The sequence below is a fragment of the Acomys russatus genome, chromosome 18, assembly GCF_903995435.1.
Source record: "Acomys russatus chromosome 18, mAcoRus1.1, whole genome shotgun sequence".
NCBI classification, from domain to species: Eukaryota; Metazoa; Chordata; class Mammalia; order Rodentia; family Muridae; genus Acomys; species Acomys russatus.
Window position 1 is genome coordinate 60,524,544 of NC_067154.1, and position 121,896 is coordinate 60,646,439.

The following is a 121,896-nucleotide window of genomic DNA, read 5'->3' on the forward strand; positions in this document are numbered from 1 at the left end:
CTTAAAATACGCTTCAACAGAGCTGGGGGCTTGGCATGGTGGTAGAGCTTGCATCGGGCACAAAGCCCACAAGCTGCTGTCACACTGCCTGTGTCAGCTCTGTGAAGCACTGGCCCTGGACGCCACTGCCGGGCTCACGCTGTGAGTGGCCACTGTGCGTTAGGAGGAGCTTACCTGACAGTCATTCGTTCATCAGTGAGAATGTGTGCCAACATGTCCCTCAGGGGTCTCCTGAGAACGCTGGATCTGGAGAGTGAGGCATGTTATTGACAGGTAGGTCTGGACCAGTGGCCCTACCTAACTCTAGGACCCCTTAATACAGTTCCTCCTGTATTTATTTTTGTTTCTACTTCATAACTGTTACTTTGTTACTGTTATAAGTGATATAAATGTTATAAATGATAACATAAATATTTGTGAAAAAGCCGCAACCCACAGGTTAAAGCCGCTAGTCTGGTAGAAGCCACCTCAGAATGTGGAGAATGCAAGCACCTGGAAGGTTCTAGAAGCTAACTCAAAGTGGAGATTGCAAGCTGTTGATCTGGAGGCCACGCATGGCCCACAACTATGTCTTTGGTTAGCATAGGGCATTCTTAATTGAAGGCTTGCCAAAACTTGTGATGTTTTCTCTTTGAAATTCAAATTTTCAACCATGAATATATGTTTCAAGAGACCTGGGATTTGGAAAGAATAAAACTAAAGACCTTATTGCACAACCACTAACAAAAAGAACAGGTTTCTAAGCTGTGGTAGGCAGGACGGTCCTGACAAGGGGTAATACACTCTGGTCTCCATGACCTGGGACAGCATCCTGCGACAACGGGTCACCTAGAACGAAGGCTGCTGGTCTCCTGACAGCGTGCAGTGTGCTTACCTTGAGTTATCCAGGGGAACCCAAAGCCATCACAGGGTACTGGAAAGTGGGAAGGCTGGGGAAAGCGATATCACCCCGCTGATCTGATGATGTTGTTTGTTGTTTCAGTGTTTTTGAGACAGGGTTTCTCTGTGTAGCCCTGGCTGTCCTGGAACTTGCTCTGTAGACAAGGCTGGCTTCGAACTCACAGAGAGCCGCCTGCCTCTGCCTCCTGAGTCCTGGGATCAAAGGCGTGTGCCACCACCGCCTGGGAAATCTCTTAACTTCTAATCAAGGTAATAACCCAATCCACACAAGAGCTGAATGGGGGTGGGGGGAGGCTGGTTCAGGACAGACAGACACCGAGGCAGCCTAAGTTATAAACCAGCTTTCCTTTATTACAAAACAGCGATGAAAACACAGCCTGTTTGTGGCTTACAGACCTTTTCAAGGAGCCTCTTCTCTGAGGAGAGGGAAAATGGGGTAGCTGGAGACAGCATGTCGGCACAGAGAGCCAGGGCTCCACAGAGAAAAGAAACGCGTCTAATTCTAAGGCTAATTCGTCACACAGAATTACATGAAGAATGTGTTTAAAGTACTGAGGGCGTGGGCCCACACCCAAGATTTGGAGGTCTGGGGACCCAGGGATGCCCACTCTGAAGTCACTGCCCTCCGATGTTTCCATAGCATCCCTAACGCCTTGAGGTGAAATGAGTCTGACAAGCTGCTGGAGGGGTTGTCTAGAGAGGGCAAGGCCATGATTGAGTGTCACCTGGATGTTAGGGGTCACAATGACAGTGAGACTCTCCCCGGAAGCAGCTGTGAAAAGAAGAGGGAAGCCAGGCCAGTGGTTGCCAGAAGGAGGCAGGGTAACTTTTGGACTGTAGAGGAATGGCTGGCCCATACAGAGTAACTCTACCATGGTTTTGTGGGCTTTGGGGGATTTTGGTCTTACTGGTCTTGCTTTTTTGCCTTAATTTTTGGGTTTTGTGGGTTTGGTTTTTTGTTTGTTTTTGTTTTTGTTTTGTTTTTTAGAGTAAGATACCACCTGTTCTAGCCGTACATGTAGGATTTGGGGGCTGAACTCAAGTGTGGGGTTTTCTTTTCTTTTTTTCTTTTAGTTTCTCAAGACATGGTTTCTCTGTGTTATCTTGCTGCCCTGGACCCCCCCCCCCCCTTTTTTTTTAGACCAGGCTGGCCTAGAACTTACATGCTGGGATTAAAGGCATGCACCACCATGCCCAGCTCAAGTTGTAAGGTTTTCACAGCAGATCCTTCTGGCCCCACTGTGTGAGCTTATTATTGGACCAAAGCATGGGGATGGGGGTGACAGTATCCTTAGAAAATAATCCTGTAGCTGGGCATGGTGGCACATGCCTTTAATCCCAGCACTTGAGAGGCAGAGTCAGGTGGATCTCTGTGAGTTCGAGGCCATCCTGGTCTACAAAGAGAATCCAGGTCAGCCAAGGCTACACAGAGAAACCCTGTCTCAAAAAACAAACAAAAAAAGAAAGAAAGAGAAGAAAATAATCGTGTAGAATATTCCACAGTGTTTGTGCATTTGTTTCTTTATTTGTTTGTTTTGCAGCTTGGAGACACACAAATAGGTGACCATTGCTCCCTACAGAGCATAGACTAACAGTTAAATACATTCCAGCTGACGTGGTGTGCTAAGTACTGTTCTGACTTAGGTGATTTGGGTTGAAACAGGGTTTCTAGTAGAACAGTCCTATCAGAGAGGCCCACATCAACAGCTGGCTACCCAAGGACAGCCAACCTGACCCACATCAACAGCTGGCTACCCAAGGACAGCCAACCTGACCCACATCAACAGCTGGCTACCCAAGGACAGCCAACCTGACCCACATCAACAGCTGGCTACCCAAGGACAGCCAACCTGACCCACATCAACAGCAGGCTACCCAAGGACAGCCAACCTGACCCACATCAACAGCAGGCTACCCAAGGACAGCCAACCTGACCCACATCAACAGCTGGCTACCCAAGGACAGCCAACCTGACACACATCAACAGCTGGCTACCCAAGGACAGCCAACCTGACCCACATCAACAGCAGGCTACCCAAGGACAGCCAACCTGACCCACACCAACAGCAGGCTACCCAAGGACAGCCAACCTGACCCACATCAACAGCAGGCTATCCACGGACAGCCAACCTGACCCACACCAACAGCAGGCTACCCAAGGACAGCCAACCTGACACACACCAACAGCAGGCTACCCAAGGACAGCCAACCTGACCCACATCAACAGCAGGCTACCCAAGGACAGCCAACCTGACCCACATCAACAGCAGGCTACCCAAGGACAGCCAACCTGACAAACATCAACAGCGGGCTACCCTAGGACAGCCAACCTGACCCACATCAACAGCGGGCTACCCAAGGACAGCCAACCTGACACACATCAACAGCGGGCTACCCTAGGACAGCCAACCTGACACACATCAACAGCAGGCTACCCTAGGACAGCCAACCTGACCCACATCAACAGCAGGCTACCCTAGGACAGCCAACCTGACCCACATCAACAGCTGGCTACCCTAGGACAGCCAACCTGACACATATCAACAGCAGGCTATCCTAGGACAGCCAACCTGACCCACATCAACAGCTGGCTACCCTAGGACAGCCAACCTGACACACATCAACAGCAGGCTACCCAAGGACAGCCAACCTGACCCACATCAACAGCTGGCTACCCTAGGACAGCCAACCTGACACACATCAACAGCAGGCTACCCTAGGACAGCCAACCTGACCCACATCAACAGCTGGCTACCCTAGGACAGCCAGCCTGACACACATCAACAGCAGGCTACCCAAGGACAGCCAACCTGACCCACATCAACAGCTGGCTACCCAAGGACAGCCAACCTGACCCACATCAACAGCTGGCTACCCAAGGACAGCCAACCTGACACACATCAACAGCGGGCTACCCAAGGACAGCCAACCTGACACACATCAACAGCAGGCTACCCAAGGACAGCCAACCTGACCCACATCAACAGCTGGCTACCCAAGGACAGCCAACCTGACCCACATCAACAGCTGGCTACCCAAGGACAGCCAACCTGACCCACATCAACAGCAGGCTACCCAAGGACAGCCAACCTGACCACACCAACAGCGGGCTACCCAAGGACAGCCAACCTGACCCACATCAACAGCAGGCTACCCAAGGACAGCCAACCTGACCCACATCAACAGCAGGCTACCCAAGGACAGCCAACCTGACCCACACCAACAGCGGGCTACCCAAGGACAGCCAACCTGACCCACATCAACAGCAGGCTACCCAAGGACAGCCAACCTGACCCACATCAACAGCAGGCTACCCAAGGACAGCCAACCTGACCCACATCAACAGCAGGCTACCCAAGGACAGCCAGCCTTACTCATATCAACAGTGGGCTACCCAAGGACAGCCAACCTGACACACATCAACAGCAGGCTACCCAAGGACAGCCAGCCTTACTCACATCAACAGCGGGCTACCCAAGGACAGCCAACCTGACCCACATCAACAGCGGGCTACCCAAGGACAGCCAACCTGACCCACACAGCGGGCTACCCAAGGACAGCCAACCTGACCCACATCAACAGCTGGCTACCCAAGGACAGCCAACCTGACACACATCAACAGCGGGCTACCCAAGGACAGCCAACCTGACACACATCAACAGCGGGCTACCCTAGGACAGCCAACCTGACCCACATCAACAGCTGGCTACCCAAGGACAGCCAACCTGACACACATCAACAGCGGGCTACCCAAGGACAGCCAACCTGACACACATCAACAGCTGGCTACCCAAGGACAGCCAACCTGACCCACATCAACAGCTGGCTACCCAAGGACAGCCAACCTGACCCACATCAACAGCTGGCTACCCAAGGACAGCCAACCTGACCCACACCAACAGCGGGCTACCCAAGGACAGCCAACCTGACCCACATCAACAGCAGGCTACCCAAGGACAGCCAACCTGACCCACATCAACAGCAGGCTACCCAAGGACAGCCAACCTGACCCACATCAACAGCAGGCTACCCAAGGACAGCCAGCCTTACTCATATCAACAGTGGGCTACCCAAGGACAGCCAACCTGACACACATCAACAGCAGGCTACCCAAGGACAGCCAGCCTTACTCATATCAACAGCGGGCTACCCAAGGACAGCCAACCTGACCCACATCAACAGCGGGCTACCCAAGGACAGCCAACCTGACCCACATCAACAGCGGGCTACCCAAGGACAGCCAACCTGACCCACATCAACAGCTGGCTACCCAAGGACAGCCAACCTGACACACATCAACAGCGGGCTACCCAAGGACAGCCAACCTGACACACATCAACAGCGGGCTACCCTAGGACAGCCAACCTGACCCACATCAACAGCTGGCTACCCAAGGACAGCCAACCTGACACACATCAACAGCGGGCTACCCAAGGACAGCCAACCTGACACACATCAACAGCTGGCTACCCAAGGACAGCCAACCTGACCCACATCAACAGCTGGCTACCCAAGGACAGCCAACCTGACCCACATCAACAGCAGGCTACCCAAGGACAGCCAACCTGACCCACACCAACAGCGGGCTACCCAAGGACAGCCAACCTGACCCACATCAACAGCAGGCTACCCAAGGACAGCCAACCTGACCCACATCAACAGCAGGCTACCCAAGGACAGCCAACCTGACCCACATCAACAGCAGGCTACCCAAGGACAGCCAGCCTTACTCATATCAACAGTGGGCTACCCAAGGACAGCCAACCTGACACACATCAACAGCAGGCTACCCAAGGACAGCCAGCCTTACTCATATCAACAGCAGGCTACCCAAGGACAGCCAACCTGACCCACATCAACAGCAGGCTACCCAAGGACAGCCAACCTGACCCACATCAACAGCGGGCTACCCAAGGACAGCCAACCTGACCCACATCAACAGCTGGCTACCCAAGGACAGCCAACCTGACACACATCAACAGCAGGCTACCCAAGGACAGCCAACCTGACACACATCAACAGCGGGCTACCCTAGGACAGCCAACCTGACCCACATCAACAGCTGGCTACCCAAGGACAGCCAACCTGACACACATCAACAGCGGGCTACCCAAGGACAGCCAACCTGACACACATCAACAGCTGGCTACCCAAGGACAGCCAACCTGACCCACATCAACAGCTGGCTACCCAAGGACAGCCAACCTGACCCACATCAACAGCTGGCTACCCAAGGACAGCCAGCCTTACTCATATCAACAGCGGGCTACCCAAGGACAGCCAACCTGACCCACATCAACAGCAGGCTACCCAAGGACAGCCAACCTGACACACATCAACAGCAGGCTACCCAAGGACAGCCAGCCTTACTCATATCAACAGCGGGCTACCCAAGGACAGCCAACCTGACACACATCAACAGCTGGCTACCCAAGGACAGCCAACCTGACCCACATCAACAGCTGGCTACCCAAGGACAGCCAACCTGACACACATCAACAGCGGGCTACCCTAGGACAGCTAACCTGACACACATCAACAGCGGGCTACCCTAGGACAGCTAACCTGACCCACATCAACAGCAGGCTACCCAAGGACAGCCAGCCTTACTCATATCAACAGTGGGCTACCCAAGGACAGCCAACCTGACCCACATCAACAGCGGGCTACCCTAGGACAGCTAACCTGACCCACATCAACAGCAGGCTACCCAAGGACAGCCAACCTGACACACATCAACAGCAGGCTACCCAAGGACAGCCAGCCTTACTCATATCAACAGCGGGCTACCCAAGGACAGCCAACCTGACCCACATCAACAGTGGGCTACCAAATGACAGTCATACTTAGGCACACCACAAACTGAGGCTGTTTCACTTGAAACACTACAAACAAGGAAGCTGAGCTACTCTTGTAGCAAACAGGAGACAAAGAGGAGGTCAGGGTGACCCCTCGTTGCCTGGGATACCAAGGATACCAAGTGTTCTAACAGCTCATGGAGGAAAACGCACAGAGTTGACATCTATAGAGAGCCCCATCAACCATAGCCCTGAGTAAACAGATGGTTTTTGTTAAGGGATCAGTAAATCCAGAGAGGCAGTCAGCACTGTAGGTTGGGTGCTGAGCACGACGTCAGGCATTGTCACTGGTGGTCGAGGGATAGCAGCATAGCAGGAAAACGCAGGAAAGCTGGCTGAGCACAGCCAGGTGGTGATCTCCTGTGGTAAAGGGTTGCCCAAGAGTGCTTAGGCTTTTCAGAGCCATCTTGTTCACATGGTCTGTGATGTAACTGTTAGGCCCTTTTGCCTCACAACAAAGCTTATATCTACCTGTAATTTCTACCTAAACAAAGGAAACCAAGACACACCACTTATAACCTGCTTTAAACTGATGTGGCTCTGAGCTCCAGGTTGCAGGACACCCCAGCCACTAAAGCCCCCACGTGATAGCAAAAGTGGCTGGATGCCACCTGCACCTTGACTGATGGTGTGTCCTCTTAAAAGAGAGCTTCTTGGGACTTGGCTGCTCTGGCAGAAGACCTGGGCTTTATTCCCAGCCCAGGCTCACAACGATCTACGACCCAGTGATAGGGGACCTGGTGTCCTCTTCTGACCTCTGAGGGCCCTGAGTGCATATGATGCACACACACACACACATACATACATACATATATACAAACATGTATACATACATACTGGCAAAACACCCATACACACAAAATAAAAATTTGGGGGTTGGGGGAGCAGGATGGTTTCAAGACAGGGTTTCTCTGTGTAGTCTTGGCTGTCCTGGACTCACTTTGTAAACCAGGCTGGCCTCGAACTCACAGAGATCTGGCTGCCTCTGCCTCCCAAGTGCTGGGATTAAAGGCGTGCACCACCACCGACCAGCAAAAATAAAAATGTTTAAGAGATCCTCTTAAGCAAAACACCCTAGCACAATCAGGACAAGGAAGTGTGTTTGGGAAGCGGGGTGAGTACAGCGTCACAAGTCACAGGAGAACCACAGCTCTCGTGGCTGTGTAGCTTTCTCACACAGGAACCTTCCCGGACAGTCAGGGCCTGGAACTAGTACCCGTTCTAGTACTCCTGTCTCTTTCTGTCCTTGCTGAGAAAGCATTTGACCTGAGAGTGTGGCTCGAAGCCAAAGCGCTCTTGGCTCTGCTGTTCTCCTGAACAGCTGCACTTTCTCTTTGGACCCCAAGACTTCATCCTGGCTCTGCAGCCGACCCTGACACCGGAAATTCCCGGAAGGGGCTCAACCTGTCCCCTCAACTCCACATCTGAGGCAGGGTGACACAGCATTTCCTTATCTAGAGAAGGAAACCAGATGAGAGGGCAGGAACCTGAAGGGAGAGCGTGGCTCCTCAGCTGCCCCTCACCTGGGACCCTAGGAGAGTCATGCAAGCTTGGGACAGCATTCAGGAGGGGGGCAAGGAGCAGGGTGCAGGGGTGTCTGCTGGTTCCGCGGGCCTCCGCCTCTGCTTCTCTGGTCTACTCTCGGCCCTGGGAGCTGATGAGAAAGAGTGACGTCACTGGGTCTTTGCCTTGAGGTGTCCAGATGAGACCTTCCTTTGGGGTCCTATGAAGAAGTGAGGAAGGTGCTCAGTGGGCATGTGCTCCCAAGCCTCTGCCCCCTTCTAGGAAGTAAGAGGTCCCTCTCCTGTGCTCTCTACCCCCAGGAGGCAGCCATGTATGCGCTCACCCTCTGGTTTCTTGATGACCTCTCCCTCACTTAGCCCCCAGCCCAGAGCTGTTAACAAACCCTACTGCACTAGCCCTGGGCATCCCACACCTGCTCTGCTTTCCTTGTCTAAAGGGTCATCTTCCTGGAAGTAACCTAACTCATCTTCCTGGAAGTAACCTAACTCGGAGGTGCAAAGCATTTCCTGCCGAGACCTCGATTGATACAACAAGCAGCATGAAGTACCAGTGAGCGCCAACAGGGACTGTGGATGGTACAGGGACTGTGGATGGTAGTCCATTTGCACTTTGGTTCGAAATGGATAGATGCTAGCCCAAATAGAAAGCCCAAAGCCTACTACCACAGCTGCAGCCATGAGTTTGGGGCTTGTTTTCGTTGTTGTTTTGTTTGTTTGTTTTTTAAAGCTCTACTGTGTCTGCAGGCCTGAGTCTCTAGAACACATCTCTGTGTTACAATGTTTTACTGGAGTGGTACACACATGGTGGGAGTAGCCAGCCACTGCCTGATTGGACGTAAGGCTCGCTCCATGAGAGGGAACCCATGTCTGACACTGCTCAGCTGAGAGTCAGACAAGACAGGCCATGGGCCAAACACTTTTGTAGCAATAAAATTACCCCTAAGTGGCATTCTCTTGCATCCTTAAATCTCCCAGCCTTTATCAGAGACGCCTCCTCCTGTGGGAGATGGGCACTGACCCAGAGACCACGGCTGGACAATGTGAGAGACCTTCTTCAGAGAGAGAGAGAAGGAATAGAGTTGTAAAGGGAGTTGGGAGGATACGAAGGAAGATAAACTGTGATCAGAATATATTGCATGAAACAAACTTTATTTTCAATTAGTAATAATAACAGTAATAATGTCTTGCCTGTATCACAGTATTTGGTTTATGTATCGGGTGGGCATAGTGGAACCTGCCTGTAATCCTAGTTTGCAAGTGGCAGAGGCAGGAGAAGTTCCAGGCCAGCCATGATTACATAGCAAGACCCTATCTTGCAGCCAGCAAGAATGGCTGGCGGGCAGGGGGCGGGGTGAGGAAGGGGAATTAAAGTGCTCACCACCCAAGCCTGATGACCTGCGTTTGATCCCAGAAACCCATGAAAACGTGGAAGGAGAAAACCAGCTTCTAGACTTTGTCCTCTGCCCTCTACACATATGCTGTGAGCCATGTGTCTGAATATTTGAGTCCCAGTTGGGGGAACTGTTTGGGAAGGATTAGGAGGTATGGCCTTATAGGAAGGACGTATGTCACTGGGGATGGGCTTTAAGGTTTCAAAACCCCACACCAGGCTCTGTCAGCTCTCCGCCTCACAGCCGTCTCAGAACATAATCTCCTGGCTGCTGCTCCAGCACTCTGCCTGCCTGCCTGCCTGTCTCCCTGTCTGTCAGCCTGTCTGCCTATCTGCTTGCCTGCCTGCCTGCCTGCCTGCCTGCCTGCCTGCCTGTCTGTCTGCCTGCCTGCCTGCCTGTCTCCCTGTCTGTCAGCCTGTCTGCCTATCTGCTTGCCTGCCTGCCTGCCTGCCTGCCTGCCTGCCTGCCTGCCTGTCTGCCTGCCTGCCTGTCTGCCTGACGCCATGCTTCCCACCATCATGACCGCTGACTTAACGCTCTGAAACTCTTAAGCCCCCAATAAACTTTTTCTTCTTCTCTAAGTTGCCTTGGTGATGATGTCTTATCCTAGCAGATAACAAAGACATCTTCTCTGATTACCCCACACCTTATTCATTGAGGCAGGGTCTCTACTAAACCCACAGCCAGGCCAGGTAGGCAGCTTGCTCTACAGCGGCTACCACCTTTGCCTTCCAAGTGCTGGAATCATGGGGCAGGTCACCACACCGACCTGGCATTTACAAAAGTCCTATGTTGGTCCTGAGCCATCTTGCTGGTAAGAGCTTTAATCACTGAGGCACCACTCCGTCCCCCACCTGCCATTTCTTGGTAACATATCATGTGAGAGCCTTGTTAAATGCCTTCTCTATGTAAGTTGTAGCTGACTACACAGTTTTCCCAGTTACAATGCCGTCAGCCTAACTAGTCTGACCAGAAAATCATCATCTTACCCAATTCCCATCAGAAAAATGCCAACCATTCGGGCCCTCCATCTAGAATCAGTGTCTTAACTCCTGGGGGAGGGGCAGGGGGGAGCTTCAGCCTTCTCATAGAGAAACTCAGCCAAAGCTGGTGACCCCGAACTTCACAGGATCCTTTTCAGTGTGTGTAACCTGCACAGCTTCTTCTAGGGCCCAAGTCTGCTTTGAGGAAGGTGCTGTCATGACAAACGGAGCAGCACTGCCTGGTGACCAAGGGTCACCTAGCTCATTCTTCAGTCAAGGTTGAGGGTGCCTCCCACCACCCGCCACAGTCCCCGAGTTCTACCTTAGTGTGCTGTCTCTGGAGACTGGTGTTTCCAGGATCTTGGTGTCTTGTTCAAAGACGTGCCCACAAATAGTAGGGTATGGAGGGATTTTATTCAAGGTAAAGTGTAGCAAGTATAGAGTTCACACTTGGCAAAGGAGCAGGAATACATGAGAGAGAATCTAGATCCATTTATTCCGTATGTTTAAGTGCATGTCTGTCTGTCTGTGCATTGCACGTATGCCCGATGCCTAAGGAAGTTGTAAGCCTCCATGTGGGTGCTAGGAATCAAACCCAGGTCCTTTGCAAGAGCAACAAGTGCTCTTAGCAACTGGGCCAATTCTCCAGCCTGAGGACAGAGTATTACAAGGCACCTGGTTATGGCCTGGAACCTCCTTTTGTGGTCTAGGAGGAGGACTTGTTACCAAGGGTGGACATGGGTGGACTCTTGTTTCAACTGACAGCTTCTGGTCCAGTGCTTTGTTCACTGTGCACGCCCTTTGCCCTGTCTGACTTTAATCATATGCGCGCCCAGTCATGCATAGGCATGAGATGGTAAACAGAGGATTCCCCCTCCATGTTCACTTAGAGGAACAGCAGGACCTACTGAAAGTGCACTTGACCAGCCCGAGCTGGAGCAGCACTCTGCCACCGAGTCCCTAGATAGTTCTGAGAAGATGTTTGGTCCCAGACAAAGACTTAGTTAGGAGTTGTTGGTCAAAGTGACCTGGTTGCTTTCTTTGGTGAGGGGTGTGTGTGTGCAGCTCCCTGAGGGTGTGGGCACCCGTTGCTTTGTAAGGAGAGGGATGTGTGTATCTCAAGCCAAGCTAACCTGTCCCCAGGCTTCCCTGCCTCACCCAGCATTCGGCAACAGTGATTCAGGTTTTTTCCAAGGTGACATTGTGGTCTCAGCTGAAGTGTCTGTCAGGCTGGGGTTTAGCGGCTAAATCAGCAACCACTGCTGAGACCTCAAGCTGTGTTTGCTCATCTCTCACAGCTGAAGAAGCTAAGGCTGGGAGGAGTTAAGGAGAGTGCCGAGGTCACGAGGTCACGCAGCTGGAGTTTGAAACTGGCTCTGTAGGGCGCCAAAGCCCACACCTTGCTCCCTCATTCCCTCTTAAGGAGCTGACTGAATAGCAGTGATGTTTTCACAAGGGGCCACAGCCCTGGCTGCATCTGGCCCCACACTTGACAAAGGTTTTTGAAGGGAATAAAAGACAGTGATTGCTTCTTCCAATTTCTGATATAAAAAGAAAAGTGCCAGTAAAAAAAAAAAAAAAAAATCCTGCCGCTCTAGTTTTAAGTGAATCCTGTATTGTCAAGACGCTGAGTCCAAAATTGAGCCTTACGAAGCCAGGGGTAATTTTTAGAATCACAGTGAATTAAAGTCAGAGGCAGGCAAGTGTCTCTGATGAATGAGTTAGCAAAAAATCACTGTACTACAGTTCAAACCCCTGAAGTCACATTAGCTGTTTTTAGAACACAGCAACCTTCTGCTAAGTTCAAGGCAAGTTCAGCAAGGCAGAGCAGGAAGCTTGGAGACTGCAGCCGCCTGCAGACTGCCTGCAGACTCGGGAGGCAGGAGCTCTGACAATGGATCAATATTCAGTATTCAAACCAACAACAGAATGAGCGCCTGATGTTGTCAATGGGAGCACTGCATGGAAGTTAAAGCCAGAGGGGAGAAAACAGGCAGGGCATCAGGGAGAGGCAGGGTTGGGGGAGGGAGGCTGTACGCATGGAGGTGTCCACCGGCAGACGCTGGAGAAAAGACAGGCTCAAAAAATCATCCATTTGGGGTCAAACAACCCTGTCGCCGGTGTCTCATATCAGACATCCTGAATATCAGATATTTACCGTGCTGCTCATAACAGTAGAAAGATTACAGTTATGAAATAGCAATGAAAATTATTTTATGGTGGGGGAGGGGCGTCACACGAGGAGCTGTGGTAAAGGACCGATGCATTAGGAAGGCTGGGACCACTGCTCTAAAGAGCTAGGCCTGGTGGTGTGTGCCTAGACTCCCAGCACTCAGGAACTGCCACACAGGGAGTACCAGGGCAACCAGGACGATAGATCAAGGCCCTGCCTCGAAGAAACAAAAGAAGAAAGAGACAGTAACGAGGCTGCGGGCAGAGGAAGCTTAGCCAGATAGCCAGATGAGAGCCTCTCACTCCTTCCGGAGCACCCCAACCTCCCGGAGCACCCCAGCCTCTCCACTGTGAGAGATAAACAGCTCTTCTTTATAATGACCCTGTAATAGTCTTTTATAGGAAGAGAAAAAGAAGTAAGATGATTGCCCTCCTGGTCCCCCATGTCCCCACTCTGCTGTTTCCACCCGGAACAGAAAGCTGGGGCCCTGTGGTGCCTGCAGTGATGGGAGGGGAGGCCCTAGCAAACTGCACAGTAAAAGCTGAGGTCTGCAGTCTCTAAGGTGGCAGGGTGAGGGGTGGATGGGGAGGGCGCAACAGCGCCTCTCTCAGGAAGACGGAACAGCTTGTGTCTTTATGTGAATCAGAAAGATGATGTAAAAAACATTGCCTCGCTTTAAAAGGAATCTATTGTTCAGAATTTCTACAAAGCCTGGAGCCCCTTTTCCCTGCCTAGTCTAAAATGAATTTTACAACCTGCTGTCACTAGAAGAGCTGCAAGCCAGACAAAGCTAAGACAGTGCACAGACATCTCAAATTATATAGTAAGCTGATACAGTCTGGGCAGGTTGTATTTATATATTTAGGAATCAAATGTGTATATCTGTGTATAATACCAATTAAAGACAAAGAGGCCATAAATTTGAGAGAGAGCAAGAATGAGATGTACATTTGAAGGACTGAATGGAAAAAAGAGAAAGGGGAAAGAATGTAATTATATCTTGATTTCCAAAAAAATCAAATATATATATATATATATATATATATATATATATATATATAAAATCAACTGCTCTGTCCCATGGCACCTAGCCACCGTGCTTTCTTTAGAAACCAATTTCCAAATCTAAGAACAATTTGAGAAAGTCCTAAAATAATGGCCGTGTCTGCTCCGCTTCTGACCCTGCGTCATTACTCACAGGGGAAGAACTATTTCAGCCCCGCTGTGAATGCAGATGGCCCTGACCTACCTTCCGTCCCTGAGGTCCTGAGCGGGCTGAGAAAGTGGGTCTGCTCCGTGGCCTGCAGTGTGGCCTCAAAAGCCTGAACAAACTCCCGGGCTACAGGGGACTGAGGTGTCTGGACTTCTCTTTGCCTGCCCCTCTGTTCAGGCCGGCCCACTGTCTCTGTCCACCCCACTCACACATCTGCCATGTTCTCTGTTCGGAGCACAGCCTTGGACCTCTTGGGTAAATGGAAGCTGTAGGCCCCTTCCCACAACAGAGCACAGGCTGAGAGCCCAAGCACACAGAATCAGACAACATCACAGCTGCAGCCACCCCAGCTGGGCAGAGCAAGCCACACTGGCCGGTGCCTGGTGGTCAGTCTGACAGCCTTGTCCTTTTTGTTTGTTCTCCTTCAGAATCTGAGCTTTCCATCCTGCATGAAAAGCAAGATTAGGGAGCCTAAAATGCACCTGCCAACAGGGAAGTCTGTCTTTTAGACATTTCAACATGGCATTGTAGTCTGCACATGTGTTAAGCCATGTTTATAGTGATGCTGGGGCACATGCAGGCATTGACAGATGAACTAAGCCATATGGAAGCGCTATTATTTTTTTAGTAAAACATAATGAAACATTAGCAGTCATATAATCCAACTGAAACAAGCAAGAATCAATAAAGTGTCCGGGCATGGTGGTGCACACCTTTAATCCTAGCGTTTGGGAGGCAGAGGCAGGCGGATCGCTGTGAGTTCAAGGCTAGCCTGGTCTACAAAATGAGTCCAGGACAGCCAAGGCTACACAGAGAAACCCTGTCTCAGAAAAAACAACAACAACAAGAATCAACAAAGTAACCACCTTTATGAATGGCTTAGTGAACAGCCTGAAGCTATGGCCCTACACAGGGCTCCCAGGAAAAATGGGATATAGAAAAAAATGTATAAGTGATGTTTAATTGGGTTTCCAGTTCCATACTCTAGAATTGACAAGGCCATGGCTGCAACAGACTGTCTACTGAGCAGAAAGATGGGCAATGGCCTCGGAGAAGCCACTAGAGGTGACCCTAGACCAAGAGTGGGAACACAGGAAGGCTTGCCCCTTTCCCCCATTTTACACTCTGAAAAAAAATACCGGATGGTTAGTGTGGTCACCTGTCAGGACTCAAAATCCCAGCCTGTGTCTGTGAGGACAATCTAGATTCTGAGTGTGAGCGCTACCATCCATGCCTGGGGTCCCACTTGCAAAGGAGGGAGCTAACTAGGCACCAGCATTCACCTCTCAGTTGTGAGACTGGTGCCATGTGACCAGAAAGCTGCCCTATGCTTATGTAAGCATGACATCCTTGCCTTGATGCACTGTATCCTCTCAAAATGTGAGCTAAGGTCCACACACACCACTGCCACCCCATCCCCCCCACATCCACCACCACTGCCACCTCATTCTCTCAACACACCTCCACCCACTCCCACCCCATCCCCTCAACACACACCTCCACCCACTCCCACCCCATCCCCTCAACACACACCTCCACCCACTCCCACCCCATCCCCTCAACACACACCTGCACCCACTCCCACCCCATCCCCTCAACACACACCTCCACCCACTCCCACCCCATCCCCTCAACACACACGCACCCACCCCTACCCCAGCCCGCAACACCTCACCGACCCTCACCGCAGCCCCGCACCATCACACCGGACCCACCCACCCCAGCCCCGCAACACACACACGGCACCCACGCCCACCCCATCCCCGCACACACACCTCACCCACCCCCCACCCATCCCGCAACAAACTGCACCCACTCCCACCCCCAGCCCCGCAACACACACCTCCACCCACCCCCTACCCCATCCCCAACACGGCACCGACGCCCACCTCAGCCCTCAACACACACCGGTCACCACCCCCACCCCAGCCCCCCAACACCACACCGGCACCCACGCCACCCCAGCCCCGCAACACACACCGCCACCCACGCCACCCCAGCCCCTCCCCAACACACACCGGCACCGACGCCACCGCAGCCCCGCAACACACACCGCACCCACGCCCACCCAGCCCGCAACACACACCTGCACCGAGCCCACCGCATCCCCTCAACACACTTCACCGCACCCACGCCCACCCAAGCCCCCAACACCACCCCGCCACCCCCGCCCACCCAGCCCCCAACACACACCGCCACCCACCCCCACCCCATCCCCGCAACACACACCTGCACCCACTCCCACCCCAGCCCCTCAACACACCTCCACCCCCCCCCACCCCGCCCGCTCAACACACCCGCCACCCACGCCCACCCCATCCCCAACACACACCGCCACCCACTCCCACCGCATCCCCTCAGCACACACCTCCACCCACCCCACCCCACCCCCTCAACACACACCGCCACCCACGTCCCACCCCATCCCCTCAACACACACCTCCACCCACCCCCCACCCCAGCCCCTCAACACACACCTCCACCCACTCCCACCCATCCCCAACACACACCTCCACCCACTCCCACCTCACCCCGCACACCACCTCCACCCACCCCCACCCCCCCCTCAACACACACCTCCACCCACTCCCACCTCACCCCCTCAACACACCTCCACCCACTCCCACCCCATCCCAACACAACACCTGCACCCACTCCACCCCATCCCCCTCAACACACACCCTCCACCCACCCCCACCCACCCCCACCCCACCCCCTCAGCACACACCTCCACCCACCCCCACCCCACCCCCTCAGCACACACCTCTACCCCCCCCACCTCATCCCCTCAACACACACCTCCACCCACCCCCACCCACACCCACCCCACCCCCTCAGCACACACCTCCACCCACCCCACCTCACCCCCTCAACCACACCTCCACCCCACCCCACCCCACCCCCTCAACACACACCTCCACCCACCGCCCACCTCACCCCCTCAACACACACCGCCACCCACTCCCCCCCCATCCTCTCAACACACACCTCCACCCACTCCCACCCCATCCCCTCAACACCACTCCACCCACTCCCACCCCATCCCCTCACACCACACCTCCACCCCCCCCACCCCATCCCCTCAACACACACCTCCACCCACCCCACCCCACCCCTCAGCACACACCTCTACCCCTCCCACCCGATCCCTCAACACACACCTCCACCCACCCCCACCCCATCCACTCAACACACACCTCCACCTACCCCCACCCCACCCCCTCAGCACACACCTCTACCCACTCCCACCCGATCCCCTCAACACACACCTCCACCCACTCCCACCCCATCCCCTCAACACACACCTCCACCCACCCCCACCTCACCCCCTCAACACACACCTCTACCCACTCCCACCCCATCCCCTCAACACACACCCTCCACCCACTCCCACCTCATCCCCTCAACACACACCTCCACCCACCCCCACCTCACCCCCTCAACACACACCTCCACCCACCCCCACCTCATCCCCTCAACACACACCTCCACCCACTCCCACCCCATCCCCTCAACACACACCTCCACCCACTCCCACCCCATCCCCTCAACACACACCTCCACCCACTCCCACCGCCATTTAAGTTGCTTCTTGCCTGTATTTTGTAACAGAAACAAAGTAACTGATTCAGAAGCTCTCCCAATATGTTGTCCCACATTAGCCTAGGTACAGATACATCAAAGTAATCTGAATGCAAGACTGGGCATGAAGGATAATTTTATGTATTAAAATAACCAAACAGGGAATACCTGGGACCCAGCTAGCAGAGGTGAGCTGTGCTGAGTCCCCTGAGCTCCAATGTCAGGTCCAAGGCACCGCCTGCCTCCCTTAGGAATATCCAGCCAACACCAGTAACAGCCAGATGGCTAAAGGCCAGCATAAGAACGCAACCAACACTGGGTGTGGTGGTGCACACCTTTAATCCCAGCACTCGGGAGGCAGAGGTAGGTGGATCGCTGTAAATCCAAGGCCAGCCTGGTCTACAAAGTGAGTCTAGGGCAGCCAAGGCTACACAGAAAAAAAAAAAAAAGCAACACAACCAACAAGAGCCAGGGCAATGTGGTACCACCAGAACCCACTGTCCTGCCACAGCAAGCCCTGGATATCCAAACACAGCTGACACTCAAGAAGGTGACTTTAAATTCAGCCTTATAAAAATGACAGAGGACTTTAAAGAGGACATTAGTGAATCCCTTAAAGAAATACAGGAAAATAAAATCAAAGTGGTGAAGGAAATGAAAAAATAAAACTGTCCAAGGTCTAAATATGGAAATAGAAGCAATAAAGAAAACACAATTGGGAGCAATTCTGGAGAAAGGAAAGCTGGAGAAGACAGCAGGAGTTACAGACACAAGCATCACCAGCAAAACAGAAGAGAAGGAAAAGGGGATCTCAGGCGGAGACCATACCATTGAAGAAACAAGCAATACATCTCTCAAAGAAAATGTTACATCTGAAAAGTTTCTGACACAAAATATCCAGAAAGTCTGGGACACTATGAAAAGACCAAACCTAAGAATACTAGGAATAGAATAGGGAGACGAGTCCCAGCTTGAAGGCCCAGAAAATATTTTCAACAAAAATCATAGAAGAAAACTTCCCCAACCTAAAGAAAGAGATGCCTATTGACACACAAGAAGCTTACAGAACACCAGCTAAATTGGACCAGAAAAGAAAATCCTCCTGCCACATAATAATGAAAGCATTAAGTGTACAGAACAAAGAAAGAATATTGAAAGTAGCAAGGGGAAAAAGCCAAGTCACATATAAAGGCTTATCTATCAGAATCACACCTGACATCTCACCAGAGGCTCTAAAAGTCATAAGAGCCTGGACAGATGTATTGCAGGCCCTAAAGGACCACAGATGCTAGCCAAAACTACTATACTCAGCAAAACTTTTAGTCACCATAGATAGAGAAAACAAGATATTCCATGACAAAATCAAACTTAAACAACATCTATCCACAAATCTAGTCCTACAGAAGATACTAGGAGGGGAAAACCTTCAACCCATGAGAAATAAATAACCCACCACCACCAAAACCAACACACACACACGTTCTGCCACCACCACCATCATAATAATGGGAATTGACAATAATTGGCCATTAATATCTCTCAACATCAATGGACTCAATTCCCCAATAACTAGACACAAGCTCACACAACGGATGTGAAAACAGGACCCGGCATTCCGCAGCATACAAGAAACACACCTCAGCAACAAAGATAGACATTACCTTAGAGTAAAGTGTAGGCGTAGAGTTGTCAGAACCTACTTTATTTAGGCTTCTTAAACACTTCAACTTCTAACTCAGCAACCAGAGGAAGGGGAGAACAACTGTTAACAGGAAATTGGGTTATGGACATGTTTAGACATAGTTCCTGGGGCCAATTCCACTCTGTGTAGTCAGGATACCAACAGTCCAGTCCAACAGCAAACACCAAACAACACAAATTCATAGCACGATCCAACAGAAACAACAAGGAATCGGCACGAGTCGTGAAAGCAGCCAGAATCAGCCAGAAGTTCTCTGGAACGTTTCTCTCTGGAAAGCAAAGGCCAGTGAAGCACTGCACATGGCAGCCATGCAAAACCATCATCTATCTGCCTGTGTAGCCCTGGCTGTCCTGGAACTCACTCTGTAGACCAGGCTGGCCTCGAACTCACAGCAATCCGCCTGCCTCTGCCTCCCGAGTACTGGAATTAAAGGGATACACCACCACCACCCTGATCTTTTGTCTGTGGGGTTCTATTTATATTCTTTCTAAATATCACATGCCCTCTCATAAGACAACCTTCAGCAAAATATCACATGGCACAACTGAGTTTTTTGTTTTTTGTGTTGTTTGGTTGGGTTTTGGTTTTTCAAGACAGGGTTTCTCTGTGTAGCCTTGGCTGTCCTGGACTCACTCTGTAGACCAGGCTGGCCTCGAACTCACAGCGAATCGCCTGTCTCTGCCTCCCGAGTGCTGGGATTAAAGCATATGCCACCACACCCAGCCACAACTGAGTTGTTTTGGGGTTTTTGTTTTGTTTTGTTTTGTTTTTAAGCCTTGGCTGTCCTGGAGTCGCTTTGTAGACCAGGCTGGCCTTGAACTCACAGCGATCCACCTGCCTCTGCCTCCCAGGTGCTGGGATTACAGGCGTGCACCACCACGCCCGTCTCCACAACTGAGTTTTTAAATAAATCAAAAACTTCCACTTCACTAAAGGGCTGGAAAAAGATTTTCCAAGCAAATGGACCCAAGGAGCAAGCTGGAGTAGCCATCTTAACATCTAATAAATAGTAATTGCATGAGAACATCCACACAATTCTTAAAGTAAAGTGGCTGGCCCATGAGGTGCAGAGTTAACAGTTTGCAAGCGTGAGACTGTGAGGGAATCTGCGAAGGTGGTGTGGACCTCTCTCACCCTTGACTCCGCTGCTTAGCCATGTGACTTGTTTTAGCCAGAGAGACGTTAGTTAGTGAGGACTTAACATGGTTTATACTGAAGCTCGTTCTCTGGCTCTTTTTTTTTTTTTTTTTTTTTTTTTTTTTTTTTAACCAAGAGTTAAGTCGGTCTTGATCATCGCTGCTGCCAGGAGCAGAGAGAGCCAGGTGGACTCCAGCCACATAGGTCAGCCTACAACACAAGACAGAGCTGTCTCCATGGACTCATAAACTCAAGAAATAAATGATGATCGGTGAATCACGCTAATTTTGAAGTTGTTACACATCTATAGCTGACCCATACAGAGACAGACTGTGGTGCAGCTTGACCGAGTCCATCACGCTGCCTGTCACAAGGGAGCATAAAGATGACACACTTGGCCCTGAATCCCCATGAAGCAGTGTTCTTGGGAACCACCTCTGTGGGTACCAGATTTCAAAGATGAGCAGTCAAGTCACTCTACGTCGTGAGAAAGTATTTGCTTATAGGCTAAGCACACCCTCCAGTATTCAGTCGTCTCTAGGTTGCTTACAGTAGTTGACACGATGGGAATGCTGTGTACACAGCTGGATTCCATAGTAGGAAACACCGACAAGAAGGAAAGTCTACACGTGCTGAGCACAGACTCTGTGGCCCAACTTCATAGCACACATCAATCACAGAACGGATTTCTTCCAAATACTTTGTAGGTGCATTGTCTGTGGTTATGGAAGGTCAACTACATTAGTAATCAGAACGTGTCCCAGAACCTCTCTGATTAGCACTTGGGGAACTATATCTATGGAGAAACGATAGTTTTAAAAATGCAGACAGGGGCGAGGGAGCTATCTCAGCAGTTAAGAGCACTTGTTGCTTTTGCAGTGGACCCAGGTTTTGTTCTCAGCATCCACACGGTGGCTCACACCCATTCCAGGGAATCTGACACGCTCTTCTAGGTCCAGAGAACACGGCAAACATGTGATGCACATACATATATGCAGGCAAACAGTCATGCACATAAAATAAATCCTCAAAAAACAATGAAAACAGAACAGAGATAGGCTGCAGGATACTGATCCCATTGTGAACCCTGAGATTGTGAAGTGTAAAAACCATTTTTTTTTTTTTTTTTTTTTTGGTTTGGTAGGTTGAGGCCTAACACACACCTTTAATCCAAGAACTTTCTGTTTACTATAAACAGATGATTATGGTGTGGCCCAGCCCTAGCACACACCTTTAATCCAAAAGTTATCTGTAGACAGGGTTTAATAAAGTTAACCCTAGGTCAAGAGGCAGAGCAAGAAACCAACTGAAAGGAATTAAGTAGAAAGAAGGGACATTGAGTTGAAGACTGTTTAAGACCGTGTGGAGAGGAAGAAAGGGCTCTTTAGCTCTTTGGCTTTTCTGCTTTTTCCTCCTGGGCTGTCAGCTGAGCTAGCAGGTCTTTTTCTCCTCAATCATCAGCAAGCTTTTTTCTTTCTTTTTTTAAAATATATTTTATTAATTTATTAATATTACATCTCAATTGTTATCCCATCCCTTGTATCCTCCCATTTCTCCTTCCCTCCCATTTTCCCCTTACTCCCCTCCCCATGACTGTGACTGAGGGGGACCTCCTCCCCCTGTATATGCTCATAGGGTATCAAGTCTCTTCTTGGTAGCCTGCTATCCTTCCTCTGAGTGCCACCAGGCCTCCCCATCCAGGAGATGTGGTCAAATATGGGGGGCCAGAGTTCATGTGAAAGTCAGACTCCACTCTCCACTCAACTGTGGAGAATGTCCTGTCCATTGGCTAGATCTGGGTAGGGGCTTGAAGTTTACTGCACATATTGTCCTTGGCTGGTGCCATATATAAAGAGTGAGTTAGCCCAGAAGCAGAAAGACTCAAATGGTATATACTCACTTATATCTGGACACTAGCCCAAGGGGCATGTCCCATGAAAGTCTTCACTTATCAGGAAAGTGGGACAGAGGCGAGGACATCCTATTGGGACTCTGATGAGAGAATCATGGGAGAATGGGGAAATAGAAGGATCCAGAGGGTCCTAGAAATCTACAAGAAGATCATTGTGATGGGCAGATCTGGGCCCAAAAGTCCTACTCAACTACATCGGCAAGCTTTTGGCCTTGGGCTTTTGGCTTTTGGCTTTTTCCCTTCAGGATATGAGCTGAGTAGGCAGGCCAGCTGGGTGCTTTCTCTGCCTCTCTGAGCTAGAAAGTTTTCACCCCAGCATCTCGATCCCGAGTCTTCATTAGTAAAATTGAATGAATTGGGATTTTCATTCTTTATAATAACAGAGACACAATTTATTTGCTTCCTCCCCACCAATACTAAAATAAAGAGGTATATTGAAGCAGGATGGAGAGGCGGCTCTGTGGCTAAGGGTGCTTGCTACTTCTGCAGAAGGCACAGTCAGCTGCAGGCACTTATAGCAGTCTGTAACTCCTGCTCCAGGGAATCTAACACCCTCTTCTGGAGGCCAGAGACACTTGTGCATAAATCACACGTACACATAATGTAAAATGGATACCTTTTTTTAAAATAATAGGGCTAGAGGATGTCTCAGCAGTTAAGAGTGCTTGGTGCTCTCTCTTTCAGAGGACCCAAGTTCAGCTCCCACATCCAGCACCTCACAAATTGCCTGAGAGTCCAGGTCCACAAGACCTGATGGCAACACACACACACACACACACACACACACACACACACACACACACACACATCTCTCAGAAGGCAGAGGCAGGTGGATCTCTGTGAATTCGAGGCCAGCCTGGTCTATAAAACAAGTCCAGGACAGCCAGGACTATAAAAGAAACTCTGTCTCCAAAAACTAAATAAAATAAAATCTCTCAGGGACAAAATGGTTCCATTACCTGGCTTAAAGTAGAATAGCACTTGCTTTTACACAGGAATGACCTTCTCAGGAGAAAAGGTCCATCTTTCTCCTTTAAAAAAATTGAATTAAAATTAAAATCTTAAAGCCAGGCAGTGGTGGTGCACACCTTTACTCCCAGCACTTGGGAGACAGAGGCAGGTGGATTGCTGTGAGTTCAAGGCCAGCCTGGTCTACAAAGTAAGTCCAGGACAGCCAAGGCTACACAGAGAAACTCTCTCAAAAAACTAAAAAAAAAAAAAATAATAATAATAAAATCTTATTATTTTTGAGGTAGGGACCAAAATGTCTCGTGACTACGCTCCAAATGCCAGTGCCTTGGTCCTAAGCCCATTGTCCTCACGACATCTTCTTGCTTGATGGAAGTGTGGTGCCTGAACACCCAATGCCCTTGTCAGACTGCCCAAGCTGCAAGTGTAATGCTGCCACTGTACCAGGCTGCTTTATGGGTGTAACTTCCTCCTTGGGACTCAGCCTCCTCATGGGTACAATGGCGAGTTTGAGGCCAGGCCCAGGTCCACTTACACCACCACCACTTACTAAGAGCGTCCGCATACATACGCTCCAGACACCAGATACTGTTGCCCCCAGTAGCAGACACCGCTGTCTCCCCACCCCAGTCCACTCTTTAAGTAATATAGGAGAAGAGGCTTTAGGGCAGCGAGAGGCTGGGTGAGGATTTGGCCGAAGAGCCTTGCCTCCCAGGCATATGGCAGAAGCTTCTAGCTGGTTCTGTGGGTCTCAGCAGGAAGGAAGGAAGAACCCAGTGTTTTTTAAAGGAGGAAAAGATGGCTGCATGGGTAAAGTGCTTGGTGACCATCACAGCCTGAGTTTGAACCCCTAGAACCCACAGAAAGTCAGCAAATGGCAAGCTTCGGGTCTAGTGAAAGATGGCTTCAAAACTAAGGAGGAGAGTGGTAGAGAAAGACATTCGACATTGTCCTCAGGTCTCCACTGTAAAACCACACAGAGGGAGAGACAGAGACAGAGAGACAGACAGAGACAGAGGAAGAGGCAAGCTAGACATGCTTGTCACTCGCTGGCTGTAAGATGACATCTAGCTATAAAGCTGGTAAGACATAAATCATTATGGTCCATTTTCAGTAGGAGGTACATTAGAGAGATTACAGCACATAAAAGAATTACAGAGAAGCAGGAGACACTGCTAACACCTGCGCACCTTTGGGTGACCCCTCCTTCACTCCAAAGACTCATCTCAGGATGGAAAAATGACTCTGCTACAAGAGGAGGCCCACGTGTCTGGGAGAGAGTGGGAAGACCAAGACTCCGGAGGATGGAATCAGGGGCAGGGCTGTGCTACATGATCAGAGAGACTCAGTCCGTGGGGGAGAGGGCAAAGTGTGTGACTACAGCTATAAAACCCACCATGTCTCATGTCAAATTGGTGCAGCAACCGTTTTTTGCCATTTGTTTGACCAACGTCTGGTTCCACAGCAAGGAAATTCTAAAAACTGCTTCGCTTTTGCTACTTGAAATCTTTTGAAGTCAATATCATGCATTGCAAGTTTGTGTCTCTTATCTAAGAATACTCGAACTGCCGGGCATGGTGGCGCACGCCTTTAATCCCAGCACTCGGGAGGCAGAGGCAGGCGGATCACTGTGAGTTCGAGGCCAGCCTGGTCTACAAAGTGAGTCCAGGACAGCCAAGGCTACACAGAGAAACCCTGTCTGGAAAAAAACAAAAACAAACAAACAAACAAAAAAGACTACTTTTTAAGGTAAAATTAGGGATCAGGTTTCAGCAATGGAACCTTGGACAGATGCAAACATTCAGGCTTAAAGAATCCTGAATCTTCAGAACCAATCATCCACCCACTAAAATGTTCACACACAAAGATTATTGGTTCCACAGTGAGCATGACCAGCCCTCAGTCGCTGGTCCCTAACAGTGGAGTATGGGAGGGGTTCACAGAGCACCTCCATTGTGTTCACTATCCTGAGTAATTTGGTGATGACTTGGAGCATGTGGGCGGAGCTAAAATGGTAACTCGGGGCATTAGCGGTGCCTTTGCAGAGAACCAGAACTCAGTTCCCGGGACCCACTTTGAGCCGCTCACAACTGCCTTTACGTCCAGCTCCAGGGGATCTACACCCTCTCCTCACCTTCTCTAGCCTGGCACTCATGTGCATGTCACACTCACACACACACACACATGCACACACACACACACACATGCACACACAGGTAAAAATATGGGAGCGTGTGCACTGTTTCACACATGGGTCTTGAGCATCCACAGATTTGGACACCCTGGAAGCAATCCCTGCAGACACAGGAAGAGTCACGTGGCCATCCGTGGAACGTAGATCGCAGCCAAGGCAGTTCTGCTGCCAGAGTTCCCTGTGTAGCAGAGGCTCCTTCATTCAGACGGGGGAAGGAAATGTTAACAACGCACTAGGACTCCAGCGCCAGCCTTCCCAGGAAGCAGAATGTGGTGGCAGATGGCTCGTGAGGACTGTCGTCACAGTTGCCACAGGCGTTTGCGTTACCTTCTGGATCTCCGCAATGTGCTCAAAGCCATCTCCCTGAGTTTCCCCCTGCACGCATGGATGAGAGCATCACCGCGGTTCCTGGCGAGGCCTGCACCCTGCCTCCCCACCACACAGGTGACGTGGGCTGTATAATCATCCCTCTGCATGGCCCTCGAGCATCTGGAGGAACAGAAAGCATCGCCCTGCCCATCCGCGCTCTAGGTGGGCTCGCTGGAGTTGCAAGCCAACCGCGCATGCTCCTTCCCACTTGGCTTCCTTGTGCACAAATCTCATCCAGACACTGTGGGATTCTGAAGTTTCTCCCCCAAAAGCCAAAGCAACAGAAATCAGTTGTTTTGTCCTTAGTCTTCAATCTCCCCTCAGGAAAGGCTAGGCCTCCTGGCTCTTTCTGACCAGTTCCAAACTTCCAAGGCCACTAAGCTAAAAACCACCGCTGGCCTGCCACACCCTGAGCTTTGCACTGTTCTACTGAAGAGACAGAGATAAGGCAAGGGCAGTCTGGGGCCATCAGTCTATCAGTCTGGGACAGAGATCACAGGGACAGAAGCCAACGCAGGAGGGAGGGCAAGCAGGGCAAGGAGGGCAAGGTGAACCAGGGCCGGGCTGGAAAAGCTGTGGAGTCCTTAACCCGGCCTGTTCTGGTGGTCATGTGACAAAACCCAGCATCCGAGAGGCAGCACTTGCGAGGAATGTTCCGGGAAGGACGGAAGCAGTACAGGTGTCTCCCACAGCTGGTTGGCACTTTACACTCTGTGGGGCGATAGCTTCATAAAATAAAGCATTTCCGGGGATTGCCAGACACACGCCTGTAATCTCAGCAGTCAGGAGGCTGAGGCAGGAGCATCAGCAGAAATCCAAGGCCAGCTTTGTCTACATAGTGAGACCCTGGCTCAAAAGGCAAAACAAAACAAAACAAAACAAGCCAACACTCCCTAGGATGTAAAAACCTTTCTCTCTGTGGACAGTGATGAGCCAGAGGGAAAAAACTGAGCACATCTGATGACCAACAAAATAGACAAACTATTAACACAGACAAAACCAGTAGGATACTAGGAAAGCTTTTTGTTTTGTTTTGTAGACCAGGCTGGCCTTGAACTCACATCAATCCACCTGCCTCTGCCTCCCAAGTGCTGGGATTAAAAGCGTGCACCACCACACACAGCTCGAGGAAACCATTTTAACTGTTTGCTTTTGAAAGGCACTCTGAACCCCTTTCTTTTCTCGTGCTATGACAGAGCACCCCAGAGGAAGAATGGCTCCCTAACCTTGGGATCCACTTCACGGTGGTGGGAAGGGCTCTGTGGACGGCAGAGGGCCACAGAAGGTTCTCCTGGAGGCTGATCTCGCTCCCCAGGCTTGGCAGCAAGTCTCCTGCTGACACATCTCATTAGCCTTTCTCAAAAATTAAAATCACACAGGGTAGTGGTGGCGCACTCCCTGAATCCCAGCACTCAGGAGGCAGATGCAGGCGGATCTCTGTGAGTTCAAGGCCAGCCTGGTCATAAAGTGAGTCCAGGACAGCCAAGGCTACACAGAGAAACCCTGTCTCAAAAACCAAAATAATAAAATAAAATAAAATCAGGCAAAAATTGATCTGCCTGGCTTTCTTGCCCATGTAGCCTGAAGTTCTTAATTTGTACAACTAGCTGTCATACAGAGAAGGAATGTATTTCTAAGATAAAAATAGTTTGTCATTTTTAAAAAACACTATGCAAGGCATAATGTGAAGTATTTTATGTAACTTTTGATTTTATTTTATAACATTGGGCCATCTTTCCTCTCCCTCTGAGCTTGTCCATTTATAAAAAACACAGAGAAATCTCCAGGCCTCGTGAAGACCGTAAGAACTTAAGAGGGAAACCCTGCTGGCAATTAGAAGCCTGAGATGAGCTTGGGAGTTAGGTTGCTCTGTGGCACTCCACTGAGCAAGCCTGTGCTCCAGGTACAGCTATCCAGTTGTTCATATTTAACCAGACTCTTCTTCTTGTAGATATTTCCCTTTATTTAGCCTCTATCTCTTAAATATACATTGTATGAGCACCCCCAACCCAACCCTCAAAATGCTAAAAGAAAAAGAAAAACACTGAAACGTGTGTGTGTGAGTGTGAGTGTGTGTGTGTGTGTGTGTGTGTGTGTGTGTGTGTGTGTGTGTGTGCAATAGGATAGAATTAAATCCTGGCCCCAAATCTGAAATACTATGACACGTAGAAATACCCTACCATGAAACCTCTGTCTTTTGGGCAAACTTATTTCCAGTATACATGTGGCGTGAAACGCAAATGCCATCTTCAGAATCAGTCACTACTCTTTGCACATGCAAATATTCCAAAACCATGAAATATTCCAAAATCTAAAACCTTCAGGTCCTAGGTATTTCACAATACAATCTAAACTTTATTCTGTAGTATAAACTCTTTAAAAGTTTCTAATGAGCTGGGTCCAGTGGCGCACGCCTGTAATCCCAACACCTGGCAGGCAGAGGCAGGTGAATCTCTGTGAGTTCAAGGCCAGCCTGGTCTACAAAGCAAGAAGCCCTGTCTTGGGAAAAAAAAATCTGATGATTGTCGGTAAAGAAATGCTTAGCATACAAGAGTCCCGGTGCTAAGCAGAGGGAGGGACAGAAATGAGAAAGAGGAAGAGAACATGGCAGGGGGGACTTCCTGACAACATACGTCACCAATATCCTCAGTGGTTTCATGAGGTTCATGTCAAGTGACACTGTACTCAGCTAACAAAGTGCCATAAGCTCGGCGTCTTTTAAGCAACAGAAAGGCCTCCCTCATATTCCTGGAGGGCGTGCAGGTTTGGATTCTCTGTCTATTGAGGGTGTTTATTGGCCATAGGACACATTGCTGTGTCCACAGGAAGAGCAGTCTGCTGTGTGAGGGCACTAAGCCCGTTCCTGAGGGTGAACCCTGTGACAGAAGATCCCACCTCATGACACCATCATACTGAGGGGGGTTAGCATTCCTTGTTTGGTTGGTTTGGTTGGTTTGGTTTGAGTTTTGTTGTTTGTTTGTTTGTTTGTTTGTTTCAAGACAGGGTGTTTCTGTGTAACCAGGCTGGCCTCGAACTCACAGCGATCTGCCTGCCTCTGCCTCCGAGTGCAGGGTTACAGGCGTGTGCCACCACTCCAGGCCCAGGGGTTAGCATCTCAACGTATAAGTTTTATGTGGATACAAACATTCAGACTTTAATAGATGGTGTTCCAAAGACCCACATCAAACTCTAGATTGGGAAGCCAACAAGATGGGGTGGCTCACACCTCTACACCAGCATTCTAGAGGCTGAGGCACAAGGACCCTCACTCAAAAACTCAAAATAAAGTGTTGGTGAGATGGCTCAGTGGGTAAAAGTGCTTGCCAGCAAGCCCGAGAACCTGAGCTCGACCCGCCAAGGCACACATAGTTCAAAGAGAGAACCAGCCCCTACAAACTGTCCTCTGATTTCCACACATGAGCTGCGGTAGCACACGTGCCCACCATACACACATGTGCATGCACACACACACACACATTCACACCTACTTAATTTTAGTTAATTTGTGCAGTTTAGATGTTCGGCGGCAGGGATCCCACGCAATGAGGGCATACTCCTCCAGGCTTGCCCAAAAGCTCTAGAATCTAAGAACCATATTTGGAATTTACTCCACCACCTCAGAAAGGGAGAAGAATAAACAGACTTTGCTTCAGAAGTGTGATCTGGTGAAATCTTCTGGCCACAGAGGCTCCTCCACAAATGGGTTGACCAGTGGCCACTACGTACTAGAAACAGACCAGCTCACAGGTGTCCTCCCTGTCTCTTTCTCACCATCCACAAGGGAGACGCTGCATTTGGGAAAGGCAGACTGAGGAGGCATCTCGGGCTCTCCCGCCTCCTCCCGGCCTCCCCACGCATCCTCGTCCTGGGAACACAGAAGCCCCTTGCTCTAAGCAACTAGACTCTGCATCCGGTGTGTGCTGCATCAGTTATGGAGGGAGCGGTGTGGAGTAGGAATAACAGCCCTCCATGTTCCAAGCTGCCCTTCTCTTTCTTTTCAGATTTCTTGCTTTTCTAAAACAAAACCAATCCCTGTGCAGTGAAGCTGCGCGGAAGATGAAACAGCACAGCCCCTCTCTCCGGGGATAGCTGCTAACCCTTTCTTACGTATTGATCAAGTTTTCTAATACACAGACCCATGCATTGCTTCCTTTCCAGATACAGGCTCGTCTTCCGAGTCAATAACTGCATTAGCAGGATGATATAAATACATTGTAAAGATGATTATCATCTCTGGATTAAAGCTTTTCTTGGGAGCTTTTGATTCCAGGCTGGTTTTGTATAGGGAGGGACACAAGCCTGTGCCACCGAGGAACAGGAGTGGCTGTCGGTGGCTCCTACAGATCCACCAATCCTGGACCAATGTGGGATTCCCAGGGTTTGATGAATGGAATACTTCCTGTGACTATGACCACAGTGATAAAAGTCGGAGCAGCAGACTAAGGGGAAGTGTCACTTGCAGGTCACTTGCAACCCCAGGCAGGGCTCACTCAGCTGATGACAAAGAGGTAGACACATTGACTCTCTCTGGGCAACTGATCTATTTCACCATCAGAGCAGTGAGTCACTTCCGCCAGGAAAGCTCTACCTCCTGGGGGTCCCGTAGTCTTCCCAAGCGCTACCACCATCAGGAACCAAACTCAAGCCACAGCAATTACCGAGGGAGGGAAGCTCAGACTGGGACACCAGGGGCTCAAAAAGACTGCTGTGTCTTTATAAACCTTAGCTAGGAAAGCAGAGTAACCAAGCTGATGGGAGCCATTGTGGCAGAAAAGATCAAATCGGCCGTGAAACCCAGAATCTGAGGATAAGAATCTACCTTGCTCTGTACACAAAGATATCCTTTAAAAACTACACACACACACACACACACACACACACACACACACACACACACACAAACGGCTTCCTGCACACCACTGGATCCAGAACTCACAAGCTCACCCTTGGGTGCTTGTGTCTGTGTGGTGTGTTTTAGTGCAGTTTGTAGTACTGTCAGGTCAGGGACACATTACAGCTTGTGGTCTCCCTGTGCCACTGTCCTATCACCACTCAAGTCCCTGAGAGAAGTCACTGACTCACAGTTTGGGAGGTTCCATCCATAGACAGCTGGCCTAGGGAGAAACAGGACATGGGGGAAGTGGGGGGTAAAGGCGACACGTGGCAGGGGGACACATGGCAGGGCAAAGCTGCTAACCACATGGCCAGGATGCCAAAGGAAAGAGGAGGAGACGAGAACTCCCCCCAATCGTCTCTGAGGACAGGTCCCCAGTGACCTAGCACTCCCACCTAAGCCTTGTATCTCAAAGGTTCTACGGCCTCCAAGCAGCACTGCCCTCTGCACACCAGGCCTGCAATACAGCATGGGGGTGGGGGGAGGGCAATTTTAGAACATGCTGGATCTGTCTGTAGCACTGCCCAGGACCGTGCAGCATTCTTTATGCCTCCTACTTACATTTTAACATCTCACGCCCACCATAACCCTTCTGGTAAACACAAATGTGTCACTCGTCCTTGAGCTGCACTGACTTAGTGTTAAGATTACTGTGTAGGTCACGTGGCACCACAGCTCTTCGCACAGCCCTGCTCACACAGTAGCCTCTGAGGACAGAGGAGCAGGACAACGGAGCCCTCGGGACTCTACCATGTACCCGCATTACATTTGTCTCTCAGACCCTGGGCTTCTCTCAGCACAAAGACTGGTTACTGGGCTCGTAGCTCCCATGTCTGCCATGGGGAAACGTGTGTGTGTTCCCTCCCCAACTTAAGCGCCAGTGTGGTGTGACTAAGAGGCAGGGCCTGGAGGAGATGGTTGACTCCCCGAGGACTCTCCAAACCCTGTAAATAAGAGAAGCTTCCCACAGGCATGCTACTCCCGGTTCTCTGGAGGAACAGGACTGGTAGAGGGACAAACTGACGACCGCATAGGGCTTGGCTTGCTATTTACCTTGGTTTGGTTTGGTTGCTGAGACAGGGTCTCACTAAGTAACACCGGCTGCTCTGCAGACCAGGCTGGCCTTGAACTTGTCTCAGATACACTGCGCCTAGTGCTGGGCTCACAGGCACGCACTACACCGTACTTGGTTCTTGTAGGGGTTGGGTAAGAATGGTCCCGTCATCTGGGATGGGGGGAGGGGGTCAGTGGATTAGGAGGTGTGGCCTTGTTGGAAGAGGTGTGGCCTTGTTGGAGGAAGTGTGTAGCTGGGGGTGTGAGCTTCGAGGTTTCAGAAGCCCAAGTCAGACCCAATCAGTCTTTCCCTCTCCCCTCCCCCATGCTCTCTGCCATGATAATGGGTCATAATTAAAATGTATAAGCAAGCCCAGCTGAATGCTTTCTCTTATAAGAGCTGTCTTTGTTATTCTGTCCCTTCACAGCAATAGAACACTGGCTAAGACAGTCTAATTTGTTTTTATAAGGCTGTATTCAATGCCTGTGTGTCTGCGTGCACTATGTGTCTGCGTGCCATGTGGGTGCACTGTGTGTCTGCGTGCCATGTGGGTGCACTTCCTGAGGAGGTCAGAAGAGGGCATCACGTCCCCTGGACCCAGATGGCTCTAAGCTGCCATCTGAGAGCCCCAGTCCTCTGGAAAAGTAGTCCGTGGTCTTGACCACTGAGCCATATCTCCAGCTGCTGGTTTGATTCCTTTTCTTCTCTCTATGTTAAGACACAGTTTTGGTGCAGGGCGTGCTGGTGCACACCTTTAATCCCAGCACTTGGGAAGCCGAGGCAGGCAGATCATTGTGAGTTCAAGGCCAGCCTGGTCTCCAGTGAGTCCGGGACAGCCAAGGCTAAACAGAGAAACCCTCAGGAAAAACAAAAACAAAACCATTTTGTTAGCAGAGGGAGGCACATTCAACAGAGACCAAGCCTATTGACACCTTGATCTCGGGTTTCCCAGCCTCCATCACTTTGAGAAAGTAAGTTTCTGTTTTTTTGTTTTCGTTTTTTTGTAGCCTTGGCTGTGCTGGACTTGCTTTGTAGATCAGGCTGGCCTCAAACTCACAGAGATCCACCTACCTCTACCTCCCAAGTGCTGGGATTAAAGGTGCGCATCACCACGCCTGGTTGTTTTGTTTGTTTGTTTGTTTGTTTTATTTTTTTGAGACAGGGTTTCTCTGTGTAGCCCTGACTGTCCTGAACTCACTCTGTAGACCAGGCTGGCCTTGAACTCAGAGATCCGCCTGCCTCTGCCTCCCAAACTCTGAGATTAATGGCATGTGCTGCACACCTGGCTTCAAGTTTCTAGTTTTTATAGATGATCCAGGCTCTAGTATTTAGTTCTAGTAGCACAAGCAGACTAAGACAAGACTCAGTGCAACATCAGCTTCAAATCAATACCCACACCCCAACGGCACAGCAGAGTGGAAGTTTCTTTCCTGATCACAAAATGTTCATTGCAAGCTAAGAACTCTGCAGGGATATACTTCTCAGCCTGTGCCACAACGACAGCAGCTGCTTTCATTCTTGTGGTTCCCCCGTCTCAAAATGGTCACCACAAGCCAGGGGAGGTGATAGTGGTGGCGCACACCTTTAATTCCAGCACTCGAGAGACAAAGGCAAGTGGGTCTCTGTGAGTTCGAGGCCAGCCTGGTCTACAAAGTGAGTCCAGGACAGCCATGGCTACCCAGAGAAACCCTGTCTCAAAAAAACAAAACAAAATGGCCACCACAAAAAGGAAGTCACAATTGTGTTTATTTTCACTATTTTACTAATTTACTATTTTTGTTTACTGTCCCAAAGACAGTCTTAAAGCTATCAGTCTGGGAGTGATTGCTATATGGAATAAGTAACAATAATGTTGCAACAGCAATGAAATGGACACATTCTTTCAGCCTCCTTTATTTGTAACTGCTTCAAACCACAAATGACAAAGAAACTTTTTTGCTCATGGCCCAAAAGCCTGGTCAAGACACCTGACCCCAGTTCAACTACAAGAAGTGCTGAGGCCTGTAGGAGCCCATGGCACAGTGGGTAAACGTTACCGTGTCCAGGAAACCAAATCTTGCATAGGAAGACAGTCAAGGTGCGTGATGACGGCGAAATCAACTGGAGGAGGAGACAGGTAAGGCCTGTCAGTGCAGCTGCTCCTCGTCATTTTCAAGCAACCAGAGCTGTGTAAGTGAGATGCGCTCTACACCTCACCGGCAGCTAGGAGGCACTGTGCCCTGGCTTGGAAGGATTCTGAAAATAATGTAGCAGGCTCACTTGTTGAGGCCATCCCTTCTGCTCCAGCCTGCTAGTGCCCAGTTTTCTGTCTCTGAGAATAGCAACCAGCTTTGAAGCCAAAATAAACTCTAGTTCTCTAGAACACCCATCTGCCTCATCCTTCAACACCAGGAGCCCTTCCAAGGTTCCTCGCGTCTGAGGCAGAGCGCGTGACGAACTCGTTGTCACCTGGCTTCCTCCCGTCAGGGCTGAAAGCAGGTGTCTGTTCTACTGCTGTGATGATGATGATGATGATGATGGTGGTGATGACGACGACGATGACGGTAGTGATGATGATGACGACAATGATGATGATGGTGATGATGATGATGATGATGATGATGACGATGACGACGGTGGTGATGATAACGATGACAATGATGATGATGGTGATGATGATGATGATGGTAATAATGATAGTGATGATGATGGTGATGATGATGGTAATAATGATAGTGATGATGATGATGGTAATAATGATGGTGATGATGATGATGGTTAATTCCATATAGCAATTACTCCCTAATTGCTAGCTCTAAGACTGTCTTTGGGATGGGAAGCAAAAATAGTCATCCCTGGGTGAAATAATCTGGCCCTCTAAAAACCTTCAACTGCATCCAAGTAATATCTAAGAAGTAAAATCACAAAAATAGGATTACATCTATTAACAATGTACCCTTTCTATTCATATGCACACACACATGCATGCACGTGCACATGCACACACCATGCACGCACACACACAATATGTGCACACAGACACTTAACAACATGTGTACCCTATAAAAACCATCTGCAATGTCCCTTGCCTTTGTAAGGGATCCACTCTGTGCCCCTTGCAATGCTCTCAGCCTTCAACTGATAAAAATATCCTTTTTGGGAGCTGGAGAGATGGCTTAGTGGTTAAGAGCACTGGCTGTTCTTACAGAGGACCTGGGTTCAATTCCCAGCACTGACATGGCAGCTCACACCTGTCAGTAACTCCTGTTCCAGGAAACCAGACACCCTTACACAGACATACATGCAGGCAAAACACCAGTGTACATAAACTAAAAATAAGTATATTATTTTAAAAAGAGAAAATATCCTTGTTTGCTTTTTTCGAAACAGAGTTTCTCTATATAGCCTTGGTTACAATATTTTATATCATTCTGCCTTGATTGAGCCCATATTGTCTTAAGCGGTGGATAAATTAATTGTCTCTTGTAATTAAATAGCTTTTATGAAAATATTCACTGAGAACAATTGCTTTGTGGTTGTTCCTTGTTTTCTTCAATGCAATGCCGACGGTTACATCGCCCTAATGCACAGCCCGCCCGTGTACTGTCTGTGCTGCCCGCAGCTCTCCTGGCTCTTGGAAAACACCCAAACTGGCACACCCATCCCTGCCATCTGAGTGAGATGACTGCTCAAATTAACCCCTCAAATTTGACCCTGTGAGACTATGGTCCACAGCATTCAGGGTTGCTCCAATAAGGGTGAGAGTTGTGGCAGAGTAATCTCTGATAGTAGACAGTATTGTGTCATTTTCCTTCCAAGTGGCTTCCTGTGGCTTCTCTGTCCTTCTCCCCAAAGGCAGCTTCTGAGGTTTGAGTGGGAACGGACTCTACAGGTTCTAGTGTTCCATCTGGTGGCTTTCCTCTGGAGAGTTATGAAGCTTTTTTGTTTGGTTTGGTTTGGTTTGGCTTTTCAAGACACGGTTTCTCCATGTAGTCCTGGCTGTCCTGGACTTGCTCTGTAGACCAGGCTGGCCTCGAACTCACGGAGATCTGCCTGCCTCTGCCTCCTGAGTGCTGGGATTAAAGGAATGATGCCACCACCACCCGGCTCAAGGTTATGAATCTTAAGAAAGTAGAGCCTGGATGGAGGAAGCACATTGCTGTGGCCAGGCCATGGTCAGGTAGCATTGTGACGACGTGCCTCCCGTCACCAGCACTGTGCCTCTACTGCCATGGTGGCTGTCTCCCCACAAGCTTTAAGCCTAAAATAAATTCTACCCTACCCTCTCCCCACCCACAAATACCCACAGGAAACTGATTTTGTAAACGGAAGACTGGAAATGGCTCTTCTTTTCCACACTGCTAACTTAAAGGGAGTATACTGGGAGGGTTTTCATTTCATTGTCTTGTGTCACTTATTCAGTCAACAAATATCTGCTGACAACTTACTATTAGTCAAATATCAAAATAAAACACAAATGAGAGCCGGGCGTGGTGGCACATGTCTTTAATCCCAGCACTCTGGAGGCAGGGGTAGGCGGATCACTTTGAGTTCGAAGCCAGCCTGGTCTACAAAGTGAGTCCAAGACAGCCAAAGCTACCCAGTGAAACTTTGTCTCAAAAAAGAAAAAAGAAAAAAGAAAAAAAAAACACACACAAATGAGACAAATCCCTGAATGCTATGCACTCACAGCAACACTGGAAGTCACTGTCTGCCCAGGAAGGGAATAGCTGCGTGCAGCGGCACAGTCATCTGGGAACTGGAGCACCAGAGGAGACAGGAGTCTAGAGAATTGATGCAGGGGACGTAGGTCAGAATCCAGCTTTCTGAAGGAAGAAACAGATGGCGTTGGGTAGGAAGGCAGCTGAGAACCAGAGTGAAGCTTCTCTGAGCAAAGATGGGTTCGTCCTGAGCTGGGACCCAGGGTCTGCAGCGTTACAGGGTGATTTCCAGGGTCATCTCCCTAAGCAAGGATGTAAGAGCACAGAACACCACAACCTGAACATCCCAGTAAAACGATATCACAAAAGAGTGAGGTGGGGAGCAAGGATGGGAACTCCCCAGTGCATGCATGTCGGATTACCACGACCTCTGCAAACACAGCACAGGTGACAGCAGCCACCCTGACTGACAGCTGTGGCCACCATGCTAAGTCAGCAGCTACAGATGGGTTCTCTCTGGGGTGCTCTCACAGTACCACCTACGGGTAAGCTTGGGAAAGATGTGGCCCTTTGCATCCTTGGACCCACAAACTCTAAACACTTGTTTGACACTCTTAGAGAGAGATGCTGTTGACCATTTAGCTCCGGTTTGTAGTTGCAGTTTCTTCCTTACCCAGATGAGCTCAGCCCATAGGCTTTAAATGGCCTCGGCTCAGAATGCTGCACTACGCTGCAAGCTAATCAGATTCCCGACAGACAGTTTCCTCCAGCGTGCAATTACTGGCCTGGCTTTACATCCTCGTAGGATGGTGCCAGCAGCTAATTGTGGTGCAGTCTGAATGCCTTGAAATGAGCTCGGCTGCGTATGAGAACAGCCCGGCCAATCTGGAGCTGTGTGAGCATCAGGTCAAGTCTTTTGTTCCGCAGGACACCGAACTTGGCAGAACCCAGTTTATGAAGGTGACTGGCCTCCAGCTTCGCTCTGAACTTCCTAGGCCACATGCTGCTCAGTGCCTGCTTGCTGTGCCTGACGCCCTGTGGAAGTCTGATCCAGCCTGAGCATCCGAGGGGCCCTTTGGCCCTGGCGTGCAGCCGAGGCCCTAGCATGGCTATGTTAAAAACAAATGTGGACCTGCAGGAGGAAGCTGCTGCTCCCGCAGGTTTGCTTTCGGGAGAGAAAATTTCCATTTCCCGATGGGAGCACGAGGAGAGCCACATAAAAAGGTGCGGTATGTATACAGATGAGCTCTAGTCACGCACACAGAAAGACGAGGTTAGGCCTTCTTCAAGAGGATAGGTGGAACTGGAGATTATCACAGTAAGTGAAATAAGCCAGACTAGGCAAGAATGTTTTCTCTCAAATGTAAAAGTTGTGTGTGTGTGTGTGTGTGTGTGTGTGTGTGTGTGTGTGTGTGCACGCAAACATCATGCCAACACTAATGATTCTGTATCTGTATTGGTTGTTCTTTGTTGCTGTGATGAAGGACCTGCCAGCAGTGACTTTTATTTGGCCTGAGGTTCCAGACGGAGAGTCCATAATGGCAGGGGGAGGCATGGTGGCAGCAAGCACCTCTTCAGGCAGGAACGGTGAGGGAATCACCTCTTCAAACACAGAGAAAGCAAACAGACTGCACTGGAAGTGAGGCAAGTCTCTAAACTCTCCAAGCCCACCCTCTGGGACACACTTCCTGCAGCAAGGTTCCACCTTCTGAAGGTTCCTTAACCTCCCCCAACAATGTCACCCACTGGGGACGATGTGATCGAATATGTGAGCCTGTGCAGGGTATTTCTCACTCAGACCGCACCGTATGTGTCTTAATCAGGGTCACCACTGCTGTGATGAAGCATCATGACCAAAGCAACTTGGGGAGGGAAGGGTCCATTGAGAGGCACCAGGCAGGAACTCACAGGCAGGAACCCGGAGGCAGGAGCTGATGCAGAGGCCATGGAGGAGCGCTGCTCACTGGCTTGCCCAGCCTGCTTTCTTCTGTTTGTTTGTTTGTTTGCTTGCTTGCTTGGTTAGTTTTTTGAGACACGGTTTCTCTGTGTAGCCTTGGCCATCCTGGACTCATTTTGTAGACCAGGCTGGCCTTGAACTCACAGCGATCCGCCTGCCTCTGCCTCCCGAGTGCTGGTATTAAAAATGTGCCTCACCACTGCCTGGCTTCAACCTGGTTTCTTTAGAACCCAGGACCAGCAGCCCAGAGGTGGCCCAACCCACAGTGAATTGAGCCCTCTCCTATCAATCACTAAGAGAATACCCCACAGGCTTGCCTACAGCCCAATCTGACAGCGGCATTTTCTCAATTTAGGTTCTCTTCTCTCAGATGACTCTAGCTCACATGAAGTTGATGTAAAAACTAGCCAGGATAATCCCAACTTAAAAAAAAAAGAAAGTTAAAAATGCAGGAAATCTTCTTCTCTGCAACTCGCTCACAGATAGAGCTGATGTGTGAACTTGGGAAAAAGAAAAGATGCCTGCTGATTCCGCCCTCGCACTCACTCCTGCCCCGTTCTACTCCGGGATACCACAGCTCTCCTGCTCCACACAGACAGCAACTTCTCCCTAGACCTAGGGCAGTGTGTCTCTTCAGCCCAGTGAGCTGTTCCCACCTTCTCCTCATAACTAAGAAAGGAACATACTTTAATCCCAGCACTCGGGAGGCAGAGGCAGGCAGATCGTTGTGAGTTCAAGGCCAGCCTGGTCTACAAAGAGTTGAGGACAGCCAAAGCTACACAGAGAGACCCTGTCTTGGAAAAAAAGAAAGAAAGAAAGAAAGAAAGAAAGAAAGAAAGAAAGAAAGAAAGAAAGACAGGAGAATAGATTTCACATCCTGGCCTGTGCTGGGTTTGAGTAGGAATGGCCCTCAGAGACTCAGATGTTTGAGTGCTTGATCCATGGAGTGCACTATTAGGGGGTGTGGATTTATTGGAGTAGGTATAGCCTTGTTGGAGGAAGTGTGTCACTGAGGGGGTGGGCTTTGAGGTCTCCCATTCTCAAACTAAGCTCAGTGTCACACACAGTCCCCTTCTGCTACTTGCAGACCCAGATGCAGAACTCTCTGCTCCTCCAGCACCATGTCTGCCTGCGTGCTGCCATGCTTCCCACCATGATGATAATGAACTAAACTTCTGAAACTGTAAGACAGCCCCAATTAGATGTTTTCCTTTATGGGCTGGAGAGATGGCTCAGAGGTTAAGAGCACTGGCTGCTCTTCCAGAGGTCCTGAGTTCAATTCCCAGCAACCACATGGTGGCTCACAACCATCTGTAATGTGATCTGATGCCCTCTTCTGGCCTGCAGGTGTACATGCAGACAGAGCATTGTATGCATAATAAATAAATCAATCTTTTTTTCATTTTTTACTTTATTTTTTTTACATATGCATTTATATGATTCCACATATAAACAATAAACTAACTTTTCCTTTATACGATTTGCCTTGGTCATGGTGTCTTTTCACAGCCATGGAACTCTAAGACATGGTTCAACCTAAATTGGAACTCCAGTAGGAAGGTGGGACAGGGGAAGGGTACACAAAATCTAAATATCTGTCTGCTCAAACAGGATGTAATCAGTAGTGTCTAAAGCTAATGAGTCACAAGATACCACTATGTGTTATTTAACAGTAGAGCCTGTGGACTGGGGGTGCAGCTCAGTTGGTAGAGAGCTTACCTGCTGTGCATGAAGCCCTGGGGTCAATCCGCAGCACAGCATAAACCTGGCATGGTAACACACCTGTGATCACGACCCTTACTCAGGAGTTCAAGGTCATCTTTAGTTACATACCCTGTTCAGCACCAACCTGGGCTACAGGAGACTTTAGTCTAAAAAAGCAAAGAACACAAGTATCGTGACACATACCTGTAATCCCAGCACTGGGGAGACTGAGGCAGCAACATCGTGAGTGAGTTCAAGGCAGCCTGCACTACTACATGGTGAGTTTGAGGCCAGCCTGAGTAGAAAAAGTGTTGTCAGTGAGGAAGGGAACCAGAGAGCAGGCACTTGTAAACAGGCAGTGTGTGTGTGTGTCTGAATATGCATATCTGAGTGTGTCTGAGCATGTGTGTGTGTGTGTGTGTGTGTGTGTCTGAGTGTGTATCTGAGTATGCATGACTGAGTGTGTGTGTTTGTGTATGTTGGTACATCTGTGCACTGGGACATTGCATTCTGTAGTTCTGACTGCCCTGGAACTCACTATACAAAGAAGGCTGGCCTCCAGCTCAAGGGCACCCTGCCTCTGCCTCAGGTGCACTGGGAAGAAGTAGGCACTTAGGTCTCAAAGTTCTGAAGTTCACAAGTCCCTGATGCAAGCGCTAAGCGGCAAGGCAGCGGTCTTCTCTGTGTGAATATGCAGCCTTTCTTCCCCACTCACAGGAGGAGAACAAACTCTCCTGTGTCTTCCTCCTCTTGCAAGGGAGCTGAGGGCCTCTGTAGGTGGGACACACTAGTGTTAGTGACTAGTGTGTGAGTGACAACACACTGGTACTGGTCAGCAAGTCAGAGAAGTTTGGAACTGTGGAAGCCAACGAGTGTTTGAGAACCCTCTGTGTGACCTAGATTTGGCCAGGCTCCTCACGCTCCTGTCTTGACTACACCTTGACCTTGGACTGCTGAGCCCCATCTCAGCATAGACCCTTACGAGGCTGGTTGATCAAGGCTTGGCCTCCCCCATACAGCCTGATATGCAGTAGAATTCCTCTCCCACCACCCAAATGCCTGGTCCATCCTTTCAGCTGCTCTATATCCGCTCTTCATTGTCTGTAAGTCCCATCTTGGCCCATTTGGAATTGGGTTCATTTTTCTCCCCTGTTGCACTAGTCTTCTGGAACCAAACCTTTCTTTCTTTTTCTTTCTTTCTTTCTTTGTTTACTTTTTTGTTTTTGTTTTTCTGTTTGTTTGTTTTTTGTTTTGGTTTGGTTTGGTTTGGTTTGGTTTGGTTTGGTTTGGTTTTTCGAGACAAGGTCTCTCTGTGTAGCCTTGGCTGTCCTGGACTCACTTTGTAGACCTGGCTGGCCTCGAACTCACAGCGATCCACCTGCCTCTGCCTCCCGAGTGCTGGGATTAAAGGTGTGCGCCACCACCGCCCAGCTTAATAGTAATATTTTTATTACTTTAATTTTAAAAAATGATGCTGGGGCTGAGGAGATTACTTGGCAATTAAGAGCATTGGCTGTTCTTCCGGAGGACTGCGGTTCTGTTCCCAGCGCTCACAGCCAGTAGTAACCCCAGTTCCTGGGGACCTGACGCCCTCTTCTGGCCTCTGTGGGCACTGCACACACACATAGTACACACAGACATGCACTCAAAATACTCATGCACACAAAATAAAAAGTTATTTTTTGTTTTGGTTTGATTTTGTTTTGTTTTGTTGAGAAAGGGTTTCTCTGTATACCCTTGGCTGTCCTGGACTCACTTTGTAGACCGGGCTGGCCTCCAACTCACATTGATCCGCCTGCCTCTGCCTCCCAAGTGCTGGGATTAAAGGTGTGGGCCCCCGCACCCAGTTCTGAAGAAGTAAATATCTTTGGTTTTTTTGTTTTGTTTTGTTTTTCGAGACAGGGTTTCTCTGTGTAGCCTTGGCCATCCTGGACTCACTTTGTAGACCAGGCTGGCCTCGAACTCACAGCGATCCGCCTGCCTCTGCCTCCTGAGTGCTGGGATTAAAGGCGTGCGCCACCATGCCCGGCTGAAGTAAATATCTTTAAGTGGTGCCTTTTATATTGTTTTTTTCAATGGTTCTACCCATATTTAGCTGTCCTGCATCAGTTAGGTGGAACCAAAGGAAAGTTCTTTTTCATTTTTATGACCATGCAAGGAAATGTAGCCTTGAAGAAATAAAGTGTCCTCTCTGTTTTGGACCTGAGGAGAAAATTGCAATGTTTACCCCTTCTTGAGGCCAGAATGCCTCTCCTGACTCAGAAGGCCTCAGCTGTTTCACTCCATTTCAGCAAAGCAACAGGGCCCGGCCCAGAGCTGCGGGCGGCGGCACGGTCATCACTTCCTGTGAAGAGATCTATTCACACAGCCCTTAAAACGCATCCCATTGATCCATTTTAGAGAAAAGAAAAAGCGAGAAGGGGGAGTTTGAGCCCAAATATAGATGTAGGCTTTTCAGTCATCGATTTCATTCTGCTGGGAGGCCCAGGCTGAACCAGCCTCATTGTGAATTTGTAGAGAAGAAAGAAACAAATTGAACACTGTCAGCACAAAGTGGTCCTGGTGTGTCTGACGCTGGTGGGAGGACATGGAGATGGGGGTGGGGTCATTGATTGCTTCCGTTTCTTCCTCTTTGGAAGCTTTTTGGGTTTTTTTTTTTTTTTTTTTTTTTTTTTTTTTCAAGATTCACAATTCACCATGGCCTCTGAATGCACAATTATGAACAAATCTGAGCTCAGACTCTTTTTGTGACCTCAGCCACACTCCACCAGCTCCCAGATGTCCTTGTGCTGATTTCAACCATCAGTGGCAAATTGGTCTGTGGGAGGTTGCTCTGACGTATTCTGATGCTAATTACTGCTGCGGTCTCTGTGCCCCTTATAATAACTTGCCTAAGAGCCCAACCTGTGTGACCAATAAAGGGCTGTCACACCTGGGCAGGGCAAATGGGGTGGGCGTGGCTAAGGCTCCAGGGCTAGGGGAGACAGGAGAGAATCTGGAGGGAGACAGACCAGAGGGAGGAGAGGAGAAGAAGGCTGCGCTGTGGAGAAGCCCATGGCCAGCATGGAGGGAGACTTGGCCCAGGCGATGATAATTAGCAAGTATTTGGGATTATGGGTGGGAGGTAGCTTGATAGACATTATCAGAAGCAGATGGCATGGGATGGGACAGGAATTCTATACCTGCCCCACTATGGGAAGTAGTTTAGTGGATTAATATCTGCCCTGCCCCAGGCTAACTAAGGCTATTTTAAAATATAACGGGTGTCTGTGTCTTGATTGATTGCTAGCAGGTTAGAAAATACCTGATAATAAACATTACTAGGCCTACTGATAAATTAACCACAACATTGGTCCACCTCAGTACCATGTTAGGAGCCCCCAGTGTCCACCAATATCAATTTTAAAATTCAGGGAGGAGGAGGCTGGAGAGGTGGCTCAGTGGTTAAGAGCACCGTGTGCTTTTCCAAAGGTCCTGAGTTCAACTCCCAGCAACCACATGGTGGCCCATAACCATCTGTAATGTGATATGGCGCCCTCTTCTGGCTTGTAGGAGTACATGCAAGCAGAGCACTGTATATATAATAATAAATAAATAAATCTTTTTTAAAAAATAAAGAAATAATAAAATTCAGGGAGGAAGAGGAGAGGCTTGCCTGCTCTTTTCTGTGACTAAGGAGATTTTTTTAACTCATCAATATTCAACTATGAGAAGGTTCTTAATTCTTTCTTCCATGGCCAGATAAACTGGCTTTTTCTAAGTCTTGCCCACTCCTCAGAGTGAGAAAAGATGTCTTCTACTTTTCACAACATTCTAAGATTTCTGGTGCCAGAAAACCAAGTGAGAACCCAGGTGTGTTGGTGGACACCTGCAATCTAAGCACCCAGAAGGTGGAGGTAGGAGACACTGAGAAAGCATCGAGAGACAGAGAAGGAGAAGGGAGTGAACTGGTCCTGAGACCCTTTGTGGCTGAGTAGCTCTTCCTGAAAACTACCTTACCCTCTAGCACTGGGTGGGTCGGATCTAAATGTCAGACAAATGCCAGATCTTTGATCATCCCACACATGGAAGCCTGAGCCTGAGCCACACGTGAAAGGCTGACCCTGAGTCCACACGTGGAAGGCCGACCCTGAGCCACACGTGAAAGGCTGACCCTGAGCCCCTGCAAGAGTCTCTGAGAGAACGGCAATTCTCAGTGTAGAAACCTGGTCCTGAATGGCCATCTGCGATGATTCAAATGGCCTGTCACATGCCTTCTTCCAGGAAGAAATCCTGCATTATTCCCCTCTCTTAGCTCCTCCAGTATACTATAACAAAACACCTTAGACTGGGCAACTTATAAACAACGGAAATGCATTATTTGGTTCCAGAAACCAGAAGTCCACAGTTAGATTTAGTGTCTGCTGAGGCTGTTGCCTGAAGCTCACCCCACAGGAAAGCCAGTGCCTGGAGGTTCCTGTTAGGGAAGAAAAAGCTATATCTGAGCAGCCAACGAGTGCTGAGGAGGGGCTGGGCTCACAACCTTTCCCCCGGGGTGGAAGAAGAGTAGACACAGGCCAGGAGGGACGAGGAAGAGAGATGACAGGAATGTTTGTGACCTTCCAGAACTTCAGGTGTCACTGCCCTCGTGGCCTGGTGTGATGACAGAGTGTATTTGGCCTTGAACTAGGGAAGATGGAAGCCTAGGCCACTGTAGGTCAAGACGGCCCCAGATGACAGCTTTAGAGAAAGCGTTTCTCAGATGACAAATGTGTCTACTTGCAGAGCTGAGTTGAATTTCACCCAAAGGTCAAAGCAGTAAAGGCGGCAGCTACACCACGAAGACCAGACCTTCTCATTTTACTCCAGTCACCCACTGGCCACCTGTGGGCCAAAGCAAAGTCTCACACACCATCGGGTGTCTGCAACATAACACACGGTCCGAAGTGCTGACTAGTCCCTCCACACGAGCGGCTCTGTCAGCTTCATAGTTGGTGCTCTTTGTGTCTCTTCCGGGTGCCGGCCAGAGCCCAGGGATTGTTGTCTGGCACTTTGGGCTTTCTTGTTCTTTCTCTGAGGCCACCCCTGGTTGCTATGTGGTGGGATGGTTGCCTTACATGCATTCGGCCCTGAGTCCGGCCCCAACACCATAAAAACCCTGACCTAAGCCCAGCTTCGAATCTCAAGCAGATCTACAGAGTAGCTGAACCTCTGATCTGGTCACACATCCACCAGACATGGTTTCCAAGCTCCAACAGCCAGTTGGTGTTGCCCGACCCCACTGCCAAGTACCCGGAGAGGCATGGTGGGCCACGTCCCTTACTCAGCCCTGGTCCTTCACGGCTCAGGGATGGGGAGCATGACGGGAAAGCTAAGGAATATGGTTCCCAGTCTTTTTCCTACAGATCATCAGAAATCACTCAAATTCCTCCACCAAAGGGTAGGACACAATCCCATTGAGGAACCCTCCCCTACAGGTTTTCTCTGCACTGAACAGGACACACACACACATCCCATATACACACCACACACACACACACACACACACACACACCATACACACACATACCACACACACACACACACACACCACACACACACACACACACACACACACACACACCACACACACACACCACACACACCACACATACACACACATACACCACACACACACACACACACACACACACACACACACCACACACACACCACACACCACACACACCACACACACACACCACACACCACACACACACACACACACACACACACACACACACTTCACACATACACACACCTGCCTGCTTTATATGTAAGGTCACTCCTGTTTTTTCCAGTCCCCACAATGCCTTCTCTCTACGGGTGCTCCCACCACCACCACAAGACAGAGTTTCTCTGTGTAGCCTTGGCTATCCTGGACTCACTTTGTAGACCAGGCTAGCCTAGAACTCACGGAGATCTGCCTGCCTCTGCCTCCTGAGTGCTGGGATTAAAGGCCTGCGCCACCATGTCCAGCTTACCTGCACTCTTATAAACAACTATTTTGTTGCTAGGGTAGTGAGCCTCTTAGTGGCAAAGCAGAAAGGTCAGTGCTTCAAGGCCAGTGTGGGCTGCACGGGCTGCACGGGCTGCACAGGTAAGGAAGGCCTTGTCACAAAGTGCCAGGCTGACGGTGTAGCTCAGTGGTCAGACATTTCTCTGCTACATCTGACTTTTATCCCCCGACACCCCTGAAAATGAAAAAAAGCCAAACAGACCAACTTCACACAGAGCATTTTTTCATTACCTTCTGCACAGGGCTAGGAAGATGGCTCCGTGGGTACAAAGCTTACTGTGCAAACATGAGCATCTGGTCTCCAATCCCCAAAAGCCAGCTAAGAAGCCAGGCTGTGCATGCCTGTGACCACAGCAGCCTGGGGTGAAGATGGACAGATCTGGACAGTGCGGTCTAAACACCAAGTTTCAGGTCAGCCAGGGTTATACATTGAGACTCTGCCAATTAAACAGTACAAAAACAGCAGCTAAGTTCCCGTGAGACCTCACTTGTGTCACTTTCTTTTCTAGCTGGTTATTTGGCTTTCCTTCACTGCCTCCTTATTCTTATTATATCGTCAGAAAACATCCACTAGCATAGCTGTAAAGATTAAGGCGCATACTCCCTGAAAGGCAAAAGCGACCCATCTCGTGGACCATCGAGGTAAAGCTGACTCTCGTGCCAAGGCGGACATAAGTTTGAATCCCGCTCTTGAGTTGGGACCAACTGCTTCTGCCCTGGAAACGGGGGTATGGATACTGCATTGCTAGACTGTTGTCTGATGACGCATCATGGCCGTTGTAACAGCTGATATTTTTAGCTCCTGTATGTGGTAAAGCAAAGCGGTAAGGACTGTGTGTGCATTACTTCATTCTATCGTAGGAAAACCTCATGAAGTAGGTGTTATTTTTAAACTTCGTGTTACATATGATGAAACTGAGATATGGAGGAATCGGGTGTGAGGTACCTGTTAGTCACACTGTTATAGTGCGAGGTACCTGTTAGTCACACTGTTACAATAAATTGTATCTGTTCGGCCTAGGAAGCCAATAACTGTCACAAAGAGATTGAAATGTAATTCAAAGCTGCAAGCACTACACTGGGCAGAATCTAAACTGCTACAAATCTAACAACAAACTAAAATTAACTACTGTAATCCTCATAACCTACATGTGCCCCAAGCACTTGCCAATCTGATCCTTGGCAGATTCTCTCCTCCATCTCTCCTCATCAACTGTTAACTCCTGGCTCCTCCCCCTCTTCAGGAAATCCCGCCTTCCACTTCCTATCCTTCTGCCCAGCTGATTGGCTAAACAGCACTTTATTGACAGTTGTTATATCCATTCAAGATATTCCTCCACAAAGCACTGATATTGTCATTACTGTTCCTTGAGTTCCTTGCTGGGGACTGAGCCCATAAAGTGGTTTAGCTTTGACCTACATCTTCAGTCCTCTTTTCACTTCTTTTGAGACAAGTCTCACTAAGTTGCCAAGGCTGCCCTGGACCTCAATTATAGCCTAGGCTGCCTTTGAACTTGTGATCCTTCTGCCTCAGACTTCTGAATAGCTGGGATTACACCAGCCCATCTTAACATTTAAAAATAAATAAATAAAAAGAAATTTGCAGTTCTACCATGATCTAGTGATGTTTCTGTGCTCTGTAAATAGTGCCACTTACTTCTTACCCTAACAGTTCAGAATTTAAGAATTTCTGTCTAGAATGTCAAAATGAGTACAATTCTAATTATTTTCTGCTTCTATAAATTTTCCCAATTCAAACATGTCCACAAAAAGACGTGTATGAATGATCATGGCCCAGGTATGATGGCACACGCCTTTAATCCCAGCACTTGGTGCACATTCTCCCTAACCCTATACATCTGAAATCTACTTGTTCTCTATAGTTCCCTGTTTTCTGCCTATTTCATATAAATAGACTCTGTGTCCTCTTCTGTGGCTGCTTCTATCCCCTGACACCTTGTTTCTAAAGTTAACCCAGCATTACAGCACGTATCAGAAATTGTCACTTTGAGCCGGGCATGCTGGCCCACGCCTTTAATCCCAGTACTCAGGAGGCAGAGGTAGGCGGATCACTGTGAGTTCGAGGCCAGCCTGTCTACAAAGTGAGTCCAGGATGGCCAAAGATACACAGAGAAACCCTGTCTCGAAAAACCAAAAAAAAGAAAGAAAGAAAGAAAAGAAAAGAAATTGTCACTTTGTAGCTAGTCATGGCTCATCCCTGTCACCTAATACTGGAAAGCTGAGCCAAGATGATCTGGACAAGCCTGGAACTAGGCCTGGCCACGCAGCGAGTTCGAGGCCACCCTAGGCTATGGCGTGAAACCCTGTATATCAAACCATCCTGATGCCTCTGCTTAACTTCTTAAAGACTAAGGACGGAGCCGTTTCCATCCCTCCCGTCACAGCACTTTACACTCCCTCCAACAATGTAAGTGGGTTCCAGTTTTCCTAACTCTAGCCACTCTGGTGGGTGTGAAGTGGCATCTCATTACGGCTTTGATTTGCATTTCTCTGATGACTAACGTTCACACCTCTCATCGCTTATTGGCTAACTGCGTGTTCTTCAGAGGACTGTCTGTTCAGATTTTTTGCCCACAAAAGTCTTTTTTGAAAGGTTAGGTTGCAAATTAACTCATTAATCTCTGGGTTGCTGAAGATCTAGTCCTTCGGTGAATGAGTTCCATGAGTACTAAAGCTATGAGCCAGGGCTCTTGGCCTCTTCCAGTTCAAGAAATCAACACTTGCTTGGCATGGTGGTATGCCTGTAATCCCAGCATTCTGGGAGGCAGAGACAGGTGAATCTCTGTGAGTTCGAGGCCAGCCTCGTCTACAAAGTGAGTCTAGGACAGCCAAGGCTACAGAAAAAAACCCTGTCTCGTAAAATCCAGAAAGGAAGGAAGGAAGAAAGAAAGAAAGGGAAGGGAAGGGAAACCAACACTTTAAAAGGGCCTCTCCGCTAGGAGTTCAATCGTGTGTAGGTGTGTATACATGGGGGTGGTGACAGTGTGTGTGTGAAGGACAGAGAACACCCCAAGCTTCCCTCAATTTCCCTCAGGAGCTCCTCACCTTATTTTAAGTCAGAGTCACTCTCAGTGGACTGGAATTCCAGTCCACTGGACAAAGCAGCTCGTCCAGAGAGCCTGGGGATCTCCTGCCTTAGTGCTCTGGGCATGGGGGTGTAAGCACAGGTCACCACCACACCGGACTATTCTTTGTTCATGTAGGTAGCAGGGATTGAACTCAGGTCCTGTGTTAGCAAGGCAAGCGCTGCACCAAGTGAACCGTGTCCGCAGCCCCTGCAAGTTTGAGTTTCACACGCGGAACCAGATGCTGCAAAATGTCCCCATTCCCGTGCGCATGACTGTTTGGGCCAAAGGCCTGTGAAGACCTATGGCGGTTGCTTCAGGCAGCCCTCTGAGGCCGAGATCTGCACAGCAGCTCTTCACCTCCCCGTCACAAGATGCAAGGAGAAGCCAACAGACTTACGGAACCCTAATTTCCTGTGTCATTTACAACTGTTGCTACAAAATAAATAAACAAGTCCCAGCCAAGTGTGGTGGCTCAGGCCTACAACCCCAGCGCTTGAGAGACTGAAGCAGGAGGATTGCCCTAAGTATGACTAAATACTGAGTTTCAAGTCAGCTTGCGTAAGGCGATGTCTCAAAGGCAAATAAGAGCATTGTGTATATGCATGAGAGTCTCAAAGAGCAGATACTTACGACTTAAAACTTAATAAACAAGTACCGTGATGGCCCACCTTCACCACCAGCTGAGTGGCTTCACCTAGGAAACTATGCGCCCAAAGAGGCCTGCCGGGCTCTCACAGCAGCGTGCTCATGAGGGTGCAGGCAGGCCTGGAGAAAGAACATGGCTCCTGACTTCTCCCCTCAGCTCTGTCAGAAGCTCTGTGGTACTTCATTTAAATGTGAACATTTCAGAACAATTTTTGAGTTATTTTTTAAAATCCACAGGCTCAACATTCCCTAAAATAAAACCAGTCATGGTAGGAGGGATGAAAGTGTGAGGCCCTGTGAATGGTAGACGCCATGCCGAGGTCTGGGGGCGTCTGAGGGAAACAGGTGTGAGTGGTAGACACCATGCCGAGGTCTGGGGGTCTGAGGGAAGCAGGTAAGAGGCCCTGTGAGTGGTAGATGCCATGCTGCGCTCTGGGAGTCTGAGAGACAACAGGGCTGCTTCATAGGTAGTTGAAGGCCTGTGTCTTAGCCACTGTTCTATTGAGACACCATGACCAACAAAACTTATAAAGGAAAACCATTTAATTAGCGGCTCCCAGGCTGGAGAGATGGATGGCTCAGTGGTTGAGAGCACTGACTGTTCTTCTGGAAGGACCTGGGTTCAATTCCCAGCACCCACATGGCAGCTCACAACTGTCTGTAACTCTAAAATCTGATACCCACAGACATACAATGCACATAAAATAAAATTAATTAATTAATTAGCGGCTTGCTTACAGTTTCAGAGCCTCAGTCCATGAACATCATGGTGGGGACCTCAGTGGAGGCAGGCAGGCGAGAGCTCACATCTGATCTGTAAGTTTCAAGCAAAGAGAGTGATGAGACAGGGCCTGGCATGAGCTTCTGAAACTTCAAAGCCCATCCCCAGTGACACACCTTTTCCAACAAGGCCACACCTCCTAATCCTTCTCCAACTGTTCCACCATCTGGGGACCAAGCATTCAAGTCTATGAGTCTATGGGAGTCATTCTTCCTGTTTTGGTTTGGTTTTTGTTTTTCTTTTTCCCTGAGACAGGGTTTCTGGGTGTAGCCTTGACTGTCCTGGACTCACTTTGTAGACCAGGCTGTTCCAGGATATTTGATCCCATTGTGAACCCCAAGATTGCGAACTGTAGAAACCTGTTTCTTGTTTGGTGTGGTTCAGCCAAAACACACACCTTTACCTCAAGAGCTTTCTGTACATAAGATTTAATAAAGTTAACCCTTGGTCAAGAGGCAGAGCAAGAACCAGATGACAGGGATTAAGTAGACAAATGGGACCTGACCTCATGGTGCACGCCTGTAATGCCAGCACTAGGGGGACAGAGGCAGCTGGATCTCTGTGAGTTCCAGGCCTGCCTGGTGTTGTTATAAAAATAGAAAACCCCAAATCATTCAATTTTAACATTGAAGACTCAGAACCCAGATGCTGTGGTGAAAAACTTGCTAGCTCAGAGAGGCAGAGAAAGTACCCAGCTGACCCTCCTACTCAGCTCACATCCCAGAAGGAAAAGTCAAAGCCAGAAACCGAAGCGCCTCTAGCTCACCAGACAGCCCAGGAGGAAAAAACCCTTCCCTCCTCCCCCTCCTCCTCCTCCTCCTCCTCCTCCTCCTCCTCCATCTTCTTCACACTGTCTTAAATACCCTTCTCTCAAAGTCCCTCTTATCTCCTTTTTTTTCTTTCTTTTTTAAAATTTGTTTTGTTTCGTTTTTTGTTTTTGTGTTTTGAGACAAGGTTTCTCTGTGTAGCCTTGGCTGTCCTAGACTCGCTTTGTGGACCAGGCTGGCCTCAAACTCACTGAGATCTGCCTGCCTCTGCTGGGATAAAGGCCCAGCTTAGAGGCACATCTTAATCAAAGCATCACACTGGCTTTGTCTCAAAAGGTCAGATGGAGAGTGACAGAGGAAGGCATCTAATACTGACTTCCGGCCACATGTGCACACACATGCATACACACAAACATACACATATGCATGATATACTCATGGCTTGTGATTAAAGTAGCACAACAGGCCGTAGTACAAAACAGCCACCACAGTCTTCTCGATGCCAATAGTGTAGGCTTCCTTTATCCACGACATGGCCTGGGCCCACCCCTCCCACTCCTGTGCCTGCTGAGGAGGAGGTCTGCTGAGGTGGCACAAGCCAGTGCCTCCAGCACTTTTGAGGTGGAGGCTGGAAGCTTCTTGGTCCAAAATCATCTTCATTACACAGAGTTCAAGGCCAGCCTGCATTAACCATCTCCACCCCAGAGTTCAAGGCCAGCCTGCGTTAACCATCTCCACCCCAGAGTTCAAGGCCAGCCTGTGTCACATGAGACCACTTCTCTAAAAACAGAAAACCCAGTTTTAAACTACTCCCTGAGGAAAATGCCCTGAGGACACCTGCCTACAAACCAAAACCTTAGGATGAGCTCCACAGGATGGGAAGGAAGATGAGGGGGCAGGGATGAGCTTTCCTAAGGAAAAAGTGGAGCCCACAGAAACGATTCTGACAGGTCTCCTGAAACATTTAAAACCTGGCAATATGTTGTTTAATTCTGAGTTAATGCAGAGAGTAATAAGGCAGCAATGACTGCCAAACAGGTGCTGAGGAAAACGTAAGACTCGAATGACGTGTATATATCATAAGAACCTTATCTCAAACCCAAACGTCAGGACCTGGTTTAATATGGAATTTCCTGTTGCTTCCACATAAATTTATGTGTGTTTATTTGTGTGACCAGTTTTGTTTGGTGCTGGGTAATGAGTGTGTTAAAATCCACAGGAAGGAGACCACTGAGTGGGGGGTTCAAAGATGAAGTTGGTGGCGGCGCATTGGTGGCCCATGCCAGCATCCCTTCACTCCATCGGCTCTGTACTCCAGGCCGGTAGCTTCCTCCCCCTTCTATGGGCTCAGGGACACATGCCCTGTAATATCCCATATTATAATTCAGGTCCCTGCAGTTGAGGGGCGTGGGTAAACTCAACCAGCCACCAGCGGCCACTGTTGACAAGCAGGTCACAATTGCAATCTGGTGTCTCCATGGTGACCCCTGAGCTGTGAGGTCAGAACTCTGGGGTTAGTGCCATCCTGTGACCCTACAAGGCAAGCACAGTGCTGAGAACAGCCTTGAGTACTGTAAGTGACCCTCATGCTCCCTCGGGACAGAGAAAACCCAGGAGCTTAGAAATGGGAAGGCATTTCTGGCTGAAATCCAGGGGGCTCCTCTGTTCCCTGTGTGGGTGTGGAGGGGGGCAGGGGAGTGTAAGGTCCTGGGGGAGGGCAGGTCAGAGAGGAAGTGATTCTGAAACTGGTTGTCTAACGGGGACGGTGCCACTTCTGGAAGTCTGACAGACAGAAAGCAAGGGTGAAAGAGGAAAGATCATGGCGCCTCAAGCCTGCTGTACTGAACTGGACTGTTCAGAGCTGCTTAAAGCAGTACTGGCCTCACGACCCAGGGCCTGCTACCAGAACAGTCAGAGATGGGTTTCTATCTCACCCAGGTGGTTCCGGGGAGAAACCTTACCAGGGCCCATGTGTGAGCACAGCCATTTTACCTGACCAGGATCTTTGCAGCACCCACGTAAGTTATTACCAGATCCCAAAAGACCTTCCCTTTTCCTTTATAATTCTGATAGTCATTTCTTGACTATCCTCCTGTTCAAGTCATTTAAATCCGATCCACTGGTCTTCCCCCATTCAAATAGAAAAGAAGTCCTTGAAAGTAGAATGGCCTTGGTGGCTTTGGTTTCTCAGGCACCTCACCACACTCCGCTTAAAGTCTCTGGAGTCCCCACTTTGGGCCTTCTTCCTTGCGTTACAGTCCTGTCCTTTCGGTGGTGGTGAGCATATTCCATCTCAGCTTTCAGAGACGACTAGTCACCTCCATTATGGGGGAACCTGCTCAACTATTCGGTAACCAAAACAGGGCTTGCTTAATGAATGGCCGACCCAGCCAAGAGAACTGAGCATCAGCACCTGGTAAAGAAAATGGTCAGAGATGGGCCAATGTCTGTATCTGTGGAGCTCCCTGAGCAGACCCGCCACCTCAGGAGTATGGACGGTGAGAGACAGTTTCAGATTGGAACACTCTGGTGTCAGCACCAGAGTGGTGAGAGCAGTGGGACGCGGTTATAAACCCTAAAATGGAGCCAGGTGTGGAGGCGCACGCCTTTAGTCCCAGCGTTCAGGCGGCAGAGGCAGGCGGATCTCTGTGAGTTCGAGGCCAGCCTGGTCTACAAAGTTAGTCCAGGACAGCCAAGGCTACACAGAGAAACCCTGTCTTGAAAAACCAAACCAAACCAACAACAACAACAACAAAAACCCAAAATGGAAGTGAGTAGGGCTGGGCGTGAGCCTCAGCTGGTCACATCCTGTCTAGCAGGCATGAAGGCCTGGCCTCAGTCCCCAGCACTGCACAGAGCCCACAAAGACAGGTGTGGCAGCTTATGCCTGTGACCTCAGCACTAGGGAAGCAAGGGCAGGAGCTGCTCAGGGTTCAAGGCCAGCCTGGTCTATGAATTGAGTCCCAAACCAATCAGGGGTGTACAGTAAGACCTTGTTTCCAAAAAGGCCCACATCCCTCCAACAACAACAAAAAAAATGCAGGTATCCTCAGCTACATGACTCCAAGTCCAGCCTGCATGAAACCATGCCTCAAAAATAATATGTAAATAGATAAATAACGAACAAAGCATGTACGTGGCCAGATAATTGTTAAGGGTGCTGCTCTTCGGGAAATGTGCCCTGCCCCTCACTGTGTCCAGTGCACACACCACCCACTCCTGAGGCTTTCCCGCTGTCAGAGCACACAGAAAATCAGATAACAAGTAGCTGACAGGTAAAAACGACAGTTAGCACAAATGACAGCAGAGGATAGAGAAAAACTGCTTCTAAAAACGAGGGAAGATGTTAGGAACGCAAATATCTAAGCTCCAAGGCAAGCAACCCTAAGCTGCTGGCTGCTCTGGGGACACTCTGTTACCACACAATGGATGGCTGACTTGGAAATCCTTAAATGCAGGAGGCAGGAAGGCACCCCAGGGAACGGTCTAGCCCTCCCAAAACACAGATAAGGGCCGGCCACCCCGGGAGCCAGGATCACTGCTGGTTAGTGGTGATGGTGGGGCAGGAACTGGGGGGTTCTGACCCTGAGGTCCAATTCTTGCACTCTCCCATCACAGAAAAGAATGTCATTCTTTGCTGCAAGAGTCTTCAAAAGCCATCAAGGGTGGGGATGGCTCAGTATGTAGCGTGCTTGCCACGCTCGCTTAACCTCTGGAATTCACATAAGGGTGGAAGGACAGAACCCACTCCACAAAGCTGTCCTCTGCCCTCCTTACCTGTGCTGTGGCATGTGCAGGCGTGTGGATGCACACACACACACACACACACACACACACACACACAAACACACAGGCACACAGATACACACACACACACACACACACACACACACACTAATTTGTAAAAAGTTCTCTTTGGGCACCAGCCCAATTTTTAAGGTACATTTTCACTTTCTTCCTATTTTCTCCAACAGGTCAACACTGTTAACCCACAGTTCTACTTCCACCAAACTTTACACGCATACAGGCCTAAGGACACATCCTTACTTCCCCTGCACCATGTGACACATTGGTCAAAGGGGCAGGGGACCATTATCTCTCTGAGTAATCAAAAATGTAAGCAAGAACGGGACCAAGTATGTAAATGCTTAGATAGAGGTCGGTCAGTGAGCTGAGTGTTTTCGGTCTGTTTTGATCTCATTCTTTAGGCGAGGCGTTAAGTCCATGTGGCTAGGGCAGACGGGAAGTGGGTCAGGGCTCAGGAGAGTTCATGGTTAAAGGAAACTGGGACCGCTGAGATGGCTCAGCAGGTAATGGTGCTTGCTGCTCAAGCCTGACAACCCTGGACTCCATGGTAAACAAGGAAGGAGAGAATCCATTCCATTGACCTCTGACCTCATTATTGCCATAGCACATGTACCCAACACACATACGTCATGCTCATGTGCATGCATGATAATTTGGTTTTTGTTTGTTTTTGTTTTGGTTTGGTTTTTCGAGATAGAATCTCTATATGTTAGCTTTGGCTGTTCTTGACTCACTTTGTAGACCAGAGTAACCTTGAACTCACAGCGACCTTTCTGCCTCTGCCTCCTAAGTGCAGGGATTAAAGGCATGCGCCACCATGCCAGGCTGTTTGTTTGTTTGTTGTTTTATTTTGTTTTGTTTTGTTTTGTTGGTTTTTCGAGACAAGGTTTCTCTGTGTAGCCTTGGCCATCCTGGACTCATTTTGTAGACCAGGCTGGCCTCGAACTCACAGCGATCCGCCTGCTTCTGCCTCCTGAGTGCTGGGATTAAAGGCATGCACCACCATGCCCGGTTCCTGTTTGTTTTTGAGACAGGGTTTCTCTGTGTAGCCTTGGCTGTCCTGAACTAGCTTTGTAGACCAGGCTGGCCCCTCGAACTCACAGTGATCCACCTGCCTCTGCCTCCCAAGTAATGGAATTACAGGCATGCGCCACCACACCCGGCTATTTACGATGATAATGTTTAAAACATCTAAAATGAAAATTGAGTTTTTTCTTTATCTGTACTCCTGAACTTCCTATGTAGACCACACAAGGCCAATCAGAAACTCACAGAGATCCACCGGCCTCTGCCTCCTGAGTGTTGAGATCAAAGGTGTGTGCTACCACGCTCAACTGAGTGGTGGCGGTGGCGCACACCTTTAATCCCAACACTCGGGAGGCAGAGGCAGGCAGGTCACTGTGAGTCTGAGGCCAGCCTGGTCTACAAAGCAAATCTAGGACAGCCAAGGCTACACAGAGAAACCAAAACAAAAACCAAAAAACTAGCTAAAGTTGGCCACGTTGGACACCACTGTGCTGCCACCCTAGGGCTGAGCATTACTTTCAGTGCAGTATGGCGATGGCCCTGAAGCCCCGTCACCTTCTGTCCTTCTATTTCTACAGTGTGTCTCTAGGGCTGTCCTAGGGTGATCTCTTGAGGGAGGATCCCAGGTATCCCAGCCTGGCCTAAGTCAGTGTGTGGCTGAAGATGTTCTAGAAACTCGGAGCCGCTTACTACCTACCTCCAAGTCCTAAGATTACAAGTGTCAACCACCACACGTGGCTCACATGTGCTGGGGACAGAACCCAGAGCCAAGAATATGCCAGGCAGGCGCTCTACCAAAAGCAACACACCCCAGCCCCTCAAACTTCCCTTTTAAAACATTATCCACTAACCCTCCAGTGTTTTCCCTTCCCTTAGAGTCACGCGGCTAAGCCGAGGCAGTGCCTGAGCGTCGTCCTGAGCGCACCTCCCCGCCCTCCCCACGCTCTGTGCCTGCTCCAGCGCGGCTGCTTTTCCCACATAAGATTCATTCTCACTGTAGAGTTTCTGTGCTGCTTTCTCCACTCCTCCATTTCTTCTCATTTTTTTTTCTTGTTTTTCAGCATAAAATCCCTCGAAAGACTGTGACCTTAGAGTGGCACCCCACTCCCGTCACTCTTGATACCCCTATTCTTCCTCTCACTTGTCATTATAGGGAACCGTCTTCTCAGCTTGCTTGTTCCGTACCCCATCCCCTTCAGAAGAAGCAAGAGCGTGTGGTAGCACATGTCTGTGGTCCTACGTTAAGGAGGCGGAGGCAGGAGAATTGTGATTTTGTGGTCAACCTGATCTATATAGTAAGACCTCCTCAGCAAGGAGGAGAAAGCGGTGGACCTCTATCTTCAAACTTACCATAGAACTTCCCAGCTTAGCCGCACCAGAGTGAAGGGGCCCACGCCAGACCCACTAAATATACAGATGACCAAGACGTTTGTCAAACAGTAATGTAGTGCGCAGGGTGGACAGAAGTGAGAAAAAAGCACAGAAAGTCCTTTTAGGCTGCTTGGAGTCTACCCCGCCAGCAGCTGAGCTTGGGATATGACCTCACACAGTTACTGCTCCCTGGCTGTGCCCTCTCAAGGCTGGAGGCAAAGATAAGCAGGCATCCAGCTGCAAGGTGTGAATAGCAAAAAGGTATTGGGGGGGTGGATGCCTAGGTTGAGTCTTGTCCTGTTCCCCCCTCAAATGCTGGCATGAGAGTGCTGAGAGATGTAAGGGTTATGAATACTGTTTAATACTACTAAGAAATAGGCAAAGAGTCAGAATGAGGTCAGCATCAATTGCCTTCAGGTTTGTGAAATGTAATCCATGTATCATAAAGATGAACCTTTTCAGTTTTGGTTTGGTTTTTCATGGGGAGGTGTTTGCTTCGTTTTTTCCCTTTTTGAGATAAGGTCTCACTGTGGGCCTTGATTAGCCTGCAGCTTGCTATGTAGACCTGACTGGTCACAAACTCAGAAGAGACCAGCTTCTCTCTACCTCCTGAGTGCTGGGACTAATTGTGTGTATCACCAGTCCTGGTTCAACATTTGTTTTAAAAGACATTTAGGGTTATTGGTTGGTTAGGTTTGTTTTTTTTGGGGGGGGGGTGTTTTTGTTTGTTTTTTCTGGTTTTTCATGACACAGTTTCTTTGTGTTGCCTTGATTGTCCTTGACTCGCTTTGTAGACCACCAGGCTGGCCTCGAACTCACAGCGATCCACCTGCCTCTGCCTCCCGAGTGCTGGGATTAAAGGCGTGCGCCACCACCACCCAGCTCTTGTTTGGTTTTTTTAAGACATAACCCTGGCTGTAAGGAAACTCACTCTGTTAGCCCAGGTTGCTTCTAACTCAGAGACCTGCATACCTCTGCCCCCCAAGCGCACCATTCCGTCTGGCTGCATTTAGTTACTTATTGCTTCTGTGTGGGTGTGCCTGTGTGTGTCCCTGCTCAGGAGCCTCCATTTCTGGGGGTGATAGAGGACAGTTTTCAGCTGTCCACTCTCACCTTCCACCACATCGGTCACAGGGACGGAACTCGGGTTGTTAGGCTTTCAGGCAAGCATTTCATGGTCAGGCTTTTAAAGTCTACAACTGTTAACACGTTTAGCACGGCATCATCGCCACTGCTACATGGATGATCCTCCTTGTTACCCCCCACAGTTTGCTTTCAGCTGCTCGGCCCAAGAGCAGCTTCAGAGGAGAGTCTTCACAAAGCAGGCCCTTGAAGCAGAAACCAGTGGGAAGCCGCTGCTTACTGGCTTGCTCAGCTAGATTTTTTTTTTTAAAGATTTATTTATTTATTATGTATACAGTGCTTTGCCTGTGTGTACATCTGAGGGCATCAGATCACATTATAAATGGTTGTGAGCCACCATGTGGTTGCTGGGACTTGAACTCAGGACTTCTGGAAGAGCACTCAGTGCTCTTAACCCTCAGCTGGATTTCGTATGCAACCCTCCCACCGAGGGCTGCGCTCTCCCACACCAATCAACAGTGAAGAGAGCAACCTACACATTTGCCTACAGGTCAACCAGACCCAAGTAGCTCCTTGGTTGAGGCTCTGGTTTTTTTTTTTTTGGTTTTTCGAGACAGGGTTTCTCTGTGTAGCCTTGGCCATCCTGGACTCACTTTGTAGACCAGGCTGGCCTCGATCTCACAGCGATCCGCCTGCCTCTGCCTCCCGAGTGCTGGGATTAAAGGCATGCACCACCACGCCCGGCTTGTTTTTGTTTTTTTTGTTTTTTGTTTTTGTTTTTTTGGTTTTTCGAGACAGGGTTTCTCTGTGTAGCCTTGGCTATCCTGGACTCGCTTTGTAGACCAGGCTGGCCTCGAACTCACAGCAATCCGCCTGCCTCTGCCTCCCGAGTGCTGGGATTAAAGGCGTGCGCCACCATGCCCGGCTTGTTTTTGTTTTTGTTTTTTTGGTTTTTCGAGACAGGGTTTCTCTGTGTAGCCTTGGCTATCCTGGACTTGTTTTGTAGACCAGGCTGGCCTCGAACTCACAGCGATCCGCCTGCCTCTGCCTCCCGAGTGCTGGGATTAAAGGCATGCACCACCATGCCCGGCGAGGCTCTGTTTTAACTGGTGACTATGGGTTGTGTTGTAGACAACTGAAACTATGCTCCCCACCTAAGAAAAGCTACATAACTACCAGTCATCTTCTACTTCCTCCCTCCTCCCCTCAGGTCCCGCCCCCAGGTAAGGGACTTAAGTGGATTTTTCTCATTCTGGACATTTCGTGGAATGTTTGAGTATTTGTGTCTGACGTCACTCTGTATAATCATCTTAAAGGTCTGTCCCTGTTATGTCGCACAGATCTGTACTCTTCTTTTTATTGCAAGTTCTACCTTGCTGTGTAGTTACTCCACACCGGGCTTCCCGGCTCCCCACTCGACTGGCTTTGCATTTCCCTTCTACCACCACTGTAAATAGCTCAACTGCCCCGTGTGCCTCAGCAGCAAAGCGGGAGGAAGAGGAACCTGAGTCTGGGGGTCCCAGGATGAGGGCCTGAGTTCTCCGAGTTCTCATCAACATTTATTATCGCCCTTTTAATTAAAGCAATGACGCCAGACTTCGGGGTTTGCTTTGCACTTCTGTAATGGTGAAAGCTGTAGAGCATTCTCTGTGTGCTTATGAGCCACTTGTACGTTTCCCTTGCAGAAATGTCCATTCAAATGCTTTGTTCACATCTTCATTGGGGTGTTTTGCTGAGCTCTTTATATGTGTGGTCTGAACACGAAACCCTAAGAGATACATGGCTTGCATATATTGGCTCCCACGCTGTGGTTGTCTTTTCACTTTCTGTATGGTGTTAAGGAGCAGGGAGAGACTGGGGTGGTCACTCTACTGGTTGTATGCTTTACGTTTGAATGCCTTTAATTCCAGAATTTAGGAAGCAGAGACAAAAAAAAAAAAAAAAAAAAAAAAAAAAAATCAGAAGTTTAAGAGCACCCTCAAGCTGCAAGTTCAAGGCCAGTCTGGGCCACTTGGTAACTGCAGGTTGGCTTTGAGCATTACTATTACAAGGCTACCAGACTCCCCTTGAAATCAGTGATCTACCCACCCTACCTCCAGGCGTGTGTCACCATGCAGAGTACAAAACATTTACAGTCCAGAAGCCAGGCGGTGGTGGCGCACACCTTTGATCCCAGCACTCAGGAGGCAGAGGCAGGCGGATCCCTGAGAGTTCGAGGCCAGCCTGGACTACAAAGTGAGTCCAGGACAGTCAAGGCGACACAGAGAAACTGTCTTGAAAAACAAAACAAAACAAACAGAAAACCCAGGAGCTTGGCATGATGGCACAGACCTGTAATTCCAGGATGGGAGGATAGCAGCAGGAGAATCAAGAGACTGGCCTCCCGGGCGCCGGGGGATGGGGAGAAACCATGCTGCCTAATGTCTTTTCTCATGCAGGGGCTTACAGCTCTTGGCGTTGTGTGAGCGTTGCTGCCTGACAGCTTTATCGTTCTTTCTCCTTTGGGTCCTATTTAATCTACACACACACACACACATGAGCGCGCGCGCGCGCGCACACACACACACACACACACACTGAGCGCGCGCGCGCGCACACACACACACACATGCACACACACACACACACTGAGCGCGCGCGCGCACACACACACACATGCACACACACACACAACACACACTGAGCGCGCGTGCACACACACACACATGCACACACACACACACACGCACACACAAGCCAAGTTCTCAGACTTCTTGTAGTCTTGATAACTAATTTCCATCTATATGGTCAGAGACAAGTGTTTCATGACTGCGACCTTTTAAAATAGGATCCGTCCTGCATCGTGCTGTATGTGCACCGGGGAAAATGTGTACCGGAGGCCGTTAGTGGGTGGTGTCCTGTGCAAACCAAGTGGGGCGCTGGGGTTACAGCACATCTTGTCTTTATGCTCTTGTCTGTCTATAAGCCAGTTATCCTATCAGCCTGCGTGGCTCAGGCTTTGCTTTATTTAGGGCGTTGTTGATAGGTTTGTGTTGATAGGACACTTCTGTGTCTGGGCTGGCAAGAGAGATCAGCCAGGAAAGGCACTAGCCACCAAGTCAGATACTGTGAGTTTGATGCCCGAGACCCACATGGTAGAAGCAGAGAGCCAAGCCCCTGTCTCCTGACTTCACACAGCACATGGCACACACACACACAAACTCTTATCCACTCCACAGTTATGTATGGATTGTATTTCTTTTTCACACATTAAGATACTAAAAAAATCTTTTGCCTGTATCTCTCTGATTGCTTGACTCTTTTTATAATAGAGCGTTTTGGTTTTTGTTGTTGTTTTTGTTTTTGTTTTTCGAGACAGGGTCTCTCTGTGTTAGCCTTGGCTGTCCTGGACTTGCTTTGTAGACCAGGCTGGCCTCGAACTCACAGCGATCCGCCTGCCTCTGTCTCCCGAGTGGAGCATTTCGTTTTTAAGAAATGTGTACGATGTGCGCACGCATGTAGTGCAAGTGTGTTAGAGTTAGAGGACGATTTGTGGGAAGTTGGTTCTCTTCCCCCACTTTCACATGGCTTCCAAGAATTGAACTCATTAGTCTTGTCGAGATGGAATCAGGTTGACCTGAAACTCGAGTTCTGCCGGCCTCAGCTGCCTGCTGCCCCAGGTCTGAAGACACTTGTCCTGGAGCCTCCTTTGTGTGAGAGGAGTGCAGTCCTGTCAGCTCTCTTTTAGAAACTGTTTATATGATGTGTTTTTTCCCATTCTTCTACATTCAACATATTTGTGTTCTAAGTCAAAACAATAATCTTAAAAAATACGATCCTTCTGCTAAGTCTATTTTTATTTCATGTTTAAAATGCAGTAAAGAGGACAGTATTTTAATCCAATTGCCACATTTAAATAACAGCCATCATCCAGAAAATTATATTTGACCAATACTTGATTTAACTTTTTTTTTTTCCAGTTTTACAAGACAGGGTTTCTCTGTGTAGCCTTGGCTATCCTGGACTCACTTTGTAGACCAGGCTGTCCTGGAACTCTCAGGGATCTGCCTGCCTCTGCCTCCTGAGTGCTGGGATTAAAGGCGTGTGCCACACCTGGCTTGATTTAATTAACTTTTTAAAAAGCCGTGCGTGTGTGCGTGTGTGTGTGTGCGTGTGTGTGTGTGTGTGTGTGTGTGTGTGTGTGTGTGTGTGTGTGTGTCCCCATCCCAGGGATCAAAGTCAGGTCCCCTTGGGTGCCGAGACTAAAAGTATGGGCCACCAGCCACCAGGATCAGCCATGAGTTTTTATTCTACAAGATCAGATTTGACCTGAGCTGGTTGTCTTCTAACGGTCCTCAATTCTGTCAAACCAGCAGGGAAAGGAACTTCCCAAGCAAGGACCAGCACTCAGCAAGTGCTGTGCCATGCCTCCAAACCCCTGAGAACCAAGTCCGAACACTGGGAGCAACGGAAAGCACTGTACGTACGGTAACCGGTTTATTTCAAGTCACTTCATGTAAATGACCACGTATATAGGGCAACTGTGTTTAGCCACTTACTTTATTCTCTAACAAAGCACTAATAGTAAAATATGAGCCAAAAATGCAAACTACATGTTATTTTCAAGTTTCTACGTAGCCATACTTTAGTAAGTAAACAGCTGAAACGATATACGTATATATGATATAGTTAGTAAATTTCATTAAAACTTTCACCCAATATACTATTTGTATGTGTTATCAACATGAAATGTTACTAATGTCCTATTGCCTTTAAAATCCCATGTGAACAGAGGAACAGTGAGACCTTGCCTCCCAGTAAACCCAACCAAATCAAAGTAAATAACATAGGCCTCTCGACACACACACTTATGTCCAGGTTTCTATTGTTTAAGACTCACTGGATAAACTGAGTGTGGTGGCACACGCCTTTAATCCTAGCACTGGGGAGGCAGAGGCAGGTGGATGGATTGATCACTGTGAGTTCAAGGCCAGCCTGGTCTGCAAAGTGAGTCCAGGACAGCCAAGGCTACACAGAGAAACAAAGTGTTCAAAAAGCAGAGTCGCCAACAAAATGGAAGACTTCAAGTTAAATGCTATGATTTGCTGAGCTGTGGATCCTACCTGCATGCCACATGCTATGGAAACCTATTATTTAGGGGGTACGGGGGTTCTTATGACACAAGGTGAATTCACCCGCTGTCACTTTCGGCCTAGGTAATGCTTAGGATACACAGCAGGCTCTCAACAGAGTCTAGGAAAAGGTACTGGGTTAAACTTGGGAGTTGAGAGCCAGCCAAGAATTTTACAACAGAATCTGATTGGGCTCCCTCTTTACAGGCCAGCGCATCTGTAGAACTGTTTTGTAAATACTCTTTCATTTTGGGACGCATTGTTGTCTTTAATGGCTGAGCATTTCATACATTAATATGAGTCAATTTTTTCTTTGATATGAACGTTTGCATGTGTGAATGGTAGTCATGATTTTGAGTGGTCTTCTTCCTCAAAGTGTTTTTACTTGAGCCCTGCTCTCCTAGGCTTAGAAAGACCAGTGCTGCTGTCTAAGCATGGGAGCTCAGAGAGAGAAAGGGGTGGGGGTGGGGCCCTCCGTGCTGGCTCCCACCAACTATCACTGAGATCAGCCCCACAAAACCACGTTAGGGCGTGGATCCTGACTTCTCCCAATCTTAGGCAAAGAAGCAGCCCCAAACACCCGGACGCGTCGCAGTCCCGAGTGGGAGCCTGTGCTTGGATCGCAGGCGCAGGGGTGCGGCGGAGAGTCCCGGGATGAGCAATCCCTCTTCCGGGGCAGCCCCAGGACATGAGTCACAGGACAGCGGCGGGAAGGGGCGGCCTGAGTCACGGCCCAGGGGGGAGGAGGGGACACCGCGGGGCCAGAGACAGACTGCTGGAGGCGGGAGGCGTCCGCGGCCGGGGCTCCCGCAAAGCCCGAGGGCGCGGCCACGCGTAGGGAGGCAGGACAGGGACGCGAGCCAGCCGGCGGCGCCGAAATCTCCCGCGCTCAGGAGCTGGCCCCTCCTCCCAGGCCCGGCCTCGTGCCCCTCGCGGCGGCCGGGCCACGGTCGGCTCCTCCCCGACCCGCGACCCGCGGCTCACCCAACCCCAAGCCCAGGCGCGCAGCCGGCCGGCCACCCGCTTCGCCGGCCGCACACGCCCGGCAGCCCCGCCTCCCGGCGCGCGGGCGAGTGACGACACCGCGGGCTGCGTAGCCAATCGGCGTGGCCCTCGAGGAGGCGGCCTCGGGCACGCCCGCCCCCCCGCCAGCCGCGAGCCAATGAGACGCCGGCGCCGGCGGCCGCGGCGGGGTGAGAGGTCGCGAGGCCCCGCCCCGTCCCCTCCGGGCCCCCGTCGGCCCCGCCCTTCCCGCCCGGCCCCTCATCCCCGCGCCGCCGCTGCTGGTGCCGGTCGCCGCGCTGGGCCCGCCCCCAACCCTCCCGCCGGCCCGCCAGCGCGCCTCACAGCTCCCTCCTTCTCTCTCTCACGCCTAGCGCAATGGCGGCGGCCGCGGCGGAGCAGCAACAGTTCTACCTGCTCCTGGGAAACCTGCTCAGCCCCGACAATGTGGTCCGGAAACAGGCGGAGGTGAGCGAATCGGCGGCCACGGCCGCCCGGCGCGCCGATCCTTCCTTCCCCCTCCCCGGCCCGGTTGGCCCCGGCGGCCGAGCGGCGCAAGTCGGGCCCGGCTTGGCGGACGGCGGCCCCGCAGCCCACGTGCGCGCCTCCCGGCCTCCCGCCCCGGCCTTTCCTGCCCGTGCGGCGGTGGCGGCGGCGCCGGTTGCCTGCCTCGCCGCCGAGCCGCGCACACGTGCCGCCCCGCCCGCCCGCCCGCGGGCCCCGCACGGCTCCCGCCTCCCCCACCCCTGCGGCTCGCTTTTCCTACCCAGCCCTGCCTGTCGCTGCCTCGGCGGCGGCGTCATCTCCCCCCGCGAGCCTCTCTCCGGTTTCTAGAACGAAGTGCACATGCCGATCCCTTGGATCTCATGCCAAGTCGCCTTTCAGGGACTCCTGCTAGCCACCCTCCCCGCTCTGCTCGTCCTCCTTCGAGTCTTGGTTGGGCTCCAGAGGTTTGGTTTAATAAATGGGATGTACCGGGGCCCGCGATTGTCTAACTGGGCCAGTGCCACATCTTTTCCTGTAACCCAGATCGTCCTCGGTCTTGGTTCGAGAGAATTCCATTTCAGATGCAGCTGTAAGCCTGTGTGCAAACTAATAGTGAGACTACTGATTGAATAGAAGACGGAGGGTACATTGTTAGTGTTGAGACCTAGGTTTCAGTGAGGTAACTTCTGGGAAAGTTAACGATACTTTGAGTTCCTTGTGACCATGTGTCTGAAGTGTTGTGTTTTTTTAGGAGACTCGCTGAAGAGATTGGATACCTTTACCCAGCACAGGTGTATTTTACATATTGCCAGTGAAGTTGACATGTCTTGTATTTTGCGACCTAACGTTAGACTGTCGCACAGTTACTAATTATGCTTTGAATAGAAAAGATATTCTGGTCACACTTTGTAAATAAGACGGAAGCTTCTGTAAGAAATGACGCTTTAAAACTATATATATCTATATATATAGTTTTTTTTTTTTAATGGTTTTTTGAGACAGAGTTTCTCTGTGTAGCCTTGACTGTCCTGGACTCACTTTGTAGACCAGGCTGGCCTCGAACTCACAGCGATCCGCCTGCCTCTGCCTCCCGAGTGCTGTGATTAAAGGCGTGCGCCACCATGCCCGGCTAAAACTATATATATATATATATATATTTTTTTTTTTTTTTTTTTAATTAACTTCCGCGGGGAGGGGAGCTGGTTCACACAGGCCCTCAGATCTGTCGCAGCCCCTCGCCTGAGCTGGCTGGGTACTGTGATTGCAGGCACGAGTTCCCATGCCTGCCTTATTCCTGTAATACACAGTGTTCCGTTCTTAACGATTCTCCGCGTTTTAAGTATCTCATGAGTCGTCCTAATAAATGTGTCTCAGACGCATTCAGGTGTGCATCAGTGCTCTCTGGGTGGGTTTACAGTACGTGTTATTCTGCCATTTGTGTTTCCACTCACGTCCTTTCACACTGTCACTTAGAAGACTGCCCATTATATAGATAAGGTGCATAATTTATACCAGCATATTCCAATGAATGGGTAATTGATGCTTCCAGTGTCTTCAAAGAGTACTGCACATAGAAGTGCGTGTACACTTGTCTGTGGGTACTTTGCAAGGTTTATTGTGTGTTTAGAAGTAGTATGCATGTATTGCTTGCAACAGTTTTGCACGTGGGATATGATGATGCACAAACATTTTGATACGTTCTGCAAAGTCGAGGTAATTTTTTAAAACCAAAGCAAGTTCCTAATCCCACCCTATAATAGAGATTTCCGTGTGCTGCGGAGCAGAGCTGCATTGTAATTAGTAAGCTAGTTTGACTCTCCCCCTTCCCTCCAGCTGCTTAAGTCTATTGTCAAGCCTGGTGGGGAATCTCTGTTCTGTTGAACTAAATACCAGTGTCTGGCTCAGCTGGAATTCCAGTTTGGTGCCTGTTGTAAGTCTTTCATCTGTCACATCACTCCAGGGATAGCTGTAGCGTGCAGCACATTTCTCAGAAAGAGCAGTTGGAAATAAGCACGGTTAGTGCGCGGGACGTTCAGACACCGAGAGCGCACTTCCGTGCAAAGCCCGTGCTGGGGTGCAGAAGAAGTTTCTCAGTTTGGCAAAAGAGTAACCCTGAGGAGGTTCCTTGGGACCGTATAGTATATAATACTAAGTGGTGAGTGAAGCTTACTAGGAAAACACATATTTGAGGCGAAAATGGCTGCACAAAAGCTCTCAATGTCCCCCCTTTTGCATGGGGAAATCTATAAAAAAAGGTGAACAAAACAGAATACAAAGTCTGATTAAAAATAAATGTAGAGATGTTACTGGAGCTGAAAAGCTGGCATGGGCTCTGAGAATATATTTGTAATTTATTCAGTCAAAATAAAAATACTTAACTGACACACAGATACCAAAGTTTTTTTGGTTTTTTTGTTTGTTTGTTTGGTTGGTTGGTTGGTTTTTCCAGACAGGGTTTCTCTGTGATAGCCTTGGCTGTCCTGGACTCACCTTGTAGACCAGGCTGAGTTTTTTGATTTTTGAGACAGGGTTTTTCTGTGTAGCCTTGGCTGTCCTGGACTCTGTAGCCCAGGCTGGCCTCTAGAGATCCACCTGCTTCAGCCTCCCAAGTGCTGGATTTAAAGTTGGCCCCCACCACCACCCTGCTAAATATCAAACTCTTGACTAAGGTTACTTTTGCTCTTATGTTAAGTCAGGTACAATGACGGTCATGTTGCTATATTTTGTTAAAAGTGATTGGAAGATTTTGTCTTCAAAGAGGTCTCTCCATTTGTACAGGCTATTTAATAGACATCCCTCCCTCAAGTCTCCAAGGACTCTCCAGCTTTATAGAAAATGTTTCTCATATTTGAGGAAGTCCCAGCACCGGGAGCAGAGGCAGGAGGAGCTCTTGAGGTCAAGGCCTTCAGGGTCTAATAATTTTCAGGGTCTAATAATTTCCAGGCTCACCAACCAGGGCTACAGAGAGACCCTACTTCAAAACAGAAATAAAGAAATGGTTCTGAATGTTCCTTTGTCTCAGAAGACAATATTTAACATGGATAAGCAAGTAAGGAATTGACAAGCAATTCAGAGGCATTACTGGGTGTTCTTACCTGACATGGTGTATTTCCTTAATTGTAATGTTTGTGTTGAAGGGTAACATTGGAAATATGCTGCATCAGGGAACCAAGATATTCCTAAAGCAGAGCTCCTGGTTCCTCCTCTTGCATTTCCTCTGCATATTTATGGAGTGAGTGAGCCGAGCACTTAGCACTTCTCCCTTGTGCGCAGGGAAAGGGGGGCGAAGGCCTTGGCAGGTTGTAGTTGTGTAGCAGACTTAGGGTTGAAATGTAGAGCACCCTGGACACACTGGACCAGTGCTGGGAACCCTCGGTTGCACGTCCGGATATTTGGTGTGCAAAGGCGGGAAGATGCAGTCTCGGCATTTGTGGAACTTAGTCGGCCTAGGCTAAGACAGGCTGGACTTAGAGACGAGCTCCTCCTCCACTCCATCACCCTTGCCTACTCTTCTGAAGTGGTGTGCTAGAGTGTTTCCCGCCATCCACCATGCGGATGCAGAGACCCTATTCTAGGAGTGCAGTGCTGTTCATACTGAAGTTTCCCATGGTGGACTTACACCTCATCCTTGGACCGTGAGGAATGTTTGCTTACTTTATTCTCACTGTGCAAGAAGTGGGCCCACCTGGGTGCGAACTGCAATCCCTCTCTGCCTGCATGTACACCTGCGTACCAGAAGAGGGCGTCAGATCACATTACAGATGCTTGAAAATACGACCTCTGGCCATCACTCCAGCCCTATGCTGGGTTTTTCAGTGATTGCCCAGGGGAGAAGTTTTTTTCAATAACATGTTAATGGTTTATAGCATCTCCCAGTGGATCTTACATTGTGCTGGGTGCAAGAAATTAAGAGATTTATTACATTGTTACTGTTCTATAAGACTTGCCTTTGGGGTTTTTTATTTGGAGTAGTTTGTGACTTGCTGGTTATTTGTATTTTTTAGTTTCTTGTTTGTTTTCGTTTGTTTGTTTTTGTTGTTGTTTTTGAGACAGGGTTTCTCTGTGTACCCTGTGCTGTCCTGGACTTGCTCTGTAGACCAGGCTGGCCTCGAACTCAGAGACCTGCCTGCTTCTGCCTCCCTGAGTGCTGAGACTATAGGCCTGTGCTGCCTCGGCCTGCTTGTATTTTTGTTTTTTAGACAATAGTGTCACCCTGTAGCCCAGGTTGGCCTGGAACTCTAGGTAATGTGATCCTCATCCTCTCTTTGGCTTCCCACGTGCTGTAATTACAGGCACAAGCCACCACGACCAGCTCTAGGAGACTTTGGGTTTTTGTTTGTTTTGGTTTGTTTTTCATTTGTTTATTTTTGTTTTTCGACACAGGGTTTCTCTCTGTAACCTTAGCTGTCCTGGACTCACTTTGTAGACCAGGCTGGCCTCGAACTCACAACGATCTACCACCCAGCTGACTTTTTTATTTTTAATGACAGCTTTGCTGAATTTTTGTTTTTTGTGTTGTTTTTCTGTTTGTTTTTTTTTTTGTTTGTTTGTTTGTTTTTTGAAGTTGCTTTGGTAAAAATTAAGTGAAAAATTTCAAGATACAGATCCATTTTTATAATCAGCTTGTGAACATCTTTTACATAAATTAGCTCATTTTTTGTGTAAATAAACTCAGCATAGCATCTCAGCTGTACATAACCTGTGGGCACAGTTTTTCAACGTTGTATAGTGGGACTGTGGGTCTTAGGTTCATGTACCCTCACAAATCTGTTTTTCCTCAGAGTAAGATGTTTAAGGAGTTTACAAGAACTTCTGAGTTAGCTAGCCCCAGGAATGAAGCTCAGAGCTCTGGGTACCAAAGGGATTGGAAGGGCGGTTGCCTTGGGAGACCAGGCTCTGCCATTGTTCTCTCTCAAGGTATAAAACTCGGTCACCTAGTCTGCCAGTATCTCAGATGCTATGACGCACGGAGATGCTGTAAAGGAGACGCCTGGGACAGGCTCTGAGTAGCCTTTATCTTCCTCCTGTGCCTGTTTTGAAAATCTAGTGATGGCAGGTAAGGTCTTCAAACTTAGACTGCTGAGGAGTTAATATCTACTTTAGATAGGTGCAAAAAGACCGTTCACTGAAAGTTTCCAGGTAAACTACTGCAGATGGGCTTAAATTGGCCTTGTGTTCCAGGCAAAAGGGCTTGCTGTTAGGCCTTTTACCCGTGCATTCTTTTCCACATAGTGGAGATTAGTTTGAGATCCCTTCTAACAACTTGAGGTTTTTTTGTTTGTTTGAGATTTTAATATAATTACATTTTTTCCCTCTAAACCCTCCCATACACTCTTCCCTGCTCTCCTTCCAATTTGGGCTTTAAAAAAAAGTAATTGTTACCGCATGCATATATGCACATGCATATATATTTCTAATTAGAACCTGTCACGTCTGTATGTTACTTGTATGTTTTCAAGGCTGACTATTTGGCTCTGAACAACGAATTGATGTGCTCTTTATGGAGAACACCACACAATTTGCTTTGGACTAATGTCATCTACTTTTGGGTGGTTTGTTTCCCTTTTTTGGCTAAACTTCTCTGGACTACAATCATTTGGTGTTTTGTTTTGTTTTTCAAGACAGGGTTTCTCTGTGTAGCCCTGGATGTCCTGGACTCACTTTGTAGACCAGGTTGACCTTAAAGGCCAGCTTGTTTTTTAATTATATACTAAGGTGTTAGAATAACCCTTCCTTGAAAATGCAGCATAAAGAATTTGGATGTTGTAGCTGGGAGTGGTGGTACTTGCCTTTAATCCAAGCACGTAGGAGGTAGTCAGATCAAGGCCAGCCTGGTCAACAAATGAGTCCATGGCAGCCCAGCTTATACAGAGAAGCCCTGTTTTAAAAAACCAAGGAAACAAAACAGCGAAAAGATTAGGATACCTTCCCTTTCTCTATTGCTTTATCTAAGGCATGTATTTGATGTTTGTGGGCAACTGAGATTTGAACCCGCTCTCTATAGTCGTGGTGGCGCACACCTTTGCCCTTAATCTAAGGCAGGCGGATCTCTGTGGGTTCCAGGTCAGCCGAAGCCCTACCAAAAAAAAAAAAGGTGTTGACAAAATAAAGTAGTTTCTCAGAATATCGCTTATTTTGCAGTGTCATATTATGTTTGACAGGTGGTTGTTTTCAAGACAGGGTTTCTCTATGTAGTCCTGGCTGTCCTGGAACTTGCTCTGTGGGCCAGGCTGGTCTCGAACTCTCGGAGATCCACCTGCCTCTGCCTCCAGAGTGCTGGGAGTAAAGGTGTGCAGTGCACCCCCACTGCCTGATTTATTTAACCATTTAAAAAAATTTTATTTGTATGGGTGCCTGGTGCCCATGGGGACTAGAAGAGAGCGTCGGAGCTCCTGAGAGACCGCCGCAAGCCGCGGGGCCTGCGCTGGTGCCCTGGCCCTGCAGGGTGGTGCATGCCCTTGCCTACTCAGCCAGCTTCCCAGCCCCACGCTTGACTTGTTTTTTCTTTTGATTGTGGGACATGAATTCATGTTAAGCAGAAGACATGGGTTTTGAAAGCATGCAGACATGAGGCGGTAAGTACAAACCTGGTTCTCAGCAGCTCACTTCACCAAAGACCCCGCGGACAGCAGCCCTGGCCGGCTTAACTTGTGCTCCAACCCTCCATTGTCTCCTCTAGGAAACCTATGAGAATATCCCAGGCCAGTCCAAGATCACGTTCCTCTTACAAGCCATCAGAAACACCACAGCTGCCGAGGAGGTGATGTTTCCACGGCGACACGCTTGTCATGCCTGAGATAAGCTGCGGTGCTGGGGGGTCAATGCTGGGGGGGTTCCAGTGGCTAAGGAGGAGGGTTCCAGCTCATCAGTGCATTACACACATTACACACACAGCAAACCATTTCTAGCTGTAAAGTAGTTTTTTACATTAATTCTCATTCTAAAGAAAGAAAGGAAGTCTATTCACAGAGCTTTTGGGGGAAAATTAGATTTACTTATTTTGTGTGTATGAATGCTTTGTGTATGTGAATATATGTACACACATACGTGCCTATGGATTGTTGTGAATCAATATGTGGGTGCTGGGGACAAACAAAACCAGGTCTTTTTCAAGAATGGCAACTGCCGAGCCATCTCCAGCCCTTCACACAACATATTAATGTTAATGAAATATTTTGAAAATAAAAAATTTTAATGTATGCATATGGCCATCTCTAGATAAAGCATGTGTGCTGAAGAGAAGCTTGGGTATTGACCAATTTTAAGGTTTCTCTTTGTAGTCTTGGCTATACTGGAACTCATTCTATAAACCAGACTAGCCTCATACTCAAAGAGATCCACCTGCCTCTGCCTCAACAGTGCTGGGATTAAAGGTGTGTGCCTCCACACCCAGCTGCTGTTTTTTATTTATTTATTTATTACTTATACAGTGCTCTGCCTGTGTGTGTGCCTGCAGGCCAGAAGAGGGTATTAGATCACATTACAGATGGTTGTGAGCCACCATGTGGTTGCTGGGAATTGAACTCAGGACCTTTGGAAGAACAGCCAGTGCTCTTAACCTCTGAACCATCTCTCCAGCCTCACATCCAGCTGTTTTTATATATATATTAGGATGAACCTTTTAATGAAGATTGAAGCAGAAAAGGAAAGGTGCCCAAAAAGAAAGATACACCTCAGAAGCCTGGTTTTAAAATGTGTATGTGTCCCTACATGTACACACATGTATTTAAAGGCCAGAGGTTGATCAGGTCTCTTCAACAGTTGCACTCCACTTTATATTTTGAGATGATCTCTCACTGAACCTGGAACTCGCTGATTTGGCTAGGCTGACTGGTGAGCAAGCCCCAGGATTCTTCCTGGTTCTGGTCTCCCAGACCTGGGACTATAAACATATGCTACCATACCTGTTTTTTTTACAGGCACTTTGCCAACGGAGCCATCTCTTTCCCTAGTCACCTTCTTTTAAAGAGGGGAGCGGGAAGGGACCAAGGTCTCACATTGTAGCTCAGGCTACCTTAATCGTGACAGTCTTTTGTGTCTGCCTTGCAGGGAGTTGGGATTTTTAGTAAATTATCTATTGTGCGGAGATTTAGATTTCCTGGATTTGTTTTGTTTTGTTTTTTGAGACAAGGCTTCTCTGTGTAAGGCTATCTTGGAACTCTCTTTATAGACCAGGCTGGCCTTGAACTCATATCAGTCCGCCTGCCTCTGCCTCCTGAGTGCTGGGATTACAGGCATGGCCAATATCCTGGAATTTTAATGCATTTCCCCTGTGGTAAAATAGAACTACTTACTGGGCTTTTTTGGTTTTTCAAGACAGGGTTTCTCTGTGTAGCCTTGGCTGTCCTGGACTCACTTTGTAGACCAGGCTGGCCTGGAACTCACAGCGATCCACCAGCCTCTGCCTCCCAAGTGCTGGGATTAAAGGCGTGCGCCACCACGCCCGGCATACTGGGCTTTTATAGTTTGTTATTGTGTGCTTAGTGCCCAAATTTTATTGCTTCCTACTATAAAATAATATCCTTACAATATTAACTATCTTTTTTTTTTTTGGTTGTTGTTTAATTTTTGTTTTTGTTTTTCAAGACAGGGTTCCTCTGTGTAACAGCTCTAGCTGTCCTGGAACTCGCTCTGTAGACTAGGCTGGCCTCGAACTACAAAGATCCGCCTGCCTCTGCCTCTGCCTCTCCCAAGTGCTGGGATTAAAGGCATGCACCACCACCGCCTGGCTATTAACTGTATCTTACTTTGAGAAAAGTGTCTCGAAAATCCTGCCTACAAGCCTTGCATGTGTAGAGAGGTCATAGATGCTCTCTTGGCTGACAGTCAACTTCTATAAATGCTTGTGATTAGAAAGAGTTAGGGTTTTTTAGTTGGTTTTTGGGGGGGGGGTCCCCAAGTGTGGTGCACGCCTTTAATCCCAGCCCAGAGACAGAGGTGGGTGGATCTCTATGAGTTCGAGGCCAGACTGGTCTACAAAGAGCGTTCTAGAATAGCCAGGGCTATTATACAGAGAAACCCCGTCTTCAAAAACAAAAACAACAATGACAACAAAAAAGACATTTTTAATAATGTGCTTTAAAATGAATTACTAAAAATAGGACACTGAAACCCATCAATGCCATAGGGTTGGAAATATTTCCCTAGTAAGGCATGTGAGGTTGATAACAATGTTTATCTACTACTAGGCTAGACAAATGGCTGCTGTTCTCCTCAGACGTCTTTTGTCCTCTGCATTTGATGAAGTCTACCCAGCTCTTCCATCAGATGTCCAGACCGCCATCAAGAGTGAGCTGCTAATGGTTATTCAGATGGAAACACAATCTAGCATGAGGAAGAAAATTTGTGACATTGCTGCAGAATTGGCCAGGAATTTAATAGGTATGTGCACAGTGTGATGCAAGACGGGGAAGGGCATATTAGCTGTTGTGTTTATTTGGGGCTTTTTGAGACAAGGTCTTGATTAGTCTTAAGTTGTCCCAGAATTCTCTGTGGCTCACAGTGGCCTGCGCTGCCCTGGCCCCCTCATATTGGGGTTACAGTCGTGCACCACTGTGCTGCCCTTTTTTTCTTCTTTCCTTTCATGCTTTGAGACAGGCTCTGTACAGTCCTGCCCCAGCTTCCCGTGTGGTGGGCAGCAGGTGAGAGCCACCATGCCTAGGACTCAGGGTTCTTTTTTAGAATATTTACAGACACCAAAGAGCTGTGTATTCCACCCAGAATTTCAACAGTTGCTATTCAGAGTGTCCTTGTCCCTTTTTGTGTTTTGACTCTGGGTCTCGTGTAGCACTGGCCTGTTCTGAACTTGCTAACTGCCTCTGCATCCCAGGTGCTGGGGCTACAGGCGCCTGTTAACACACCAGTAGTTCAAGGAACGTTTTCCTTCCTTTCTTGAGTTTGGAATATAACCTTCCACATGCCAGACAATTCTACCATTGAGCGGCAGTCTCTAAAGCCCCTAGGAAAACTTGTAAATGGTGTAAGGGGCTGGGGAGGGGAGTTGGTTAGTGGGTAGATTTTTAGGCCTGTCTTAATCCCCCTGTAATTATCCTTAAATTGGAACAAAGTAAGGGTATTTTGTTGATAGGAGTGCAGCGCAGTGGTAGAGTTCTTGGCTAGTATGCTCTAGGCTTGAGATTTAGTGCCTGAGCCACAAATGAACTTAGAAGCAGGAGTTTGGTTCTGTCTATTTTGGGGGGCAGGGCTATCTGGCTTTTTAAAAAGAAGATAATGGGGGAATGGAAAGGGAAAGAGAAGACAACCCACTGGGATCTGGGCTGACCCCGTGCTCATAAACAGTTAGCTGTGGCACTGCGAACAGTAGTCCCAAAGGGGCACAGTGCCTTATATGTTTGCTCTTCATGTGTCCAGGCTAGCGGTAAACTTAGGGCAGTTGTCCTTCGGCATCCCGGGTGCTGGGCTGTGGATAGGCTTGGGTCCGTTCCTTGCGGTGCTCTTTTCTTTTGCGGTACTGAGAGTGAAATGGGAAGTTTCCCACATGCCAGGCAAAGAGGCTTCACCACCTTCCCAGGCTGGCCTTGAACCTGTGGTGGTTTGTTTTGTTTTCTGCCTCAATCGTGGTATTTTATGGCTGTACCACTGGGTCTGGCTTTAAGTCTCTGTTTTTCTGTCTTGTAAAATAAACACTGATAGCAGCCTGTAGCACTTACGTAGCACTTCTATGCACTCCGCAGTGTATGCTGGCCACATGCCTAACAGAACGAGGCCTGTCTGGGACTATGGTGAGGCCCTGTCTGTAATCTCAGCACTTGGGAGGCAGAGGCAGGTGAATCGCTATGAGTTCAAGGCCAGCCTGGTCTACAAAGCAAGTGCAGGACAGCCAAGGCTACACAGAGAAACCCTGTCTCGAAAAACAAAACAAAACCAAAACGAAAGTAATAATTACTTTGAATTCAAGTCTGGCTCTGCCTCAGCAGTGGAGGGGGGAGTGTGCAGGGGGTTACTACCAAACACACAGAGGAAAGGACTGCCCACTACAGTCCCGGTAAGCAGGGCTGCTGTCTGCTGACATAAACTTTTATGTATAGTTGTCTTCTTAAACTTACAGTGCTGTTGTCACACTTAGAAGGCTGGTTTGATGGGATTTGTAATCGCACAGGTGGCCTGTGCACTAGTATGTATTTTGGCCCACACGTATTTTAAAGTCTGAGCTGCAGCCCTCATGTCTGAACTTTGTAGATGAGGATGGCAACAACCAGTGGCCTGAAGGTTTGAAGTTCCTCTTTGATTCGGTGAGCTCACAGAACATGGGACTCCGGGAAGCTGCCCTTCACATATTCTGGTATATAATCTGTACATCTTACCTGATTGTTTTAGCCTAAAAGTTTTGAGAGTTATAATAATTTCTTTAGTTTTGTATTCGTGTTGGAAACAAGTCTGAAAGAAACAGGAGCAGCTGCTCTGTCCACACGTGGCAAATTTGTATATATATGCCTTTGACAGTTCTGGAGTGTTCTCACACAGGACCACTTTGGTGATGATGTTTTGAACATGAGAACACTACGGGTCATTTGTGGTGTGTTTTATAATGTTTTAACAAGCTTCTCTGTGTTCGGGAGCAGTGATCGGAGCTTAGCATTCGGTGACTGTTACATGGTGGTCTACTTTTAAAATATCAGCAACACTAGAGTTATAACCTCGCAAGTTGTAAGCAGTATAGAACAGTCTGCAGACTCCACATCACTGCTGTTGCTCAGTACAACAGCTTGAGTGCCCTGGGTCAGCAAGCTGAGGTGGGAGGTGTGGGGCTCTAGGCCCACTTCACTGTCCCTCCATGCACACTAGTGAGCCTCCCAGCAGACACAGACTGAGGAGAGGAGAGAGCTGCATGACTTGTTCACTCGCCCAGGGCAGGTGGCAGGCGCTCTTCTAAGGACTGGCGGGTACTGTTAAATCTGGCTAAGCCACACTGTGCAAAGACACGATACAGCTTTTAAAGACTTGTTTTGAATCGTTTCTTAGGAACTTTCCTGGAATTTTTGGGAACCAACAACAGCACTATTTGGATGTCATCAAACGGATGTTAGTTCAGTGTATGCAAGACCAAGAACATCCTTCGGTAAAGAATGTCACTCCACTAGTTACTGCCGCCGCAGGTCTCACCTGTGAGCTGAGTTCATGGCATAAAGGGCTATTTTTACTTTTTTATATCTTTTTTTCCCCCATGTTTATTTATTCCTGTGGGTGTGAATGTTGACATGTCCATGCCAACAAGAAAGGGGCAACTTTCAGGAGTCTCGTCTCTCGTACCTCTTTTGTGGGGGCTGAGGATCAGACTATGCTGCAAGCACTGTTACCCTCTTAGCCATCTTGCCAGCCCCCCATTTTTACTTTTATACCTTAAAATATAAATACTGGATTCACTGAAGGTTCAGCTTGAATCTGCCAAAACATTCTCACAAATGGCCTCCTCCTGCCTCCCTTCAGATCAGGACGCTGTCCGCCAGAGCTACGGCTGCCTTTATACTCGCCAATGAGCACAACACTGCTCTGTTCAAGCACTTCGCAGACTTGCTACCCGGGTTCTTACAGGTGAGAAAGCACCTCAGTGCACACAGTGCTATCGGGGGCGGGTTTCCAGGAGAGCACATTTCCCTCACTCACTTGTCCAGTCAGTGTTTAGGGCTTGTTAAGTGCTAGCATTAGCCGCACAGCAGTGAGCACCTGTGCCCTCTGCACCCGCATTGGCTGTCCTTGAGAGGGCTTCTGGCCTGTGGACATCATCCTGAGGCCCAGGCATCAAATTCAGATTGCCAGTTTTGGCTGCGGGTCTTTACCTCCTGAGCCACTTCTCTGCCTCACAACGGTGGTTTTGACATAGGTGTGTTTTGTTTTTTCAAGCAGGTTCCTTTTCAGATAAGATTTCTCTGGGTAGCCCAGGCTGTCCTGGAACTTGAAGATCCCCCTACCCCTGCCTCCTGAGTGCTAGGATTAAAGGCCTGTCCCAGACGCTGAGACAGGATCTCACAGCCTAGCTCCCTCAAAATCAAGTTTGAGTGCTGTTGAAAGACTGACAGGTTTTTTGTTGAAGTTTTTGTTTTTGATTGCTCTTCGGGGTTTTCTGTAGTTTTCTTTTGAGGGAAGATGGAAGGTAGCCTGTGTTTGCCCCTAACTTGCTAAGTAGCCAAAGATGGCTTTGGACTTCATACCCTGACTCTGCCTTGCAAGTCCTGGAATTTACATTAAGTTTATGAGGTGCTTAAAAACGAAGTACAGGACTTCCTGCACACCATGCAGCAAGCGCTATAGTCGAGTGGCGTCTGCAACCCTAAAAGGCTTCTTTGGTCCTTAAGATAGCAGTTACAAGATCTTCATGTTTTGTTTTATTTTATTTATTTATTTACCTATTTATTGGTTTTTCAAGACAGGGTTTCTTTGTGTAGCCTTGGCTGTCCTAGACTCGCTTTGTAGATTAGGTTGGCCTCAAACTCACAGCGATCCACCTGCCTCTGCCTCCCGAGTGCTGGGAATAAAGGCCTGCGCCGCCACGCCCGGCTGAAGAGCTTCGTGGTTTCGAGGTAGCATAAGTAATTACTAAGTTTAGATTTCCAGCTGGTCTGTGAGACTTAAATCCTTTAGTACAGGGAGAAGCTAAGGAGGAAAGACCATCCTTGCCCAAGAGCACACAGTCTAGGAAGTGAGAGAGCTTACAAGGCTTGGCACAGTCTGCAGCTTTACATTTAGTTTGTAGCTGGGCGTGGTGGCACACACCTTTAATCCCAGCACTTGGTAGGCAGAGGCAGGCAGAGCTCTCTGAGTTCAAGGCCAGCCTGGACTACAAACAGAGTTCCAGGGTAGCCAGGGGTACACAGAGAAACCCTGTCTCAAAAAACCAAAACAAACAAAACATTTATAGTTTGCAGTATTAGCTCCCAAAGACAAGATGCTAAGGTCACCTCCTGCTTAGTTACAAACCAAAGATTGGTTTGGGTACTGTAGTGATTGTCAGTTTTGTCCAACATCTGGAGTTGGTTGGCTCGTTGGTTTGGAGTTAGTTTTTTGGCAAATATGTCTTATCCTAAAATGAAATCGTACAGGTAGCACAACTCAATTGTGTATCTATGCCCATTGCCAAGTAAGAAGAAATAAAATGCAATGCAGTAAACGACCCACTTTTCCGCAAGCAAATGCTGAGGCACAGCTACCCTAGAAGACCATCAGACAAAATGGTCTGCTTTGTGCACATAGCTAAAACTGGACAGATAAAAGTGTTGATCAGTCAAGCACCGCTTTGCTTTTCTGTTGGTAAGATTTCCTGACATGGGGCCTGGGGAGACAGCTCATCCTGTGTAGAATGCTTGCAGTGTGAGCATGGGGCCTGAGTTTGGATCCCTGGCGCTATAGTGCCAGAGACCGGGTGTGTCCAGGGGGTCACTGGATAGCCAGTCTAGCCCAGAGCCAGCCTTTAGGTTCAGTGAGAGATGCTGTGTTAAATGCAAGGTGGCAGGCGTAGAGGAGCGCACCCTGATGTTGACCTGGCCTCCACACGTGTGAGCGAGCATGCAGACACCACGCAGATACCGGAGTCCTTCACATCAAAGTGTTGGTTTTGCATATGACTGGGTACTTGAAACCCTTTGTTGCCTCAAGCTGCAGGAGGCAGGCGCTGTAGAAGCAGCTGTTGCTGTAGGAGGTGGTGATGATAAGACTGCTGGAGCTGGTGGCCACCACTGTTCTCCACGCTTGGGAGGCAAAGGCGGTTGGATCTCTTGATTTTTGAGGCTAACCTTGTGTACAGTGAGCTCAGACCAACCAGAATTAACAAAAAGTGTGTGCATATTCACTGTATACAGTTTTCCCTCTCTATTTCGTCATAATTGGTTCAACCTGTGGATACAACTAACACTATTTAAAGTAAATTGTTAGGTTGTAGGCTCAGATCATATGATTCCCCATTTTTAGAACTAGTTGGCTTTGTGATCATGGAGGGGTCCATGATGAGAGAATCTTATGACTCCCTCGTAGGCCAGAGGCACCTGGCCTTGGCTCCTCTGGACCGTTGTTGGTTAGCAAGAACTGGATCTCCCGGGAGATGGCCTTCTAGTTGAGGAGTTTTCATCGTGGTGGGAGGTCCCCGTTCTCCAGGTCCTGCCGTGCTGTGTTGTTGTCACACCGTGCTCACACGTGTGTTGCTTCATCATGGTGTGGGTTTGCCTTTCCCAGGACTCAGGCTTGAATCTCTTTTGTTCTGTGTCTTTGTTGTTGCTGTTGTTTGTTGTGTGTGTGACATTCCTCAAAAGGAGGATGATCTCCTGATTCTGAGTAGAATGTTCACATTTGCCTAATTGCATAGGCCAGACACTGAGCTGCTCCAGAGTGTTTTGACCAACGAGGCATCACCCCACAAGGTGAGTCTTGAGCCCACATTTGTTTTCTGTTTTATCCCTGTAGGCTGTCAATGACTCGTGCTACCAGAATGATGATTCAGTCCTGAAATCCCTCGTCGAGATTGCTGATACTGTTCCGAAGTATTTGCGGCCTCACTTAGAAGCAGCTCTACAGCTAAGTCTAAAGGCAAGCTGGGTCCCACGGTCTGTGTGCTGCTGCTGCGCTCCAGTAGTCTAACTGCTTAATGTATATACACATTTGTCTTTGTAGCTGTGTGGAGACACTAACCTCAATAATATGCAGCGCCAGCTTGCCCTCGAAGTGATTGTGACCCTGTCTGAGACTGCGGCTGCAATGCTGAGAAAGCATACCAATATTATTGCACAGACTAGTAAGTCAGACTCTACAAATACTCCTGTGATGTGGTACAGTTGTTGGGTAAATTTGCTAGGATTTGTGTCATGTCTCAGCTTTATTCAGGATATGAGTATGTGTTGAAAGTACGTTGAACAATGGGGAGACTGTCCATGTTTGCGTGAGCCCAGTATTGTGGATCCGCTTTTAGGACTTTGCAGATCGCTGGATTTGGACCTAAAATTACATTCTTCGATCATCTGCATCATTCATAGAGTAGAAACTAATGCAGAAAAGATAGGCATCTGACAGCAAACTGAGGCGTAGAGCATGGCCGTGGTTCTCTGCTGTGAAGGCAGGCCACGGACTGCTGTGCTGCTGGGCCAGCCTAGCTCTTCAGGAGCTGGTAGGCGTCTGAGCTAGGCAGGAAGGAGCAAGGGCCTCCACTATCACCTTCCTGTCTGCAGTAGCAGACTGAGGGTGGAGGCAAAGGCAGCACTGCTCGTGGGTCACTTGTTTGTTAGCACAGCAAGAACACTCAGGCCGTGAGGAACACTACACGAGCAGATGGGACCCAGTCAGAGACTGTTCAGAGACTGACAGGGTGAACCCACTGCCACTTCAGTCAGAACTGTACCAGCTGGTTGTAGTGGGCCTGATCTAAGAACGCTGTCCTGAAGAGCCAGAATGGTCCTCACAGCTGCCAGGGCAGCATTAATTGCTGCAGGTAAAGGTGCTGGCAGGATAGGGAGGGTCAGAGCACAGGGTTCACTGGAAGCAAACGCGACCTGGGAAGTAGCTCATCAGAGGGACTGGGACACCTGTAGAGCAAAAATTCCAACCCAGATATGTTAAAAATAATAGTTTAGGGTTGATGAAAGATCCAAATAAGTATACATAGGTTTTATAAATAGAAGTTTAATAGAAAAATATTTTGCCAGAGATTAAGACATCGCTATATTTGTAAATACTAAAAGAACCATCTGTCAGAAGATAACGTTCAAACTAGCAGAGTGTAATCCAGGCCACCCTGGGCTACATGAAACCCTGTTTAACAACAGTGAAACCCTGAGCTTAAGAAAAAGGATAATTTATATATGTATATATACACATACACACCCAGCAAAGCTTTGTTAGCTAGAAAGGAAATTTGGGGTTTTTTGTTTGTTTTGGTTTTTGGGTTTTTTCGAGACGGTTTCTCTGTGTAGCCTTGGCTGTCCTGGACTCCTTTTGTAGACCAGGATGGCCTCAAACTCACATGGATCTGCCTGCCTCTGCCTCTTGAGTGCTGGGATTAAAGATTGTGTGCCACCACGCCCCACCTAGAAAGGAAATTTGTAAGACAGAATTCTGACTTAGCATTGCTAAGCCTCACTAAACACGAGGATGGCTGCTAAGTGTGTACTGCTGCAAGGTTTGGTGGCACCAGGTGGTGATGGGAAGGGAGAGCTAGGACAGGACGGGCCTCTTGGGCTTCCGTAGCTGTGCGACCTGGAAAATTAGGAGAGGGGTTGAGAGTTATTCTTACAGCCCTTCTGGAAAGTTCTGCCACAAGTTAAAACTGGGGGAGTGGGAGCAGATTTCTGTATTTGGGGTATGATTTACAGAACACAATAAACCTACCAATGTTCACAGGCTCTCGGGTCCCTCTGTGGAACAGCTGGTATTTTATGTAGACCGTTTCAAGCCCTCTTACATAAGGCCTACCTGGACAAGTTGGAGTCATGTCCCCCCTCTACCTTATGTAGGTCCCAGCATAAAACTCAGGTTGCCAGGCCTCTGTGTCAAGCACCTTTCCACACTGAGTGATCTTTTTTTTTTCCTCCTTTTTTTGAGACACGGTTTCTCTGTGTATCCTTGGCTGTCCTGGGCTTGCTTTGTAGACCAGGCTGGCCTCGAACTCACAGCAATCCACCTGCCTCTGCCTCCGGAGTGCTGGGATTAAAGATGTGTGCCACCACACCCGGCTCACTGAGAGATCTTGCCAGCCCATCATAAATATTCTGAACTGAGCTTCCTTAAACAGAAGGGTGTAGAGCTTGTGCTGGAGAGGGTTGACTGGAAAAGTGTTCTTGTGAGGAAAAAATCAATCGTGCGTGTGTGTGTGTGTGTGTGTGTGTGTGTGTGCGCGCGCGCGCGCGTGTTTAAAGAAAACACCCTGTTGACAGAATAAATTCAGTCTTGTGAGGTATAAATTGTTGGCTTTAGTTCCTCAGATGTTGACGATGATGGTGGATCTGGAGGACGACGAGGACTGGGCAAACGCTGACGAGTTGGAGGATGATGACTTCGATAGGTAATCTCACCACAGGGCCAGAGAGCCTAGGGGTGCTGGGGCAGGGGACTCTGGGGGCTCTGGAGCCCTGCTGTTTGCTCACCATTGTTGTATCTGTAAACTGAGGTTAGAATTTGCCTTTCTGGGGCCAGGCGTGATGCCGCACACCTTTGATCCCAGTACTTGGGAGGCAGAAGCAGGCAGATCTCTGAGTTCACAGCCAGCCTAGTCTACAAAGAGTTCCAGGACAGCCAGGGCTATTACACAGAGAAACCCTGTCAAGAGAAAGAAAACAAACAACAACTAAATTGCCTTTCTGTTATATGCATTTTTGTATGACATAGACAATATTTTATTTTTCATATATAATGTGTGTTAATAAAATTTGCATTTTTAATGCATGTTTTTTATTTTGAGATGATTTCTCTGTGTAGCCCTGGTTGTCCTGGGCTCACTCTGTAGGCCAGGCTGGCCTCAACTCAAAGAAATCCGCCTGCCTTTGCCTCCTGAGTGCTGGGATTACAGGCGTGCACCACCACCACCCGGCTTAATGAATGTTCTTTAAACAACATTTGAATCAGGAAAAATACCCCTCACAACAACAAAAATGCTTCTATTAGTCTGGGATTTTCTTCAAGAATTAACTCTGTGTATGTTTGCATGTGTAGTGTGTGTGTGTTTTAATAAAATTAGGGTTCTCAGAATAATTTGAGCAAAATTCCCCAGGAAGCACCACATTCCCCATTATATGGTGATTACTTTCGTAGTGATGCAAAGGTGACCAGATTTGTACGCCAAATGAACACAGTTGCCCTGACTTATTTTGGCTTAGGCCACTAAGAATACAGATCACATGCTCTGTTCTGTTACTAAACATGCCTAGAAAGCAGAGATGGGTTTGGCCGAATTTCTTTCCCTAACTCAGTTTCTTTGACTTGTTTCTGTCTGCCCTGTGCACAGTACTTAAATTTAGTTGCTTCAGGAAACTGCTTTTTCAAAAAACAAGCAAAATGTTTTGATTAAATTCTTTACTTTTTGTTTTGTTTTTGTTTATCCAGACAAGCTGTTGGACTTGATCTGTAGACCAGGCTAGCCTCAGAGTTTTGCCTACCTTTGAGTGTACTACCACACCTGTCTGTCTGTCTGTCTATCTTGAAAAGAGACTTTTTTTCTGGGAGCGATAAGATTTCTCTATGTGTATGTGTGTGTGTACAGGTACACACTTGAATGTATGATGTTGCGGTCTTAGCAGGTTGAGGAGAGATGTCTCTTTGGCCTGGTAACTGACGTGCAGCCTGGAGACATCCTCAGAGACCTGATCTTAGAAGCAGTTGGGCTCACAGTGGTGGGGATCCTGGTGGCTATCAGCTTGTTTCAGGGGTCTTTTCTGTCACAGGTGAATGGAATGTGTTTCTAGGAAGAAAGACACTTTCCTTAACAGTTGCTTTTACTTAATTTTTGAAAATTAAGATCCAGACAACAGGACAAAACAAAACTCTGGTAACTGATTGAAGTGTTTGTGTGCCAGACTAGAGGCAGAGACTCCAGCACCTGTCCCCAAGTTAGCATATGGAGTTTTTATTTGCCTCAGTTATTTTTCTCTAACTGAAGGGTTTTTAACTCAGAATTTTACATAAAAAAACTGAATTCTTCTCAGTTCTGGTCAAATAACATGTTTAGAAATATTGGCTCTATATGCTTTTTTTTTCTCCCCCGCCCCCCCTTTTTTTTTCCTTTCTTTTCTTTTTTTTCTTTTTTTCTTTTTCTTTTTCTTTTCTTCTCTTTCTTTCTTTCTTTTTTTTTTTTTTTTTTCGCTTATTCTAGTTTTGTTGTGTGTTTAGCAATGCAGTTGCTGGTGAGAGTGCATTAGACCGGATGGCCTGTGGACTGGGTGGAAAGCTCGTTCTGCCAATGATCAAGGAGCACATTATGCAGATGCTTCAGAACCGTAAGCGCCCTCTCCTCAGCTAGCCTCCTAGCACCGAGCCCTCTCCTCAGCTAGCCTCCTAGCACCGAGCCCTCTCCTCAGCTAGCCTCCTAGCACCGAGCCCTCTCCTCAGCTAGCCTCCTAGCACCGAGCCCTCTCCTCAGCTAGCCTCCTAGCACCGAGCCCTCTCCTCAGCTAGCCTCCTAGCACCGAGCCCTCTCCTCAGCTAGCCTCCTAGCACCGAGCCCTCTCCTCAGCTAGCCTCCTAGCACCGAGCCCTCTCCTCAGCTAGCCTCCTAGCACCGAGCCCTCTCCTCAGCTAGCCTCCTAGCACCGAGCCCTCTCCTCAGCTAGCCTCCTAGCACCGAGCCCTCTCCTCAGCTAGCGTCCTAGCACCGAGCCCTCTCCTCAGCTAGCCTCCTAGCACCCAAGCCCTCAATGGCCAGGCTGTGGGCAGCTAATCTGTGTGCTTCTAGAGTGCGTAGCCTAGTTCTTAATGAAATTCTTCTGTTCAGCCCAAGCCAGGCGTGCTGACGCATCCCTGTAGTCCGTCCCAGCACTGGTAACCTCTTGGAGGTCATAAGATCAAGGCCAAGCAAGACTATTTAGCAAGACCCTGTCTCAATGCTGAAGAGGTTGATCTTATTTCTCTAAAATTAGTACATAGGTGGAGAAATGAAAAATTCGTTAAAAAGAAGTTTTTCTTGTTTGTGGGTTGTTAGTGGGTTGGTTGGCTCAGCTTTAGGGGTTGGGGGGGGTAGGTCTAGCTGGCCTGGAAACACTGAGGCATAGAGCACGCAGCTGCAGCTAGCACTTGGGAGAAGAGGTGGACAAAGATGAGAGCTTCAGGAAACCCTGTCCATAAAATGGTACGTAAGTAGATGTAGACAGACAGACAGATGACAGACAGGCAGGCAAGTAGATAGATAGATAGTGTGGCTTGAAGACTGAAAGTAAAAGAGGAAACATTTTGTTGGATGGAATTAGATACAAAGCCATGTATGTTAACAAGTATCTGTTCATTGGCCAGCCTGTGTTCCACAGTTTATATCAGTCCCATACTATTGTTACTTGTGCTTAATTTTAATTTGCCTTTTAATTAAAAGGTTGATATGCACGATCATTTTTAGAATTTTAAACACAAATGTGTGTAAATTCCAAGTTTTTTTATACAAAGGAGTTTGCTGTTAAAAGTTGACTGACAGGCGTCTCGGCCCAGTGTACATGTAGCTTTGTGGCTGCTTGCAGGCCTCGGCCTTTGTTCGCTGAGCCTATCCACATAACAAGCTGGCTCCCTCCTGCCACTGCGTAGCACAGGTGATTCCCATGGAGTACTGCCATGCTCCTGAAGAGCTGCTGCAGAGACGGCGGTGTAGCTTACGTAAATCTCTCTGTATGCACCTGAGGGGTGGACCACAGGAACTGTGAGGGCAGCCTGGGCCCTTGGTACACAGTCACTCTTTGCTTTTGTCTTAGGGTGCCGGGTTGAACCATGTCGCCACATGCTAAGCATACTCTGTCCCTAAGTTGTCCCTAGTGACCTGGGGGTCTTAAAGAGAGGCAAATGCAAGGCATTGAATCAAGCCCTTTTCACTGGTCATCTGCTTAATGACAGGAGTCTCCCGCCCTCCACCCACCCCATGCTTCTGCATGTACACGTGCGCACTTGTTCGTGTATGCGGACGCTCCGCCGCCATGTGGGTCCTAGATTCAGAAGCTCAGGTTATCAGGCCTAGCACCGTTTACCCACTCAGCCATCTTGCTGGTTCCAACCCTAGACTGTTTTGAGATAGAGTTTTACTATGTAGTTCTAGTTGGCCTGGAGCTCAGAGCTGCCTACCTCTGCTTCCTGAAAGCTGGGATAAAAGGAGTGTGCCCCCACACCTGACCCTAGACTTAAACACTGTCACCATATATGTAACTTAAAGGGGTTGCTAGGATAAATAAATTTTAACTTTTGAGATTTTATTGTGAAAAAGTGAAGCCCAGAGACATTAGAGCAAGCTGGACAAGACAGTCCACTCATCGTGTTCACAGAACTAACCGTGTGTTGGAGTTAGGGCCTTGCTGTGTGTCCTTGGCTCGCCTGGGGGTGCTAGTAGACCAGCTTAGCTGACCTTCAGTTTAAAGCGATCTGCCTGCCTCTGCCCTTGGGTGCTGGGATTGGAGGGCGCAGCACCAGGCCTGCTTAGGAAGACCACTGTTGTGAAGAATAACGATTATCTAAAGCGAAGGAGAGGTGCGAGTGGCCCTGCATCTGTGGGGACATTTTTAAATGCTTTAGGTGAGTTCTCATGTTCCACACATCATCAACTCTGGAATGTTGTATCTTGTTCTTCAAAGACCATGAAAGAATAGTATAGAGATAATTTTGATGTAGTAACACCCCTCGAGAAAGGGCCTTGAGCCATCATCATTATTACTTTAGTGTAAACGGATGTGCTTATGTGTGGCTTACTGTGCTCTCCATAGAATCTGAGTGTGCACAGCCTGTGTTGCTGTCCTGCTTAGAGATGGATCAGGATGTAACTCAGGGCTGAGAGCACTTGCTTAGCTTAGCATGCCCAGAACCCTGGGAGTCCCCACCACCGCACATGGGAGAGCACAGCCCTTCCTGACCCAGAAAGATGGCAGGCTGTGAGCTGCTGACCTCCGCCTCTAGTTTTGTTTTGTTTTTTCTTTAAATTACACTTAAATTAGTTAAGTGTTAGAGTCAATTTGTTGAGGTGACATGTTCCTCAGCACACATGAAGGCACAGAGGACAACTTGGTGGGACACTCTTCTTCCACCAAGGGCCCAAACTTAGGTCATTGTAGCTAAGGCTGGCTAGCAAAAGTCCTGATCCTCCTGCCTCTGCCTCCGCAATGCTCCAGGATTGAAGTCATGTGGTATAATGCCAGGTGCATTTCCTATTTAATAAACCAAACAAACAAATATGTGGGGGTCCACTAAAATAAGCAGTGATGAATTCATGTTCTGTTAACCAAAAAGCAGCTGACATTTTGTTGTTGTTCTGTTTTTTGAGACAGAATTTCTCTGTGTAGCTTTGGCTGTCTTATGATGTAGTTTTGTAGACCGGGCTGGCTTCAAACTCACAGAGATCCACCTGCCTCCCACCTCCCTGAGGGCTGGGGTTCCAGGCATGGCCTACGATGGCTAGGATACAAGTAAGTTTAATCAAATGAAAACTTTTGGGAAAAGAGAATCTTTGCCCTTAGCTTCTTTTTAAAGGTATCAGTGAGTTGTCTGTAGCCAGTAAACATGGCAGTTTGTGACACAAGAAGCCCCGGAATTTGTAGCCGACAACGAATCTTCTAGGAAAACTTGTTTTGCATTCTTGTTTATTTTGGTCCCTGAGATGGAACTCAGAGCCTTGTGTAAGGTGGGTTAGCAGCCGTCATAGCCCAGCCCGGAATGACTGAGGTACTCTTGAAAGTCAGGCAGTAAAGTGGGTTTGGTGACAACGCTGGTCATAGCAAGTGAGGCAGGTGGTGGCAAGCTCAGCCTAGGCTGGACATCTAGCAAGGCCATGTCTGTTTGACAGGAGGAAAGAAAACCAGCCCAGTTAGGTCAAGGTCCATTTTTCTAAAATGCTCCCTAATGAGCCCCACCTTGCTTAGCCTCGGGCCGGTCGAGGCCAGGATGGTGTGGTGTGGCTGTAGAGAAAAATTGAACAACTATTCCATTTCTACCAGAATTAGGATGAGAGGAGGTCTAATCCCTGTTGCTTCTCACAGCTGACTGGAAGTACCGGCACGCAGGACTGATGGCGTTGTCTGCCATTGGTGAAGGGTGCCACCAGCAGATGGAAGGCATTCTAAACGAGATCGTCAACTTTGTCCTGCTCTTCCTCCAGGACCCTGTGAGTACCCATAAACACCTTATAACTACTGTCTACCTCATGTGGAGTCTGTTGCCATTACTAACACAAGGAAACATGTTCTAGCACCCAAGAGTCCGCTACGCAGCCTGCAACGCCGTGGGTCAGATGGCTACAGATTTTGCGCCTGGTTTTCAAAAGAAATTTCACGAGAAGGTGTGTAAGAAGTCCTCAGTTGCCCACACACTTTAAAAGGAGGCTGCATGTCTCAAAACACTGTTTGATTTTCCAGGTGATTGCAGCTTTGCTTCAGACCATGGAAGACCAAGGCAACCAAAGGGTGCAGGCCCACGCCGCCGCCGCCCTCATTAACTTCACTGAGGACTGCCCCAAGTCACTGCTTATTCCATACTTGGACAACCTGGTGAAGCATCTGCACTCAATTATGGTCCTCAAGCTCCAGGAGGTAAGCTCCAAGAGCTCGGAGCCTCGGCATATGACACAAGAGTGGCGGGAGGCAGAGTTTAAAGTCAGCCTTGGTTACGTACAGCAGCTTAGGGCGTGATCCCAGCTGCTGGCTCCAAGTGTGTGAGGAGTCACAGCAGGGATGTTTCTCAGGGACACAATGGGACAGCATAAAATAAGTGACATAGGCCAGTAAGCAAAAGATAAACTCTTACATACAAAGAACCACGAACGAGAGAGTCCAGACTGGCATTCTACCAGCGGCTGTGCTCTGAGACAGAGCAGAGCTGTGAGCTGCTGACCCCTGGAAGGGCAGCTACAACTACTGTTTCAGAAACACGTGGTAGGAACTGTAAGGGAAGGAGGGCGAGAAGTTCCCGTGGTTGTTGAGACGGTTTCTTTCATGTCTTCCAGCTGATTCAGAAAGGCACCAAGTTAGTTTTGGAACAAGTTGTGACATCCATTGCATCAGTTGCAGATACTGCAGAAGAAAAATTTGTCCCCTACTATGATTTGTTCATGCCGTCGCTGAAGCACATCGTTGAGAACGCAGTGCAGAAGGAGCTGAGGCTGCTGCGGGGGAAGACCATCGAGTGCATCAGCCTCATTGGCCTGGCCGTCGGCAAGGACAAGGTCAGAGGCTGCAGCCGCGCTCCCTGCCGACAGGCCCGTGGGCTGCAGGGGGATGCTTTTCAGTCTGGTAACTGACTCTCTAATGCTGGGGAGCGTTTGGTTTTTGTTAGTTTGGTTTTTGGATTTTCAAGACAGGGTCTCTGTGTAGCCCTGGTTGTCCTGGAACTCACTCTGTAGACAGGCTGGCCTTGAACGCAGAGGTCTGCCTGCCTCTGCTTCCCAATTTGCTAGGCTAAAATATTGTTGTTACCTTGTGGGTTGTTTTCTAAGGACCCCGAGCCTAAGCAAAGGGGGGAGGGTGGTTGAGAGAGAGAGAGACTTCATGTCTGGCTTTGAGGCTTTGACCCAGCTTTGAGACACTGCCTGGTTGATTACCATGGAGACTGACCACAAAATCTTTATGCAGTGACTTCTATAAAGCAATATAAATTTTCCTTATATTCCAATTAAATTTTACTTTTTGAAGTACATTAGCTGTAAACTAAATTTTACACTATTAAAAATGTCTTGCTTCTTTTTACCTTCAGTTGGAAGCATGGTTCTTAGAGCATTATGCTAGCTATACAATGCAGACAGAAACTTCTGAATTCTATCTGTGTGACTATGACTCAAAAAAGGAAGAGATGGTGGTTGTTGCTGTTGTGCTGTTTTTAATTAGTTTTTATTTATTGGGAGGATGAGGAGTGCCACACATCAGCATGCATGTTAAGGTCAGATAACAATTTTCGGGAGTCAGTTCTCTGTCCATCAAACTCCTTTACCTACTGAGCCATCTTGCTGGGCCTGGATACAAGCTTATTTCGGTGGCTTGGGTTTTGGGGGTGATGGGTCTTGTTCTGCCAGTGTTTTGTTATTGCAGAAGAAGCCAAGCTGGGTAGCAAGAGCACGCGCTTCTCTGATGCATTAATGAGACGTCTTTCCTGCGTGTTGTAGTTCATGCAGGATGCGTCAGATGTGATGCAGCTATTGTTGAAGACCCAGACAGACTTCAACGACATGGAAGACGATGACCCTCAGGTGAGCAGCGTGCAGCATGAGCCTATGCAGTGTTTATTGAGGCTTTGCTTGTTTGCCTGCATGGATTTGTGTGTGCCTTGTGTGTGTCTATAAATGGTTGTGAGCCACCATGAACAGCAAATGCTCCTAACCCATGAGCCATATCTCCAGCCCAGATGTTAGTTTTCATATGAGTCACAGCTTTCAAGAGATGCTTTTAATTTAACCCCTGGTTCCAAAGACATGACATGGACTGCCGGAACTGTGCTTTCTCAGTCAGTGCACTGTTGGTTGTTCCTGCTTCCTCTGGTCTCTGGTTTGTTACTTTTGTGAGCTCTGCTTGGTTTCTGGAGCAGAACTGTTCAAAGTTGTGCTGTAGGCTTTTCCTGAGTATGCAGGACTCAGATCTTTCTCAAAGGTAAAGTATATCAGTTGGGTGGCTCTTAGCCCTTTGCCGTGACGTGCCCCCCTTGTCAGAAGCAGCCCAGGAACCCGGCAGTCTCAGAGGTCCCGGTGCACGTGCGGACACTCTCCCCACAGCCCCTTCCATGAACCTCAGAAGGAACATCTGTGTGCTCACGTGCCTGTCTGGATGTGTTTTTCAGTGGGGTTTGCAATGCTAACACCTCACTAGGCACTGAATAATTACTGGACGAACTTCCAACCTTACACATGCTTCCTGTGACTATTTCTCAGGCTTAAATAGGAAAGCACCATTGTCCAAAGGCAGAATATCCTCGGGTTTGTTTGTTTGTTTGTTTGTTATTTTCCTTTCTTCGCAATGTGGAAGTCTGTAAATACCCACTTATTTTTGTGTAGACAGCAAAAGGCTTGAACACAAACAGCTGCGAATGGGGAAGCTGGCTATTCACTGAAGGGCGGTGTAAAGCACCACAGGCCGCCTTCACGTTCGCAGATACACAGTGCTTGGCACATAGAAGCCAGCCACCGAGCAATTATAGGACGAATGGGTTTTCTATACAAATTAAAACTACTTTGATATTTCATTTTGTGTCCTTCCCTGTGCCCCCTCCCCCAGCAGAATGGCTATTATCAAGCAAACATGTGACTGCATGCTAGAGTACATTAACTTAGAGGGTGTTGGCAATGAAGAGCCCTCATTCTCTGCTTTGGCAGATGTTAAATGCTGCAGCCATGTTCTAAAAGTCTGAAGCCAGGCGTGGTGGTGCACGCCTTTAATCCCAGCCCTCAGGGAGGCAGAGGCAGGTGGATCACTGAGTTCAAGGCCAGCCTGCTCTACAAAATGAGTCCACAACAGCCAAGGCTACACAGAGAAACCCTGTCTCAAAAACAAACAAAAAACAAAAAACAAAAAACAAAAAAACCCCTAAAACTACAGTCTATCATGCTCACCCCATGCCAGACAACTTTAATCCCAGCTTTTTGGAAGCAGAGGCCAGGCTAGTTTACATAAAGGGTTGCAAGTCAGCCAAGGCTCCAGAGTGAGAACTGTCTCAAAAATTAAAAAATAAAAACGGTGCTACTGTATTGCTGTACTGTTCATAGGACCCACATCCCACCACAGCTAAGTCCATGTTTATCACACCTCTACTCACAATAGCAAGGAAATAGGATCAGCCCAGCTGTCCATCGACATGCACGTTGGTAGTGAAGGCACGGTACGTGTGCAAAACCAGATTTTACTCAGCTGTGAGAAAATGGAATTTTGCAGGAAAATAGACAGCATGACAAATGGAAATGGTACACTGGTAGTAGATGGTGCAAGCAGCAGGCCTCAAGAAGGGAGGGGCCAGCCAGAAAGAAGCACGGAGAAGCTACATGGAAACACGCTGCCTTGTGTGTCGGTGCTAAGATGGGAGGGAGGGCTCAGTAGTATTTGTGGGTGTTGTGCCAGGTTCCCAGGAGCCTGAGTACTGACTAGGAACACTTGGAGCGTGTGACGTTGGGAAATGCATGACCGTGTCCATGAATCTGTTGGCTCTGTATCTCTTAGTTCCCTGTTGCCTTACAGCTGTTTGGGATCTCTCCCCCAGATTTCTTACATGATTTCCGCGTGGGCCAGAATGTGTAAGATCCTTGGGAAGGAATTCCAGCAGTACCTCCCGGTGGTTATGGGGCCACTGATGAAAACTGCCTCAATTAAGCCTGAAGTAGCCCTGCTAGACAGTAAGTGTCTTCACTGGGACACCGTGGCGGCGGCGGCTCTCAGCTTTGCTTGCTTGCTTTCTTTCTTTTTTTTTTTTTTTTTTTTTGTTTGTTTGTTTGTTTGTTTTGTTTTGTTTTGTTTTGTTTTGTTTCGAGACAAGGTCTCTCTGTGTAGTCTTGGCTGTCCTGGACTCGCTTTGTAGTCCAGGCTGGCCTCGAACTCACAGTGATCCACCTGCCTCTGCCCTCTGAGTGCTGGGATTAAAGGCGTGCGCCACCACACCCGGCAGCTTTGCTTTCTTACACCGTTATCTTCTTTGCTGTGACTAGCCCAGGACATGGAGAACATGAGTGACGATGACGGCTGGGAGTTTGTGAACCTCGGAGATCAGCAGAGCTTTGGTATTAAAACTGCAGGGCTGGAAGAAAAGTCAACCGCCTGCCAGATGTTGGTATGGTGCCGCAATCTCACTGTGCTCTGTATATATCCTCTGTGAGAGTTACTCAATTGTTCATAAGTCTTTTTAATAATCTTATAAAAATTACTCTAGACCTTTTGCACCTGTAGATTTTCTCCTTTGCTTATTATTCTGGTGTGAGAATGCAAGCGCTCACAAGCTCCTGGTGCACAACTGAAGGTCAGAGGACAGCCTTAGAGATGGGCCATCTCCTCCACTGCCATGGTCCGCGCTGGGTCTTGGGTGGTTAGCCTTGCACAGCAAGCGCTTCTTCACCCAGAGCCATCTGTACCAGTCGCTGTTATAGACATTTTATAGAGGGTTTGGAGTATAGGGCTCAAGGGTGAAGGGTTTTTGTGGATTTGTCTATTCCGGGCAAACCTATAGTAGATGGCTAAGATTGTCTTTTGAGAAATGAGCAAAAGTGTGCTGACTGCTCTGATTCAGGGTGTAGAACAGATGTGGTCACAGAGTCACTTAATCTCTCTGAAACCCTGTAACATGGACCTTGGTTTCTCTCTTTCAGGTTTGCTATGCTAAGGAATTAAAGGAAGGTTTTGTGGAATACACTGAGCAGGTTGTCAAACTGATGGTCCCTCTGCTGAAGTTTTATTTCCATGACGATATCCTTCAACAGAACCTGAACTGCATCTCACTGTTGCTGTTCGTTTGCTCTAGGTTGGCTGTGTGCTGGCTGCGTGTGCCTTCATTGCTTTACCTTATACCACAGGCGTAGAAAGGAGACTGATAACCACGCGGTAGTCAGCCTTCTGCCCTCACATGACAGAGGCCCGCAGGGCTTCCTCGTGCCGCTGGCACCTGCCATTCCCTACAGCTCCTAAAGTGGTCACACCTCTGGGGGACACCTCGCTAAATCTCAGTGCACCCTCCATCTTCAAGCCCGATAGGTATGGTCAGTACCTGTGGGTGTTTTACTCTTCACACATTTAGTTTGATAAAGTCGGTTAAAGACCAACCTGAAAGCTCAGTGGTGTTCCCAGAGAGCAGGCAGTTAGTTCTCCAGCAGCGTTTCTTGGGGATGCCAGAGGAGGAGCTAGAATTACCCTCTTATGTGTATGGATGCCTCGCCCAGTTCTGCATCTGTGCAGTACGTGTGTGCATTACCTAGAGGACACCAGAAGGCACACGGTCCCTTGGAGCTGGAGTTACAGGGGGTTGGGCCCCACCATGTGAGTGCTGGAAATCAAACCACTGAGCCAGCCCCCGGAACTCCCTTTTGACTTATTTTTTTATATTTGAAGTTTTACTTTATGCGTATGAATGCTTTGCCTGAGTAAATGCATGTGTACATGTCTGCTGGTGCCATGGAGGTCAGAGGAGACCATCACAGCCCCTGGAACTGGAGTTAAGGGTAAATTACAAACCATGTGGATTTAGGGGAACTGAATCCCGGTCCTCTGCAAAAGCAACAATTATTCTCTTAAAAGGTGAGCCATCTCTCCAGCCCCTAGCTTCTGAAATTACTATTTAGAGGAAGTTACTTTATACGTGATAGTAGACAGGGAAGAGCCAACTGGTCCGCGTTGGAAACCAACAAGTCCCACAGAGTCTGATGCAGTGAGAGGCCCTTCACTTTGTCACCCGACAGGCTGCTGTGACAGGAATCCCTTGCTGGGTTGTGCCCACCTTACATTTAACACAAGCACGCGTCTGCTGGGCTTCACCAGAGCTTCCTGGGTGCATTTCCTTAATGACAAAACGGGTCCGAGTGGCGGCTGCAGAGTCCATGCCTCTTCTGCTGGAGTGTGCGAGAGTCCGGGGCCCCGAGTACCTCACACAGATGTGGCACTTCATGTGTGATGCTCTCATCAAGGCCATTGGCACGGAGCCTGATTCAGACGTCCTCTCGGAGATCATGCACTCCTTTGCAAAGGTGAATGTTTTCTCTGAGGATTTCCCTTCTGCTTTGTAAGACATGTTTGTTTGTTCTCTGCTGGATGAATGAGGGCGCAGAGTGGTGGGGTTTGTTGATGTTGCATAGCATTTCTCACCGAGAATGTTGGAATAATTGCTCTGAACTATCATCTTTGTTGCTTGAGAAGTCAGCTTTTGAGGAATAGATTATACTGGAAGGACTGCTTCATGTGGATGGAGTGGCAGTTACATAGGGTCCTCAGTCTTGGTGGGAAAGCTGGGGCTTCAACTGCATTAGGCAGTTAGTGTGCATTCCTAGGATCACAGAAGAAAGTCTTGTAAGTGCCTTTTGTGGAACTAGTAATCCTTTCTTTGCCCGAGACAGGCTTACCCTAGGTAGTCCTGGCTGTCCTCGAACTCACAGAGACCAGCCTGCCTCTGCCTCCTGAGTGCTGGGATTACAGGTGTGCACCACCACACTTGGCTGGAACTAGTAATCTTAACTGCAGATATTGCACCATTTATGTCCAATCCTCTCCTGTTAATTCCTAAGATCCCCGCTCACAGTTTACACCTCTTATTTGCTCTCAGAAATAGATGGATATGGTAGGGGGGTGAGGTCAGTGGCTGTTCTGGCTTTGAATTCTCAACCTGAGGCATACGTAAAATAAGCCTGAAAGACATCTCCTTGGTGAAATCCCTCAAATGTAAACTAAAAGTGCACACTTGTGAGCTGTGTTCACGTTTCTCAAACTTGGAGCATCTGTTCCCTCAGTGCACTGAGGTGATGGGGGACGGCTGCCTCAACAATGAGCACTTCGAGGAGCTGGGGGGGATCCTGAAAGCCAAGCTGGAGGAGCACTTCAAGAACCAGGAGCTGCGGCAGGTTAAAAGACAGGACGAAGACTATGATGAGCAGGTGGAGGAGTCGCTGCAGGATGAGGTAACTCGCCGCCTTCAGGAGTCGCTTACATGGCGTTTGCATCTGAGGGGCTGGTCAGTGCTTCGGTTCTAGTGCACGCGCCCTGTCAGGACCCAGCCCCTCGTCTTGGAGGAGAACTTGACATCTATAGCATACGTCTTTTGAAATGAGCTGGTCTTTGGGGGTTTTGGTATTACAGGTCACCTGAGAACCTGATGCGCACCGCTCCGTTAGTGCTCAGTGGTGTTTGCCCACATCCAGTGCTTGTTTAGAGTGCCTGTCAACCCTAAGGCCTGGGGCCTCGCAGACAAGCATTCTATCCTGGGGCTTCTGTCCTTGCCCTAATATCTCTAGCCTTCTTTATTTGGAAAGGTTTTTACTTTACAGTGTTTCAGTGTGTTGTCTAGACTGGACTTGAACTTAGGATGCTCTTTACTCTGCCTTCCAAGTGCCTCGGGGCACAGGGTCAAACATTTTGACTACAGGCAGAGCCAGCATCTGTGCACGCCATGTGGCCTCTCTAGTGAGCTATGCTCACAAGTCCGTATGTCTCCTGTGCTTAGGCCTGCATGACCACGCTCTCCATGTCCCCCCACCCCACTCTAGTGTAAAGAAGCATCCTGCTGAAAGTAGTTTCCAGGCAGCTACAGTCACCCGCCCCTCCTCCACGGCCCAGGTCAACTGTCAGACCTCAGGGTTGTTCCAGCCTCCCAGTTCTTAGTAGAGTCTCATACATGTTGCTGCAAATACTCAAGAGGACAGTCTCTAACCCATGTGGGCGTGTGCTGTGCTTCTGTTTCAGGACGACAATGATGTCTATATACTGACTAAAGTCTCAGATATTTTACACTCGATATTCAGTAGCTACAAAGAAAAGGTGTTGCCGTGGTTTGAACAGCTGCTTCCGCTAATTGTCAACCTGATCGTAAGTGTTAGCCACCTACAAGCTGTTCTCATTGCTGCAAATAGTGCCGTACACTTGTGGTCTAAGATGGGCCTCGGTTTTGGAATTTTCACCGAGCGTTTTAAACTATGCAGCTTAGTGCATAACCCTGTATGTTTTCTATGCCCTCAATAAGTAGAGGTTGCTGGGTACAGTCTGCAGTTGTGGTCTTCAGCTAATAAGCCCACCTACTTGGTTTCTAAAGACCTTAAAAACATTATATATGGAACAGTTAGAGGTTAACAGTGTAAACACAAGTAGATTTATCACGTGTGCTCCCACACACGCACAGCGTTTTGTGCATTAACAACTACAGTTGCACAGAATATGGGGCTCTGCGAGTATTAGGCAAGCGCTGCTATGGAGCTGTCACCAGCCCCTCTCTTCTTCCTTTTGCCGCCCACCGCAAACCACACCGCTCTCTTCTTCCTTTTAAGATGCAGTCTTGCTGAGCAGCCCAGGCTGCTGTGGAACTGGAACCATTTTGCCTCACCCTAAGCAGGCCTTACCACCAGGCCCAGCTCGCATCTGAGGGGCTGGTCAGTGCTTCGGTTCTAGTGCACGCGCCCTGTCAGGACCCAGCCCCTCGTCTTGGAGGAGAACTTGACATCTATAGCATACGTCTTTTGAAATGAGCTGGTCTTTGGGGGTTGTGGTATTACAGGTCACCTGAGAACCTGATGCACACCGCTCCGTTTGTGCTCAGTGGTGTTTGCCCACCAGGGCCGGGTGCTGCTAAACTCCTGGACTTAGTGGATCTTGTCTTAACCTGGGTAGCTGGCATCGCAAGCACAGCACTGTGCACACGGCTGCATCCTCTACCCTTTTTTTTCCCCCCTTAGAAAGCAAATGCATGGACATTGCTGCCTTGCCAGCACACTGCATGGGATTCTGTAACAAGTCACACAAGTTCTTTTATTGTGAGGTTACTGAAGTGTGTGTATTCCTTCCAGTGTTGTTGTTACTATGTTTCAGTTTCCTGTGTCAGGTACATTCTACAAGCAGATACTCCATAATGAGTTGTTGACACTTTTTGTACCAGTACTCAATACTTAAAAAGGCTCTATTTTTACAGTGTCCACATAGACCATGGCCAGACAGACAGTGGGGATTGTGTATCTTCGATGATGTCATAGAACACTGTAGTCCAGCGTCATTTAAGTATGCAGAATATTTCTTAAGGCCCATGCTCCAGTATGTGTGTGACAACAGCCCGGAAGTCAGGCAAGCTGCGGCATATGGGCTCGGCGTCATGGCACAGTATGGTGGAGAGAACTACCGCCCTTTCTGTACAGGTACACGTGCTTGCTGTGCTCTGGGCGCCTTCCTCCAGGCACCAGTGCACGTGCTGTTCCCGGTCCTGCTTTATTCTCCACCCACCCGCCCCTTCTTGTTCTGTAATTCCTTCTTAATCTTACTCTCCTTTCCCCATCTATTGCACAAACTGTATTGTGGGAAAGTGGACTGAGGAAAGCCAGGCGTGGTGGCGCTCGCCTTTAATCTCAGCCCTCGGGAAGCAGTTTCAGCCTAGCCTGGTCTACAGAGCAAGTCCAGGACAGCCAGGGCTACACAGAGAAACCCTGTCTCCAAAAACAAATAAACAAGCAAAAACCACGAACAGCTGGGGGGCAATGGGCAGGTGCTAAAGCCTGATGCCCTCAAGTATAGGAGGGGTGCAGGCTGCGGGCATGTGCGTGCTGTGCGCGTGGGGGGCTCTCAGCTGCACCTGATTCCCACAGTGAGGCCGAGGGTGTAGCCCTCTTACACGTCAGCCATCAGTAACGCCACCACCAAAGATGGAAGCCTTGACGTTCGTCTGCATCAGCCTGAAGCTTAGCTGCCCCGTTTGTGCTTGTGTATTTTAGAAGCCCTCCCACTGCTTGTAAGAGTTATTCAGTCTGCAGATTCTAAGACCAAAGAAAATGTCAACGCCACTGAGAACTGCATCTCAGCAGTGGGGAAGATTATGAAGTTCAAGCCCGACTGTGTAAACGTTGAAGAAGTCCTGCCGCACTGGTTGTCCTGGCTGCCGCTCCATGAAGACAAAGAAGAGGCTGTGCAGACCTTCAGCTATCTGTGCGACCTGATTGAAAGGTATGCACACACAGGCAGGCCTCCCCCTCCCCTGTGACGGAAAGCTGTGAGGGTGAACCTCAGCCCTGACCAGTGGGGGGGAGCTGTTCTTTCTGCACTCATGTTAGCAAATACTGTTTGAAGAAAGTCGCCGTCCCCTGCCCTGCTGCCCACTACATTTCCTGTCCGTCAAGTCTGGGGAAGCCATGTATAACCTCAGCACTGGGGAAGGGAGGCCAAGGGCGAAGTCCAAGAACATCCTTGGCAGCATAGCAAGACCCTGTGTGAAGGGAAGAAGGCTAACACCAGCCCGAAGGGTACAGCCACAGCAGTTGGGGTCTGGCCCTGTGCTGTGCTGTCGTCATTCAGTCTTTTGCTGTGGGTATTTGAGCTATAGCAACATGGTAGCTTTAGAAACTTCAGGGTCAAAGCAGTTCCCTGGTGGTTTTCTTACCCAACACACAGCCATTTGGCTATGACGCTGTCTTGGCTCTTCAGCTGTAATTGCTGTGTGTATTTGTTTGTGTCCAGCAGAACTCGTGGGTTTTGTTCTGGTTTTTTGTATTGTGTTGTTTTTTTAGCATATTCCTTTATGCCTGTTTGGTTCTTGTTCATAAGTAATGTGTGTGTTCATGACCCACTGGGCTGTGAGGGATGCGATAGCCACCTCAGACTACACTGTCCTTGCGCACATCTGACACAGACGCCCTCAGGCTACCTGACCTCCCCTTGGAAGTGCCTTCCACTCACCCCTATTATGTTTCTCTTCCCCTTAAGCCTGCCTGAAGTTTATCCCTAGTTTACTCTTGAAACACCCACGCTACCCTTGGAAACTGTTTGCTGTACCAAACATGATTCTTGGTAATGTTGTCGGTTGGTTGTTACGTTGGACTAGTGACCAGATAACAAGTGTCTCAGTATGTTGGGCAAGTCCTGTATGCCTGAACCCCCACTGTTTTTCTTAGAGACAAGGTCTCACTAAGTTGCCCAAGCTGGCCTTAAACTTGGCCCTCCTCGTCCAGCCTCCTGTTTGCTGGGTTTACAGATTTAAGACAACAAGACTCTCTTGGGGCTTGTTTTGTTGGTTGGTTTTGATAAGATGTAGATTGTTTGATACAAAGCATTTACTTCTCTTGTTTAGTCCTAAAAAAAATTGTGAGCACCGAGCCAAGTGTGTTTTTCCTGAGTTACACAGGAAGAAGCTGCAGACCTACTGAGCAAAACCAGCCGGCTTTCTTCTTACTGAGCCAAAAGGACATTTGGTCTTTAAGAGCACGTGATTGCCTTGTACAACACCAGGAAGTGTGGCCGTGAGGGATTCCTCTCAGATTTCACTTACAAAGGTGGTTTCTTGTTTTCCTTTTTTCAGTAATCATCCAATTGTTCTTGGCCCAAACAATACCAATCTACCCAAAATATTCATTATAATTGCGGAAGGAGAGATGCACGAGGCCATCAAACATGAAGATCCCTGTGCCAAGCGCCTGGCCAACGTGGTTCGCCAAGTACAGGTAAGCTGGTCTGGCTGAGCTAGAAAAGCAAAGGTGAATTTTCCAGATGTTTGGTGGTAGGCCTCTCATATCCCTAGTCTATGTTAGCAAGTTTCAAATGGGTCATTAATATAATCTTCCCGCTGAGCATGTTAAGTCCTCCTGTTGGTACTCGGCATATATGTGGTGATTATTTTCCAAATAGATAAACGAGAAAGATGCAGCTTAATGATTGGTTGTCAGAACAGAACAGAACCGAAACACTGCAACATCTTAGTGGACTTCTGGTAGTTGTCTGTGAATGAAATACCTTTGAAAGAAATGCACTAACGATTCTCATTAAGCCTTGGAGTTTCTGTGTGCCTTGTGCCCGTCTGTTAATGTGTGTGCTGCTTACCAAATGCGTGAAGCCATCACTGAGTCTACATGTGTCCATTCCACAGACTTCTGGAGGATTGTGGGCTGAGTGCATAGCACAGCTCAGTCCGGAGCAGCAGACGGCCATACAGGAGCTCCTGAACTCAGCCTGAAGCCTTAGCACCGCCTGCCAGAAAACTAACTCCAAATAAACGTTTACCCTTTTGTTTAGGTTTCTTTGTTTTGTTTTTGAGCAAGAGAGAGCTGTAGTGTTGTGTGTAGGCCCATTCTCCTGGAGCTGTGTGGAGAGTGGACTGCGTGGATCTCGTCACACCTGCGAGGAGGTCCCGTAAGCCCCATGGTGGCGCTGCAGAGTGTTTTTCTATTGCTGTGCCACCCACGTGAAGGGAAAGGAGGAACAAGCTCCTCAGTCGCCCTCCAGAAACACAGCAGAGCGGCTTCCAGATGAGTTCATCCGCGTAGGTGTGTGCTAAGCAGACTGGGAGACTGCCTGTTGTTCCTTCTGTAAATGGGAGTGAGAGTCTGTGGGGTAGAAAGACGCCTTTACCCAGCCAACCAGCTGCGAACAACTTATGACAAACAAGAAACACGAGGCTGTCACTTGATGTCACTTTGGTTCTTTCCCCGTAAGGCATATGCAGTGGCTCCGTGTGGCGGCCCTTCCTCTTCCGGCCCTTGAATGTGAACTGTCGTTGGCATGTCTGGCAGTGGTCTCAGTCGCTCCTCAATAAACAGCATTGGAAACAAGGAGGCTGTGTAAGGCTTCAGTGCTGTCTGTCTGGTTCCTTCCTGCTTCAGAGTGAGAGTGAGCTGGTGTTTCTAAGGTGATAGTTCTGGCTCGGAATGTTTTCTTCTGCAGTGCAGCCGTGGAAGTGTGTACTTGCCACCTTGGAGTTAATTTAAGCTCAACTATGACACAACTATTCTGTTCACAACTGGCATTCTTAAGGTTTGCAAATTCAACCAGCTTTTGAAAAATCAAATTGTTCTGGTTAGTTTTTTTTTTTTTTTTTTTTTTTTAGTTCATTACACATTGTAATCACATTTAGAGCCACACACATCGTTTGATTTTTTTTTTTTTTTTAATTTTAGAAGTATTATGGCTAAAATTAATTACTGAAAATTTCAGTAAAATATGTGCATTTTTCCCCTCTGTGTATTAACCCCAGAGCAGTAACTGACTAGCTGTTGTTTCCCTAAGTAATTTTCTATGAGATCTTAATGGATTTTTGTTGGAACTTCAGTGTTAACGTTTTCATAGTTTGTACTAAATTTAACTGTGATACAAAAATGAGTTTTATGCATAAATCAGAATTTAAAATTAAACATTTCTTTCTTTAAATGATTTGTATTACTTCATTAAATAAAATTGGAGTAAGCTAGAGGTTAAAAGGATTCTATGTAGATGCTCACTGGTTAGCACATGTCCTTGGATATGCGGTCAGCCTCTAGCCACCACATGCTTAGTCTGGATGCTTAGTGACTAGAGCAGTGGTCAGTGCTTTGAGCAGGTGCCTTGGGCCTCCTGGAAAAGGGGTGTACTGATGTTTGGACGAGCTTAGCAGTCTGTTCCTGGAGAGGAAGAGCCGGCACCAGTGACCCTCTGCTCCAGGCTGAGCAGGTCATGGCTGCTGCTCAGTTCATGGAACGACAGGCGGAAAAGAAGCGTGACAAATGTGGCCATGCCAAGCTGAAGTGCCATGTGGCTAGATGCTGGGATTTGTGACGAACTGCATGCTCTGTGCTGAGGACAAGGGCCTCCCGTGGGTCCCTAGTGGGATCTGGAGCAGTGTACTGGTGAGCAGAGGGATTGGCGTTGAATTGGTGGGGAGAGGCGGGTGCTGCCAGAGGCCACTCTGTCTGCTCACAGCCTGAGACACAGCCAACTAAAGGTGCGCAGGAGACTCTTGGAACGCCTCATTCTGTCTGTGCAAGATGAAAATGAGCACTTTTCCCTTTTGTGCCACAGTGAGGGGCATACTTTATGAATTTGAAGTTTCTGGAGAAAGAAAACTATGGCTCCATCTTTCCTGGTATTTTTATAATAGTTCACACTGCATAACTCAATTCTGAGGTGGTTTTTGGTTTGGTTTTTTTTGTTTTCTTGTTTAATTTTTTTTTCCCCTGAGTATTTTTTAACACTACCCATAAGTAAATAAATACTCATGATGCAACTGGATTCCCAGCTCTAAGCATTTTGTCATTATTTCCTTGTCTTCAAAGGTTTCCTGTTTAAAAGTACAAATAGGCAATTCAAAAGGGTAAGTAGCCAACTAACTGTGGCTACTCAATTAGGGCCCTCAATTAGCCCTTCCCCATCTGCCTAGATTATTGCTGTATCAATTTCATCTTCAGGTGATTTGTTTGCTTTGTTGTGGACATGACTGTTAGCCTCTGTGTATGTCTGGGTGCCACCTGTGCACTGCCTGAGGTGGCCAGAAGAGGGCATCAGAGCTCCCAGACCTGCAGTTGTGGATGTTCCTGAGCTACCCTGTGGGTGCTTGGAACTGAACTCCAGTGCATGCTGTTAACCACTGAGCTGTCCCTTGAGCCACTACTAGAAGTTGTTTTGTTTTTTAGTTATTACTTTAGTACATTATTAGTGTGCACGCTTTGTAGTGCTGTTTTGAGGTCAGAGGACAATTTGATGGAGTTGTTCTCTCCTTCCGTTGTTAGTCCCAGGCGGGAGTCAAGCTCAAGCTGTCAGACTTGGTAGCAAGCGCCTTTACCCACTGAGCCATCTTGCCAGCCCCTAAAACTACAGCAAGAGCAGTGGCTCAGCTGGTTCAGTGCTTGTCTGGCATGCTGCAGTCCCCAGGCTATGAGAGATCCTCTCAGAAAAGATGAAAGACTAGCTGTGTGCGGTGGCACACGTCTTTAGTCCTGGCACTCAGGAGGCAGAGGCAAGCTGATCTCTGTGAGTTCGAGGCCAGCCAGGGCTCCATAGAGAAACCCTGTCTCAGGAAGAAGAAAAGAGTGATGCTACAGTCATCTAGCAAGTGTGAGGCGCCAAGTCCAGTCTTCAGTGAAGGGAAGAAGGCAGTTTCCAAGCAGCACATGGCACAAGTGAAAGTTTCAGTTGTGACTCCTGCTACCCAGCTCAGTGTAAGGTGCCTGTCTGGCAAGCACACACGTGTGTAGGCACACTTTAATATTCTGCTTCCTTATGCCCCTGCCTCCCTGGCAACCCTTACCGATCCCAATACCTTCCAGCCCCCAACACTGGGGAGGAGAAAGAAGGTACCAGTTAGGCTCGCTGGGTTACTTGGGGCAAGTCCAATCTGTTTCAGGTTATCTCCTGGGTTGTGTTTTTGTTTTGTTTTTTGTTTGTTTTGGTTTTTTGGGGAGGGTGTCTTTTTGTTGTTGCTGTTTTTATGAGATGAGTGCTCTATCTGCATGTTCACCTGCAGGCCAGAAGAGGGCATCAGATCATATTATAGATGGTTGTGAGCCACCGTGTGGTTGCTGGGAACTGACCTGGAAGAGCAACCAGTGCTCTTAACTGCTGGGCCATCTCTCTCTCTCTCCAGCTCCCTATCTCCAGCTTAAACTGCATCAGCAGCAACCAGGAGCAGCAGCCTCCTTTCTCAGAGTCCCACCCCCAGCTCTAGGATTTATACTCTCTCAAGAGTCCTCGGAATTATTAAACTGTGCAGCTGCCCAATATCACACTCCTGCCAGAGCATGCGACAGTCATAGTTAATACATGTGGACAGACTAAAGCAGCCCCATATACCTGGGACTAAAATAAAAGCCTGTTTAAACTTGCACTACACATGAGGCCCTGTGTTCGTTGGAGGGAAAGGGTTCTATCTTTAAAAATACAGGCCATCAGCATAGCGTCCATGCACCGTTTCTCATAGGAAAAGACTGCAAAAGCCAGGAGCCTGCATTGCTGTGGATGTTTGAAGAAGTCAGTGAAGATGAACTAGCCAGAAAGTGGGGAGCACCAAGGGGAGGTGCTCTGTAGGGAGCAGTGTCTCGCCTGGACCACAGTAGTAGGGGACCCTGGACATGTATGGCAGACAGGAGGTATCTGCTCCCTGCCTTCTGCATCACGGGGGACATAGACTCCAGAAGTCCAGGAGACAACGTGTCCATCCAGTCCATGGGAAGCTGGGTACAGTGCCCAGCTGTCTTTGCACAGAAGTCCCTGCTGAAGGAAATACAAAGCAAGAGGTGCAGATGGGGTCCTGGCTGTCTCAACCAAAGTCCCCATACCTCAGACTGAGATGGAGGAACTCCACACCCGGGGTGCTCTGCTCTCCCCAAGACTGCCTGGACCTGTTTGCTTTAGCAGCACACACCGCAGCCATACTGCCTTCTGTGGGGCTGGAACGATGGCAGTGCATAGTTGCCTCCCACTATGGCCTCCAAGTTTTCTGACGTGTGTGGCAGAGTGTTGGTGATAATTGGATTATCCAGCCTGTGTGCCTATGTTGGGGCAGATAACACCTATGTCCTAGGGGGCAGCTCCCCATGAATCATCTCCAGATGCCATCCACAGCCTGAGCTACACAATGGACTAGGATATAGCACAGTGGGAGGCCGTGTGTTCCATCTACAGTGGAGAATTGGTGGACATGGACTGAAAAGTTCACTCATTTCCAGCTTATTTCCTCAGATTATGTTTCTGAAAAACCATTCAGACTTGATCCAAACAGACACATTTGCAATTCCCTGGAATGAAATTGGCTTTCTTGATAGGTATCCATGCCTTCCAGATATTGAGGACTCAGTCAGGGAACCGCTGTGAGCTGCAGGCACCCCTGTACTTGACCCAGCCTGGATTGGTCTTTTGTGGGCCTCTGAGGTGTCCTTCCAGGAAGCTTGTAATAGTCCAACATACCTGTCTTGGCAGACGTCACCATAAGGAAGAGTGTGTGGGCTCTGGGCTGAGCCCACATATCAGCTCACCCATTTTCTATTACATGTATTGTGTATGCTCAAATCTGTGAGCACATGCGCAGTGGTGTAGCTGTAGAGGTCAGAGGACAACTTGTGGGGCCCCCCACCCACTGGGAGCACGGAAGCAAACCCAGGTTGTCAGGCTTGACAGCAAACACCACGGGCCTCTATCTTAATAAAGTTTTATTGCCATGAAGAGAGACATGAGCAAGGCGGCCCTTAGAAAGGGAAACCTTTGACTTTGAGGGTTTACAGCTTCAGAGGCCTTTGCCGTTGTTATCCTGGCGGGGAGCAGCGTGAAACATGGAGCCAGGCAGGCATGGTGCTGGGGCCGCAGCTGAGAGCTTCACGCCCTGATTCTCAGACACTGGTGTGTGCTTCTGAAACCTCACCGGAGCCCACCTTCGACAGGGCCACGCCTCCTAATGGTTTAATTCTCATCAGCTCTGCCCCTGGTGACTAAGCCTCATTCAAACCACCACAGCCCCCTTCCACAGTAACAGTAATACAAAGCATGCAAGGCATGATGGAAAACCAGCCGCCCAGATTAGGTCACCACAGTGTGTACCTGTATCAGCACCGCACTGCTCCAGAAAGGATTGCAGTTACACGGTAGCTTAAACATAAAAACGATAAAAGTTAATACCTGGGTTGACTTTTTAAAACATTTACAGTTCTAGGGGTAAAACAAGCTAACAAACTGCCAGCACGGCTAGTGGGGAGGTAGAGGGTCAGAGAAGAAAGAAGGGTCTAGGGTGTTCCCTTCCTCAGCACACAGGGACCCTGAATTTAGTCCCCCAGAACCATAGCATCAGGGAGCTCAGGGCAGCCTCATCCCCCAGGCTGCCATCACTGTAGCCTAGGCTGGCCCTCGCTCATCCCCCAGGCTGCCTTTTTATACCTGGATCATTTGCTCAAGGCTTGAAACAGTATCATGTAGCCGAGGCTGGCATCAAAGTCACTATGTAGCCGAGGCTGGCCTTAAACTCCTGGCCCTGCTGCCTCAAGTCCCCAGTGCTGGGATGACAGGCGTGGCTGGTTCCCTGGCATTCCACACTCGTCACCTCACTTGAGTTCTCACAGCAACCTTGCAGGCAAAATGTTTCACCCCTTTTCCAGGGAGCAAACAGGAAGGAGTCTTTGTCTGAAAAATATACAGTATCTAGTCAGTTTTATCCCAACAGATTTAGTAGAGAGATTGGTGGTAAATACACTAAGATAATCATAGAATGATTACTAGCATTTAATATTGATTTATATTTTTAGTAAAGCGGCTGGTTACTCCCTAACCAGCTATTTGCCCAAATAAGCACACAGAGAGACTGGGATCTATTAGCCTAGAGCACAGTGCTGGGCAATAATGACTCCATCCTAAGCCTCCAAGCCAGTATAGCCCCCTCCCATGCAGATTTCCCACATTACACTTTGTTTTTACTCATGTCCTAGGTCTGGTTCATTTCTCCTGGTGTTTCCCGGTGTCCTTGTGGCTCCATCTTCTGCTTCCTCTCTTTGTCCTCCCCTCGCTGGACCAGGATGTCCCATGCTCAGCACTGGCTAGTTGGCTTTTATTGGCAACAGAGAACACTTGGTGGAATGTGTATACAGACTTGAGACAGGAGATACTTAGGATAAACATGATCCTGCAATGTCCGGATTGAAACCAGATAGTGGGGTAGAAAAATCAGCATTTGAATGAGCAAGGGTAAACTGTACAGTCCACAAGAGCAGATAATGGGACTTTTCATTTATATTGTTACTTTTTTTTCTTTTTGGTTTTTTGAGGCACGGTTTCTCTGTGCTGTCCTGGACTCACTTTGCAAACCAGGCTGGCCTCGAACTCACAGCAATCCACCTGCCTCTGCTTCCCGAGTGCTGGGATTACAGGCGTGCGCCACCACTGCCTGGCATGCTCTTTTTTTTTTTTTTTTTTTTTTTTTTTTTTTTTTTTTTTTTTTTTTTTTCTTTTCTTGATTGTATATTTTTCTTTTTTAATTATGTGTATGGATGGGCCAGGGTGTATGCGTGTGTATGCGAATTCAAGACCCACAGAGGCCATCAGAGCCCCTGGAGCTGGAGGCCACTGTGAACTGCCCAGTGTGAGTACCGAGGATGAATCCAGGTCCTTTGCAAGAGTAGTGACGTTCCTAATGTATAGTTTATCTTTCTGAAGTACTTTAGAGTCGAAGCTGATACATGACCAGCCACATCCAACAGAAGACTTTTACATTCACATATGAGGAGCTAGAGAGATAGCTCAGAGATTAAGAGCACTGACTGCTCTTCCAGAGGTCCTGAGTTCAATTCCCAGCAACCACATGGTGGCTCACAACCACCTATAATGAGACCTGCAGGCACACATGCAGGCACCACATCGTATACATAATAAATATTTTTTTAACTTGCCAATATAAACTGGGCATGGTGGTGCATACCCAATCCCAGCACTTAGGAAGCAGAGACAGGTAGATCTCTGTAAGTCTGAGGCCAGCCTGGTCTACAAAGTAAGTCCAGGACAGCCAGGGCCACACAGAGAAACCCTGTCTCAAAAAACAAAAATAAATAAATGAGAAAACCACTAACATTGCAGAGGGTTTTGTTTATAAAATGTAAAAAAATAGATTATTTTTCCTAAAAATTATAGTACAAGCTCACTGAATATTCTATCTCATTGTTGGAAAACCTTACAGGTACACAATTTGTAAAATAAATGCCTTAAAAAACACCAAACAGGGGTTTGCACGTTGTTCTCACACAGGGCCATGGGCTCTCTTGGTCCACGTTTGTGTCTGTGCTGCTGAGATCAGCAATGCAAGGAATTAAGAGAATTATGCCTAAGGAATTAAGAGAATTATGCCTAAGGAAAGATTTTTGTTCTTTTCCACAAAATGTATGCAAAGTGTTTTTAAACTAAGGATTCAAAAGTCCTCTGTTTGTTTGTTTGGGTTGTTTTTTTTCCCCCCAGTTATGTATAGGGGTTTATGCATGTGAGTGTAGTGCTTACAGAGGCCAGAAGAGGGCGTCAGGTGTGGAGCTGCCTTGCCTGGAAATGTGGATGCTGGGAACTCAGGTTCTCTGAGAAACAGCAAGCACTCTTAACCGCAGAGCCATCTCTCCAGCCCCACTCCCAGTGGTCTTCTGTGATGGAAGCAGCCACCCGTACAGCAAGCACGCAGAAGGTAATGTTGCTGAAGTTTAAAACAATTGCCTACACTATGAGCAGCCTAGGCGTGTTTTTAAGGTGCTGTTTGAGTTTTTTTCTTTTGGGGGGGGGGGCGCAAGTTTTGGTTTTTTGTTTTTGTTTGTTTTTCAAGACAGGGTTTCTCTGTGTAGCCTTGGCTGTCCTGGGCTCACTTTGTAGGCCGGACTGGCCTTGAACTCACAGCGATCTGCTTGCCTCTGCCTCCCAAGTGCTGGGATTAAAGGTGTGTGCCACCACCGCCCGGCTGGTTTTTTCAATTTTTGTTGGTGGAGAAGAGCATTGAAAACCCTGAGAGGGCAGTAGTGGAGCATCGTTGCTTTAACTGGTTCGGGAACAAACAGGCCCACAGGAAGGGCTGCAGGTGTGGCTCCGCAGTTAGGAGCTCACGTTGCACTCAGTTCAGTTCCCAGCACCTGTGTCAGGTAGCTCGCGGCTGCCTGTAACTCCAGCTCCAGGAGATCTGCTATCTTCTGCCTTTTTTTTTTCATTTTCGAGACGGGGTTTCTCTGCATAGTCTTGCCTGTCCTGGACTTGCTTTGTAGACCAGGCTGGTATCAAACTCACAGGGGTCTGCCTGCCTCTGCCTCCTGAGTGCTCGGATTACAGGTGTGTGACACCCAGCCTGGCTCATCTTCTGGCTTCTAAGGGTACCTGCCCTCATGTGTACACACACACACACACACACACACACACACACACACACACACACACACCATTAAAAATAACATCTTTTTAAAATTTCAAAGCGATATGGAAAATGTGGGGTGTCTTTGAGAACACAGAGCCTTGATCAGTTTGGTGAGCCTAGCTCCTAGCCTGGGCTAAGACTGTGGGAAACTCCGCAGTAGCCCAAGCTCCCTGAGTTAGTCTCACATTCAAAGACTACAGGGGGTGGGTGTTAGGGAGGAGTTTGTTATGGGTGGCGTAGGTGGGAGCTAGAGAGGCAGAGCTCCCGTATGGCAGGAGTGGGCCTGAGAAGCAGGGCGCCCTGAACTGTTCATCCAGGGTTTGAACTGGTTTGCCAGGTTGGCCTAAGCACAAGGTGTCCAGCTGCCTCCTCTCTGTTTCCATCACATCCTCCCTTACAGCTCCCAACAAGGGGGAGAGATAACAAGGGACCAGAAGTCTCTCTGGCATCCCTGGCATCCTTGGCTTCCAGCAAGGGGTGTTCTCAGAACTGCTGCTTTGGGCTTCCTGCCATGGCTAACAAGTTTCTATCTCCTCTTCTTACCAAAAGAACAGAGAAACGAGAAATTATGCTAGCACTGGGGGCTGCTGAGGCAGCCTGGCCACGGAGCAAGATGGGGTTACCATGAGTAACTGGAACCCCAGAGGCCAAGCGGACAGTTGAGGTTGTTAGCTGGGGCTTTCCTGGGTTGCTCAGTGTGGAGATGTGCTCAGGCTGCGCCTTGCCTGCAGGGACCCTATTTCACAAGCAGCATTTGACTCCATTCTGAGTGCAGATGCAGTGGCAGGGTGACAGCCGCGTCACCATGGAGCAAGTAGATGATGTCTGCCGAAGAGTAAAAAGGTGCCACCTGCCCTAGGTCTAGGGGAGGGGACAGGGTGAAAGTGGGAGGGAGGGAGGAATGGGAGGATATAAATGATGGGATAACAACTGAGTTGTAATCTGAATAAATTAATAAAATAAATTAATTAATTAAAAAGGTGCTGCCTGCATCTACATCGGGACCATGTTGCTGGACATCGTACAACAAAAGACACCTAACACTGCAGCACGTCCCTAGTTGCTGGCACTGCTTGGGGAGCTTCAGCAAGTACAGCCTTGCTAAGGGACCCTGTTGCTGGAGGTGCGTTTGGGGACTTTAGTGACTTGTGCCACCTTCAGATGTGGCCATGCCTTCAGCTTGTTGCCATGCCTGTCTGCCACAGCAGGCTTATCCCTGTGCAACAGTGAGCCCAACCAAATCTTCAATAAGACGCCTTGGTCATGCTGTGTTGCCGGGCGTGGTGGCGCACACCTTTAATCCCAGCACTCGGGAGGCAGAGGCAGGCAGATTGCTGTGAGTTGAAGGCCAGCCTGGTCAACACAGAGATTCTGTCTCAAAAAAACAAAAAGCAAAACAAAACAAAAAAGAAAGAAAGGAAGGAAGGAAGGAAGAAAATTATTAGAGGGAAAGTGCAAGACAGAACATCCCTCTGAAATATAAGTTAAGCTTTGAGATAGGGTCTCATTCTAGCCAAGGCTAGCCTCCTACCACAGCCAACCCCCTTCACAGGTGTGAGCCAGCACACCCAACTCAGAACACATTTCTGAAAAGGGATGGTGTACCATCTGGTGAGAGATTTTTACATTGTTAGAAATCTAACATACGCCTGTTTTAAAAAAATCATAACCTTTATGATAAAAATATGTGGTTTTGACATAATTCTGGACTTTAGTTAGAGTCTGTCATGTCATGTGTACAGTTTGAATGCGTTTTCTTCTCCTACACAGAGCACATAATAAGAACACTCAACTTTAACCACCTGCTTCCTAGGAGTCAAACTGTGAGTGTGCTAAAATATGTGATGATTTTCTTCATGGCCCAACAGACAATCCCATGAGTGAACATGGAAAATTTCTTCCCACTACATGGGCGTTACTGTTCTCACTAGGAAAGATTAGGGATGGGGGCTGTACACGCAGGTCTGTGATAGGAGGTGGGGGCTGTACACGCAGGTCTGTGGTGGGAGGTGAGGGCTGTACACGCAGGTCTGTGGTGGGAGGTGAGGGCTGTACACGCAGGTCTGTGGTGGGAGGTGAGGGCTGTACACGCAGGTCTGTGGTGGGAGGTGGGGGCTGTACACGCAGGTCTGTGGTGGGAGGGGGGCTGTACACGCAGGTCTGTGGTGGGAGGTGAGGGCTGTACACGCAGGTCTGTGGTGGGAGGTGGGGGCTGTACACGCAGGTCTGTGGTGGGAGGGGGGGGCTGTACACGCAGGTCTGTGGTGGGAGGTGGGGGCTGTACACGCAGGTCTGTGATGGGAGGTGGGGGCTGTACACGCAGGTCTGTGATGGGAGGTGAGGGCTGTACACGCAGGTCTGTGATGGGAGGTGGGGGCTGTACACGCAGGTCTGTGATAGGAGGTGAGGGCTGTACACGCAGGTCTGTGATGGGAGGTGGGGGCTGTACACGCAGGTCTGTGGTGGGAGGTGGGGGCTGTACACGCAGGTCTGTGATGGGAGGTGAGGGCTGTACACGCAGGTCTGTGGTGGAGGTGGGGGCTGTACACGCAGGTCTGTGATGGGAGGTGAGGGCTGTACACGCAGGTCTGTGGTGGGAGGTGAGGGCTGTACACGCAGGTCTGTGATGGGAGGTGAGGGCTGTACACGCAGGTCTGTGGTGGGAGGTGAGGGCTGTACACGCAGGTCTGTGATGGGAGGTGAGGGCTGTACACGCAGGTCTGTGGTGGGAGGTGGGGGCTGTACACGCAGGTCTGTGGTGGGAGGTGAGGGCTGTACACGCAGGTCTGTGGTGGGAGGTGGGGGCTGTACACGCAGGTCTGTGGTGGGAGGTGAGGGCTGTACACGCAGGTCTGTGGTGGGAGGTGAGGGCTGTACACGCAGGTCTGTGGTGGGAGGTGAGGGCTGTACACGCAGGTCTGTGGTGGGAGGTGGGGGCTGTACACGCAGGTCTGTGGTGGGAGGTGGGGGCTGTACACGCAGGTCTGTGGTGGGAGGTGAGGGCTGTACACGCAGGTCTGTGGTGGGAGGTGAGGGCTGTACACGCAGGTCTGTGGTGGGAGGTGAGGGCTGTACACGCAGGTCTGTGGTGGGAGGTGAGGGCTGTACACGCAGGTCTGTGGTGGGAGGTGAGGGCTGTACACGCAGGTCTGTGGTGGGAGGTGGGGGCTGTACACGCAGGTCTGTGGTGGGAGGTGGGGGCTGTACACACAGGTCTGTGGTGGGAGGTGGGGGCTGTACACGCAGGTCTGTGATGGGAGGTGAGGGCTGTACACGCAGGTCTGTGATGGGAGGTGAGGGCTGTACACGCAGGTCTGTGATAGGAGGTGAGGGCTGTACACGCAGGTCTGTGGTGGGAGGGGGGGCTGTACACGCAGGTCTGTGATGGGAGGTGGGGGCTGTACACGCAGGTCTGTGGTGGGAGGTGAGGGCTGTACACGCAGGTCTGTGATGGGAGGTGAGGGCTGTACACGCAGGTCTGTGGTGGGAGGTGGGGGCTGTACACGCAGGTCTGTGGTGGGAGGTGGGGGCTGTACACGCAGGTCTGTGATGGGAGGTGAGGGCTGTACACGCAGGTCTGTGGTGGGGGGGGCTGTACACGCAGGTCTGTGGTGGGAGGTGAGGGCTGTACACGCAGGTCTGTGATGGGAGGTGGGGGCTGTACACGCAGGTCTGTGGTGGGAGGTGGGGGCTGTACACGCAGGTCTGTGATGGGAGGTGAGGGCTGTACACGCAGGTCTGTGGTGGGAGGTGAGGGCTGTACACGCAGGTCTGTGATAGGAGGTGGGGGCTGTACATGCAGGTCTGTGGTGGGAGGTGAGGGCTGTACACGCAGGTCTGTGGTGGGAGGTGAGGGCTGTACACGCAGGTCTGTGGTGGGAGGTGAGGGCTGTACACGCAGGTCTGTGGTGGGAGGTGAGGGCTGTACACGCAGGTCTGTGGTGGGAGGTGAGGGCTGTACACGCAGGTCTGTGGTGGGAGGTGAGGGCTGTACACGCAGGTCTGTGGTGGGAGGTGAGGGCTGTACACGCAGGTCTGTGGTGGGAGGTGGGGGCTGTACACACAGGTCTGTGATGGGAGGTGAGGGCTGTACACACAGGTCTGTGGTGGGAGGTGGGGGCTGTACACGCAGGTCTGTGATGGGAGGTGGGGGCTGTACACGCAGGTCTGTGGTGGGAGGTGGGGGCTGTACACGCAGGTCTGTGATGGGAGGTGGGGGCTGTACACGCAGGTCTGTGGTGGGAGGTGGGGGCTGTACACGCAGGTCTGTGGTGGGAGGTGAGGGCTGTACACGCAGGTCTGTGGTGGGAGGTGGGGGCTGTACACGCAGGTCTGTGGTGGGAGGTGAGGGCTGTACACGCAGGTCTGTGATGGGAGGTGGGGGCTGTACACGCAGGTCTGTGGTGGGAGGTGAGGGCTGTACACGCAGGTCTGTGATGGGAGGTGGGGGCTGTACACGCAGGTCTGTGGTGGGAGGTGGGGGCTGTACACGCAGGTCTGTGATGGGAGGTGGGGGCTGTACACGCAGGTCTGTGGTGGGAGGTGGGGGCTGTACACGCAGGTCTGTGGTGGGAGGTGAGGGCTGTACACGCAGGTCTGTGATGGGAGGTGAGGGCTGTACACGCAGGTCTGTGGTGGGAGGTGAGGGCTGTACACGCAGGTCTGTGATAGGAGGTGAGGGCTGTACACGCAGGTCTGTGGTGGGAGGTGAGGGCTGTACACGCAGGTCTGTGATGGGAGGTGAGGGCTGTACACGCAGGTCTGTGATGGGAGGTGAGGGCTGTACACACAGGTCTGTGATGGGAGGTGAGGGCTGTACACGCAGGTCTGTGGTGGGAGGTGAGGGCTGTACACGCAGGTCTGTGATGGGGGGGGCTGTACACGCAGGTCTGTGGTGGGAGGTGAGGGCTGTACACGCAGGTCTGTGATGGGGGGGGCTGTACACGCAGGTCTGTGATGGGGGGGGCTGTACACGCAGGTTTCTGATAGAAGACATGGGCCTCTGTAATTGGCACCTCTTGCCCCTAGAGTGGTATCTTTCTCTCCAGGATCAGTGAAACAGTAACAAGGCCAAACACTGGCTGGACATCTGAGGAGGCCTGTGTTCTTGGCCAAGAAAACAGGAAGTGAGCTGGCCCAGGGGACAAGCGCCTGCTGTGCAAGCATGAGAACTGGCATTTGAGTCCCCAGAACCTACTTAAGCATCTGGGCAGGGGTGCTCATGCACTCACAATGCTTAGGAGGCAGCATCTGCACAGGTGTGCTCATGTGCTCACAATGCTTAGGAGGCAGAGAGAGAGGATCCTCCAGGAAGCAGGGTAGTGCTCAGTCAATGGCCTCTGGGTTCAGGGAGAGACCCTACCTCGGTAATAAAGTGGAGAGAGTGCTGCAGGATGTTTGATCCCACTGTGATCCCTGAGATTGTGAACTATAAAAACCTGTCTGATCCCATTGTGATCCCTGAAAATGAGCTGTCTTTGGCTTTTGGGGCCTTGAGCTAGCAAAATAGACTAATCAGGATTTTCAATTAGAATGAGAGAGCCTGTGAGCGACACCCGATTTGGACTTTTAGTCTCCACATTCACAAATGCACACATACAAACATGCATATACACAGAATATGAGACATGGGGGATGAACCCACAATCAACTGCACCACCCTTAGTGGGCCAGAGGTTGTGTATAGAATATATATAAAATAAAATAAAGGGGAGGGATATTTATATATTCCCCATGAATTTGTGTGCCACCTCTTTCCTCTTCTTTTATGGTTCTTACTGGCCATTTTCCTGGCAGCTGTTAATTCTTTGGTTAGGAGAGGTTGTGTACCAGTTAGCATACAGATGGGAGTTAGGACTTGTCTGGTACCATCGTGGCAACCATCTTAGGTCTTCCCAGCTCAGCCTGCTGAAGCTGAAGGAACTAGCCCCAAAGCTACAGTTAGAGCAGGGTGCAGAGTCAGCTGGGGAACATAGTTGACTATGGCGAGCATGCTCCTGTTCCACACACAGCCAACCCCATGGCTAGGGACCCGAGAGTATAGCTCTGCTTGAGGCAGCATAGAAAGGGAGAGGAAAGGAAAAGGGTATGAGAGGAAATAAGCCTCTCACCATGGGACATAGTTTGCCTCTCCTCCTGACTGAGAGTCAAGAAACTTAGCTTTGAGAGACGATGATGATGATAGTGGCTGGTGGTGATAATGATGTGGTGGTGATGGTGGTGGTGATGATGGTGGTGATGGTGATGGTGGTGGTGGTGATGGTGGTGATGGTGGTGATGGTGATGGTGGTGGTGATGGTGGTGATGGTGATGGTGGTGGTGGTGGTGGTGATGGTGGTGATGGTGATGGTGGTGGTGGTGATGGTGGTGATGGTGATGGTGGTGGTGGTGGTGGTGATAATGATGTGGTGGTGATGATGGTGGTGATGGTGGTGATGGTGGTGGTGGTGATGGTGGTGATGGTGGTGATGGTGGTGGTGATGGTGGTGGTGGTGATGGTGGTGGTGGTGATGGTGGTGGTGATGGTGGTGGTGATGATGGTGGTGGTGGTGGTGATGATGGTGGTGGTGATGATGGTGATGGTGGTGGTGATGGTGATGGTGGTGGTGGTGATGGTGGTGATGATGGTGGTGATGGTGGTGATGGTGGTGGTGGTGGTGGTGGTGGTGGTGATGGTGGTGATGATGGTGGTGATGGTGGTGGTGGTGATGGTGGTGATGATGGTGGTGATGGTGGTGATGGTGGTGCTGGTGGTGGTGGTGGTGATGGTGGTGATGGTGGTGGTGATGGTGGTGGTGGTGGTGATGATGGTGGTGGTGGTGGTGATGATGGTGGTGGTGGTGGTGATGATGGTGGTGGTGGTGGTGATGATGATGATGGTGATGATGGTGGTGGTGGTGGTGGTGATGGTGGTGATGATGGTGGTGATGGTGGTGGTGATGGTGGTGGTGGTGGTGGTAATGGTGGTGGTGGTGATGGTGGTGGTGGTGATGGTGGTGGTGGTGGTGGTGGTGATGATGATGGTGGTGATGGTGGTGGTGGTGATGGTGGTGGTGGTGGTGATGATGGTGGTGGTGGTGGTGATGGTGGTGGTGGTGATGATGAAGGTGATGATGGTGATGATGATGATGATGATGATGGAGCTAGGCATGGTAGCTCATACCTATAATTCCAGCCTTTGGGAGAGTAAGGCTGGAAGAGTAATATGAGTTCAGTGGATTCTAGGCTAGTCTGAACTACAGCCCTGTGTCCAAAAAAGTAAATAAGCAGAGGATGGAGGGCGTGGCTCAGTGATAGAGTGCTTCCCTAGCATGTGTGAGACCTTGGGTTCAGTCCCTAGTACAGTCAGGGATGTGAACAAAGACAGTGCCACGCTGCCCCCGGGAGCACATGCAGATTCTTTCGGACACCTCTACTCAGGTGGTGACTCTTGGGTTCTTTGCTTTGTCACCAAAACAAAACAAAAACAACAACAACAAAAAAAACCTTCAAGATGAGTCAGTGTGAGATGCGATGTCTGAAAGTCTGGAATCACCCGGGAGATGCGGATGTGAGAAGATGGATCTTAACTGTGGGTGAGCCCATTCCCTGGACAGAGGGATGGCCCCAAGCAGCATGCGTCCATTGCTGTCTTCTTCTGACCATGGGTGCCATATGTCCAGCTGTTTCAGTCTCCTGCCTTGACTTCCCCACCACGGTGGACTGCACACGGACTGTGACCTAAAACAAACCCTTTCTCCTTTAAGTTGCATTTGTCAATGTTTCATCGCAGCAGCAGGAACGGAAGCTGAGACAGAAGCAGAGACGTTTACTAGGATTTGGAAGGAGGCACCCACACGTGGCATGTGGAGAGGAAGTCACATTTTCACTGTACATGAAAGTTTATAGTCTTGTTCATGAGCTTCCCAGATGCTATGGTCTATGCATGGTGCATTACTAATTTAGCATTCAGCCAGGCGAGGTGGCGCACACCTTTAATCCCAGCATTTGGGAGGCAGAGGCAGGCGGATCGCTGTGAGTTCAAGGCCAGCCTAGTCTACAAAGCAAGTCCAAGACAGCCAAGGCTACATAGAGAAACCCTGTTTTAGAAAAAAAAATCTCTATATGAAGGGAGTATTGTCTCTGTGTTAGCAATCTTCCCAACAAATACTGCTTATTTCACTAGAATTCTTTTGTGTGCGTGTGTGTGTGCGCGCGCACACGCACGTGTGTGCGTGCATGCCTACCTGTGTGTGTGAGAGTCTGCAACCCTATGGATGTGCCTGTGGAGCATCTTCCTTGCTTACTCTCCATCTTAATTCTGAGATAGATCTCTTACTGAACCTGGCCTCTCCTTCTCAGCTAGACTAACTGGAATCCTCCTGTCTCCGCCTCCCAGGAAGTACGGGGACATTTGGGCACATGCAGCTTTCTACATGGGTACTGGGGACCCAAACTCAGGTCCTCAGCCTTCATGCCTAGCTCCTGCGCACTGGGCCACCTCTCCGCCCTTTGTTGGGATCCCTGGCGCTACTTAAGTGACTGAGCGGACTCTGTGGAGTGGCTCTTTTTTCTTCTAGGTCCTTTTAATTGTCCCTGACTTTCTGTCTCGCCTGAAAACCGGGCAGGCGGGGCACATTTACTCCGATTGTGCCTCAAGAGGGTGACAACCCAAGATCAGTGTCGTGTACAGTGAAACTCATCAAGTCCTCCCCAGGCCTGGCACATGCCTGCATCCACAGGCCAGCGAGCGCAAGGCGCTTTTGTAGCAGCATTAGGGACTCCACAGGACAATAAGCCCAGGGCCTCAGCGCAGTACTACAGTTCTCCCCAGCCAAGGAAACAAGCTGGGCTGAAAACAATTAGCCCTGAAGCCAGGCTCTGCCCTCCCACAGGCATTTGTAACCAAGACAGTCTCTGAAAGCAAATAAAACATTTCTTTTTTCTGCATTGCAATGAAACCAGTTTTCCTCAGTTTCCTCCAAGATAAGACATTAAAGGTGGAGTGTCTGGGTTCACAGGACAGTTACACAGTAGCAAAACAAGGAAGCCATTTTGCTTTTTTGTTCGTTCAAATCACTTGCAGCTGGAGCTGCCTTCCGAGGCTGCATGCAGTCTTCAAGCAGGCTCACCTTAGGCTTCCAGGCCCGGATGCCAGCACCGCGCTCTTCATCCCAGGAAGGCACGGTCACTGTGGCTGCTCCTGAGGGTAGAGGTGGCTCTCACGGTGAACTCTGAGCCTCGGGCTGAGTGTCTGTAATCCTGGAGGGGAGGGACATGTCCCTGAGACCCAGTGCTAGGGCTGAGCCTAGAGTCACGGTGACCTCAGCCAGTCAGGCCACTGGCTTCTTCAGTATGCGGAAAGCTCTGTTTGTCAAAGGTAGGAAACAAGCTATCTTTGCTTTATCAGGGGAAGGGCCAGATTTTATAGAATTTGAAACCCCAGGGGGATGTTAAGAAAGAGAGAGGAGCCGGGCATGGTGGCGTACGCCTTTAATCCCAGCACTCAGGAGGCAGAGGCAGGCAGATCGCTGTGAGTTCGAGGCCAGCCTGGTCTACAAAGTGAGTCCAGGATGGCCAAGGCTACACAGAGAAACCCTGTCTTGAAAAAAACAAAACAAAACAAAAAAAAAAAAAAGAAAGAGAGAGGAAGGGGGAGACAGAGAGAGAGAGAGAGACAGAGAGAGAGAGACTGAGACTGGCTGACTGAAACAAGATTTTGAAGGCTAACCTGGTTTACATAGTAAGTTCTAGGCCAGCCTGGGCTACATAATAAGACACTTACGTGAGCTTATAGTGTTCTTTATAGAGCCAACATATACAAACAACCAGATAGATGACCAAACATATATTAACGTTTTTACTTATGTATGTGCACACACACACACAAACACACACGTACACATGGGAGTCAGACGGAGTGTTGCATTACCTGGAGCTGGAGTTACACAGGGTCATCAGTTGCTGCGTGTGGGTTCTGGTTACTGATAACCCTGTTCTCTGCAGGAGCAGCAAGTGCTCTTAACTGTCCTGCTGTCTCTCCAGCAGTTCCTCAAAGTTTGTCACTATTACTAGTGGAGTGTGTGTGTGTGTGTGTGTGTGTGTGTGTGTCTGTGTCTGTGTATCTATATGTGTGTGTCTGTGTGTGTGTATCTGTGTGTGTGGTGTGCACGTGTGTGTGTCTGTGTCTGTGTATCTGTGTGTGTGTGTGTGTGTGTGTGTGTGTGTGTGTATTTCTTGGGCTTTTGTATCATCTTTGGGTTTTGTCTTTTTAAACAATGCAAAGAACATGAAGTTGGGTTGACGGGAGACAGGGAGGGCCTGAGGAATTGGAGGACAGGAAACATCAAAATATATCGTATGAAAAAATTATCAATTAAAAAAAGGAAAAAAATAAATAAAGTGAGGAAAGGACTGCAGAAGAGTTCTCAACACTCACTCCAGCGTTCTTCAGCCAGTGACTGTGTGCGGGTGTCCATGGAAGCGCCCGAGTTAGAACCCGTAACTCATGGTGCCTTAAGGTTTCCAGGCCATGACTACTCATGTTTATCACAAAATAAACTGGCTTTTTTTTTTTTTTATGTCTTTAAAGCAGAATTATGAAATGGTGCACATGCCTTTAATCCCAGCACTCGGAAGGCAAAGGCAGGTGGGTCTCTGTGAGTTTGAGGCCAGCCTGTTCTACAAGTGAGTCCAGGACAGCCAGGGCTACACAGAGGAACCCTGTCTCGAAAAACAAACAAACAAACAAACAAAACAAAACAAAGAGTTATTCTTGGATGTTCATGTTTCCATCTTGTTTTATTTTTCTGCAGTCATTTTTCTCCCTTGGGTATTCAATTGTAAATCATAGATTCAAAACTGTACTTGCTTGATCATTGTTGTCTTGGCTTTTATTTCTTTGTTTTTGTTTGTTTGTTTGTGATTTTTAGACAGGGTCTCCTGTAGCCAGGGCTGTCCTTGAACTAACTATAAAGTGAAGGTGGCCTTGGGCTTGACATCCTCCAGGTCTCATCTTTAAGTTCAGTGTTAAAAGCCGTGACACTCCTGGATGGTCCTACAGGAGACTCAGCACCCCACAGGGTTAACACTGATTCTTGAGAGCTAATGTTAGGTTCTGCTCCCAGCAAGAGGTAATGGTAACAAAAAATGGGCGTGGTGGGGAGTCTTGCCACATGCATTGGACCCCATGTCAGATGACGACTGTGCAGGCCAAATGCTGCTCGATTTAGCCATGAGATCCATTTTCAGTGGCTGCTGTGTGCTGCCAGGCCCTAGAGACAGAAAACAGGCAAGCGACTGCCTCCTGTAGGCGGTGTGGAGGGCTGGGCGCCATGCACAGGCCACAGAGAAATGCTCTGAGATCACGCAGCTAGCCTCAGACTGGAGAGACAAGGCAAGACCACACTACAACTTCTGTGCTTAGAAACCAGAGAGGGCGGGGCTCCTGAGAAAAAGGAATTGCAAGGCCTCCCACCCCGACCCCTGATCAAGAATGACAGTCAGCAATCAACCTAAGAACTGAAGGTGGCGAAGGGCTAAGGCAGATGCACCATCTGAGGACGTCGCCATCAGAGCACTTGCACAGCGAGCATGAAGGCCAGGCTTCCCTGTTGGCGCTGTGTAACACAGACATGATGGTGTGCAAGTCTCTGCGGTATGGTGAGTTCAAGGCTAC

General features: G+C 48.9%; 1 protein-coding gene across 1 annotated transcript; it reads left to right on the top strand.

The window, feature by feature from the left end:
* The first annotated feature begins 65,163 nt into the window (after positions 1–65,163).
* Positions 65,164–101,655, top strand: Ipo5 (importin 5). The gene is made up of 25 exons (XM_051160983.1): positions 65,164–65,342; positions 72,040–72,120; positions 74,549–74,741; positions 76,560–76,662; positions 77,343–77,439; positions 77,808–77,912; positions 80,772–80,894; positions 80,979–81,099; positions 83,271–83,358; positions 85,179–85,285; positions 89,003–89,127; positions 89,212–89,301; positions 89,378–89,551; positions 89,965–90,183; positions 91,117–91,200; positions 93,195–93,327; positions 93,637–93,758; positions 94,291–94,387; positions 95,486–95,658; positions 96,415–96,582; positions 97,364–97,486; positions 98,580–98,799; positions 99,370–99,598; positions 100,947–101,088; positions 101,511–101,655. Exons 1-25 carry the CDS (start codon positions 65,253–65,255, stop codon positions 101,595–101,597), a joined length of 3,294 nt encoding a protein of 1,097 aa, XP_051016940.1. The 5' UTR covers positions 65,164–65,252; the 3' UTR covers positions 101,598–101,655.
* The last annotated feature ends 20,241 nt before the right edge of the window (positions 101,656–121,896 follow it).

Bases quoted from the DNA above. Each gene is read 5' to 3' on its own strand.
- Ipo5 (XM_051160983.1), top strand. From the start codon at position 65,253: ATGGCGGCGGCCGCGGCGGAGCAGCAACAGTTCTACCTGCTCCTGGGA. The intron at 90,184-91,116 runs GTCAGAGGCTGC...TGCGTGTTGTAG, and splicing joins TGGCCGTCGGCAAGGACAAG to TTCATGCAGGATGCGTCAGA. The intron at 97,487-98,579 runs GTAAGTGTTAGC...CTATTTTTACAG, and splicing joins CGCTAATTGTCAACCTGATC to TGTCCACATAGACCATGGCC.